Source organism: Anguilla anguilla, chromosome 6, assembly GCF_013347855.1.
Source record: "Anguilla anguilla isolate fAngAng1 chromosome 6, fAngAng1.pri, whole genome shotgun sequence".
NCBI classification, from domain to species: Eukaryota; Metazoa; Chordata; class Actinopteri; order Anguilliformes; family Anguillidae; genus Anguilla; species Anguilla anguilla.
Window position 1 is genome coordinate 16,908,360 of NC_049206.1, and position 144,179 is coordinate 17,052,538.

Sequence of the window (144,179 nt, forward strand, 5' to 3'; positions counted from 1 at the left end):
AACTAAGGTGTTGCATAATTCATTAAGTTAAAACTTTGGGGAGGCAGTGGGTGGCTCCCTGATTGTTTTTGTTCCACATTTTATTTTTTTTATTTTTTTCTAAATCACGTGGTATAGAACATCTCTACTGATGTGTAAATCAGCTATTATGAGAACATCTCCTGAGGTTGCCTCCTAGGTTGTAATAAAATTAAAATGTATTATTTATTTCTCTTCTATTTCCATTTTAAGAATGAGATAATCTGTTTGCTTATTAAGAGGGCTTATTACAGTAAATGCAGTTTATATAAGCTACAATTTAGACTTGTAAGATAGTGTATATTTATACATGTTTGTATGTATATTTACAATAATTTAAGACAATGAGATTATGTGATTATTTAAGAAAGGATATTGTGCAATGAATCTTCTTTTTCTTCTACTTCTTCAAATTATTATTATTATTATTATTATTATTGATGTTGCTGTTGTTGTTGTTGATGGTGTCAGACTTATAACTGTGCGCAAAAAAATAATGAAAAAATAAAAAAGGAGCAGAGACTGGACAGAGAAAGTTACTCGAGGTTTAGGACAGCCTTAAGAGAGTGACACAGCTTGCTTTGCGTTTCCTTGGCAATGACCTTTGCCAGGTAACAAGCAAACCCCAGGCTCTCCAGAGCAGTGGCTCTCTTTTTGCTCACATGTAGCTCTGGTGCTTTGTGTTTAAGAAAACAACAGTAGTCATTGCCAAATCCTTGCCTTCTCAGTTTTAAGCAGGAAAAGTCCGAAGATGCTTGTTTCTCAAAACAGCTGCTGATGGGAAATAATCCAGCTTGGTTTATTTCGCGGACGGTGGCAAGCCAATTCAGGCAGGTCTCGGTGATCAAGAAGGGTGCCTTTGGGTGCATAGTGAAGTCCGTCAAAGTGTGCATCTGGTCAGTTACACTGATGGATAAATTATTGATTACTGCTTTAATGTTTAAGCGTGTTAAATTGGGCTCCCATTGGTGCCTTAATTGATCAAGCAGAGTTTATTGCAGGGTGATATTTGGAAGGAGACAGGCACTTAATTTTGCCTTGGTTGACCGGAAAAAGTTAATGGTGAACGTGACTCAGCGGAGGGTCAGTCCCGTGGTCTGGAAGCCAGAGGCCATAAACATTCTTGCATCATTACATTAGCGCAAGTAACGTTAGCCAGCTACTCTTGCAGTAGAATAACTTCCCTCCAAATCAGTGTTATGTCATCCACCAAAAGCTAAAAAAGCACATATTTAAAACACATTTTGGCAGGCTAAAATTGAAAGGGCGTTTATTGATTGCATATGAGCTGGGGGCTCTTGGATGACCTGTCCAACTAAACTGTGGTTCTCCCATCAGCCCTTAATGGAATCCAGACCATGCCAGTGCTGTGTCCTGTGGCTTGGTGTCCTGTGGGTTGACAAAAATCACCCAGAAGAGTTTTGGCCAGATTTTACTCAAGGTATTTGGCACTTGCAAAGTTCCTGCACCACCTGTGTAAGTGTCCAAAGGCTATATGGTTGAGCCAGTGAACTGTGCTCTCCCAAACTGACGGACACATCAATATGAAGGGCTTAAAATTGTTGTTAAACTTTCCAAATGAAGGAGCCAAGAAAAAAATGATTAAAATAATGATTAACAGCTTACTTTTTTTTTTTTTTTGCAATAACAATTTCTTTTGTGTTTCACTGAATACAATCTAGTGTTAACAATCTTGCAAGTGTAAATTTGCTAAAATTGTTTCAAATGTGTTTGCCCCATAGGTGCTTTAGGAAACAATGCCAGTTCCCAGAATGTCTGGTAATCAAACTCTGCAGCATATTCCTCCTTCCAATTCTGAGCTCCCATGGAGTTATTGAGGGCCCAGTGCACCATACAGCCGATTTTTAAAGTAATTTTGTTGTTAGGGCATTGCTACTGTAGGTCGTGAAGAAAGCACTCAAAGAGTGCATATTTACGTTCCTAGTAGAAACACAATGACATCAACTGGCTTTCCCCTGGAGAGGAAAAAAGAAAAAGAGAGAACTGTAGACAATTGTTTTCTTTTCTCTAGCACGAGGAGATGAAGTTATGTTTCCTCTGGCACATTTTGTTTTATCATGCACCACCTTAATATCATAGCTCCCCTATGACACACAAAACAGCTGCTGCACAGCATGCACACATGAATATGAAAAATGGGAATATTACTTGGTATCAGGTTTCCAGCCTTGTGAAAACATGAAGGTTTACAGCAGGAAATTTCAAAGGATTTGTGCAGTTGGCTTATGCACTTTTACAATATTTGTGTTTATGTTATGTTATGCTAAATGTGACATTACCCACAATGTAACCTGGCTAATGGCTAAACGTTATAAAAGGTGACATAAAATATGCTTATGGAGGATGCTAGGCTAACTGTGACATGACTCATCATGTTGTCATGAAACAATCCAAATCAAGCCAAGGGAGGTTAGTCCCCTTGACTGTATAAAATTAGTAGCTAATGTAGCTAAAAAAAAGTTGCTAATGTTGCCGATAGTATGTGAGAATGCTACAAGTATGGATCGGCTATTGAAAGTTCTGCTCCCCACCTTAAAATATAGCATTTTAAGACTGCATGATGCCTTTAATTCCCCTTTATTTGTCATCCTTGGGTAATGGTAAGCATGTTTGGTTCTTCTGTAGCAGTTTATTTTGCTTCATATTGAAGCATATAGTATTATCTCCGTGAATAAACCATTTTTGGTTTTTGATTTGCGTTATAGGCTGATCGACTCAATTCGACTGATTATTAGCTATAATGCTAATGATAATTTCACCTTTTTATGATGAAAATTACATTGCTGACAGAAACATATACAATCATAAAGAAATATAATCTTGATTGTTTAATCATTCTATTGTCAGTCAACTTGCAATATTCATATTCATACTGTATATTGATTATTTCCCCCTAGTTTTATCTATGTAAATTAACACCACATAATTTAGGGGAGTGGGGTTATTTAATTGAGAAAATTGATATTGAAAAGAGATTGAATTAAGGAACTGGTTATGAGAGGGGACTGGCTGAATTGAGGGAATAGTTATGGACAGAGTTTGAGTGAATTGATACAAAAAGATTTAATGGGAAACAGATTGCATGAATTTATCCTGCCAAGTGTCTGCATTGATTTGAAGAAGGGATTGATGCCAGTCCAGAGGTGAACAGTAATTCAATTGTCAATATTAAAAGAGGGCCATCTCATTTTTGCACTGTGGCGTAAACCAGCCATGCAATGATGGACCCAGTCAATGCACCAGACGCATGCGCCAGGGTGTAAAATGACCAGGCCAAGTTTATCCACCTTCTTTAACCACTACTGCACTGCCCGTACTATGGAGAATAAAATACGAGTGCAGAGTCAAGGCCAATCATGCATTTTCTTTTCCCCAATTTTCTGTTGCTAAAGTCCACAGAGCTCTAAACAAACTGAACCCTTGTAACCCAGCAGACCTCACTGAGGTGGCACAGTTTCTCGAGCTCCCAACCCCACTGGCATTATAGCCGCGTCATGTCAGCGCCAACAATGATTGGTGCATCACATAACAGAAAGAACTATATGGTATGGCTATATGGTTAATCGTATATGTATTGCCCACTTGCCAAAATATGACATAACCAAAATAAAATTGTAACTATTCTTGAACCCTTTTGAATACAGGCATAATCCTGGTCTCTTCTGAAATGTAACCATTGGGAGTTTGTTTTCCAAGAGTCAGAAGTACTCAAAATATTACTGAAACAAAGTAACAGAAGCTCAAACACAGTGCAAGTAGAAGTTTTTTCTCTACTAAAACCTTTTGTTATTTTTTCATTTCATTTTTTTTTTAGGGGAACTCAAAACTGCATGCTTGAGGCTGTGCCTGGTACACAATGCAGACACAGCCACAGTGCTGGACAAATCCTGGTTCTCTGAGCAAAAAGGAGCATTCTGCATTGTTTTGTTTTTTTCTGAGCTATGTCTAGGCAGGTTTCCAAAAAATCCATTTGGAGACTCCAAAAGGACACTTGGTAACCAAATTATATTATAGGTTATTAGAGGTGTTAAATTCCATATACTTTATACTATATGCTCACGAAAGAAGAAGTGGCTTGCTTTCCCCCTGCCTGTCACCCTTCGCCTCCCTGTCCCTCCCCACCCAACCCCCAACTCTGGCAGCAGTCTTGAAGATTGTAGAAAATAAAAACATTAGCTATCTAGTTTACTAATCCATCGATTTAGGTCCATTGATTGAAGTTTGCATCAAATGCCCCACACCATCAACATGTCAAAATATTCTCATTATTCTCAAAATATTTTTCTTTTTATTCAGTATGCCTACTCCTTATATATATACGAGTACTGAATAATAATTTTTTAAAAAATATTGAGAATGCATTTAGATGCTCACTGATATAAAATGGGATCAAGTCCTTGGTATCTTTCAACATGCCCTCTGCCGTGGAGTCAAAGTCATTTTCACTGTCCTCAGAAATATTCACTCTGATGATTTCTTCCAGACCCTCAAATGCCAAGTGTTCTGTTTAGACTTAGCCATAGCGAAATATGTTTTATTGTAAAACCGTTATAGGAATAAAGTCTCAAGAACGTTGAGAATCATGCGTTTTCAGAATGTGCACTGAAAAAAAATATGGTTTATTTATGCAGGAGGAACAATATGTGTTCTATTATGCAAACCAAAGAACCGATACACCGATAGAAACATAATTTCATTATTTAAAATGCCTTTCAGTGGTCACTACAATAGAATGCCTCTGGCTGGCAGTGTCCTGGGCAGAAGTTATACTGTCCATGTTGAGTTGCAGTCCTATTGGCTATATTGAGGGACTGCTTGGCCATATTGGTCAGTGAAGCTTATAGGTGTGCTCCTTTTGTTCCAGAGAATCTATGCAAAACAGAGATAACATTCTTTCACACAACTTTTTTGGCATGTATACAACAGCAAATCAGACAACAATTGCCAAGTAAGCAACAGACCTGGGACAAATACATATTTGTTTTAGATTCAAATACGTTTCTATACTTTATTGATCTTGTCTGGTGTATTGAAACCAACTAAATACTCTCAAAAAGTGCAAACCCCACCTTCTAGCCATATTGGCAGGTTCAAACACTTTCAAACAGTGTATCATGTGAACAGATTGAATGAAAATTTCACTGGGAAAAAAAAAATAAAACAGAATGAATGCAAATAAAAATTTATGCAAGGCTTCTTTTTTTTGGACCTGTAAGTGAAGTTATCTGCAGTGTGAAGCTAGTGACAGTGAGGATTTTCATGAGGCTCTGAAATTTTAAAAATACTGACAGTCACTCACTTCATGGTACTAATGTTACCTCCTATGTTAGGTTGAATACGAAGGATGAGCCTTTTTTTATTTTAAACACACAGGACCACAGCAAGGCTGAACACTGCTGCATAGTATACCTTTAAGTGTGTCACTCTTGGTCGTTTTTGTACAAAACAGGTTTTTTTTTTCAGAAGCAATACATTTGCTTTAAGTGTAGAGAAAAAATTATGACACTTCTCCAAATTGAGAGATTGCTGTAGCACTGTCTACCTGTCTTGCTGCTTAGTAGCCTGCTGTTTTCAAAAGCCTACTGAGTAGCCTACTGACAACCCTGACAGTCTGTCTTGAGACAAGATATAGTCATGAAAATGATCTCTCAGTAGAAGCCACAGTCACAGAAATTGTTAAAAAGAGCTTAAATGTGGTGGCAACATCAGGAAGTGGTGCTTTAAATATATATAATGGAAATCTACCTTTATAAAAGCATATTAATATTTTTTCATATCAGTACACTGATATGCACTTAAAAGCTAGAAGTTGCACTTCCAACCTGAAGTCTTTCAACCGTATGCATTAAATTCATCAATACACACTGGCAGCTTCATGATAATCGGTGTGCATGCGCAAAAAAATCGCACAGCTACTGTCAGAAGCACTACAAACAAAGGCTTAATACCTCTTAATTCAGACGAGGGGGCACATCCTTATTCAAATTTTTGGCACATCTGTTTATAAGGGAGAGCTTTCGAGACAAGCTGAAAAGTAAATAAAGTGCAAAAATATATATGCTTTCAGCTGGCATTGAATGTGGAAATGGGGGCAGGAAGTTTTAGAGGGGGGAAGTGTTTGGCTTCAGAAACTTGCAGAAGGCATCTCCACTCAGGCCCGATTTATTCAGATCAAAGGACTCAAGAGACATTCGCAAGAGAACAGAAGAACTGCATGAAGGTGATTGGGTTATATAAACCCCTAAAGCATGATAAATAATGAATTTGCATTAAAGGCAACTTTCCCCTTAAAAAAAAGAAAACTGAAACATGGGTAAATTATTTAGAATGCCTGATTATTAACATGAGACATAACTTGGACATAACTTAGGCAAAGAACATTTTCTTCCAATAAAATGGAAAAGTGGGACTTTGCGTCCCTGGTCTTCAGTGACGTCCCATTCTGCCTCAGGATAATTGCAGCACCAGACTTTTAAGTTACACTCAGAATGCAAAATCTGTTATTTTTGTTTCCAGTGTTTGGCATGCGCAAGGAGACTTCAAAGGTTCGTTTGAATCAAAAGGGAAAAGGTTTGGGGAATTACATTCATACAGCAGAGATAAGCCACTGACTGAGGATGATAACCAGCAGCTAGGCAAACCAGAATGAAACAGAATGCATTTATCTGTCAATTTAACGCCTCTCATAAAAGACAGATTTGAGGGAATGGATGCACATTTTGGGGAGCACAGGTAAATCGAGTTGTTAATATGACTAGCTTGCCTGTAAACAGTGGACAAAATGTGTAATAATAATAATCATAATAATCATAATAACCATAATATCATTGTTACTTTACCAATTTTAATTGTATTCAATTTGTAATTTAATTTAATTGTATTTAATTTATCTTCATCCTGTATCCAAGGACCTAGCTCCAGCAATTACATTACATTACGTTATATTACAGCCATTTTTAGACTTACTCAGGGCGACTTACTCAACTTTTTTTTTCCAGTTACAAATGTAAAGCATCTACCATATCTGTATCAATCTCTGTCTGTACCTTGAATTTCTGTCTGTAGTCCAGACTCACTATGTCAAGTCTGGACCACTTCATTCACTGAGCAGCTTTGCTTCCAAGCCGGTAGGTAATTTGGACCAATGTTTCTAAAATTACTACAACCTTAGCTTCTTCCATCCAAATTCCAGGCACCCCTCAGGGTGCCTGATGTCATCAGTGGGAGGTACAATATGCCTCTCTTTTTCAAGCATCTCTAAGGTCTCCTCGGGTAATGTGTGTGTTTTAGACTGGACATTTTTGTGGGTAAGTGTGAATCACTTTAGCTGCAGTGTCCCTTGTGTGGGGGGCAAAATGTTCACTATTTTTTTTAAAAGCCATCTTATAATACTATAGAGGCCATATAAGGTGATAATGTATGAAGAAGTGCATCACTAGCAGGGTGGTGAAAGATAATGAGAAAAACAGTTTTGATTTTGGTGAGCTGTCCATTTTGCCATTGGAAAGCTACAGAAAAGGAACCTTGCATTTTACCACTGAAGATTTGGAACTTTTGATCTCAAGGGAGCGGACACATCATTAGAACAAATTGTAGACTGAATATCCTGAGGATTTGAACAGTTAAAGCTGCGGTGTACAAGAATAAAGATTTTGGAGCAGCAGGGAATTGATGGAGAAGGTGGAAGAGAGGGAACAAACTGTGCAAGACGTGAGACAGAGAGAGAGAGTTAACACCATCTCTCACGCCGTTTTTTCTAACTGCTGACTGACATCATCTCTCAGCACACGCAGCACAAATCAGACGAGCAATAAAACATTCATCACTTCTAAGAGCTGACAGGGCAAGATTTGCAACCCAGGGGAGCGAGGCAAATTTGTGTTCCTGATAAATGGTAAACATGTCAATTAATTTAGCATATCAATAAATACACTATGTATTTGCCACCTTGATGTTAGTTTTACTCATCCAATGGAGTGCCTACCGCATTACTAATGTGTGTCGTGTAGTTGGGTTTCATGTTGTTTCATGGTAAAATGTTGGCATTCTGCTTTTGTAACCTTGAGCAGGGTCCTGGGTTGCTTCCGGATTCAAGTTTTATGCGTTCATTATGACGTTCCCTTCCCTTGCTTCAAGGGGGGAATCCCCAAAATGCCAGGATGAAATATGGCAGTCACACCAAGCACCATTCGGTTCCAATTTATGAAAGGGGAGGGAGCAATTACTTTCCCTCGATCCCTCATTTTTCCTACCTCCCGTCAAGGGTATAAAATGCAAGCTTCCAGCAAGAAGGGAGTCCCAGAATGCAATGCCCCACATGTGAAGAAGAGAGGATGAGTCAGTGCGCTGTCAAATGGAGGAGGTGATATTTCTTTTTTTTTTTGTAGGATGAGTTTGGAAGGTTTGTGAATAATTTATGAGCGTATGTTGAGGGATGAGAGAGGGGATTAAGAATTGAGAATTGAACTTTGTCAGATCCTCAGCCTAGATGTTTTTGTGTTTGTATTTTTGAGTGAGGTTTCCTCACAAGAAATCCTTCCTTGCGGAGAACCTGACACGAATTGTGTGACAAAATAACTCCACGGAGGAAGAGAGAAAGCGAAGGGAATGTGTATTGGAATGCAGCCCTGGTTTCCAATACCAGGAAGCTCAAACCTGTGCATCAAGACAATGATCCCAAACAGACCTCTAAATCAACCAAGAAATGTTAAACTGTCCAAGAAATTACAGTTTTGCCTTGGTCCTCGTAGTCTGCAAGCTCAAACCAAATCAGACATTTTAATTTTAATTGAAGAGGGCAGACTACAAATATAGATTGAAGGATGCAAATATTCTATATGGAGGACTCGTCAAAGAGCCTCCCAGCCCAGTATGGAACATGGAAAATGACGCATTAGATATCCTTGCAAAGGAGTGGGACTGAAAATAGGGGTGTGATCATTTGTAATACCTGTAAATGAGTTTATAATTCAAGAACAGTTTCATTTTAATTTATTTTGTTGAATCCATACATTGTCTTTTTATTCATCTTTACAATTTCTGTGAATAATTTTGGAACATGTTTTGTTAAATTAATAATTGATTTCAACATAAAAAGGCAACAACTATTAGCCCATTCACAATATTCTTAAATTGCTTAAAAGCACAGTAATCTATGAAAATGTGTGTACAGTTTAGGTAAAGGAAGAGTCAAGGTCAGGGAAGTCTGTCTATGTCAGGACAGCATCACGGTCAGCATTCATTTATTTATCTACTCACTTATTTTTTGACTTCACATAATCCACTGCATTGCAACTGCTGACTGTTTTTGTTCCGCAAGGACAACAGCCTCACTCAAAGAAAAGAAGAAGCTGTATTTCTGCGGTATATATAAGTCAGTAATCTCGACAAGCAGTGAAGAAAGGTACATTCATGTCATGTATTAAACATGAGACTCAATGAATGATGACATTTTCAGCTGTATCACCTCATCTTTTGAGGGTTCATACTAAAACTATCCTGAACAGAGGGTTCTGTTGTATTCAGGATGCAACTATTTTTAAGCGGGCTTATTTTTGAATTTATTCTCCTGCTGTGACTGCGGCTCATCACCAACTTCATCTTAAATTATTGACTGGCCTCTTAAAAGCTGAAAACAACAAAGTTTGATTTTTACATGAATATGGAAAACAGAATGACACAGGCAATATTGTAGTCCAATACTGTAGCTCATTATTTGTAAAAGGGAGCCAGCTTTTTATTTATTATACAGCAGCAGGCCATTGCTGGTGTTGAAATTTGGGTTTTGCAGGTCTAAACCATATCTGAATTTATTCACAAAACCACAAATTAACTGGTTTCAGTACATGGCCAACAAGCGATGCGTCTCCAATGTAATGCTCAGTATCATTACTGCAAGTAGAACGTAAAGCTCACTCCATCATTGCACTCCATAATCAAGGAAATGTCCCCTGTCATTAAGCAGTGTCATTCTCACGGTAGAGGGTTTGCTCTGACGCTGCAGTCTGGCGCTAAAAGGCTAATACAGCAGTAAGCATTAAAATGCACACGTTCGTGGGATGCAGCAGCTGTCACTTTTAACCCTGATGGGTAACACCTGCAAATGTCGTCCGCTCCACCTCTCTTCCTAAAGTGCCTCTTGACTTCTCATGTCACCAGTGACTAAAGCATGCTCACTCCTCTGATGCTTTTTAAAATTAAACCTTGGTTTCATGTGCCGTCCCAAATTAAGTCACGTGAGGATCTTGATTTCGGATAAAGTGGAAGTTTATCCAATTTATTAATTTTTTTTTTATTCATAGATTACAGAAGCCATTCAATAAAATGCTCCAAAATATCTCTCTCTTACTGTAACCATTGTAGCTTCAACTCACAATACTTTTTCACCAGTGTTGCCTTGTAGTCTTGCCAAGAAATACTGTAATACACAGGCCTTGTTCAATTGAACACCATACTAGAAATGTAGCTTTCTTTATACTGTAGTCACAAAATACCCAAGGGATAGAAAAAGAGCACTTACAGGGTTATTACATCCATATATCATACTGCTTCTTGAACAATGGTCAAGACTTTAACTGTGCTAATTCCTAAGAGAATATACTACTGCACAGATATTATTCATCTGGGGCAACCCATTCTGGTTCTGGAGAGTCACAGAACTGGATTTTATTTTCAACTTAAAATGAGCACTCAAGAAACCAGATGAGGTGAGTTTCAACGGATTCATTTCATCAATGATATATTGAGCAACAATGAATATCAGACTTTCTAGAACCAGGGTTATGTTATATAGGTACTGTATACGACAGGGCTAATGTTCATTACTGGTCTTTGAAATGAACATAGTAATTATATCATAAATTATCAAGAAGCAGTAGGGTATCATTGTCTCCAATATAACATGTCATCTCATAAGACACCTCATGGCAAAACATATGGAGGTGTAATGCCACACATGATGAATATACCATACTATTTTTTTTGTTTGTCAGGTGTTTGCCAGATAAGTGAAATGAATTTATTCTGCTAGGTAAAATAGCAGGGCTATTTTTATTCATCTGTGAAATTGTGCTGCACTATGTGGGAAAACAGACACAGAAATACTTTAGATCTCAGCCCACTCTGAATAAATTAAGACATAAAATGGTAGTTACTCAACTTAAACCTCTTATCACAGTCTCTGTTACTCCAGAATTTAAGTTAATTGACTATACAAAGGATTAGGCCCGCATCTGACTGGCATAAAATCATTTAATATAAAGTGCAAGGCTAGACAGTAGCTCTAAACTACAGCTTGCATTACAAAAATTCTCAGACTCTTCCTTTATCACATATTACATGATATGTGCATGCCAGGAAAATACAGGGAAAACCTACACTATAGCGGGGCCACAAAATTTAAGCATCATCCTTTTATAAAGGTATGAAGAGTACTGTTTCTGAGAATCAAATAATTGAAAAATGGGAAGGATGCAGTAATCAATAATTTATTTTCTTTTTTTTTTTTAAGTATTTACTGTTCTTACAGTTCCATAGAGGTGTTGGATTTGTTTTGACAGAAGAGTTGTACAGAGACTGCAAAACTCTGTACAACAGTTAAAGCAACTATTAACGCTCTCACAATTAAGAAAAAATGAAGAGTCTTTTTTTTCTGCCCATTGTCATTATAAGTTGAAGTAATATTGTGGTGAGACTAAAATGAATAGAATGGTAAGCTTTTGTAAATATCACAAATCCATCACATCACATTTCATGGATGTGACCGTAATGCAGTACTGCTGTAGTCAAATAAAACCTATTTGTAGAGTTGGCTTCACAAAACATTTGTCACAATATGCTTTACAGTAGACCCTGGCCTGAAACAACCTCTGTATATGCCTAGGGTGACAGCCACAAGGAGAAACTCATTTGGTGGAAAAAATATAGTGAAACCTTGAGAGGAGGGTCTATCTGTTTCTGGCTAGCTCAGGGTGCTAGTTCATAGTGATAAACACAGTAAATCAGCTGAAATCTGCCTCAAATCTAAATCCGCCTTTAATCAGTCTGATGTTTAAAATGAGGCATTTGGAGATATTTTCTTTTATCAATCAAATGTAAAACAAATATTATGCATATGAAGATATGAAATTATTTAACTTATTCATTAAATCATTAATATAAGGAACAATTTGATCTATTAAGTGGTATAACATTTATTATATACTTTAAATTCCTGATTAATGCATTATTATGACAGTAATTAAATTAGTATACCAGTACTAACTTTTAAATACAGGTTATGTTGTATACGTTCAAATATTCTATGTTCTTTGTAATTCTATGTGCTTAGTTCAAGTGTTCTGGTGCAAAACTACAACTGAATGTTTTTATTTAATCCAAACATTAAAACAATGTAGCTTTAGTGCACCAATGTTTTTTGGTGCAGCAAAACTAATATGCCTACTTAAAAAAAAAAAAATGATGTGGAAATATCAATGTGCATTCATCCAAAATGCTTGTCCAAAGAATTTCTTTTTTGGAAATAGTATTTTTGCCCTTACTTTTATGTATTTGGCTCATCTTGAAACATTCTCTGAAAGCCTTTTTAATTGAAAATCTCCTTTTTGCAGTTTTTTTAAATTTATTTTTATAACAGCAAAGTCAGTACCATATGCTACAGTCTAGTACAACGTGCAACCTCGTATTTCCATATTTATCCATAGCTTCACCTAGAGCAGAGATGTTAAAATCTTATCAAAAAAGCGATACAGCATTAGTGTTTAGGGCTTCAGGAATTAAACACACTTTCATTCCGCAATACCTGGATATTCCAATGCATCCAGTATTCCCATGGCAACATACAACATAGAGTGATATTAGTCAGCCGGAGAGTTCAGTTTAAGCAATGTCTCCTATGTCAACCTGATATAAAATGGCTTGAAATCCTATTCATTTTTATTTTTCCTGAATTTCAACACTGCTTATAGCTAAAATCAGTATGGATGAGGGAAGAATCAAACTTGTGTTGCCATATCAGTTTGACTTAAATACTTCAAAAAACATGTCGCACATTTATGCACAGTCAATCCAGACTAGAATTTAATGTTAAGACTACTTCAGAAAAAAATGGAATTATTTCTATTTTAGTCATTTTTTATGATTAATACCACCACAACACATAGCAAGCTTATGAGACACATAAAAGAGGCCTTATTCTAATTACTAGGAAACAGAGTTCTGAATTCAGTCAATACGTGCCGTTAGCTCTTACCCAAAATTAAATATAAATGTTATTTTTTTCAATCTTTCCACAAGTTTGGCAGGGTAATTTTGACATATTCATGGGTCAGTTAAAATTTTGATTGAATCCTGGCCAACTTTGTTTGGACTTTAATGTTATTAAATTAAGTGTAATTAAGTGTAACAAACCTAGGTAGTTACAGAAAGAAGCAACATGCATCTCAACCAGCCACTGCTGTGGTAAATATAAAAACAGGTTGTGCTCACATGAAAACATATTAATCAGCTAAGCTAAGTACTTGTGAAGCCTTAGATATGATGACTACAAATCTTAGCCAAAGTTGATTGGCGAGTGGTATCAAAAATGGAAAAATCCTTAAGCACTGTTCCCAATCTTAGATTTGATATCTCACATTTGCGTGTTTGTCGAGAGGAATTTATTGAAGCGTTCGCAAAACTGAAAGGCTATTTACCAAAGACAGGCAATCATCTTGCGTCATTTGGGCGCCTATGAAACATGAAAGTATTATTTTCACTCAGGTGAGAGCTCGGTGCACTCAGTCATTAGAGTCACAAGGCAGAACAGATTTTGCACTGAAATGGAGGATTTGACTTGGTATTTCTAAACAAAGCAAGATAGCTTATATTTCTGTGATCTAATGTACTGTAAGGCAATCAATGCATTTTCTCTCTCTTTTAAACTTATATAAATGTATAATGATGGAGGCCTAATGCTTGACCTTTTTAGCCACAGATGGAGTCATTCTTTACACACTATTATGTTACTGATACAGTATATTCATTGAAAGTCTGTATAATATTACAAAAAGCATCTTATCAGAGCTGAATGTGTCTACATGAATAAGGGAGATTGACAGGTGAAGCATTGTAGCAGGATATTCCTTCTCGTGAAGAGGCCTGGTCTCCTGGTGATGTTGCAATTTGTGATATTTCTAGAGTAAGAACAGCAAATCAAAATCAAAAATCAATCAAATCAAATTCAAATCAAATTTGTATCATCATACAATACAACATCACACAATATCATTGATTGTCTATCAGAACAGGTCTCTATCATAATTTACTTCCCGGACTTTTATGGCCTTGGACATCAGATGGAAAAAAGCGAACAGCCTGTCTGCATGATGTATTAACAAATGTATTGAACACAGTGCTAATTCAATCTGATCAGGGTCTTGTAAATTTGATTAGTTTCCATTCAAAGCAATGTTTTCTGCATTATTTTTTGTATAAGTTAACACTAATTTAATTGATGTTGAATTCAGCTGCAGCACAGTGCTGATTATATTCAGCATAATCCTGCCCATTTTCCACCGGTGCCACGCTTTTTGAGCAGTGCACTTCTTGCCTCTGGCCACAAAAATACCAAAATTCAGTAGCCACGCCCAGTGCACCCACTGTGTCATTGACTACGACATTGATTCTGGAAAATAGAGCTATTGGTGTCAGTGTAGTTCTCCATAATGAGGTATTTATCTGACCAAGGCCAGTGGTCAGTGGCAGTCCAGCAGGGCAGTTCATAATTGTCTGCGGCATTACCAACCAGGAGACAGCAGTGAAAGGAGGGTTTCTCTGTCGCCATTTCCTCATCCAAGAGTGACTCCTCTGGTTGATAAAGTACCTGCATCTGCCTGCACCAGCTGCACATTCAGCATGACTGTGAAGCTCAGCAGGTGCACTGCAGAGTGAGAAGGAGCAGCAGCATCGGGCAGCACACACACACTTTGTTTACTCGCCCCCAAATTGACAGGAGGGTGTTGTTGCACAGGGACAAGTCTACAAATACAACTGGGAGTTCCAAATTGAGAAAGAAAAAAAGTTCCTGACTTTGCTCCAAACAATGAAATCTTATGTGCCGGTGGACATCAGTATCTCCTTTCTCACAGAGGAGGCACACATATTAGGGGAAAACCACCGATATTGAGCCATCTGCCAAACAGCCTGTTCCTGATTTAATAATGAACCCCTTGGGCTAAACCCAGCTAGAACAGAGACTCCTCTGGGAGTTCCTGCAGGCCTTTGGCCATCTTACACTCCCAAAACAGGAAGTTTAGCAGAAGAATAGCTCCAGAGAAGTGCAGTTAGTCCAAATTTTTATTTTTTTATTTTTTCAAATAAAATCCCACTCTAGAAATCATTACTGCAGAACCCAGTAGTTATTCAGCAAGGCAGGAACAGAAGTCGTGTATGAATCAGAAATGCTAATAGCCCTGGAAAATGGACCCGTTTTAAGTAGTTATAACATAATAACACAAAGAGTGCATAACTTCATTGTAATTGCGCATTGTCAGAGCAACTAGTTATGGAATCCAAGAATGAGGCTTAAGGGATTACAATACGTCACCTTATTAACCCTGAGCTCAACATAACCCTTCACACAGCAGAAACGTGGTATTGAATTATGTGTCCTAATTGCAGTATAATGGTTGTTACATAACTCATTTTATACAGACTTCCTGGTGAGAATGTACTTATTAAATGACGGCTACTTTTACTAAAAACACACCAGGTTCAGGTTATTGCCTGGCCTTTTCTTGTCTGCAAAGCATATGCATTCTTTTTTTTCCATGAATACCAAATAAATGAAAAGAATTTGAGTTGAAAGTTTAGAATAATTGGGGGAAACTGAATAGACATATGACATATATTGTTAAAAGTGAGGTACCTGGCGATCCCAAAAAGGTGCATGAACAAAAATGAGCACACTGGGGAAAACTTGAATGCATTGGTATGTTTTTTATTTTTATTTTTATTTTTTTTACTTTTGTGAATGCTTTTACTAAGTAAATAAATCATGTTACATTCACAGTGAATCCAGGTTAAGGAAAAGTTGTTTGAATCTAGGCCAATGTACTGTTTCCACTGTGTTAACATTAGCCTGATGTCATGTTTCACATTCAGCATTTCTCTCTCAGTCCTTGTGCATCACACTAGATAACCAACATCCAAGGTCCTGAATGTGATTCGTCTTTATCTGACGCGCGTGATGAAGGGGACTCGACCCATGACCATTTACACTGCTTATGCTCTTGAGGCAAGTGGGCGGTATTGGCATTTTTGCATTAGCATTGCTCATCTCCCTTTGCCTCACTAAGCATATCTCCCTGGAGAAGTGTAAAGCTGTCACACTCTCAAATCTTTCAATCTCTTCCCTCAGGGGGGATTTCCGCCTGTGTGTCCACAGTGCACTTACTCTGTCATCTGAGTGTGAAAACACTGCGCAGCGGTCTGACATGTTGTTGAACTTTGCTATGCTCTTAAGAAAAAAGCACCGCTCAATATCATAATGTGAATGCAGCTTGAAAATTCAGGGGTTGGACAAAATAATAGAACCAGCAGTATATGAATGTCTTGTGACTAATATAGAGGAGATCATCCTTCATTTTCAGAACTACTTCAGTCGCTTTTTGAATGCCGTCATACAAGTTCTGAACAGTGTGAAGTGGGATATCGGATTCTTCAGGAAGTTTGTAGTTCTTTGAGGTATGAAGGCAATGGAAATGTGCTTCGTTTGCACTCCAGAACTTCCTATAAAGGTTTGATGACTTCATCCTGGTGCTCATGAAACCAGTCTTGAATTTGTTTAGCAGCGTGTATGGAGGTGTTATCATCTTGGAATATGGGGATATCAAGAGGGTGTACCTGTTTATACCATAGGGTACACCTGGTCTTAAAAAATGGCTTCATATTCCTTCATGACCATGCAGAGGGCCCCATGACTCCTGTGAGATGGTTGTCCATTCAATTTCAGATCCACCACCATGCTAACAGTTGGCAACAGACATTGTGGCTTTCTCCACATGTAAAACTGACCAGATGGAGGATGAAGAGACAGAGTAAAAGACAACTCATCAGGTTATATTACTTTTTCCATTTTTCAAGTTTTGTGCTCTTTTCACCAGCTTATTTGTCTTTGTGAATTATTCTTAGCTACAAGAGGTTTCTGAATGATTTGAAACCAGGACCTTCTTGCTGTTAGGCGACAGTGAACGCGACTGCACTCCCACGTTGTATTAAAATTGCATAAAAAACAACAACAGGCAAAGCTTTGCTCCATCTCTGTCAAAAGATACACTTGCTTAAAATTTAATTTGGATAGTTTTTGATTCAACAAAATATTTTCTGTGATCACAGTCATGACAATGATGTTTTTACTGTCTGTAACAGTTATAAGTAAACTACTACATATTTTCACTTGGAAACTCACAGAATGAGGAATTGAAAGGAACTATAACAAGACAAAAAAGTGCAAAAATGATCAAAAATTGCTTTAAGCTAATGTTCTTCTGTGACACAGCAAAGACGTCATGCTGTGCCTGGTTATTAGCTGAAAATGAGTCCAAGGAGTCCACAGAAAATAGACCGAGGTGGCAGCAGGCTTGAACCTAACTGGCAAGCAAGTGACATTTTCCACGCATGTTCACAGGAGTGTTTGTTTTTGTGTCTAAAGGAAAGAGGCATGTTTCTGCCTGCAGGTGATTTGCATCATGATTGTGGATGTTTACCCATTTTGGAATGGATAAAACCCTGATGAGGAGGACTCCCCAGTGTGTTATATTCAGAACTGGTACAAAGTGGCCATTGTGATGTACTAGCTGATCTCATTCCTTGAGCACTTGCCACCATGTGCGTCCACTTGGATTCTGAGGGCTGGCAGCCACTCAAAAGGCCTTCCAGCTGGGTTTCCCCTTAAACAAAGCTCAGTAATATGGTTTGTGTGCCAGTTTTAATAAATGGACAACACAAACAGCCATCCCTGTCTCCTGGATTTATCCATGCCCTCCCCTCCACCCCCACCCGGTGTCGTTCCCCCCCCCCCCCCCCCCAAATGGGGGCCCCATGGTTCAAACCTTTGGTACTTTCAGCAAAAGTAATTTAACCAAATTACATCAGTAAGCTATCCAAATGTATAAATTGTTAATTTATGTAAGTTGCATGTAGGATAAGTGGCTCTGTGTGCTTTGACTAAAATAAATGGCTTGAAACAAAAAAGCTTCACGTCGGTTTACGAATCTAACAGCATTTTCATGGAATGTTACAAACTGTCTAGCAAGCAGAGTATTCTGCCTCTTCTTGCTGTTGCCACACCAGTATAGCTTTGAGAAAACTATAAAGGAAAAATCCTAGCCTTAGTCTCATACTGAAGTGACAAAGTCAATGAATGATGCTATCCATTAAGTGACTGCTTTTAGAAAAGCAAAGGTTTTCTCCTCTCTATAAACAACGGTAATGGGCCTTCAGTATACAGCAGAAAGGTACAGTACATTGGGCTCTCAGGACATGAACCCCATGCCCTAAAAAATAGCTGGAAGGTGTAGCTTGCTACAAATCGCAGCATAATTGCCAGCATATAACTTGCAACCTGATACTGACACCAATGCTATAGCAAAATAAAAAATAAAGAAAAATGTTGGACTGTTATACTCATATGAACCTCAAAGGATTGACTAATACTGATACTGTGGATTCATTTATTACAGTTGTACTCTGGCGATTAATAATTTAGGACAGCAGCAAGACAAGTCTTGTGTCTCTCCTGTGGGATTTGAGGATGATTAGTAAAATTAGCCGTTAAATTATTACCCATGTTGGGACATTGTTGGCTTAGCTAGACATGCATTTGCAGCACTTAGATGGATACTTTTGGGACCAAGATTATCTCTTGCTTTTCCTGTTGCTTTTAACTAGCCACATGGTTCCCTTTATCCCTGCTCCTTTGGGTTGTTTTTGGTTCTGGGAATGGGATTAAAGAAACCCACTTATATGGTACATTGGTACTTTATGTCACTGCTGCAGGTCCCCCAAATACAGGTATGTCTGTGAGAAAATCCATTTATTTGTGTTTTACCCAGAGTTATGCTTGTTAGATGATGCCCTGACTATGCACAAGCTCAACAATCAAGCCATTTCAGTGGCAAATTTAAGCTGGTATATAACAGATCATTGCCATGTTATATGCAGGCTTTCAGCAATGAACATTATATATTACTTTACATTTTAAACATTTAGCAGACGCAAATTACACAGCTTAGGTTCTTAACAAAATATCCACTTGTAGAACTGGTAATTTACCAAGGCAATTCTGCTTAATTGTCTTTCACAAAAATGCAGTACAATGTCAGCCACCAACTGAGAATCAAACCAAACCACTTTGGAGTTGCAAGTCCGGTTTCCAAACCATTCTGCTCCACTACCACCCAAACTTAACTGGATCAATATGATAAGTGTCAATCACCGCCTCAAAACAGATTAAATTACTGGAAAATGAAAAACATATTAATGTCATCCATGAGAACACTGGCTGGACACAATGTCTTGCGTCTCTCTGCTCTGTTCATGTGCTTTCTAAGATGTGGGAATATTTATGATGCAGACATTATGAGGGCTTGCTCTCAGAAATTGCAGAGCTTGCAACCCGTTTTCTAATGAGAGAAAATACTCTACAAAGGGTCACACATTTTGGTCAGGGGCTATTACCCCTTATACATTAAACATGAATATTAAATTGCACTGTACATTGCAGTCTATGTGGACCAATATATCATCATCACTGTATAAAATGAAGATGAATTGTACACAAAGGATTCCGTTATCCTTTTTATTATTTTTTAAATAATTTCCAATACGCCACACTGATTGATAAGGGCCCGACTGGTTGTTGTTTTCTTAAAGGCCCCCCTGGCTGTTGGGCAAAAGTGAACCGTCTTCACCAGTTTGAGTGTATGTATGCATATATAGTGAGCTCCATAATGTTTGGACATTTTTTTTCTTGATTTCACCCCACAACTTTAGATTTATAATCAAAAAAATCCATGTGTGGTTAAACTGCACATTCTCAGCTTGGGTTTTTCATACACTTTGGGTTCACAATATATCTGGGGCAGCCATTCATGCCTAAACCAAAACACCCCCACCACCGTGTTTCACAGATGGGGGGGGGGGGGGGTGTGGGAGAATAAGATCTTGGATCTTGGGCAGTTCCTTTTTTCTTATTTATCAGCTTCATAATGGCTTGTTTGACTTTTGATTTTCATTGACACAGTTCTGGTCCTCATCTTGACAAACATCATTTACAGACTCCAAAGGGAATCAAAAGGCTTGAATCTGCACTAAAGAAGCAATAGAACACACCTGACTAATCAGAGACACCTGTGAAGCCATTTGCCCCAAATATTATGGTGCCCTGAAATGGGAGGGACTTTGTATAAAAAGTGCTGTATGTTCTATATGGTGAAACCAATATATATAAAAATACAATTTAATAAAAGTAGAGAATCTGCACTTTAACCACGTGTACATTGTTTGATTATAAGTGTAGTATAATGGCTAAGTAGTTGGTCTTGTAAAGTCGCAGGTTAAATTCCCTGGTTGGCCATTGCATTTGTACCCTTGAGAAAGCACTTAACCTGCATTGCTTCACTATATATCCAGCTGTGATAACAGATCTGCTAAATGCCTGTAATGTAATGTAACATAGTAAAATATAAACATAGTGGCTCTGGACCCATTTTCACATATAACTGAATTATAAATGATGCACTGAAATTTTGTTCAGTGTGATATTTATTTTTATTTAAAAACACTGATGTTAGAAAATGTTTTTTTTTTTTTTTTTTTTTTAAATAAAAATCTGAACTATGCTGTTCTTATACATATTTAACCCCCGATCTTTGGAGGCTCCAGGCTAACACAGATGAAAATAATTGCTTCAGCAAGCACACGATTGCTTTTCCATTGGCCTCTACCTATGAACCATTAAAGTAACTGTCAAATTTCTAGTCTGTTTAAGGATCATAAGTCAGGCTGTGCATCTAAAGCAAAGGTGTGAAAACCAAGACTAAAGAGCATCTATGGAAGTTACCGATGAAGTCAAACAAATGCATAAATGGAAAAGAGTACAAAATAATATAGTGTTTGGATATCAAAGCGAGCACTGTTTGGTCAATAGTCTGGAAGAGGAAGCTGCATTGCACCACCCAGGCACTGGGTAGAAAAGGCCAAACTCAAGATCCAAGCAACCAGGAGACTTGTAAGGGAAGCCAAGGAGGGGCCACATCAATTAGTGGCTGAAATTGGAGGTGCCCCAGTAAACAATATAATGCGCTCTGCATACATCTATTCTATATGAGAAGGGTGACAAGAAAGAAGCCATTACTCAAAAAGAAGCATCCTGGAGCACATCTTGAAGTTTACCAGAAATAATGGGAGTGACCCTGATGTGGAAAAAGCTTTTGTGGCCAGATGAGATAAAATATTTGGCCAAAATTCAGTGCTATGCATGCATTGCCAACTGCACCGCAAACACTGTCCCAACAGTGAAGTATGGAGGTGGCAGCGACATGCTGTGGGAGTGCTTTTTATCAGCAGGGACTGGGCATGCAGTTAAAATTGAAGGATGAATGGATGGAATAAAAAACAGGGAACCTATTTCTGTTTGCCAAAAAACTGAAGCTCCCCCTTTCAGCAGGACACTGACCCCAAGCACAAGGCCAAAGCAAAAATGGAGTGGCACAAGAACACAAAAGTTGACATGTTCTACAGTAGCCCAGTCAACATTCTGACCTCAATCCCATTGACAATTTGTGGCAATATTTGAAAATTGTGGTGCACAAGTGTCATCCCACTAACCTGGGACTAGTTTCATGAAAGTTGTGACGTGCAAGCTAAGATCTACAAGATGCAGTAGATTTATTCTTCTCTTTTTGGAGAATCCCACAAAAAAAAAAAAATGCAATTGCAAGGCATAAACTCACATTGTGAAGCATGTTAATGTACACAATCAGTAATTTGGCTACCATTATCATCCCCCTGCCTCATTTTGGTTTTATATGGAACTTTTGCATTTGCGCACAACATTGTAGTGCTCCTCTGCTCCACGTAGGCTGGCCATGAGTGTCTGGAGCCAAGGTTCCAAGGGCTATCTAAAATGCCACTTGCAGTTAGATAAAATTGGAATTCGAAGTAGTAATATAAAAATGTCATATATATATATATATATATACTTTGTCCCAAACATTGTGTAGCTCAATAGGCTAATTTTTGTTTTGGCTGTGTACTCCAGCACATTGGATTTGATTATGTAAAATTTTCTGAATTACGTTCGCTTCCCTAAAATGGGGAGTCTATATAACCCCATTTGGATGTAAATACCCCCAAATTAAATCTGCACTTTAATCACATATTCATTGTATCATTACAGATTCGATGTACTGGAGTAGATAAAGTTGGCCTCACATTGTTTGTAGCTGAAATGAGTTTGTCCCACCCCTTCACTGGATCCCCCTCACAGGATCACTACTCATGTCCTGTGATATCCTGTGTCATATCAACATAATTCATTACAATTGTTTTGACCAAAAATACACCATTAAATTTTCTGTTTATTTTCTTACTTAAGCAATTAGCCTGTTAAGATTATTAAAATAATTGGATGAAGGTCTTTTGCAAGCATTTTTCATTTTTTGAATGTGAAAACATTTGTGCATGTTCTTTTGTTTAAAAAAAAAACAAAAAAAAAAACAGCTTAAAGCGTAAATAGAGTTAAATACTCCTTTATTGAAATGTTACAGTCTTGGTCTCCCAAGTGCCCGTGCACCATCTTCAGTTGAAATCTTTTTGAATACATAAAGAAATCGACTTGAAACACGTTTCATATTGTTGAAGTAAGAGAGGGATTCTTCAGTCACTTCCACAAGAAACTCTCTCTCTCCCTCGTCCCCTCCCTCTCAATCAGTAGGGCTTGCATTGTTTGGTTTCTTAATTTCCGTCATGTGCTGGTCTCTCAACAGCAAGGTGAACCAAATAGTTTCTTGAGTGTGCAACCAGTTGGCTCCTCGACTGGAACTGATCCCATTGATCCACATAAAAGACAACTCAAGGGATAAAAAGCTAAAACTCTCAAATGTATTTTATGATGCAATTGTGATCAAATGTTCCGATAAAAACAAATGAATAAATAACATTCGTGGCATACGTTGTTCAATGTTGTGTTACAGTTATAGTTCGGTCTCGTGTTTTGTCTCCAGACTAATCTCTGTGTAGTTTCCCATGCTGCTTTTCCTGCTCCCTGTGTCTGCAGGGTCATATGACAAAGGGTCCGCACGTATTATGTACCTGAAAAACACACACACAAAAACACAGCAGCTTGGGCTGATAAGTCATTCTCTGGTGTGTTCCATTCCCCTGTGCTACATTGCACACAGGCCTCTAATTAAAATCTACCCATAATGTTCTTTGTTTATACCTTTGGATAACTAATTAGAGCAAGCTCTGTTTTTTGTGCCAAACGGAAAACATTTCTCATAATTCCAGCTGCTCCCAAATCATCATTAGTTGTACAAAACAAAAAATATAGTTCTTAGCCAAAGAGTGTTAACCCATTTAAAATCATGAAAAACATCCCAGCCAGGCTCAACCTCGCTCAAGATTGTCCACTTATCAGCTGCTTCAGATGTTACTGGACATCAGTGCTATAAAGTGGATGCCAGTGGAGTTGCTTTCAGTTTTGGCATTAGCAAACAAGCTACATTTGCTACCCTTTTCCAACATGGATATGTCCCCAAACTACATCCATGTTCCAAAATGTATGGCTCATAAGTCACACAAAAAATGTATACTTATAAAAATATGTTGACGTAAGGAACACTTACGTATCTTATTTGTTTGCCTTAGAAAGAATTGTGCTGTCCAACAAATATGAATGTGGGCATTTATGATCAGCCTCCTGCATTTGGGCTTCAGCATACTTACACAATGTCATTTAGCTCGAGTCTTGTGTCAGGAGTTGGGTTGATTAAAACATATGAGTGCGTGCTCTGGCTGTCATTCATTTCATCTGTATTGAAAAAAAGAGAAACATGGCAACAGTGTCATTCTGACAACAAATCTAGATGTGGTTTCAGTCATAGTCTTCTAATTAAATAGCATTTTAGTTGTAGTCACATTTTAGTCATTTGAATATTGTTAGATTTAATCAGGTTTTAGTCAATGGAAACAAACAGTTTGTCTCATTATATTGAACCTTGTTTCACACTTTTCTTTTCACTGGAATGCTCTTATAAATTATCACTGACTGACCTCTCTCCACAGATGCTACAATCAGGGATTAGAAACAGTTCAGGGAACAGGGAGCAATAAACCAAACAAAATTTTTCATGGAATCAAAAAAAAAAAAAAAAAACACTGAAAATGAAATCATATTCAAGTCTTCCAGAGAGAACACTATTTTAAGAGCATGTAAACAGGTTAATAACATTATAAATTGTTCCAGTTATTTACGTTTTCTTTCTCTTTGCAAACGCCAGGCTGCAGTCCAATTTGTTAAATGTCACACCCTCAAGCACTACAACTAGAAACATCCACGCCCTCGAGCACTAGACCTGAAAGCCCCACCCCTTTCTGGCCTACTAGAGAGGTAAAGTGGAGCATGTCTGTCATTCCCACAGTTGGACCCTGTAAGTATCTCTCCTAATGTAAGTTTCCCATTGACAATTTATCCAGTCCAATTTTTTAAATAACAAGTGATCACTACAACTTCTATTCCACCAAGACTTGTGGAATTTACGTAACTGTTTCCACTGCCATTAGACGCTACCCTATCAAGCTTTCTAACTTCTCAAGAGCCAAAATATCAATAATATAAAAACAATAGTTTACAATAGTTTTGGACATAAATATAGTTAAACGTACTTTATTTTGTACATAGCAGAAAACTGAAAAAAGGAAATGATGTAGGGTTATCAAGCGCAGTATTGCTTCAGGCTATATGTAAATTAAGGTCCTTATTGCATGCCAGCAATGACAATGAAATCATAAAAATTCTAAAGAATTTACCAAACGACTAGCATGGGTTGATAGAGGACCTACATGTTCAGCACAATAGTAGTCTCATGGTTGGGCCACAAACTGGTTGTTTATAATAATACATTTTGTAAATGCCCATGGTAAAAATGGGAAATCCCATTTCCTTGATCCACTTCCATGACCCACTTCACCTCTCTGTTAGACACTAATTATCTTTTTTTCCCACTGCCTGGTTCTTAGAAGTTGTTCCAGATTGTTTTCAAGGGGGTGGTGTCATACCATAATTTTTCCTATCATACTTAAATGGTAAATCCATACCCGATATTAGAATCACATATGAAGTAATGCCCATAAAAAAACATTTTAATATCAAGGTCATTGTTTTTTCACCTGTAGTTCCATTAGCTGGTGCCAAGAGACTGAAAAAGGCTTTTTGAAACCACTTGTTAAGTAATCAATAATTTGTAGTACTTAATCATCTCAATTAATTATTCAGATGTTTTTGTATGGGCTAGAGCCTGCACCCACACCAGCACTTCTCTGATAAGACTGGACACAAAACATTGGTGTGGACAAGCCTTTTGCAAACAAGCTTTACAGTTGGTCCTTAATTATGCAATTACTTTAACTGTACACCATTTATCATTGCTATTGGACTGTCTACAATGATGCATTGAGGATATGAAACCTGGACAGAACTGAACAGAAATACAGTTTAAAATGTTTTCCAAGTTACAAACGTGTATCAATAATAGGCCTTAATAATAATAATAATCAGTTGAGAAAGGAGAAAGGCAGCTGTGAATAAATCTCTAACATGTCATCCCACTATGGATGACCAAGACATTGGTTGCAAAAAAAACTAGTTTTTTTTAGCTTAGCAATATCATGTTACATTTTGGAGATTCTATGGCAACTGTCATAAAATAACATTTATATGTGTGATTCCTACTTATTAGAACATACCATACCAAAACCTCACTCTAGTTAGTACTTACCACTTCTACACCTCTGTCTTTCCAATTACTACAGTACTTCCCCTACACAAAGCTATCTTTCTAATTAGTTTATAACCAAACTGCAGCCTCAATAAGTATTGCTTACCCTATCTCTGATCAGTACATACTTGTCCAAACAATTATCCTCCCATCAGTACTTACCATACCCAAACCCTCAATCTCTCATCAGTATTTACCGTACCCAAACCCTCAATCTCCCATCAGTATTAACTAATCCCAAACCCTCAATCTCCCATCAGTATTTACCATACCCAAACCTTCAATCTCCCATCAGTACTTACCATACCCAAACCCTCAATCTCCCATCAGTACTTACCATAACCAAAGCCTCCATCTCCCACCAGTACTTACCGTACCCAAACCCTCAATCTCCTATCAGTACTTATCATACCCAACCCCTCAATCTCCCATCAGTATTTACTAATCCCAAACCCTCAATCTCCAATCAGTAGTTACCATACCCAAACCCTCAATCTCCCATCAGTACTTACCATACCCAAACCCTCAATCTCCCACCAGTACGCATCATACCCAAACCCTCAATCTCCAATCAGTAGTTACTATACCCAAACCCTCAATCTCCCATCAGTACTTACCATACCCAAAGCCTCAATCTCCCATCAGTACTTACCATACCCAAACCTTCAATCTCCCATCAGTACTTACCATACCCAAACCCTCAATCTCCCATCAGTACTTACCATACCCAAACCCTCAATCTCCCATCAGTACTTATCATACCCAAACCCTCAATCTCCCATCAGTACTTACCATACCCAAAGCCTCAATCTCTCATCAGTATTTACCATACCCAAACCTTCAATCTCCCATCAGTATTTACCATACCCAAACCCTCAATCTCTCATCAGTATTTACCATACCCAAACCCTCAACCTTCCACCAGTACTTACCACACTCAAACCCTCAATCTCCCAACAGTACTTACCATAACCAAAGCCTCCATCTCCCACCAGTACTTACCATACCCAAACCCTCAATCTCCTATCAGTACTTACCATACCCGGCGGTGGACAGTCCAAGGTTCTTCATCCTGTTCTTCACCAGCTCGGCCAACTCCTGCCTCTCGGAGCGGCGGTACAGACTCATGCGCTGCTGGTTGATCTTCTCGCCGCTCTTGTTGAGGCTTCGCGGTACTCTGCGGCTAAGCCGCCGCGCCCACTGCATGCTCTTCTTCCTCAGGAGAGGCTTGTCCGACTGGTCACTTGACATCGAGCTGCGGTGGCTCCCACGACCCCCGCCGTGCTCTTTCGTCTCTTTCGTGTCGTCAAAGTCATCCACGCTCACCGAAATCTGGGACTGCGATTTTGGGGGAGAACATATTTTTAATAAATCATGATCTCTTCATGGATTTTAGCCACCCAGTCACTCTTATTTCTCTTTGTAATCCAACTGCAATATGGCATTTGATTTAAAATTGTAATTCCTCATTTTCAGTCACCCTTTGTTTAGATTGTGTCACATCTTGTATGCATTCTAGTGTTAATCAACTTAATTATATACACCAATCACTAGACACGACTCGCAAGTTTTTCAAGTCGTTATGGATAAGAGTATCTGCAATATCAATCAATCCATGTAAAACTGGACCAGAGGAAACCACAGGTACTTAAAATGATAATAATAATATCGACGCTGTATTCAATGCTGTATTCAAGTTCATCTATAACCAAGCATTTGTGCAGTAAACAAACATGCTTTTTACTATAAGATACTTTTGCAGGCATTTTAAAATACGAAACAATATGACATTAGTCAAAGGTTGATTGTACAACAAAAAAAGCTGTTTTCCTTGAGGCCACAAATTGCTGTATCCTCTGACACTGCTGAATTAAATTGATTCCTTAGAGACATTATCAATAGTGGCAGCTGTTTGTATGGTCTATCAAGCAGAATACCAACTTAAACCCTGAGCTAAATACCTCAGACTTGTAAATCCAACTTAATTAGTTTATGCAGTAATTTATGGAGCACGACCTGAAATTACACTGCAAGAAGATTTACTTGAGGGGGGAAATAAATGTGCTTTTGGATCGGCTTAATTAATATTGAAAATGCAATAGGCAGACACGATCAATAAAGACAGCTGATCCACTCCAACACTGACTCATCCACCTCCATCATGCTCTGATAAGAAAAATTGTTTAGTTGGGAATTTATTTCAATATATACCAGAGAACCTTCAAATCAGCGTTCTATGAAGGCAGAACTCCAGTGTAGAAAACAAGCAGAAGCAGAGATTAAAACTTTTGACAAACTAACCTTTCAACCCAACTTTTTTATTTGTGTTAGTATTGTTCCCGATAAATGTACAGAACAGTCTGAGAATATATATCTCAGTGATCGTTGCAAAACACTGCAAAGTACAGTGAAGATAGCATTTAATACAGTGACCTCCAAACTCATTTAAAATGTATTTATTGGAGCAATATTCAAAAGGTAACAGTCAAAAGAACAAAGAAGAACAAAGGAGTATAAATCAATTAGCCTCAGAGAGACATTTCAATCCCAATCAAATCACAGTGTTTATTGTTGGGAATAATAAAAAAAACAACATACAGTAACAATGAAAAAGAGGTAAATAAATATGCCTCTACGTCCTCCTAAGACTTGGCAATTCACCTTGTAGGGGGCATGAGTCTGGTTTTCATCTCAGGGACCATATATTCTACTATGCTAAAACCTACACTACAAAGGGAATTCAATAAAAATAAACATTTTTGAAATTACTTCCACTGCAATATGTTTTTTAAATATGTCTTCCAAAACACTTTTTATGTAAAAAAATGTAAATACTTAAAGTTTTAATTTTATTTTTTTATTTTTTACTGGAATGATATATTACTGCAGTGCGTGCAGCATATTAAAAATGTATAGCTGTTGCCTGATGTGTACCCTTTGAATTTCGGGTAGCTTGGATTATTGAAAAGTTGATAATAAAATTGATGTGAGAAAAATGTGAAAGCGCTGTACCTCTGACTTTGGGGAATTCTGGGATTCTGTCCGGTATATCCCAATGGGAATATCTCCACTAGAGGAACAGAGCTTTTGGTAGAGCCGTCCATAGGTCCTAATCCAGAGGTCGTCTTCAGTGATCATCATCTACCGTGAGAAACAAGGAAAAGGAGCCTTGTCATCACTCTGAGGAAAGCCCAAACTCACTTCCAACTGGTGTATCCAATGATACACCATCCCATGTATTTACACTATCGCAGTGATTATTGTCTTTTGCAAATCAGACTACAAAATAAGCTCATTTTACAGTAATAACTAAATATTGGTTATCCCTACAATAATCTGAAAAAATCACATGAAAGGTGAGAAAAATGTGTACTTTTACAAATCATCAATGTTTAAACGTCTTAAGCACTTCTTAACGTCAGCCATACAAATGTGTACAACAACCCAAGCATTCAGAATGGCTACAAATGATAAATTATGTTTACATGACTAATATTGACTGATGTATTCTTTTACAAGGCGATGTCCCGTTTGGAATTATTAGATAATATGACAAATCATGTAAGATATTCCGACTAACAGTGCAATCAGTAACTGGAAACTCAAAACTCTCACAGTGCCGCCCAGCCCCCTGCCCAACCACAGATAGAATGGCATCACCCCAATAACTGCACTATGACTTAATTGCACCATACTCGTTTCTATGTGATGCTGCAGAATGTCTTGGGCACAATTAAGTCCCTGAGCACTGACCATAGGGGGAGTTTAGAATTTGTATGCTGTTACAGTGACTAGGCTCTAGATGAGGAACTTAGTTTCGCCCTCTTTTAAAACTTAACAAAATCACAATACAGCTAATAGACAAAACACTCACAGCGCAAAGGAACCCAGACCCTGGAGTTGTGTCGAGCCCAAGGAGAAGCCTGGTTATGGAAATCATGTAGTCCTTGACAAACGACTGCAATAAGAGAAAAATCAAATAACAGAAGCGCCACATGAATTTTAGAGCGGACTCACTTCACACACTGTGATGGCACTACAGGGAACTGCTACTGTTATTGTTATTTTGTGAGGTCAATAACTGTTTGGGAGACAAACACACAAAAAATCCAAATAAACACAACAAAGGTTTTTTTTTTGCTTTTTTTTCTTCTCTGCAGTACCCTCAAAAATGATTCATACCCTTGATAACAATGAGCAAAGAAATGTGCATAAAATAAACAATACAGATAATGAGCTATAATATAAACACATCCAATGGGGGTATAATATTCTTTCATTCTAAAACAACACACAAGATTTTGTTTAGCAAGTTAGATTATCCCCCCCCCCCTCCAAAAAAAAGCGTGTTCACAATTATTTACACCTGTTTTCAGTACTCTGTACATCCTCCCTTTGCAAGAATAACACTGCTGAGTCATTTTTATTGCGGGTGCATTCAAACTCTCCAAGTGTTTTCTCAATTTCTCACCTTGTTTGCATTCTTAGAATCCTTCAGAACATTTCACATGGAAATATATGTAATGCAAGGGGATAAGGTGCGAGAACAGAGGAAATTTTCCATAAGAGTGAGGACATCCTTGCTCACTCCAGTGTCATTTTGCGGCTACATCGCTCAGTAAGTGATGATGAAACCCCTCAGCACATATATGCTCATATTTGGGATTGTTATCGCTCTAAAAAAAAAAAAAAAAACTTCAGCAATTTGAGCTTTCTAACAGTGGGGTACCATTTTTGGATCATATGTCTTGGTGCTTGTCTGAGTTCATGAGTCATTCCATGATGAGACCAAAATTGAGCTTTCTGGCCACGCACACAAGTGGCAGTTGTTGTGTGGGAAGAATGACACGTGTGGGGAATAGAATTTCATACCTATAGTGAAACACGGTAGTGGATCTTTGCTATTAAGGGGTTGTTTTGCATTGACTCAACCTGAAGATCCTGCTAAGGTCAGTAGAATCATGCATTACTGTGACATCTTTCTGAGGGATAATTATTACCTGTGAAACAAAATCCTTTTCTCTGAGCAACTGTGTTAGCATAAAATAATATAATTTTCCCATTTTACTTTTAATAACATATAGCTTGTTACCAACATTGTATATATTTTTACATTCTTCTTTGCTCATCTTTTATAAAGTAGTGAAATTTGACATTTTATGATGTGGGGGGGCGGGGACTTCATAAGTAAAATGTAAGGACAAACGATGAATGAGTATATGCCGTACAGGAAAGCTTGGAATGGGAAAAATGTCCTGGACCACATGGGTGGCAGGTATAGGTCTGCCGTACTCTCCGTCCTCAATTTAGACCATGCAATCCTGGAAACGTGCATCGCTCGCGAGGAGGAGCCTGTCAGGAAATTAACTGGTCTATCTCATCCTGCAGCCGCAGGCTTACAGAATCCTAGAGGGCCCAGAGATAAGAGTGGTATTACTGTGACACGTTGTCATGTCACACATGTTGCTGTGCATCAGGTTAAAGCGGGCAGGAAGAGGGCACAAGCTACATCATGTGTGGTAGGAGCCCGCGTGTGGTACGAGCCCGTGTGTGCGGCTTTGTGCTGACGACGCAGACGTGTGGAGTGATAAGCTTCAGGCCTTTGCTATGTGTACTTTTCTTCTTTTTATTCCTGATTGTTACCACACTAGAATCCAATTTTGCGACGAATGTAGTGTTTGCGTGTGTATGTGCGTGCTTGTGTGTATGTGTGTGTGTGTGTGCGTGCCTGTGATTGCTTATAAATTATCATTTTAAGCTATTCTTCCTATCATATGAATGAAAACACAGTTAATGATGCTGTAACAGTCTAGTGCAACCCTTTGACAGGGAAAAGGTGAGGTTTATAGTGTCATCGATTTTCACATTCACAGATGTAACACTGATAAGCCAGAGGATGAATTCCTGTCTTCTGGTTTACTCAGGGATTGCATGAAGTCCACAACAGCTGCCGCAGAAGGTATTCCCTGTGATTGGCAGGTTTGTCGTGTAGCAACGTCCAATTGGTTCAGAGGTGATTAATGAGGATGCCCAGCACCGAGTGCCATTTTGGGAGTGGCAGACGCCCGGAGAGACCGCGTGGGGCGAAGTGCAGGCCTGTACAGGTGTTAACAGCCGTGGGTGACACGGCATTTGTAAAGTGGGAATATGTTACCTGGTAGAGGAGAGTGTCCAGCATGCTAACGCTGAACACTTTTCCAGCGGCGAAAGGCAGCCGGAACATGAAGGCCAAATTGGAACCTTTCTCACGTTCCTTCTGCTCAGGGGACACAGGGAAAACAACAGAAGCCTTTCAGGGCGATGAGAGGAGAAGCAACACTGCCCTCTCCTGACCACTGCATCACAGCTTGCAGTCTATCACAGCACACGATATATACACAAAGCTGGAATATTATGTGATTGATTCGGTCATATATTTTGCAGCTTACAATCGTCAGGGGTTCGGGATTTTGTTGCATTTTCATTAGGATAAAAGTCCCCAGATGGTATACGCTATGAAACATGGGAGACAAACCACACATGTTTTGACGGTTTCTTCTCAAGGAATTTCAGCTGCCAATTACAATCTTTGAATATGCAAAGCCATCTGTTTAATCATGTTGTTTTTTTCACTTCTATAAATGTGAATTTGAAGTACTATAAAGCACACAGTAGTGCTAACCAGTCCATTTTCTGAGAAAAACTAAAAAGAGTTGATGTTAAGGCACTGGTATTACAAACTCAGCAAAGGGACATTGCTGTTGTAACTATTGGACAAGGTCCTTAACCCAGACTGCTTCAGAATACATTCATATAATATGAACAGATTAACAGACTGTAAGCGGTTATGTCTAAGGATGAACTATGCAACAGTATTTGCAAAAAAAGCCAGTTATAATGACTGTTTTTAATTAATATTAAAATAATAATATTAACTATAATGAAGTATTAATGTTTAAGCTCATGAAACCTAGCAAAGGTACAAACTTCTCTATTTGTAATATGCGAATATTGTCAGTAAAACATCCTACTGTATAAATGGATAAAATGTGGGCAAATCGCGTAAGAAAACATTTTTGTCGGGACCGTGCCAAATGGGAGGGCGCAGGAGGCAGTAAAAATGCAGTTGTGTCTCAGGTGACCCAGCCTGTTCACCCGGAGTGCAAACAGAGGGCCGGGATCTCACTGCGGTTCAATCGCCCGTCTCAAACACTTACCAGCGGACAATTTGCCCTGCGAGATGAGACAGTGCGACTTTTTCTTCATTGCTGTCCACGTTATTGGAATTAATGGTTCGTATACTGTATCTCACAGCCACACGACATCGAAAAGCTTTTAGAAATGCCCGGTAGCATTTAGGGTGGGGAGATTGAGAGTTATCCAGCGGGTGGGTGGTGGCGGAGTGCGGGGGAAGTTTCAGTGATGATGTTTCAGACTAGCAGGCAATGATGTCCACCGTGATACCTACTGTAATGTAAACTATAATATAGAGTGGCTAAGCCGTGTTAGTTCAGCAGCCATGTTATGCCTTCCAATATCAACCCATGTTAGGCTAGAACACGGTGCAGTCTTTTTAACCTCCTTACAGTGAATATTGTGTTCAATTTCAGTGCAGTAAAAGATGTGAGCACCATATGCCATCATAAAAAAAAAAATTTAACCACATCTGTACTGCCAGGACATCATTTTTTATCACAATTTTGGAAATACACAATTGAAAACACTTTGTAATTCCCCCCCTCCTCTTCCCAAGCTAAAAGTAGAATAATTTGCCTCATACCTTCTCCAGTTTGGAAAGGGCCAAGGAGTAACAGTCTTTAGCTCTGAACTGCATAAACCTCATATTGGCAGGGTGGGTGAGCTCCGTGATGATGCTGAGACTGGAAAACAACCTGAGGGCCCAATCAAAAATCAAGATCATCATAAGCAAAATGGCCATTCCCTGTGCAATATGACTTTGTCAATTAAACTCTAAAAAATTTTACAGTTCAAAAAAAAAAAACCCACGAAAGTATGGTTGAGGATATCACAACAAAACATTATCGCTTACTTCCATTATTGGCCGAGTGCAAACACGCAGCATGTGAGCAAATAAAGGCTGTCAGCTGTTAGAAGGCACAAGGTTGTAAGCTTGTCGGTACGTAAGCCTTTCTCTCAGGGTCTGCGCGCAAAGCACACTCCATATTATTGGAGCAGAAATAGCCCTGAGGGCTTTGGAATGGCGCGTGCAAGGAAAAATGACAAATGATGGCACTTAAGATAAAATAAAGAAATAAGGAGGTCAAACGAGTGAGGTGACATGCCTCTTTGTCTCCTCTGCGTGTTTATTGGAAGGCTCAGTATATATATATGTATATATATATATATATATATACACATATATATACTGCCCGGGTCCTAAATTTACATGCATAATGACTTTGATTCCACCTTTTGTTTACCACAGAAAACCAACATTGCCATCTGTCGGTCATGGTAAACTATATCCTATAGACTGTAATATTTTTTTTTACAGGTGAGATACTTAAAAAAAAGGTACTTGAAAAAAAGGATGAAAAATTGGATTTTCTATTTGTAATAGGAAGGCACTGACAAAATTGGTTTAGTTCAGCAAGGATCATTCAGACACGATTTTTTTCTTTTCTTTAACATTTTTATGAAGCCCTAATGGACCGAATGCATTCTAGTCAATTCAAATGAATCAATATAATGTCCCTCAATGTACCAAGAGCGTCCATCGTATAGAAAACAGTCACCGAATTCAGTTTGGCCTTTCCCATAGAACACTGCTTTTCACAAGTCATTACATTGGGCAATTTGCCATCTCTGGTATCAAATTTTCCCTTGCGCTATGACAAGGTTGCCAAGGAAACAGGCACGGTCCTTTTTCTCTTTCACTTTTCCATCACCGAGCCCCCCTCCCCCCTTGATTTTGGTTTATCCCTCTGTCCAGCAGCTGTTAGCAAAGATGATCTGTCTTTATTTAAACCACTGCACAGTTCTTCTAGAGTAACGTAAACACACACACACACACACAAACATGCATCGCATACACAATCTGTATTCTCTGTATATTCCCTAGCCTATCAATGTAACACTTACAGGAACAAGAGTAAAACAGAAAACATTTAATGGGAAAACTACCTGTTCTGATTGTTCTCTTTTTCTTTGACAAGGATCTCTGTTCAGCCTACCTGCAATGCACACGGCTCTGTTGACAAATCGAAGTTGACTGTTTTTCAGCAGTATGACCCAGGAAGGCTGATCCAGTACCTGTCTTACCTGAGCAGTAACACTACTTCCTGCTGGACAAACATCTGTCGCCTGACTGAAAATTTATGGACTTCCATTTATTTTCAGTGGTCCTGCAATGTGGTCTGCCTGGAAGTGTTCCTTCCAATGAATTTTGTACATTTGAGGTATTTCTGTTTATTGCCAGACTTACAGTGTGACACTTACTGAACTGCGGGATCCTCTGGATTGCTCTACATGAGCACTATCTGGTGATTGGTCCTGGGGTTGTCTAGTCTGAAAACCATCTGGATCCTGTATCTCCAGAATCTCCTACCTGAAAAGTGTCTGGACATTGACGATGGTTTTGGCATCAGCCATGTAGTCTTCCTCGGCGCTCATGGTGCTTTCCTTGTCCACCACCACCACGTTGGCAGCAAAGGACACACCACAGCGCAGCAGGTCATCCAGGCTTCAGGGGGAGACAGGAGAAGCATGTGGTTAAACTTCCCCTTTTCGCAGTAAATCTGCTCAGGTTGTTACACAAAGTTCAGGACAAATGCCACTGCAGTGAGGCTGAATCTGAGCGCCCAATCAGAATGGGTGTAGCTGACATGAAATAAAGCTGTACTTTATAGCGCGTTTGAACCAGAAACCTGTGAAACATTTAACTGCTTCAGAGCAAGAAGACAGGACATCTCTTTTCAGTACATTCAGAGCACATGTACACAGAGTCTTGTGAAAAAACTCCTATTTCCAAAAAAGGTATTCAGGCACAGCTTTTATCATTCAGCAGCACAACATTATTACTTTTAGTCACATGGACCCTTCAATATTAATTGCTGAATTATGAGACAATTACGGCATGTGGAGCTGGATGAGGACTTTCTAAAAAAAGATGTACTGCACATTCAACATAAAAATACACTGACCACAAAGGCAACTGTCTTTCACCTTCCAGGGTTTTGGTGGGCAGCAAACACACTGCTCCTCTGCAGGAGCTGTATGTCTCTCTGTTGCCATTTTATTTCCCTCTCATAGTGACACGGTCACTGTGTCCAAAGGCTATGCTGTTCAGCTGAGCATACCACCTGTGGGTCTGATTGGACCCTCGCTGCAGGTTGCCATAGTGAGGAGAGGAGACCGAGACATGACTGGAAGATTCTTATCTGCCCGCCAATAAAACAGGACCAAGACTCCTATGTATGTACTACTCTATCTTGACCTTCTCTACAGAGAGGTTATAGTGTGTTTTTAAAAATACAATGCTAGGTCACTGATAGACCAGAATTGTCTTTTTTTTTTCAATAGCATAGATGTGTCTGTAGAGAGTCTGTCTAATAATGTGCAACATATAATGCATATGTATATGTATAATGTAATGATTTCATTTAGAATATGTAGCCATACTTAGCTGATATATCCCATATATTTGGTGCAGGAAAAGAACAAGCATTCTGTGAAAATGTGTTGAAATATAAACAAATGTTCCCTTAGGCCCTTTTCTGCCTTCTAGTGGAAAAAGGTAGATTCTGTAAGCTTCTCTCACTGCTTTTTGGGGAGCCCCTCAGTTGATATATGGGTATCATATATATATATATATATATATATATATATATATATATATATATATCTTGAGTAATATTATCCATGCAGAAAGCACCAGAGAATGTTCAACCCACGCAAAGACTTCTCACTTACTTGTCAATGGAGCCAACCATGTAGTAAACCATGGGAAACCAACAGATGGCCTCAAGAAATTGCGTATCTGGCCTGGAAAATGAGCAGTGGCAGTTCAGTCACCCTCAATGTGATGCATTTAAAAACAAAGAGCAGTTATAAACTGCTCCACTGAGAAATGGAGACGAACGTTTCCCCTGCACATAAGCTTGGCTTAGCAAGACATAAAATAATGATGGATGAAAACAGATTTTTTATGTGTTTTTGGCAACTTAAGTCTAAATGCTATATTTTTTTGTGAATCCTCAAAGACTAGCCACTTAAACCTTTATTATTATTATTATTATTATTATTATTATTAATATTATTATTATAAGTAGTAGTAATAGCAACAGCAGTAGTAGTATTCTTGTCATTGTTGTAGTTATTACATACAGCTAGAACATAATTCAATAGAACAGAATAGCACAACATACTTACTGATTGTCTAAGAGCAGCACAATGGGGTTCAGCTCTTTCTTTGGCCTGAAGTAAGCACGCAGCGGGACTATGAAGTTGTACAAGCCATTCCCCGCTGTCTCAGCAGAGACTATGATCACCTTGTTTTTGAAGTGGTACCCTTTGGCATCTTGGTAATTGTTATGCCTGCAACCCTAATATGAAAAAATGCAGCAATCTAAATGCAAAATCAGCTGATAACTTCACTGTGCCAATTTGCAGCCGCCCAGGAATTTATCCAGCACAGAATATTGCATGGTCCTTAATCTTGCATAACTTGATAATATTACTGAGTTAAAGGCTTCTCCAACATAAAAAGTAATTTACTTTTACCTTTTCCAGACAGAGGCAACAGAATGGTGCTTTTTCTTTCAGTAAGTGGCAGAACATCTGAGAGCTTCCAATATAAGGCAAATTTGGAGGATACCCTTTGACATAGCTTGTAACAAAAGAGAAGCAGTGTCAGTTTGTTTTGAGTCCTTCTACATTGATAACATGAGTCCTGAGAACATGCAAGAAGGCACATTCACATTGATGCGGTGGTTCACAATAATGTTAACAGGGAAGATGTGAAGTCAAGATTTTGTAAACAACATTTTGGATCATTTGACAAAATTATAATTTTGGTACATGCTATAATTACTGTACAATAATTGTTCTGTACAATAATTGTATCATATTGGTTGCTGCATTAATGCACTGACCCATCAGCCGATTCATTTTCTGAGGGCGAAGTTTCATCCTCTGATTGGTCGGTGAATAGGTCACATGTCTGGAGGCAGGAGGGGTCAGCCACTTCCAGCACGGTGGCTATGCTAGGCCTCCGGCTCCCTGTCTTGGCATCGTCAGTAGGAAGCATCAGGGTGGGCCTACAGTCAGACCTGCAGCTGGTGTCCTGCAGGTCTATTGCTACGGTGCCTTAAAGAAAATGCACATAAACACCAGTAAGGCTTTTTAGTGGACCTTACACACCCTGCAGTGTTAGACGTACCCCAAAAACGCCAAGATGGAAGCATGTATTGGCTGGTGGCGCAAGATAGTCAATACTGCTACTTTTTTAATGTAATGTTCACTGGATTCTATTGCCAATAAAAATGGCTGAGCCACAGTCAGTCTGTGCCAGATATTAAAGTGTCATAGTATGCCGTATTGTTTTAGATCAGTAGTCAACAAACAGTATGTAGGTGTTTTATTCGGTACTGTGCCATTGAGTTTTTAGCATTAATGAACAATGATGTGCTAAGCAAATGCAACTGAATGTGGGGCAAAAAAAAGAACAAGTAAAGCATTTGGCTGTAATTTAGGAGTATTCAGCTATATTTTGAATATTTAGCTACATTTTTTTCAGACAGTTAATCAAGACACATTTTGGGGAAATGGCCAGCTGTCTGAAACTTTAAAATGCTGTACTCTCTTAAAAGTCAAAACTCTTTCAGTCTAGAATAAATTATATTGTCATGCTCTTTAAGTTCAAAGCCAAGCACTTATTTAACAACTAATGGTATTTTTCCCAAGTGAGACATAGCAAACAGTTCTAGTGTCTTTATAATTAAATCTTTAATGACAGGAAGGATATTATAGCGAGCATAGATCATTTCCTGCCTACACAACTCACTTTTGAATATGTACACAGGAAGTCCACTCTGTTGAGTGTACAACATTGTCCTTGCCCACGGTAATGATGATGCTGTGCAGAGGAAGTGCAGTCTAAGGAGTCTTTAGTTCTACTGCATTGCCCTTACCCACACTAGCAATGATGCTGTGCACAGGAAGTCCAGTGGGTCCATGAAAGCCAGCCAGCGGTGACCTCTTTTTGCCTTTTTCTTGCTTTGTCTTGACGGTGGAGTTTTCCTCCTTGGTGATGTTGATGTAGAAGCAGGTGTCTGAGGCGCTCATGATGTATTGGGGTCCAGGGTTCAGACAGATGTTCTTGTTGTCCTCTCTGCGTACACCAATTAAGCACACCCCATACCTGCAGATGCAAAAACCAGCAATCACGTGAACACCTTCATCCTTCGAGCAGACTGCACAGTTCTGTAAAACCTTTGCTTCTCAAAACAAATGCCAGCCCATACTACTGAGCATCCACAGACCATATGGAAAATTTCCAATGTAGACAATGCAGCCAGTAGGTAGGGGGAAGGGTTTCAAGATGGCACATGGCAAATAAGTTCACTTCCAATCAGTCTAAATAAAGAAGGCACCTGTTCCAACCGTTGCATTAGTTATAGTGTACATGCAGTTGTTTTGACATGTAATAAAACATTTAACATTTCACAATTCAACAACTGAACATATGTCAGGCTCAATTTTAATATGGGTGTAATGCATAACTCACTCACTCAGTGGGTGATAGCATGCTTTAGAAAGTTTGCCAGAGATAGATAATATATAATATAATCTTATATGGCAAACAAGCCTTGCTACTCACTTCTTGTGGGCATGGAAGGATGCATAGGTGAAGCTCTTCCCCTCATAATCAGCAAAGAAGATACTCTGCTCCAGGATAATGCTGTAGACCTCATTTCCAGAATACTTCCCACTCATTCGCTGCCACAGTTCTGGAGACTGCTGCCCTTCCCTGGAAAAACCAGTCACCTTGTCATGCTAATACATTTATTTGTATACTGACAACTGTCATACAACTGTCATATAACAGCAAAAAACAATAAAAATACATTTCTTTTACAATATATCCTGAAAGGGCTTAACTATGCTCAGCATTAAAAGTAAAAAAAAGACTAAAATAGAGAATAGTTTAAACAAATTGAAAGTCATCGACAAAATGGGGGAAAAACAAGAGGAAAATAACTTCTAGAAGAAAGCATAACAAAGTGGGACACTAAATGGGAGTAGGCATTAGAGAGGAGATGGGTTTTCATGCAGCTTTGAAAAATGCAATTAGTTATGTATAATGATGCATAATTAGCTTAATAGGTTATGTAATCTAATAATCTAAATATAAAAATAATTCTATTAAATAGTAATTGTGAGTAATAGCTCCCCCTGTTGCATCACTCATTAGCTTGCCCTCACCCAGTACAAGAGATTGAGCCATTTTGTGCAGTACATGATTCATCAGCTGCTTGGTAATCGGTATTTCCCTCAGGGTTCAGGCAGAAGCTCCCCGCCCGTCGGGGTTCAAGCATATGACCCACTGGCACAGCGCTCGGCATTCTAACTAGCGGACAACCGCACAGAAAACACACGCAGGTGCATTGTGGGAACTCACAGGCCCTGGGAGGTGTGCACGAGCAGGGTGATGAGCGTGGACGTGGCCGGGCACACGCAGTTCAGGGCCAGCATAGCATACTTGAACTCCTCTTCGCACACAACATGATCTGGCAAAAAAATAAAAATAAAGAAGGAAAATGTGTTCATTCAACAGAATAAAATTACATGGCACCTGGGAGTCAGGCCAATATCTTTGTTTACTTGTGTGTCTTATGTTTACTCCAACAATTATGTGCTGTCAGAGTTCGCTGTGTAATTATCATTTCATGCGAGTTACTTCATGGACACCTGGATGTGATTACTTTTCTTATTAGTCATTTACCCAGAGTAACCTAAACAGCATGATGCCATCATTCTGTTCTGTTATTTACCTGCAAACTTCACATGAAATTTATTTTCTGGCTTGAGAATCTGGACGTACAGGGGGCAATTAGGAGCAAAGTCCTTCACTGCCCAAGCTCTTAAAATTGTCTGATGATCCTGAAATACACATACACATAAATGCACACACACACACAAACACACACATAATACAATTGGCTGTAATGAAGAAAAAAAGACAGCAAATTTAATATAATCTCAATGCTTTGAATCTTCCATGCACTAATTAGAAACTGAAGACTCCACAAGAGAACTGCCATTCCTATCTAAATCAAATTAGAATATGACAGAAAAAGTTCAATGCTTTACAATTGAAAAGACAAAAGAAAGAAAAAATATTTCTCATCTTGGAGGAAAATGATTACTTTTCATCTCCTAAAATATTTCAGTCAATTTGAAATGTTTGTTTTGATTTCACATCTGTTGGTGTCTGTCAAATTGGCTCTACCAGTTCCACAGTCTGTTTAATGTCCCCATTTAAATTTGTTAAAAGTGGCGAACGGGGATTTTTGACAGACTATGTCTGTACAGTGCTCATTATGACTGTTCCAGTGCCGAAAGCCCCCTCAGGTCATGATGCAATTTTGATGGACAGGAGGTGCAACCTGAAGGCAAAGGCAAGGGCAAGCAGCAGCAACAGTAGGAGCTAATTGAGTGTAATGGTGATCTGGGATGAGACTCCTGTGGCTAATTCCCCTGTATGAGTAAACACTAACGAGGGCGCAAATGAGTGCCTGCTGGTTCAGGCTGGGACCAAAAAGAAACTGGCTCAGCTTGCAATAAGCTAGCAGCTAAATAGAAGGGCCAAACGTCATGTGTTGTTTTGTTCATCTTTGGACCTTCGCTATTATTAATTTCTATTTAAAATGGAATTTTGAATTAGACAACTATCTGATACTATCTGATATCTGATATCTATCTGATGTTTAAAACATTCCTGTTGGAGCATGTGGGAATGCCCAGAAGAGCCTAAATGCACTGCTTCCAGCTGAGCATACAGATTGCACTGACTACATACACTATATGATCAAAAGTATCTGGACACCCCTTGGTCTGGGGCTGTTTTTCGTGGTTTTGGCTAGGCCCCTTAGTTCCAGTGAAGGTAAATCTTAATGCTACAGCATACAGTCACATTCTAGCTGATTTTGTGCTTCCCCTACAGCCTGGGGAAGGCCCTTTCCTGTTTCAGCATAACAACGTGAACAGCGAGGTCCATACAGAAATAGTTTTGTCAAGAACAGTGTGTAAGAACTTGACTGGCCAGCACAGAGCCCTGACCTCAACCCCATCCAACACATTTGGGATCATTTGGAAAGCCAACTGTGAGCCAGGCCTAGTCGCCCAAGCTGTGTCCAACCTCACTAATGCTCTTCTGGCTGAATGAAATCCCTGCAGCAATGATCCAATATCTAGTATAAAGCCTGAACTAGAGCAAAGGGTGGACTAACTCCATATTAATGCCCATAATCTAAGATGAGATGTTGGATGTCAGGCGTCCACATACTTTTGGCCATGTAGTGCAGGGCCGGCCCTAGGATTTTGGTGGCCCTTAACAAATGTGTGGTCGAGCGGATTTGGTGCTGTTGGATTCTGTTGAGCGGTCGGGGGGGGGGGGGGGGGGGGGGTAACGAAAATAATGTTATTTACCTTATATAAACAATGGATCGTGTGGCCCCCCCTCGTGGTCATGTGCTCCCCCCCTAGCGGTTGTGGCCCTAAACAACCGCATAGAGCGTTTATGCCACGGGCCGGCCCTGATGTGGTGTATCAGTCACGTACTATCTGGAATTCTCATGAAAAAGCAGATGAGCAGGAATGCAGAAAATGTGCCTCGAACTACCAGTCTGTACTTCAAATAAATTATAGCACAGCAGCGATCAGTCATACCAATATTTACTGACACAGACCCTGCTAATTAAATCTAGAGGGACGCGACCCCAAGCAACATACCGCAGCTGTACGGTCCACTTCATAACGACTGCTTAAGATGAAGCAGCCCTCGGCATTGTCCAGTCTAGGAAAAAAAATAAAAAAGTTCAATACGCCATGGAGGTTACACATATTATACATTGCAAATGCCACACTGGCACAAACGTGGATAAGCAGTATGCTGTATGGCAACTGAAACACACGAGACTCAATCAACAAGCAGTAAGCCACAGTCGGACATCAATATGTATGAGTCGGAATATCAAAAATCGATAAGCTCTACAAGTTTTGTTAATAAAATATAAAGAAATGTCCAACCAATAGTAGGAAAGAGGAAGGCTGCTTGGGAATAAATAATGATCATAAAAAAATCACTATTTTAAAATCTGTATGCACATATAATGCTCTATAAATATGAACAAAAAACTTTAGACTCAGTAGCTCCCATTATTGATTTTAAAGTCTGGTGACTGATTTATGTTCAATGCATTTACTGGGGTTTTTATAAACTTATAAGACCTTGCAATTCATTTTGTCCCCTATAGCGGACATAATACTATCAGCCCTCTAATTCACCAGTTGGCCTGTTCTGCGCCCTAGGAAACTTCAAAGAGCTAGGCCAGTGAAATAAGACACAGATAGCAGGAACTGAAGGGGTAGCCATCAATGGTTTAAATGTGTGTGTGTGCATGAGTGTGGGTATGTATGTGTGTGTATGTGTGTGTGTGTGTGAGAGAGAGAGAGAGAGAGAGAGAGAGAGAGAGGGTGTGTGTGCATTAACAAGGGTGGCCTGGGAAACCTCACACTGGCCTACCTCATACTATTAGGATTCTGTACCTAAAAATTGGTGAACACTCCTATGGGCGCTATGTTGGAGATTCTAGGTCGGTCCATACCAGTATAAAGCAGAAGCCAGAGAGTCACTGCTGGATTTTTAACCTGGTTTATAGTCTCTCTACATGGTATCTCACAAATATTTTCACAATAGCCATTATTGGCTGTCACTCCCAAAAAGTTCTCAAAATGCTTAATGTTTAATGTCACCACAATGCTCTCAAGGAGAGGGTTAATTTCCCTATAACATTAAAAAGACGTTCTGTATTCAGAGTGCTGAACATTAAACAAGTATGTTAGCTGTTAAAATTGATGGATTCAGAAATTAAACATATTTTACTTAATCCTCATTTCCCCGGCAATTCTATGGTCTTATCTCAAAACAATATATTCTACTAAGTGGAAACCTACACTACAAGGGACATTTAATAAAATAAAATCAATAATACAAATTAAAATATTTTCACTGCAACATGTTTTTGTCATCCAAGACACTTGTATTATGTCAAAAAATGAAAACAGTTAAAACATTTTTCTGCCGGATCTCAGGAGAATATAACTAAAAAGCAGAGGTGAAAAATCCAGGTTCAGAATGTTTAAGTCCACTCCAGTATGTTTTTTTTTCCAGTTGTCTGGATTTGCAATTGATCACAATGCTTCAGCCAGGAGGTAGAACTAATAAGTGAAATCTGCTGGCTGAGTTTGGCACAGAAACATATGGCAGGAATTTTACTGAGCCCTGGATTGTCCACCTGCAGGATTGTCCACCATGATCGTTCTGACTCTGCACTCTCCAAACTGACCAGAAGATGGTAGTAAAGCACAGGCAGCTTTGCCCTCTGCCTTCACGCAAAGTGTGTGATTCCACGCTCTGATCAAAAGAGATGGGTTAAAAGCCTTTGGTTCTCACTTCTTACTGAATAATAATGATGTGTGTGTACGTGAAAATATTTACCCCTCCCCCCAATTTTTCCATTCTCTAGTCACTGCTGTGCCCTCCACACCTGCACACAAAGGACTGCAAACATTCACACTCCTTCAACAAGCTCTCCCAAAGGCCAACGGCGTGGAGGTGTAAACACGTGGAACGCTGTTAAAGCACTGTCAAAGTCTGCTTTATCTGGGCTGAGCAGGGCCATCCAGGGCGGGTGCACAACTGGCCACAGCATCGCCTCGGTGGGAAGGGATTTCAGTTGGAAGGGCATTCAATCAGGAGCCTTCAGTTTATATAAACTGCACATGAAATGTGCTCCTCCAGTTCAATATCTGTGTGAGCTCAATTGGTTCCAGGCTCCTAAATGTATATTATTTATAATGCATGGTATGTGGATGGGATATTTTAATGCACTCACTGCCTTCTATTTTTCACACTACAGTCCACCCAGTTCTATAGAAGAGGGAAAGTTCCATTTGGAGGAGGGGAGTATCTCTCACTAATTCCTGCTAGTAGCCTGTGGATGCCTGGCACTCAATATTGCAAGGACCCCCAGTCATAGTTAAATCCATGACAGTGCCCCACACTGCCTAGACTCAAAATGAGCTATCAACAAAGCCCAAAGATTTGATCCTGAAAACTACAGGGCCCAGCCTGCATTTGTGACACATAGTTAAGAGTAATTTGTAGCATGACATCACAATAGGGCTCGGCCCGATGAGGTAAGAAAACACTCACTTGGCCCTGAGCAGGTCCTGGTCCTTCAGAGCCGACCCTTGGAGATAAATGACCCTCTGTGACCACAGTGGGATCTGCAGGACCCTCCGCACCTGGGCATCCATTTCGGTCGGACACAGGATGATGACGTAGTAGTCCTACAGGGCAGGCCGGAGGCAAACAAACGTGACCAAATGAGCCGTTTGGGAAATGGTTCCAGTGCAGATCCTATTAGGCCAAACGAGCTTCCTACTCCCAACCCAAGGTCTGCTCAGTGATTTACGACCTGTTTATGAGCACGCTCTACAGAAAGAGCAGAGCAGAACTGCACTTCACTCAATGGTCTGGGAGCTGTGCAAGCTGCTTCAGCCATTCATCATCTGCCACTCCGGTCTGGGTTGGTCCATGAAGCATTATCAACATCTTTGATATTCCATACAGCAGGTACATCTTTCCTCTCTGTCATTCACAAACTGTTTGTTCTTTTACCATTTCCCATCATCATAAGAAAGTGTGGGAGTTGGGAATTAAAGGTCTGCAGTCTTGCAGTATATCCTCCTGGGGAAAATATCAGAGGCTCATAAATGAGTTGCATACTGTAAGTAATGCCTCTCAGAATGTATGTACATAAACACATATACATGAACATACACACACACACACACACAAGCATGCTCTTTAAACATACATACTGTTCTTTAGTTAACTATCAACGCCTTATTCTATGCGCACCTGGACAGTTTCTATTGGAAATGTAAACTAGGGGAACAATTGGAGCTAATTGTTTTGTTCTAAACTCATTAGTCAAGGTTTTCAGGCTTGCAGACAACTTGGTGTGCATGCTGTGGGGTATGCCGCAGACATGAGGTCTTTCCCTGGTGAATATTAATCTAATGCCTATTGATTTTTCTAAGTTCAAATCAATTTTGACATCCAATTAAAAAAACACATTGGATAACTACTTGCAGGGAATCTGTCAACAGTTACTGGCATGGAAAGTATGCAGTCTGTCAAATCATATCTTGGGAGACAATACCCCATATCTATACACCACTGAGAATTTGACATTTTTCAGGGATAAAATTGGATATTATTATTTTGGACATATGAGGATGTCAGCATGTAACAGCCATTAAACTTAATGGCTGTCATATTTGTTCTATGTGGAAGCTACACCAACTTTTCAATTATATGTAATCAGACAAAAAGCAATGACTATCCAGCCTTTCATCAAAACAGATGCCTAGCTGGCTTGCTCAGATTCACCTAAAATGCTAAAGTGCATCTATCGAGACAGTAACAAAGACCATACAGCATAATTAGCCTTAGCTGGAGGCTATATAGCAGCCTTGTGTGTTTCAGTGACAGAAGTGCACCAGCTAATTTGCCAATTAGACAGAGCTATCTACCTACTGCAGGCTGTTTCCCCTCCCCAACCACAGAGAATAGCTACCTAGTGACCTAGGCCTTGTGCATGCATTGCTAACAAGCCTGCAGTTGCCTTAACACTGCTTTTAACTGCTTTGAGAGTTTTTGTTTTGTTTTCGAATTTAAGAGAACAGCCCCAGGTGCAGAAATATTGATCATCATTAAAAACAATATTTAAAATGATTTTCATGCTTTATAAATTGTTAATGATTTAGTTGTAAGTAATTGGACCAACAATATTTTGGTCCAATAGTCAAGTGTGTTATTTCCCAGGGTAAGGGAAATACAGCGACCATTTTATGAAGCATCAAAAAATATTAATCATTAATGAATTTAATTATTTGTCTAGTGAGAAACTTCTATTACTCAGCCTTAGTCAGACCTTGTCCCTTGCTCTGTGGAAAAATAACTAATTAAATCGCTTATTATTGATCTCTATTCATCGGTCTGTAGGTCGGCTGTTATTCTCACTGAGTATTTATCCTTTGCCAGAAACCGTAAGAAACAAATGGCATTCATATCTTCTTTTTTTTTTTTTTTTACTAAACTGAGATCTGCAGTCCATCACCTGTAGCCTTGGATGAGCGTAGAACTCATTGAGGAAGTCCATGAGGAGGTCGATTTTCAGGGAACTGACACACAAGACCACGTGTCTCTCCGTCTCCGCTCTGTGTCGACTGTAGTTCCCTCCGGACTTCTGTCGTTCCATCCAAATGTAAGCCAACTGCTCAAACTGTCAATGACATGCAAATTCATCTGAAATTTGGACATAAACAATCACCACGGGAGCACAGGCATTTCATTAAAGAAAAAGACATGCTATCAGTGACTCATTGATTTGAATCAATCATTGGGCGTTCCCACATAGAGCAAAAACATTTCATTTGCTTGGACTCAATGACAGCTCATTATAGCTTCACGAATGATGGAGTTCATGAAACCTCACTATCATCACTAATATTTCAATGTGTCATTGTTTCCCATCTGAAGATGACATTGGCAACTAAGAAAAATGTTTTTATGTTTTACATTCATTTCTGCCTTTTTTTTGTCTTAATTTGCATAAAGCAACATACCACGAAACAGACTGAGCCCAACTGCAGTAGCTGTGGCAAAACCCTTAAAGGAAGGTAATTAGCTTCTATTGATTTTCTGTTGGAGCCGGTGTTAACCATATCATTCACTCTCAGGTGGGGGCGCTTACTTGGATTGGCAGCGCGACGAGGGCAACACAGATCATGATGACAACCAGCAGCTTGGAGGGCCAGATGTTCGGCGTGACATCGCCGAAGCCCACCGTGGAGAAGGTCACGATGCAAAAGTACAGGGAGTCAAAAAGGCTCAGCTTGTTTCCCGCCCGCTCCAAGTGCTGAATCCCACAGATGCTGCTTAGTCACAAAAGCAGCCCCGTAAGAAAAGCACTTACATGGTGATTTTAAATATAAATGGGTTTTTAACACATTTAAAATGGCTGGGATATTTTTCCATTTGTGATTTCATATTCTACTAATTCTGGACATTTATGCTAGCTTTGTGACAACCCCCCGAGGCAGCTTGACTTTCACACCCTATTGTGTCCCACACTGCCTGTGGCTTTACTCGGGAGGAGAGTGGCTGTTATGTGGATTATGAAATGTCACACCGTGCTTGCGAAGAAAAAAAACCTGACACCTCTTTTCTCAAAATCAAAGTTAAAGATGAATCTTGATCGAGTCCAGGCCAATGCTTCTTCTTTTCTGTTCCAGAATTACTTTGGGTGAGCCTAATCATTTCTTAATAATTATCTGCAGCCCATGTGCGATGTGCCTACAAAGCATGTTCACTTACACACATGCATTCAGATTGTATAGGTCAGCCCAAACTAACTAAATCTCCAGACTCTCAGTATGGAACTGCCATATAACACAATTTTATGTTAGTAAATAGTTGTCATTTCAAACGCTTTTATGCATGCAGCCTTACTTTGTCAATAACAAATGCAGGTGTTTCTGTCTCAACAAGAAAAATGGGCTTAATGATCAATTGTTGCCCAGTGTTTTTGTGAATCTAATTGAGTAGTGATCAACAATCAAGATGACCTTCTGAGCTGGTACATGTTTCATCCTGACCACAAATCAATTTGGTACGTGACAACTATACAAAAGCACAGACTGTCTGAGCATTACTTCAAATGCATCTGGCATATAGTCAAAGAACACATTATGCTGTTGAGAAGGGCTTGTCTTAATTAAAGTCACCAATTATTACATATTAAAATAGCAATGACATAACTGGTCACTGCTGATCACACGTGTCTAGTAATAATGTCATATCATCAAATGAAGAAGCAATATTCCTCAAGGACAGTCTATATGGCATTCTGGCCTCTTTCGCATTACTTCTTCCGGTCAATATTAACTTCCAGCGATCTACCCGCAAAGGTTCCATCCTGACTTTCAGTAATGGTCTAAAATGATCTTTGACCTCAGTGGGTGCACAGACAAGATTGCCTAGATTAGGTGGTTGTGCGCGTGAGCCATCCTTTGTTTGGTTAATGGATTTCAGTTCGACGGTTATCAGAACAATACATTTGGAGCCCCTTACTAACTCAGCAAAGATGATGGATCTTGTTTACGGGAATATTATATTTCATTTATTATTTCTTAAAAACATTACCATCTGATCCTGCTGTTTATATCTGAATGCTACCTTCAAAATACAGGATATAACTTTTCTCAAACTGACAGGTTGTACTGCAAGCTTGTGAAGATGTGATTTTGGCAGATTGTAATAGACTACTGTTAAAATGAAATTGAGCCGTGTCCTGTGTAAATTGTCACTAATGTGGAGAGGCAGTTACACCATTTTTTTTTTACTAAAAATAATTAAACTCTGGACAGGGGACAGTGATCAGTGTTTAAGTAAAAATTCTAATTCAGGGGATGTAAAACTGACATGCATATATTAATTCAGCTCCACAAGAACTTATATATAATTCCATATGATTAATCTGTCCAGCAAAAAAGAAAACGCTGTTCACAGATCATAGAAACACTAATACACCAGGAGTCAGTAGTGGTTAATAGTAATAACATTATATATTAATTACACATAATAGAGTAGTTACAGTTTATTCCAAGAATATTAAACGTGCATCAGGGTTTCCGGAACACACCCCTTGATCCTCTTTCAGTACACTGGCAAATATGCAGTTTTCCTCTACGGACATGCTAGTTAAGATCATCGCTCCTTATCTATTTTGCTTCGGCTTCGCATCACCTGCTGTTCTACAGCATTGGTGATGAAATTTGTGGGGTCCCTCGTTCTGTACTGACATCTGTCCCCTCAGCAGGTCTGTTTTCCCTCAGAAGCACAGACACAAGCGCATAAGTGCATTTAGACTTGTTTACCAAACGTTGTTTTGTGTGGCCTTTAATTAACTGAGGCGCTGTCACATACCCAGGTGTACCGTTGACACCACTTGAGGGCTGCAGTAGTGTAGCTGCATAAAGACTCTTCCTCCTCTTGCTCTGAATACAGTTAGCAAACCGGGGAGCGGTAAGATGCGCCTCGACAGTGGCAGATAAATATTCATGACCAGCTGGTAAATATTGACTGTGGGGATTATTTTGCAGAGCACCAAACCCAACACCTCAATGCCATCGGGCCACATGATGGAAGACACGAACACAGACGAGGGGGGCTGGGCATTGTTGTGCGGCATGGGAGAGGAACAGATTAGCGGGAAATATCTTAATTGCAATCAGGGGAACCTGAACCGTGAATGCGCTCATGCTCTGAGTCACCGTGACGGGAATGACAAGCGGGAACGGTAGTAGTAGTAGTAGTAGTAGTTCATAGTTCTTCATAGTAGTAGTAGTATTAGTAGTAGTAGCAGTTGTATTATATATTCAACATTGTTCAGCATATTTTATGAGTCTTGCATTGAGAGAGAAGGTGTAAAAAAGAAAATTAGCACCATAAATGTAGAATGTAAAAAAATGACTTTGAGCACACGCAACACACTGTAGACGATGAGTATAACTCAGAAAGCTTATTAGCATAGGCAATCTCAGAGCATGATGTAGAGGCAATCGCTCAGCAGGACAGCTAAGCTACGGGTGCAGCCTTTCCTGGCACAGAATCATAAAAAGGAGCTGTATCTATAAATATGTGGAGATGTGGTTTTGACAGTAGGTTAGCAGCAGAGAGGATATCCCTATGTACTCAAAAAGCCCTTAGTATTTTCTTACATTCCCCAAAATTCAACAAAACCACATTGCCCTATTTGTTTGCCAAGACTGCATTAATTTAGGAAAGCTTCTCATCATCAGGTTCCGAAACCTGTTTATATCAAGGATTGGCTTTTTTTACATTAGTCTCACGTCATCAGTAATTACGGGAATTGCATCATGCAAATAAAAGCCGATTTTTTTCCAGGAAGCAGGATTTTAAACTTGCAAGTAATGGTTAAGACGTAATGTTCATTGTGGCATTTGCACACAGATTGAATTAGAGGAAACAGAAACCCTGCCTTACATATTTCATGGGTACACTGGGTTATGAAACCAGCAGAGTACATTTTGTGGCAAATGACACTAAGTGCTTTGTGCTCACAAGAGGAACCCAGAGACAATTAGTGGCAATTCACACTGTCAATAACCCAATACAGCCTCATGTCGGACTCATGTTAAGGACATTAAAAAAAACCTCCTTAAAGGCTCTCCATCACTCACATTAGCCCACAAAGGGCCAGAAAATTATTGCAATGTACTGTGGTTAATTCAAATTTCCATTAGGCGTGCAGCACAAGCCAGTAGTTAAAGTCACAGCAGTCGGTCTCTGTTGGGTCTAATTGAAAAAATACTTGAACATAAAACTCACCCAGTGAATATCAGACAGAGCATCGTGGAGATCAAAATGAGGACCTGATTGAACATTGCAGACTGTGTGCGCTGAATGGCTCGGTGAAGGTCGTTCTGGAGAAAAAGCAGGTGTCAGAACACATTCTGCACGTAGCCAACATGCCCCCAGTGCTGAAGCACTTCATTAATTGCTAGAGATCCATTTGAAGGAGAATTCAACATGCCACCGTGACTGACAAATTCCTCAGCAAATATTCCATTTCTTTTCTCACACCTTTAATGTTCACTAAGCAATGATACTGAATATCTTTAAACATTCCCCTAGTCAGATCTGCCTTTATTAAAAAGTGCTAACTGAAACACTTTGAAATGATTAATGTTGCAAAAATATTGCCAGAATTTGCTACAGGAAACTGACCAATTTGTTTTGTATATTTAATAAATCTATATTTAAAAAATTCAGAACACAATTCAGTCAGACATTTTACTGTGCTTCATGGGATTTGCTCAGTCTTCAGATCCAGAATACCAACTCACCTTTTTACCTTGGGCTATGAATAGCCCCTTCACTAATTACCCACCCTCTCCCTTCCCAATTTTTCTTTATATTTAATAATTATTTTCTGTATAAATGCACTCTGAATAAAGTTTGACTTCACTTGACTTCTACTGATATCTGCTACAAGGGCGTAACCTTACTTTGAATATCGGGGGTGTTGAAATGCATATATCCTTCAGAACTGCATCATAACACGAAATCCCTTAGTGACCAGTAAATTATTGCCTTTTATGCATGAGGGGGTGGGTGGCTATAAAACACCTAAAAAACACAAGGAAAATCAGACATTGACTATTTATCCCTTTTGCTTTACTACGTATATGAAACTATTTTTCTCATCATCATGCTATACTATTAGAGGGAGGGGGGCATTATTTGGCCTGTTTTGTAATGTTTGTAATGTAAAGTATATGAATTTTACTTAAGATATTGTTGGATTATCATTGCATCAATTACATCTATTAGCCCAATGGATAGTTTATAATGTGAAACTAATATCTTTGAGTGTTTTAAAAGCCATTTGTTGTTTTGACTTTTTTTCTAGGTGCCTTGTGAAGTAAACATAGCGTTTCATCACAGGGACAAGAACAGGGATGTCTGGTCTGTTGATAATTGTGCATTTATACAGCTAGTCAGCCATGGCTAATCCAGGCATCTGTCCTTCCATAGGTAAGAAGAAAAATTTCTCGATATAAAAAAAAAAAATTTAACTAGGAATTGATATGTGTGTCCATACATAAAATCCTTAAAGATTACTTGCTTAAATGTTTATAACAGGAAACTTTAAGAAACATAAGGTGATGATACCCTGTACAGAAACAAGGGTCAAATGTATGTGAAATGCTTTCTCTCCTGCAGTTGCTCACTCTTCTCCACAAAACATGTAATGATGAGAAAGAATAATGCTTTCCACAGTTGGGGGTGAAAGAAAATGTTAGCCTTGTTAGACTTAAGTATGATAGAAATGTGTTAGAATGGATGCAGATACTCACTATCATATTCTCAAAGGCATGTTTGGCCAGCCAGCAGTTAAGAAACACGGGGATGAAGAGGTTTCGTAATGGATTCCACATAATCTGAAGTGACAGAGAAACAAGTGTAACCCACTCACAGCCTAATTGTGGAAACCAAGCTGTGCATTCACCTGTAAATTATTTCAGTGTTTTCAGTTTATTGCAGTACACATTACATAGTACACAAATGTCCACAGGTGGGTTTAGTTAAGAGTCTCAATGAAATGCAGGTTACGGGTGGAAAACTATGGTGATTGCTCAAAAATGAAGTTACAGTTATAATTATTTGCTCAAGTAGGGCACTTAGAGAGGGTTTTATCTGTAACTACAGACAATTTCTATGGTTGGTAGAAGAGTAGAATTGTTGTCAGGAAACTGTTCTCAGAAATCTGTTAGATTGCAAGATACAGGATGAGGCTAAGCTGTATTTCAATTAAGCAAAGTGCATGAATTAGAATTCTTGGCAAGAGTGTGAGGCTTTATGGAACCCAGAACAGCTGGAGACATCATGTACCACCAATGATTGAACCAATCATCTTTTCCTGGAAACTCTCTCACTTGCTCTAAAAGAATAACCTTCTTGACCCCTTCCAGTCTATCTTTAGGTCTGGCCACTCGACGGAGACAGTCCGCTTCTTCATCACTGAAGCACTTCAATCAGCTAGAGCATCTTCACTGTCTTCTGTCGAAATCCTACCAGACCTCTGCAGCATTTGACATGGCTGAAAATATGCTCCCCCTCCCCACCCTGACCACATTGGGAATCTCATGCTGGTTGAATCCTTTCCCACTCTGGGAAGTTCATCCTGTAATGGTGGCTTATCTACACCCCATGGCCTTCCTACAAGTGTCCCCCAAGGTTCCATACTTGGCCCCCTCCTCTTCTCTCTTTTCATTTAATCTCTCAGTTCTGTAATCTCCTTTCATGGTTTTTCATGCCACTTCTATGTTGATGGTAGGCTTTCCTCTCTCCCACACAGATCTCACTACACTTATCAGCCTGCCTGACAGACATCTCCAGTTAGATGGCTGACTGTCATCTGAATCTTAATCTGGCCGACTGAGGTGCTTTGTTATCCTGCCAAGACCCTCCCATTGCAATACCTCTCGCACAGTCTGGATACCAGAGGAGAGCCCAAACAGAGCGCTGCAAAAAGTCTATAGTCCTAGGTGGCAGATAAATAACTGTCGTTCTCTCCTTATACAATATCTGAAGAATTTACTCCTTACTCACCACCTACCGTATTCCGCTCCTAGCCCCAGCCCTTGCACTCTCATGGGAACTTAGTTTTAATGAGTGCAGGAAACACGCCCATCCTGGCCTTATCAGCTGAACAGGTCACAATAACCTAACAATGTTAATTACAATTTAATGGCTATAATTGGGTTGAAAACGTGAAATAAATATAAGGGAATATAACAACAATTTGAATCGAGATTCCTTGACCTTTATCTTTATATTTAACTTAACTTACATTTCATTTAATCATGAGGCACATGCACCTGCTGGTCTAGGGATGTTCTTAGACAGGCCTGGCACAGCTAACATTGAGATGGATTCCCTTTTTCATAATAGTTCTGGATAAGAGCATTTTCCACATCAATGTAATATAATGTCAAACTGTGATTGGTCCATAACAGTCAGTGACTATGTATGTATGGTAGCACCCCCCATTATGGAATTCATAAAGCCTCTCTCTTCCACTGATAGTACCAAAGGAAATGAGCCGCTGGAGTCACTCCAGGTCAACAAGCTCAAAGACAAAAATTGGATTTTGTAAAGCAGTGGTGTCGAGCTCAAACCCTGGAGAGCCGCAGTGTCTGCAGGTATTCCTACTTTTCGTTTAATCAGCCAGCAGTTGAGGCCTTCAGAAGAAGTTGTGTGGATTCTTTAGTCAATCTGCGACTTAAATTAATCAATCACTGGCGCTACAACACATCGAAGCCAGCAGACACTGCACTCCAGGATTCTGACACCTCAGCTGTGAAGAGTCCAGCTCTGCTTTAGTGCTCAGTTCTTCTTACCGTGAACAGAAAGGGTACAGAGTTGATCATCTCCAGAAAGAATGGCATGCGAAGAACCTGGTCCCAAATATTTCCCTGGAAAGTAATGTGAAACAAATGTGAAATTGAAATTTAAAATTAATGACAACAGAGTAAAAAAAATGTATTTACATGAACTTGGAGAGCCATCTCCTCAATCTAATTTCAAACAGTAAAACACAAGAACATTGCATCCCATTTTATGGTTAATACGGAAATAGAAATCATAGAAAAATGACACGGCACTTCTTCAAATCTATATTATTATCTGAGGAAACAACAGTTTGGATATTTCACCTTCATTAAGGTGCACATGACACTCTCAAACAGTCATTTCAAACAGTCCGGATGCTGGACACAGGTGTAGTTCCTAATAGCAATTAACTTGTGAACACCTGAAGTCCAAATCAGACAAAAATATTTGACATTTTTAAATTAAGGTGATAGCAACACAACTGATTTACATGGGAATTGGGAATTGCTTCTCTGGCAGAACCAGCAAGTATATGGTTTGCAATATGCAGTGACCCATAAAGTAAACAAGCAAATTAATAACTCAATAAAAAAGATAAAGTGCTATATATTTGTTTTAGATGTTCTTAGAAGATGTGTGCCTTTCTTTCAAAAATCTATTATTTTTTAATAAGTTCAGAGGTGTGGGGGATCTCACCAACTATCCAAGCTGACTTTATTAACCTGGTCACCTAATCACCCCCTGTTTAAGGTGGTTCGAAATGTCCTCCCTCTCCATCAAAGCTATGTGGTCAGCATTCTGGAGAACAATGAAGGCCATACATCACCCAGGTAGCTGTTACACACTATGCTTGAAGCAAATTTTCTCCCTTTACTGTGAGCACTCAAATCTTGAAAAGCACTATATAAATATTATACATTATTATTTATTATTTAATACACTATTATTATTATTATTATTATTATAATTAGCAGTATTAGTAGTAGTAGTAGTAGTAGTAGTAGTAGTGGTTATAATAGTAGTAAGTAGTAAGCTGTTTTTTAAGAGAAGCTGAGTTAAAGCTGCAGTGTTTACACCTGCCAAAAATATCCAGAGCATTTGCTTGAAAAGGAGGGCTAAAGTGAATTAGTATGCAAAAGCTGTGGGGGATATTAATGCACACATGTAGCAGACAGCAGTGAAAAAGGCTAATTTAGTCATTTTGACACAGCCTGCCCTTCCTTCTTCCTGTCGATTTGGGAGATGAGTATAACATTTATCCTGCACATTAACAAAGTTCACGGAGGGACTGGGTTTCCATGGCAACGCATGGGGCACAATGACTAACCTTGTAACTCAGATAAGTCAGCAGGATGGTCTCAGAAAGGCTGATCAGCGCCACAGAAACCTGAGATGAACACAAAGCCGCTTTTTAAAAGATCACAATCAAATTGAGAGAAAAATCAGACAGGCAGACAGTGCAGCTGCTTTAGCATATCGAGCAACCATTCAGTTGTTCTAAATCTTTTACTTATGATACAATTTGACAGTGTAACCATATTATACAGGAACAGCTTGAAAAAAATTTTTTCTCACCATCCCCTCCCTGATACATAATGTTTGTTTTTATATTAAACTGCATTTTCAGGCCTAGCTGGTTTTAGATATTCCATCTTAGGCATGGCTATGGATTGACATTGAGGCCTACAGGGATCTTCTGAATCATGTGTTGCTAGTTTGCTTGTGTTGTTTAAGCTGTGACTACATTGTCACACTTAGCTTTTACTGTTGATAATTGAGTATTATTTTAGAGAGAGAAAATATTTGCCTAGCTAATTAAACGATGCTATTTCCAGTTACTGTGCCAAAATTAGCATAAAAACAATAGCAAGTATAAAACCAATTAACGTTAAAGAAAAATTAAGACTATTTGAACCAATTCTGTGGTGATTTTGGTTCAGTAACAGCAGTAACATGATGCTTAAAGTGGGTCTTACACGGGTTTCATAGTGTCTGAAATAGTGCTACATATTGCCACTGACATTTGTATACATAAACATTATGACCAGGTTACTGCAACTGGTAATACGTCTTATCAATTCATTTGCAATTATGTTATCATGCTGCATAACCTTAAGGAAAAAATGATAAGCCATTGATGATGTTAACGAGTATTTTCATTATCTATACCTGCCTATCCTGGTCAGGGTCACAGGGGTTGCTAGAGCCTATACCAGAGTGAATTGGGCGATAGGCAGGAATACACCGTAGAGAGATCGCCAATCTATCGCAGGGCACTCACACCATTCACTCACATGCACATACCTACTGTATGGGCAATTTAGAGTCATCAATTAGCCTACCTGCATGTCTTTTGACTGTGAGAGGAAACCAGTTTACCCGGAAGAAATCCACACAGACACAGGAAGAACATGCAAACCACACAGAAAGGCCCTGGCTATATATATTGGCACTATATTCAGCGGGTAAAAAATGTTGTTAAGATATACTTAAAATAAAATGCCATGTATAGGCAAGTCAGGGGTATCAGCTACAAGGACACAATAATCACAAACAATGTCCAATTAATTTAAATAGATTTTATTTTTTTTTAATTAAAAAATGTAAAAATGTATTGTGTTCTCTGTGCACTCTATATTCTGTATACTTTCTGAGCTTTATGTTATTTCACATTTGGAAATCATAACACAGTCATGACACATGCTTCTTATGCTCAAAACCTGCAGTGGTGTCCTTACATAAGAGTACTTATAAAATATATAGCTTCAGAAAAGTCCTTCTTTTACTCAGAACCTGCAGTGGTGTACTTACATGACTGTACTTATAAGATATATAACTTCAGAAAATAAAACTCCTTTCAGAAAAATTACGATCGCACCGAGGGAAGAACTGTGGAGTGAGAGAGGAGCTACGACAGACAGGATTCTACAGGCCTATTTACTTTTACTGTTTTAATGTTAGATGGTGAGCTTTCAGGGGCACAATTTCGTATTACAGCTTTATTGACCATAACAGTTATTGCTGGATTGACTTCTGCCAGTTGTATCAGTCTCACAGCCTTTCAATCTCGAAAGATTCACTCAGTGGCCTTTGAGGCCTGCCAAATCCCGAAACCTGCCATCATTTATTTGGCAACTTTCCCCTTGAAAGCTTTGACCTGGCAAATACAAGAAGAGAAGCACAGCCTATACTTACTAGAAATTGACCCTAACCTCAGCTTAAACACTGTAATAGCAGGCTCAGAGGAGCATTCAGTAGCAGATACTGCCAGAGAGTGCCTGTTTCAACCCCCTACACCCCCCCCCCCAACCAATTACCACCCATCCACCAAAAAAATAAATAAATAAATCAGAAATTAAACTTATCAGTCATTCAAGAATTGTTCACCACCGCTTTGTAGATATGACATTTTTATACACTCTGAATTAACTTCACCTGTTTGACATTTTCCATTTTCAGTAAGGCTTCTAATGATGGAACCACATGATTGCCTCATAGGAACTTAATGACAGCTGATGAGCAATTTTGAGGTCACACAATTTATCAGCATGCAGAAATTCTAATCTCTAACAACCTAGCAATTTAAATCACATTTTCCCGAACATGAATTACACATGACGGCTACTCCAGCAATGTTCCTTGTAACTGAAAGATAATGTTTAAGCAAAATCCAGGAAACTGGACTAATGCATGCACTGGGAATGTTATTAATGTTCTGGAATGTTCTGAGATCTAAGACCTGGGCACCTTTCTTTTAGAAACAAAAATGGCAGTGTGTAGTGTCAACACCCAATATGAATGTTTTCCTGTTTCATTCCAGTATTTTCCAGTTTAATAATTTATTTATGTTTTTATAAGAGAGCCACAGTGTTCTTTGTATTATTATGTTGTCTTTACTATATAACTCAACAACATTGTACAACTCAGACAACAGAAGTGACAGGGACTCAAAAAATGGCAATGAACTGCGGCAAGCCCTGAGGTAATGCTGTGCACCAACTACAATTTCATAATGCAAACAAAAACATACACAAGCCCTACTCCAGAATCACATGCAAGACACACAAAGGATTCACAATGCACTATTGCATCCCTCAGAGCAATGTCACAAATGATCATTGAAAGACTTCCGATTGTTTAGACAATACATAAGACATTTACAGGAATTAAAAAAAACTGTAACCTCAGATATCTTTAGTGTACTGTAGTAATAACCACTGTAGCAGTCTGTTTAAAATTGTTCATCGTCTAAGTCATTTTAGTTTTCCCAATCATCACTCATGATTTGTCATACAGGTTGTCAAGTCGGTAATAATCCCCTACGAATACTTTATGTGTTTGTTAGGGCATTCATATAGTGTTCTGCTAAATTTAGTCACCCTTGTTATTTGCACTTGATGTTGTTGGCCTTACTGGTCTCGTAATTATGTTGTAAAATGTTGTACTAAAGTATGGAGTTAGATAACTGCCAAAATAGAACTAAATGATTGGTCACGAGCAACCGTGAACTCCTGGTTTGTCGTACTGGTGGTCTAAGCTGATGCTTTAAACATGAAGGCAATTTACCTGTAATATCCATATGGCAAGGCTTCTATCAACCCAGATTATAGGAGACCTGGTGGTACAAAATTGCATTTGTTCAGTAAGAACCTTGGCAAACAGAATGACAATTAAAAGACTGATCCTATCCCTTAACATAGCTAGACAATATTGCTGGATATCATAAATACACCTTCTGACAAAATGATTACTGAAAATGTTGCCCAAAAAAAAAAAAGACTGAAAATCATAACTCTTCCTCATACACGACATTTCCTTTATGCCATCCTATCTTCATGAGTTTCACTGCATACAAGAAAAACAAACAAAAACAGCATTTTAAAATATACTCACCAGCACTTTATACTCACCAGTCAATCGCAAATAATGTATAGTTTCGATATGGGCATCCCCAACTTGAAAATATGTGGAAAAAAGAAAATTAACTTTAGCAGCGATGACAGAATGACTAAAAAATGCAATCCATCCATTTTGTTGTGTGTGTGAAGTCATCTGATTAACTGAAGCAGAAATGGATATATTTGCTCCATAAAATATCAGTCTGCCCTACTTTCTGTGAGTTCAGTGGTGTAATCCTTGCCATTGTCTCTGTTAGAAATCATGGCAGCCGTCCCCCGCCATCACAACTGTTGATAAGGATTTAGGAAATATGGAAAATCTAACTTAGCTTAATTATTGGCTGACTAGCAGTCTCAGTGTTTCCTCTGTTTAACATAGCCCAGCAGGGCGGTGACTGCAATATTTTGTATCGTGCCCCTGCTTTTCAGACCTGATACAATTAGAACCTCATGAGAAAAACTGAACGCCAGGAGAGAATTACAATCTTATGTAAGTGCCAAAATTTACGTTCCAATAAATGTCAAGTGGAAAAAGGCACAAAAGCAGAACAAATTTCCCTGTTTGCTGCTAGCCACTCCATTATTCCACCCACACACAGAGGCACTCACATCTTCTGATGTCTATTTCAACAGTGCCTGTTGTCCTAGTTTTAACTTAACAGCACTGAGATTTAATAGTGGATATGACTAGTACTGTGACAGACTGAAACTGCGAGAATCACATCATTTCCCAGTCTGAAAACCCATTCGGCTAATATGTCGTATTTGAGAGCAAAAACTGAAATGACTTAAATATGTTTCACCATTTCTTCTTGTTCCGTAGTGAGAATGTCTAAGTGCAGTGGTTTTGTTTGTAACACGATAAAATGTTTTCCACATTTAAATGAGAGCGGCTGGCTTTTGTCTTCTGTAAAACACCATCCGCTTATTGTCAGCTGCATGTTTTACTCCACAAGACTACAGGTTTCCCAAAGTGTCAATGTTGTAATTTTCAGAAACAGAAACCAAACACTGTCTTAGAATATGTGTGAAAAACGTGCAGCACATATAATTTCACATATGGAGTGAGCACACATTCTCTTGAATAGACAGCAATGACAGCCCGTTTTAAAGGCTTAGGAGCATTTGTAGACTAGACTCGTATGTAAAGAATGCATTTACCACCCATGTCTTGTTCCAGGGTCATCATGGTACACCCGGCAAATATATAGAAGGCAGCTTAATATCTTGAGAGAAAAGTGAAATACACGAATCCTAAGACCTGGGAGGGGGGAAAGAGATGGGCCATTATCAAACTGCGCCATGGTTCATTTAGAACTGAACATTGGTATAAAACACATTTATGATGCAACACTGCACTTGTGGACCAAACACATTATGAAAATACATTAAATATTAGAACCCCTGGTGGAGTAAAAATTATGTTTAATTACCACATCGTGAGATCGTGCCCAGCAAGTATACTTACTTGATCTTTGGTTTTTGATGAAAAACAGTTTGAGCCTCTCTTTGAACGAGTTTTCATTGACATAGAATTCAACTTGCACCCTGAGAGAAAATAAAAGTAGTATATTCAAAGATAAATCTACATAAACATTCCTGCATGCATGCATACATACTGTACATACATACATACATACAGTATATACATACATACACACATCAAGAGTTTAGAATTACTGTATAGGTCTTATCTGCAGACAGTATACTCTGAAATATCAAGTGTTTGCAATTTTGATGTCCCATATCAAAGCACAGTGTTGCGCTCCATGCATGTTAGCTTTAACTTTTTTTAAAGGCATAATATGCAGGATTATTATTTTAGCATTGCTGTGTTCCTGTTTACAATCAAAGAAGTCTCCTCCTCTTAATGGGTCTTCAACCCCTCCCACTCACCCTGAATAAGCTACCTGACCAAGTCACTGACACGCAATTCATTAGAAACTACCAGTAAATTTTTCCCATGTATTACCTGGGACCATGAGCCAAACATGTACAAATAATTTGAAGACCGGACATTCCAGTCAGAAACTGGCAACTCTAGCTGGATAGCTAGAGGTAACTTTACTTACAGGTACAACAGAAAAAATGCTAACTCCATCTCGTTTCATCTCCTTGGCAAACTACAGCCGATGCCACCAAGGAAAAGCAATTCCGAGGTTAACTCTAGTTCTTGAACGAGCCCTGTCGGCTTGTCCTTTTGCTTCACAGTATCTGGGCCATTGCAGCAGCTAGCTAGCTACCAACAAGCACTCCACTGAGATTTGATCCCAAACCACAGGCTCTGTAGCCACAGCCACCCCTCCCCACACTGGGCCATGCCCAGAAATGTCCCGAACATATTTTAGTATAACAAATACAGGTAAAGGGGTCTGAAAACTGAGATTGACAATGCATCATACATATGTTTTCGGACGATTGTTTTATAATATTTTCAAGGAAAAATCCTACATAATATGCCTTTAAATAGTCATTTCAGGGGTTTATGGAAAATTACAAAACACATATGTTTTGACAATTTATCAATTAAAACCATTTAATTTCAAGTTCTTCAATTCAATCGTTTTATTTGATAAATAACGTGTCACATAAAATCTTTATGCAAAGTACATACAACATATTGCATATAGAATAATGTGCAGTCTTCAGCTCAAAGCATTTCATACACTTCACAATAAATCTTGCTTTACACACCACAAAGATTCATAGAAAATCTTATTAAAAGCCTTTACATTTAAGTTCCTTATTAAATTATTTTTTACAGTCATTCATTTTAACCACAAAGCCACCTTTTCAATGTCTTTCAAAATGTACAATTGATGTTTACTAATTTGTGACGATTAATTTTAGTGTTTCAGACCATAATTGCCTCACATAATTGAGCTGCAATAACTGGTAGACAAAACTGAGCCCTATACAGTATCTTTCCCTTGATAACACAACAATGAGAGGAATGGCCATAGGCCAATGCACCCCAAATCCATTCTTAAAAATAACATCCGAGAACTGTCTGGCTAACACAAGTGTGATATGTGTGTTGTGTATATTAAGGGTCACCACAATTAATAGCATTGTTAGCTACGTCATTATTATGCAAACTGCCATTCTTTCATATTAGAATTCAGTGCTGATTACAGAGTCTTTCTCTGCCTCATTATTGGCATTTTACAGTTCACAGATCATTAAGCACAAATTACAGGGGTTGCAGCCAGTTTCATAAATCAGAACAAACTGCATATTATGAAAGGTGTTGACACAAACAGAAAAGTGGCTGGCTAAGAGTGAGCTATTTTTATGTTATCATTGCCTCCAGTATTTCCATTGACTGATAAATTCTATGACAGGGAACATGAACCGTTAAAATGACAGTTTACCATGAAAGAATATCCACTCTATCAGATCCATTCATCATGGTGCACAATTACATTTGCAAAGAGTTTATCATTCCAGATTCATTTTGGTGATTTTCCAAACTTGATATATTGCCGACACTTGCATCTAAGAACTTTTTTCAACCAATTTTTCTTCCCAAATTTTTATATTGCATTTTGGAATGCCAATTGTATTTGCGAGCCTTATCAGCACATTGTATTCCATCTGCTAATGAGGTTCCAATAAGCACTAAAACACGGCCTCCCAGTCACCACATCTTTGAACTCTGCAATCCCCCTGCTAAGACACACAGTAATTGCATCATACTAGACTTCATGGCCAGCTGGTTCAGGCAAACACCGCCTGATCAAACAATAGAAAACTGGATACATCAGAATGTTGACTCAATCCAGGCTGTTGCCATGCATAATCAGATAGAAATGCCCCAAAGGTGACACACGCTTTTATGGCATTTTAGTCCTTCATTCAATCTTCTGGTAGAGTTTTATGTCCTTAGCTATCACAAATTAAGTGATGCATTATTTCCGGTTCCAATCAGGTTCTATTTATCATTATTATTATTTTTATTTATTTTATTTTTTTTAGATTCAATTGAATTCTTATTCTGTGTCTTATTCTGTATCTATGTGAAGCACTTTGAATTGCTTTGTGTATGAAAGGTGCTATACAAATAAACTTGCCTTGCCTTGCCTTAAATCAAGGGTGCCATTTTGGAGGCCACTGTAGGTGTTACAGTACAATCCAGCTCTTTTACCAATACACTAAAATGTTTTTGAACCTAATTAGAACCTAATGTATCACTTGCTGAGATTTATTTCTGATGGATAAGGACAAAAATCTTGGACATGCGATTGAATGTAGGCCTAAAATGCCACGTTACTCTATACTGAAAGTATCAGTAACTGTACCAACATATTCTAATTTGTTTTACATCTTTACATCTACAGTTTTGTACATCTTTCAGTAGGATCCATTACTCAGTTAACAGTTCACTTTTCGGGATTTTTAAAGATTATTTCAGTTCTGTTACCTTAAGTGTATTTCCTTGCATTAGACCACAATTCCCTGAATCCCCAAGACTTGTCACTGTAATGCCAATAAAAAACATACTCTAAAACCACAATAATAGTACCAAACCAAACAGATCTCCTGAAAGTGAACTTTCTCTTCAAGGGAATTACATCACCACTCAACAGGAACACAAGCACTTCACCGTGCACAAAAGAAAACCACCCGTCTAGGACAATGACGTCTCACATTTGATTATTTTTTCCTTGGATTAACTGTCCCCTAGAGATGCATTTGTTAGAACAAAAAAGAACAACTCATTACAACCCCATTACGAGAGTCACAAATTACTGGGAAACAATCCATATGCATGTCTTCATATCATATGCTGTTTTACCTTAATGATTAATTCAATATTTTTACAAAGGCGAAAGCAATCAAACACATGAATCACATTTAATTGTTTCATGCTTTCATATAAGTATTTATTTATAGTGCAGAAAATGGTAACTCGTTTTAGAACCAGTGAGCATAATCTGATGATCTGATTTTTGTTGTAATGCTTGTTAACAACGTGCGATTCTTAGATATGCCAAACAAGAGCTAAGTGTGCAGCACAATCAAATGAGATCAAAAGAGCTAATTAAATTATGTCTTCCTTTTTAAAGTAACAAGCTGTTACAGAATTCATTTAAACAAAATGGTACTTAAAGAGATAGTAGTGCAGACCCTTGCAAAATGATCATGTATTCAAAAACCTCATTGCGTGGCAGTGTAGTATAATGGTCCACAAACCATGTGAAAAGTACGTGAACTATAAAAATTGTGTAAAATGTGAGTGGGAAAAGGTAACCTATGCTATTTCAATTCACATGTTTTGTTTTCATACGTGAAAATGTGGAATTTCACATGATTCCATGTCACGTTTTGTTTTTGGAAGTGGAAATTTTCATTCTCAGGAGTAAAAAGGCAATCACACATAAAATGGTTCAGTTCATATGTAACATTTTCTTTTCACATATGTATATTTTAATTCATGTGAAAATGTTACACGCACCTGTGAAATAATGATTTTCTAAGGTGAATGTTTTTATATGTATGATATATAAGCCTGCTCATTTTGCAAGAACGGGGACCGCAAACACTCACACGCTCATACTTGTGCACACAAACAGCAAGTTCAGTTTTAGCACCACAGGAACATAGGCTGCTCATTTCTAGATCATAACAAAGTTCTCAAATGTTGAAACCTAACCAAAGACAGCAGTAATCAACACCTAGGCTTTGCATTCAGAAATAGGCACCATCTTTCCCATCCAAGTATTCTGCATTAAAAGATAAAAGACATATAACAATAAAGTTTAGAGATAGCAATCAACTTGATGCAAACAAATGCAGCCACAGACGTCAGGTGCAGTGACACCTAGGAACAGGCAGAGGAGGAACAAACTGCACCTGCGCCAATGAATGTGAATGATCAGTTGAAAGAGGAAGATAAAAAAAAACATCTAAGATAAGAAAAAATAGCCCAAATTATGACAAGCTGCCCAAAGCCATTTATCTCCACATAATAGCATAAAAAAATAACCCATTTGGGTGGGAATCTGCCAAATCTGGCAACACTGAGCATGGGACTGCTAATTTAGCTAAATCTAACTTTTTTTTGTGTGCCCTGCAATATATTGGCATCCTGTCCAGGGTGTATTCCTGCCTCTCGCCCAATGCACGCTGGGATAGGCTCCAGCACCCCCTGTGACCCCGCTCAGGATAAATGGGTATAAATAATGAATGACATGGTTTTGTAACATTTTTTTTCCCCACGAAATAAGCTTCAGTCTGGAGCATTTTATTTTCCCATCTTATGTTCATAGTTCTGTAATCCATCCATAATATCTTTTAGACATTCAGCCAAAATAAACCCTGCCAGAGTAACATTACAAACATATTCATATCAGAAAATTGCCTGTTGATAGGCCTACATATAGTACATATCCAAAAATGGCAAGCATTGTTGAGCTGAATGGCCTGTTCTCATAATTATGTTATGTTATGTTATGTTTTGTTATGTTATGTTATATAGTACATGATCCTTCCATGTACAAGTGTAGTAGAGCCACTGCATTTCATTCATTTTCATTCGGTGGGTGTTGGACAAAAGTGTATCCTTCGACTAAAAGGTAATCCTTGGGTTAGCCATTTTATTGAGTTTGAGGTCTTATGGTCATATTTGGGGGCCCTTCCATTTATAAAAACCCAGGCTTATCAAATGTAGCTTAAGTAAACTGTGGCCAGTAGAAATTAATAAAGCAGTCAAGCCCTAAGCTCAAATACACATTACCATAAGCTTCTATTTAGAAATTATATTTTTGTAAACAAGCTATTGCTGTCTATATGATAGTGACATATTTCAGAAGAATTATAACATCTTTTCAAATGCAAATTAAAATAGTTTTACTGTGCTTTCTGTGTTACTGAAACACTATTGAGGCAATGTGACACTTTATTAATACCTCAGCTGATATTTTTTATAGTATTGGCTTCATTTTTACATGAAGGTAACCGTGCTTTCCTTTACCTTGCTTTGCTGGCAAGGAATAGGGAACAATAACAGATATGAATTATGACACATTGCCAGCTAGGCTAGGTATCTAATTCTTGTCTTATTTCTTGGTACATAAAACACAGTGTAGCTTGTAATTCTATAATTGACTCTTATACAGTAGCTCATATAAACGTATACATTCATCTCATTCACCTAAGCACTGCTTTGGATACAGTTGACCATACAATTTTACAAAAATTCCTTTAAAAAGTCAGTCTGGACTTAAAATGGCTTGAATCATATTTCACAGTCTGAAAATAATTTATTGCTCTTGATTAGTCTGCGTCAAGAAAAGTAAAGGTCACTTGTGGTGTTCCACAATGCCAGTACTGCTTGGCCCTTTATTATCTTCATGATATATGCTCCCACTTGGTGATATTGTTTGGAGTACACAATATCTTTCCATAGCTATGAGGATTATACAGTGTTGTACACAAGTGTTAAGCCTGGCAAAATCTCAACAGGGGACCTATAACCATATGTTTGTCTGATTTAAAAAACTGGATGTTAGAATTTTTTCTTTAACTGAACCAAACAAAACAAGGGACCCCATTCACAAAAGTAAAATGACTCGGTGTTTCTCATAAGAAAGAAAGGAAAATTATAACGCACAAGTCTGTCATTAATTCACAACAATGTCATGGCATAACTGAACGGAATGGGATTGGATGAGTGGTGGTTTCATCATTTTTAAATACACTTAATTAAATTATTTGCCTGCTGGTTCCAAATCTGCATAGGTTTGACTTGTATTACTTACTCACAGACATTGCTAAGTAATGAAACACCAAGTCTTTCCTCATATGTCATAGCTGACACATCTACAAATATAATGTAAATAAAACGTACATATGGAAGGGCACAGAAGAGGCAAAACCTGGTTTCAACCTCACATATGATTAGTAAGAGTTAACCTTGGAATTGCTTTTCCTTGATGGCGACAGCTGAAGTTCACAAAGGGGATGAAAAGCGACGCAAGAGTTCACGTTTTCTGCTTGACCTGTGAGTAACATTGCCTCTAGCTATCCAGCTAGCTACGTTAGGAAGCTATATGGCGGAAGTCAGGTACTTGGGATGAGTGGGTGGGGCTGAGGATGAAGGAGGAGACTTCTTTAATAGTATAAACACAGGACCACAGCAAGATTTTAAAAATTCTGCATAGTATATCTTTAAGTTTAAGGTTAGAAGTCTTAGTGTAGTCTGAGATTCCGGGATAAATATTGAATTGACACATATGAAAGATGCTATATAAATAAAAACATTTAGAATTAAAGTCATGTAATCAATTTAGTGAAATGTTTGATCTATATCTGAGAAGATCTTATGGGAGGAGTGTGAGAGATTTTGAAGCACAAATTCAAGCAAACAAAATAATGTAGTATATATATATATATATATATATATATATATATATATATATATATATATATATATATATTGTTTTGTTTTTTAACCTGTGCCAGCAGTTAACCCAATGTTTTACACAACAATGTGTATAAAAATGGAGATTATGTGAAATGATAATGATTGAATTACATCACACTTTTAATGATACCAAGGCACTTTTCAGTGGAGTAGAGAAATTCAACCACATGAGTGATACACAGCCTCAGTTCTGCAACAGTATGTCATCACAAATCAGCTTAAGTGGAGGGAGAGATCTTTTCACCACTTGCATGGGGGGTAAGATCAGGTTGCCTGACTGAGAGTCTGGTTGCGAATTTGACCAGAAAATTTCTTTTGTATGTCATTCTGGTTAAGAGCATCTGCTTAGTGGCTTTAATGTAATGTAACATCCAACCAGGGAACATCCTACTTCTCCCAATAAGTGCTTTAAGAGAATAAAGGAGCTTTAATGACAGCATCACCTACATCACAATGTCCCAGCCTCTGCACAGTGTATTGGTTTTTCAGCTTGGACCAGAGGGACTATTGCCCCCCTACTCGCCCACCAACACCATACCCAGCAGCAACTTATTATTCCTAGGATGTCTCTGGTTCCAGATAAAAACCAGACACAGCCCTGTTTCAGCTACCAGACAGGAGAAAGTCAGAGGATGGTGCATCATGAAACTGTGAAACCAACAGTAGCTAAGTCAGATCACTGCCAAAAATGAAGCAGGAAAATAATAATAATAAAATAATAAACAGCCAGCCTAAATGGCTGATTAACCACGCCTGCTTTTAGCTGTAAAACTGCTCCTATCCTAATACTGATGATGAAGGATTGAATGGAAAGACATTGTCACTGAGGTTTGTACCTAAAAAAAAAAGCCATAACAGCATTGTTGTGTGTGTGTGTGTGCATGTGTGTGTGCTTGTGTGAGTGCGTGCGTGTGCAAGCACGCGTGTGTGTGCGGTTAGGCTGATTCGCTGCGGTAACATTTACTAGAGGGCTGATTGAGAGGTGGATGAGCACATCAGTTCCTTTTGTTATTCCTGGGCAGAGTCCGGAACCAACTCATCCAGGTGATGGCACATTAACAATCGCTCCACAAAAAAAAACGCACTTTATGGGCACCGAAGGATTTCTGCTCCTGAGAACTTAATCACATCCAGTTTTTGCTCTGTGCACAGACACACACATGCCAAGACATAGCCATAGATAGGGGTGGTTACAGGCTGGGGTACCCAGCCATGCTGATCTGATTGGTGAGAAACGAGATCACGGAGTGAGTGTTTCACATCAAAGACGCAGTAACTTTGTTTAATTGTGTGCATGTGTCATTCCGCCATGTAAACACCATTAATCTCTCCACTTCCATTCCGAGTCCTTTTCTAACCAGGAACGAGATGGAAATACGTATATATTTTTCTACTGTTGATGTTTTTGGGAAATCCTAAATTTAGAGAAATTATAGAATCAATGAAATGATGCATGTTCCTGGCAGATAAGTAATATTGCTGAATTTTCATTGGCTATTAGCATTTGCTGTCCACTGCATGGCAAAGGCTTTTTTTGTAAAAACGCCTTTACCATATCAGAGGGCTCCCATATAGATTGCACCTGCACCTCTTCCTACCTCCTCTGGAGCCAGGATGTGTTTTCCCACAAACCTCCCCCACCCCCACCCCGCGGTTAACTTCCCAGGCGGACATTGAGAGTGTCATCATCTCCCTCCTAGCACCCAGCGGGAAATCCATGATGCCACAGATTCACCACACCACCCACATCCTCAGCTCCATATTCTTCAGAGTTGCCTCATCAGTACCCTTCTTATTTCAGGCATTGTTCTGTCAGCAATAACAAAATTTACAAGGACTAATAAGAGCAGTAGTGAGTCTTGGGGTATTTGAAACTAGACTTGACACTGTGCAAGATACGCTTTAGTCAATATGTCTGTTGATATGGCAGTAACTGTTCAGTTATCCCACAGATACTACAGACAAACCAAATGGTCAGTTCAACATTCTTAACATTTAAGTTCCTTATGTTGAAACTGAAGTACTTTGATTTGATTAATCTTATGAATATCCATGAGGGAGCGTGGCCAAGAACAAAACAATAGCAATGGGTGTTTCCTTCAGCCCTTTGTGAATGTTCAGAAACTGCAATATAGTAGGAGACACTACAGTGTTCCTCTTGTACCTCTGTGGGTAGAACGCATGTAAGAAATGCAGAAGCCGACCACCTGGTCAGTTTGTAGAATCTGTGATGAAACCTGATTACTGAATTTTATTTTTTTTAACTCCGGAAAGTGAATTACCTCTTTATTTTAATAATCCCTCTCAGTTAACAATGACTTTTAATACATGTAAGTGTATTTTCTCATGGTATTATATAGATGCACTATATAAGTATGACATAGTCGTGTAAGGTTTCTGAGAGAGAGAATTTTTTAAGCGGGGCATCAGCCTGAAGTGTATTATGATCCATAGTTAAGACTGGGAAAACAGGTTTTGTAAGCAATGATAACATGAGTATGTTAATAAGTAAACACAGCCAGAAAGAAGCAAGTGGCTCTTGAGTGAAGTGTTGAAGTTGTTGTGGGTGAATTCAGAATTGGGAATGAAGTTGAATGGAGTGCAAAAATATTGAGCTTGAATCAGCCTGGAGGAAAGCTTCTGAGAGAATATTAAATTGGGAATAGTATTTTATTGTGTAGTATTTTATTGAAACACACTAGAAAATATTAGTTTACCAAGACTCCAACATTCAGTGTACTAGGAATTCAGAAAAGTTTGGATCACCAGCTTTGAAAACTGTCTGCTTTATGGCCTTTATGGCGTTCAATTTGGCATCAGCATCATACATTCATATGTACGTAAGCTTAGTTCAGTTAATAAGCATGAGGCCATGTCCAAGCCAGATGGCTCATAGGGTTGGTTCACAGCCCAATTACTGTCAGAGGAAAGCGCCAGCATGAAAATTCATTCACTGGACAGGGCTCCCCTACCAATAATCCATCTATTTTCACACCGAGCATCTTAATAAAGTCACTGGTATGACTCTCCACCCAAAACCTTAAATGGATGAACACTATCCCAGATCACTCAACCGGTAGAAGATTGCCTTGTGCTTTGAGGCTCTCAAATCTTTTTCAAATATTTAGGTGAAAATTTAATTTCAATGCCCACGTGTGTGTGTGTGTGTGTGCATGTGTGTATTGATTTTTGTAGCAAATATACATTATTCACTTACATGGCAATACAGGACAGTGGCCTGAGCCCATGAATTGGTACTTCTCTTGATCATTAGCCAACTGCTACTGATACTTCACATTACTGCACAATAAACATCTTTAAAAGATATTTATGTTCCAGAAATAATATTTAAAAGGTCTTGGATTAAAGAAATCAGACCGGTATCATTTCTAGTCTTGTTTTCAGTCAAATGACGATTTTAAAATGAAAAAAAAGAAATTACTGGCAACATGCCATTGTAATGGCGACAGGTGTTGGACTTGTATGCTCGTTACGACATCTGTTTGGTACTGTAGGCTATTACTTTTGTATTTTATTATTTATTATGCATGCATTATGTATTTGCACTTCTATGTATTTATATAACGTTTTTCAAGCAACCACAAATGAAGTTCAATTCTGGGAAACTTATGAAAGAAAGTATGTTCAAAACTAGCGAAAATAGCCTACGTATTAGTAGAATAGCTACTTCATGTACTTTTAATATTTCACTTTCCATTAAAGAGAACGAGAATACCTTTACCTGATGCAGCTATGGTACTGGTACAGTGATGCCCCAGGTGTGCCAAACTTACCTGTCGTCGTTTTGCCATCCCTGGTCACCGAGTAACAAATCCCTAAATCTGTAACGGGGTGGAAGAGGGGGAACTTCGCTTTCCAAATCAACCATTTTCCACAGAAGTGTGCTCCGGTCACGCAGGGAATTAAACAGTCTCAAAATCCAAAATTAAATTCGGAAAACCTTGATTAATAACAGCAAATTACTCTCTGACAATTGTTGCAACCGAATGGAACGGTGCATTTTTCTGCGCAAGAAATCGGCAGACAAATGCTTAATTCAGCCAGAGCTCTGTGCTGGAGCCTATTGTCTGATGCAGGTATCATAGATTAATAAAACTGAAATCATCATATGGGCCGACGAGTCTTCATCTGTTGCTGTTCAAACCTACTAGGCTGTATTAGGCAGCTGGTCCGTGCCTCAGTGAAAATCGCTGTCTGAGAAATACACCTACTACAGTGGATGTTTGCATCCTTAGAATGTGCTTCAACGCCCAGTGACCAATCGAATTACATCATTCGCATCCACGAAAGACAAGCAAGTATCATCCACCAAAGCGTCAAGCACGCGCGTATACACACGCTCATACTCATACATACGAACATACATGGATACATGCATACGTACGCACGCACGCACGCACCCACTCTCTCACACACACATAGCTACACACACACACACACCACGGTGCTGTTCTGCAATACCACAACTTTACCGACTTTATTGCACTAACCGAAATATTACTGCAATCGAGTTTATCAATTCTTTCCCAATCAGAAAATTGCTTCGTGTCAGAATTAATCTGATTCTTTGCATATTGTAATTATGTATTTTTGTACATAGTGGTTATGGCAATGTGCACTTTTTTGTTTAACAATGAATCTATATATCTACCGTGCCTGTCTCTCAATTTGACAATATATGTGACTAGATGACTATGCTCAATGTAATGCATAAGAATGCCTTGATTGTTTGGTTGATGATAGATTCCACGTGTGTAATATGAGGATGCCTTGATTAATTGATTGGTTGATGATTTGTTCCACGTGTGTAATATTTATTTATTTATTAATGAATTTAATATTTGTTTATGTTTTGTCGCGCACTATCTTATTTTCTCACGATGGTCTGAGTACCGAAAACGCGTTGTATTGCATTGAGCAGTGTTACATGGAGTTCCTTTTCTTTCTCGTAGGCTACTAGAATCAATCGGACAATCCGAATAATTTGGCTACGGTGACCTATATCCAGCTGCACCTGGAATAATCTGTATTACGGAAAGACAAGGCTATGTTTGAAATTGTGGTTGGCTCTAAATTCCCGAGTACCTATGCGAAGCCCGTCTTCAGGTTATTTCTACATACACTCCCTTCTCCTCCGTTACAGAATAACGTGGGGAACGTTTTCATCTTCGCTTGCGATTCTGTTTTTTTTTTTTTTATGACCAACACATTAAATTGTTTCTAAAATGTTAAGGGTTGTTACGGAATTATTACGTTCTTTTTTACTTTAGTGACATCATGTGGTAATAATCTTGCATTCCCTGTAGTCTATTGATTGCAACTGTAAATTTAATTTAGTTAAATGGCACGTACGCAAGAAATGTTTTATTAATAATTTACCGGGAAATTTAGATAATTTGCAAATAATAGCCTCCCGTCATTTCGAACAAAATGGTGGTTTCTTTATCAGTTCATTAATCGGAATATGCATAGTCTACTGTCCTGACCTATGCTGCCAAACGCAAATTGATGTATCATTGTAAAGATTTTGGCTAGCCTTTAGGCTACAGCTGGCTTTACATACCCTAGACGACTGCCAAATGTTAAATAGCCAACAGCCGTAGACTGTCATGCCTTTTCTTGGCCTCTTCAATAAATGTTACAAGTACAATGTTCATTATATACTTGTCTCCTTCATGTAGCCTAAATATCTTAAATCGTGACATGTAATGTACTTCATAAAAGTAGGGGCACGTTAGCTTACTGTTGCCACCACCTGTATACTGTATACTGAATTTTTCCAAACCTGAAATTTCGGGTAGGACTTGTTGATGAACTTTGCGGTCAGAATCTGTTGGAAACCTAAAATAAATAAATAAATAAATAGTTGCACTCCCCATTAAGAGTCCGTAGAAGGCATTGTTGAGCACAAATATTAATATGCGTATTAACGAGAAGCAATACTTTACGTTACCAGAACGTCAAGTAAACAGCGTAGTTTTGGATGGAATATCAAAAACAGTAGTCACGAGAAAACCGTTGAAAACTGTTATGCTGTACAGAATTTCAGCCCACATCCTTACAGATGCGGTTATGCAACATACAGAAGACAAACAGGTTCCTCAGACATAAAGAATCGTTGCTTCTCAAATCCTCCTCGGGCCCTACCTGTTCTGGATTTATTTTGGTTTTATTTTGCAACCTCTTCCACCAACTTCAGCACAATAATATTCAAGTATTTACAATTGTGAAAACCATTTTACATTTTACATATGACAGGCTGGCTCATGTTTACTCCAGCTAATAAGGCAATATTAATGTTGTGCTGAATGTATATCACATTTCAGTATCTTAGTTGTGCAACAACTGATTTTGGATAATTTGAAAAATACCACTACATTTCACATATAGGCATTACAAGATGAATTACATTTTCAATTCTAACAGCAAATTTCCATAATCAAATTATCCCTGTGAAATACTGTACAGCACTGGTTCTTAAACTTTTAAATAACACATTATTTTCCAAATCAAAGACACAGGCAAATTATTATACATTAATTTCATGAGTTTATTGGTTACAACTCACAGGCCACTGTCCACACAAACACAATAAGCACAATTTACGTAACTCATTGCAGGAATGCATAAGTTATTTGGCCATGTATCAGCATACAATCCCTATATCTAACACAAGTTAGAGATATCTAACCTGTAACCTTCAAGCCCCTCCCCCAAATCCACTACCACTTGCTAACCAGACAGTGAGTGCATAGTAATTTCTCTGTTTCATTCCTATGATTAGCCAATCCTGGAATGAAAGACACAACAACCCGCCCACCCTAGACAACCACAACCCAACACAGTTTCATGCAGCTGCTACAAGGTGGGAAAAATGTTTTTTTTTTTTTTTTAGAAAATGTAAAAAAAATAAAAAAGGAATACATTGCAAATAAATGTGACGGTCAGTGAGCATGGTCTGGATCGGAAATATTTCGTACGGGGGCAGCAGTGTCCAGGCCAAGCAGAGTGCCCAGGTACGACTGATCCCTGGGGTCCAGCATCTGGTCGGGCCGAACAGGATGCACTATGTTGGCCGGCTGAGGGGTGAGGGTGTACTTCTCCAAAAACACCAGGTCCGTGGCAGGCTGGTACTCGCCCCCCTGCGGCCCCTGGGACTGGGGCGAAATCATCCCCTGCGGCTGGGAGGAGAGGGGCGTGGCCTGCCTAACCAGCTCCACCTGGCCGGAAACCTCCGGCATCTGGACGGGCACCAGCGTGACAGGCACGCACACGTCTGCTGGAACGTTCTGGAGGATGGTCTTGGGCTCGGACTGGTACACCTTGCCGTCAAAGGAAATGGGGACGGGGACCATCTTGTCGTGGGCGGGGGCTGAGGCGGGGTCTTCTCCGGGCCTGGTCGTGTGGACGTGGTCCATATGGTACTTCAGCTTGTCCTTCCTCTTGAAGGTGGCGGTGCACTGCGGGCAGTTGAACGGTCGGGCGTCCGAGTGTATCACCATGTGCTTCGTTAACGTCTTCTTGATCCGGAACGTCTGGTTGCAGATGTGGCATCTGTATGGTTTCTCCCCTTCAAGACAGAGAGGCAGCTGTGAGTTTCTTTCTCACTCTATAACTGAGTCATGGAATTCACATCCGTGAAGTGTGTTATTTACAGACACTGGCTTTTTTTATTTTACCTGAATGTGTCCTGAAGTGCATCTCCAAACTTGACTTTCCCTTGAATTCCTTCTTGCAGACTTCACACTGATGCACAGCTGCTTTGTACCTACGACATGAGGTGCAAAGCAAAAGTCGGTGACATATCATGCGTGCAAATATTTACTACAAACGTGCATTAAAGCATATAACCAGCCAATTAAAAGTTTGTTGAGCATTTTCAGCTCAACAGGGAAGGGTAAGAGGGAAACTTTAACCAGAGTTGCAGTTGGTTGTTCTACTCACTTTTGCCACACTTTTTCTCCAAGGTGAACGCTTCTATAATGAACCGTTAGGTGGTCATGGCGCCTGAAACATTTACCACACTCCTCACACTGATGTGCTTTTTCTCCTGAGGGAAACAGTGCTAATGATTAGGTCACAAAGACTCATTAGTTCTTTGTCAATATACAAGTACATGCACAGCTAAATGTTAGGGAGCTATTAGGCTTTCTTAAATATTTCATGACTGGGGTGGTCATTTGGCCAAAAGCACAGCAGAGGTTCACTAAGATTCAGCTTTAAAAAAATGTTGAAAACCGTCATCAAAGTAAATTATCAAGGTAAAGCAGTTTGTTATACATCAGCTATTCAATTTAGAACAATGTGAATTATTTATATATCATTAGTATCATGCTGAAACTGAACAATTTTTCAGTGCAATTACATTACTCCTGAAGTTCTCCAGCTCTATCCAGCTCTAGGTACATGTCTCACAACTCAACAAGCAACAAAGTTAGTTCAAAAGCACCACGTGACTAAACCAACAATTTTGCATTGTTTATATTGAAGCGATATACAAGTTGTTTGCAGGACATATACACAATTTTGACACATGTATAAAAGAAGGCTTGTGTACCAGAGTGTATTTTCTTGTGTTTGGTCAGATGATCGTGCCGAATGAAGGTTTTTCCACATTCCTCACACTCGTAGCGTTTATCGTCATGATGCACTCGGAGGTGAAGTCTATCAACAGAGAAAAACATTTCATTAAGCCCCCAGCAAACTGTAATAAGCAGGAAAACTGGACAGGCATGCTCGACCTTATCGGACCTGTCTTTTGTAGTTGCCCCAATGACCTTCGGTATGCTCTTATTGTATGTCGCTTTAGATTAAAGAGTCTGCCAAATAAATGTAATGTAATGCAATGAAAGTTAGCACTATAAGTGGAAAAGTAATTGTATGCACACTGAGCATATTCTTTACAATCTGAAGGTCGCATTAAATGAGGATCCTCAATAAAGTGCTCAACTGTAGAAACCTTTTCAAACACCCACACAAGGCTGGAATGCAGTGGTTATCTACTACACTAATCCATGGAAGAAGGTTTCAATTGGGTTGTCATTTATATCATGGATCTATGAAAGAACTGTAACTATTCAAATTTCATACCATCACCAGCAATATGTACAGCAGATAATGCTTATCCCCATTTTGGAAGCTGCCGTTCTACTGTATGTACTCACCTGTAGGAGCTCCCATGTCTGAAACTCTGACCACAGATACTGCAAAGGTGGGGCTTCTCCCCGCTGTGTATTCGCAAGTGTTCTTTCAGAGTTGTTCTGTGGGAAAACAGAAACCATCAAAAGTGCCATTTTAAAAAGGGCATCCGGTATTCCAGACACAACCTTTTTAAAGGTTTGGGTCTAGAACACCACCCCACCCCCATCGCCTACAGTTTCAGTCACGGTCTGAATGGATTATATGTGTTCTAAGATTACATGGCTGCATTTTATTGTAAATCAAAAACTACCAATGATATTCCTTGAATAATAGTCAGTAATGTCTATATTACCTATCTTGGCCATATAATGTTTTAGTTATGTTACAATGCTATTATATTGCAGAATACAGAACACATTCATGAATACAAATTGAGCACTCCATAATACATTATCTATCAAAAAATGTGTGCACTATATGACCGGAGGATCACAGACTTTAGAATTCAGTGAACAATACATTCATAAAACATTCATAAAAAGCATTCAAAAAGCTAACATAATAGTTACACTAAGTACTTAGGATTACCGTAAATAGTTCTAAAAATGTATTCTGAGTCTACAATATAGACTGCAGTAAATATTTATGAATGCACCGCAAACTAATCTTAATGGATTCATTACACAAATACTTAAAAATTACATTCCCCTGAAGTATCATTCCAATGATGTACAAGCAGTAATGTTAGCCTATTATATATTTACGGTATGTTGTGGTTACAGTGTGATTTTTCACAACTGGCAACAATGAGCATTAAAAAAAATCAGCTGTGAAATAGCTGTTAATGGAGTGTATTTTTGGGTTTGGAAGGTGGAGGGTTCCAGTCATAAGTGATGCAATATTGTTATTGTTGAATGTTCATTCCTGGCACAGATATTTTTTGGAAACATTATCACAAATTGGCAATGTGTGTGGAACATTCTCACTATGTAAGGCCCTCTGGAAAAGAATCTCAGAAAAGCTAATAATGACGTAAGCTACTATTATGAAAGCAACAGTAAATGTCACTGTATACTTGATATCATCGCTCGATTTCCATGTAGAAACATGTGCACATGCATCATAGGTAGATAGACAAACACAGACAGACATAGACAAACAGATATTTAGCCCACGGGAAATTACCGAAATTATCATACGCATTACATGCAGGAGAGTATGACATGTGAAGTCTCAAGCATTAAATTTTGTCCTTTAAAAGGCCAACCTCTTATCTCTACCTCCCATTCATTCCACTTGCTTTGACATGCACAATCCACGAAACCTCCAGTTACCAACCAGACCCATACATGATAAATCACAATTGTAAGATTAAGGACTGCCATTTGTGCTCTCCGAGAGAACATTGCCCATGGCACTTTGATTGCCCTTTAATTAACAGTGAGCCTCAAATTTAATTTTAAGTTCAGCGAGTCCCACCTTTCACGCACGGATTTCCCACAGATGAAGCAGGTCCATTTTCTCTTTCCACCGTGGGTGCACTCGATGTGGCGTTTCCTGTTCCCGGTGTCGTTAAACTGCCTACCACATATGTCACAGGGAAACGGGCCTAAACAAGAATGAGCATAGAATACCTTAGCAAATTATGAACCCATATGTCACAGCTCTACAGAACACTCCTCAGTGTACTCTGTTACTCTTGTGTGGTAAATATGCAGTTCCATCAAAATGTATTCACACACCTGTTAAAGAGCTACATTTAAATTCTCAAGCACAAATAAAAATTATTTTTTAAATAATTCAATAGATGCAACAAAGTTAACACTAAATTGCCCAAAAAAATATTACTTGCTTAAAATATCTTTCTCTGAGCAATTGTATTAGTATAGTCAAATATCCCATACATAATAATTTTTAGAATATGATAGCGCTCAATACCTGTATTGTTTGTTTAATACAGCCTTCTATGCTCAACTTTATCAAGAGTTTTGGAGGGAACTGTAAATCAATATTTAAAGGAGTCAAAAAGAAACAAGACCAGGTCAAAACCTAGTACATGGCAGGACCGGCAGACCAATGGTGTAACTTCATAACTCGGCCGACCAATGGTGTAACTTCATCACTCAGTCACTCAGTCACAGACATTCGCATTTATAGGGCTGGCCCCGCTGTTGCGGTCCAGCCAAAAACTAAATAACTGTGGTGTGTTTTTTCACTTAGCGTACAAGCTTTCAGCAGGTGTTACTCTTTTCATTCCTTAGCCAGAGTTTGATTAAACGAAATAAAAATGCTGTTTGCTTAATTAAAATTGCAATTTTTCCCTATGCAAGGCTGAGGCCAAATTTTCAAGCTGTTTGGACATGGCTGGTATTGAGTGAACTCATTGGGGAATGCTGAAATACTGCTCCTCAATGATGAGAGGGAAATGAAAGTAAAATGTGATTAAAAATTCCCTCAGTACACCCCCCACTTTCTACAGCTCTCACTTAACTAGGCTCGGGGTTCTGACATTAAATATTAATGGCTATAGTTTTGCAAGAATTGTTTCTTGGAACATGGACAGCAATAAAGTAAGATTATACTATAAATGTAATACTTTAAAATTGAATTAATGGAAGCCAAATGGAAGTCAGTTTAAAACCTCATGTAACTAAAACATAATGGTAACTGAAAAATATACAAGGTGTTTGCACAACACAAACAAGCTATTGCACATCTTTACATCAGTATTACACTGTGTGGAATGAAGGTTATTGCGCATTCCTGACACACTGCTTGCCATCATGACAGACAAGATATGTTTTTAAACACATGGACCACACAGAACCACTAGAGATCTAGTGTCAATCAGCAAAGATTTCTCACAAACAGCTGGGTAGGCTGCAGATGGCCGACACATCATTCGGAGGAGAACATCTAGCGGTAATCAGGTATTCCAAAAGCACAAAATGTATTATTTAAATGTGGTATCTCCCTGGCTTTTTGAGCACAACGAAATTAACAAATGAGTTGGCTACATTACCCAAGTGGTACTTCTCGTGGTGCTTAAGCCTCGCAAATCTGGACTTGAAGTAGTCGTCGCAGTAAGCACACTTGAACGGCCGGGCCTGCGAGTGAAGGATCATGTGCTCTTCCAGGTGTGGCCGCCGCGTAAAGGACTTGTGGCAGATCTATCTCAAGAGACCAAAGAGAATATAAGGCTACCACCACGCACAACAGGCAAGGTTCAGCATCCTTTCACCTTGAAGGACCTTAGGAATAGATCTGTATTCCAGGGCTACTCCTCTTTGGCCCTGGAGGTTCAATCCAACAGGTTTTGTAGTTTTCTCTGTGCCAATTGCGTGGCTGCAATGGGAGAAGTCAGACTTGGTTCAATCAAGAAAATGATTAGCTGAACTGAGGTGACAAACCACTTGGCTGAGAAGATTGCAGGCACTGTGGTTGCATGTCATCGCAGTTGTGCAGACCTGTCTTGCTGTGGAAATGACGCTTCTCATTTCATTGATAAACTGTCACATACGTGCATTTGTTCAAATGTCACTCTGTGTTCTGTAACAGCTGTGAAAAAATATCCTCTTAGGAGAACTGATATCCATCTGTATCTTTCAATCTCTCCATCTATCAAGCTTCCAAATTGATAGTTATAGATACAAGATAGATGGAATGTGGTTACAAGCAAAATACATACATACCATACATTATAGGCCTATAATATGGGGCAAAAAATGTAAACAACTTACATCACATTTCCATCCTTCACTCTTCCTCTTCTTGATTGAGAGGAACTCTTGAATGTGGTCAGGATGGAATCTGAAAATACCCGTCAGATATTTATGTTTATTGAGGCCTATATCACCAGCACTAATCGCACTACAAAGGCAAGCTTTGGCTTAAGTATGCACGTAGTTGAAGTTCCCTGCAAATGCACACTGGATTGTCCTTATCGTGTCCTTATAGTGCTTCAGATCACAGGAAACTCACTGAAACGGTTACTGTAACAGTCTTCCAAAACCTAAGAGCCATTTTTCAAGCAGGAACAGGCACATTTTTACAGTTATTTAGCCTATTTATTTTCCTGAAGGCCCCCCATACCCAGACTGCAATTTAATTTTTACCCATTCATACAGCATTTATAGCAGCTTCTATTAGCTCCCTAGCTACTTCTTTTTGCTGTCAACAAGATCACTATAACATTGCTAAAGCAATCTTCAAGAACCTCCAATGAATCTTTTAAAAATTTTCAAGGACCTTCTTTGTATATGAATAATTCTGACTATTTTGACTGAAAAAAAAACTCAATCTAATCACTCTGTAACTAATTCATCACAGCAAAAAAGTACTTTCAAACTCTTTTTTTATAAATAAAGTACTTTCAAGGTCTTCATTATTTACCCCAACCTTTTACTGTATCACACTGCTTAAGACAGGCCGTGCTACCTTCTGACATGCTTTGCCAATGTCTTCCTGCTGGCGTGCAGTTTATTGCAAAATGGGCATTTGTGCTCCTTCTTCTGAAAGGGTGTTTCGCTATTGTGCTTCTTCCTGTGAACAGTAAGGTTGGACTTGGTGGAGTAGCACTGGTTGCAAATGTCGCACTGGAACGGCTTCTCGCCCGTGTGGACGCGGGTGTGACTCTCGTACTTCCCTACAAAGAGCGAGATAAAGGGAAAACAATTTTAATGCGACATGCGGTTACTGGAAATGGTCAAAACTCCAATTGCTGGCCGAAGCATGAGAAATGGGCCAAACCACCTTTACTGCGTACCCAAAATTTACAAATGATCTGAGGAACAAGAGAGTTAGCCTTTTATGTATCATTCTGTTCAGTGCCATTATGTTATTATGTGTTATTTACAAACTGAAGACAGGCCACTTTCTGCAGCGGAGTGCTCACCTGCTCGGTCAAACGTCTTGTCACATTTGGGGCACTGGAGGGTTTTCCTGCTGGAGCTCTGTATGATGACGGGAGCCAAGCCCTCGGGGTAGGACTGCTCGAGGCCTTCAGCGCCAGCGCCGTGCTCATCCCCGTCAACGTCATTGTGCTGCTCCGCCTCGTCCGAATTCTCCTCGTACAGCCTGTCGCCACCAATCAGTAGGCTCTTCCTGTCAACGTCCTCCTCCTGCCCTGGCGTCTCTTCCTCCTCGTCCTCATCTTTCTCCTCCTCTTCCTGCTCCTCTTCCTCTTCTGTTGGGATAGGGATCTCCTTGGCAACGGTTTTGCCAGGGATGCTCTTCTCTGGCATGCCAGCGGCGCTCTCTCCGCCTCCCCTGTCGAACTTGGCCGGACACTTCCTCTTCCGAGCGGACCTCCTGGTGGCCGGCGGGGAGGCAGCGTTGAGAGATTCCGGATCCTTCCGCCGCTCCTCTGGGCGACCATCCCGGCAGTGGCCTCGAGCCAAATGATTCTCCAAGGACTTTCTGTAGCAGAAAGTCCGGCTGCAGAGGGTGCACTGGCTGCCACCAGGCACCCGGGCAATGTTCTCTGCTGGGCTCTGCGGGGTGTCAGAGCAAGATGGCTCCACTGCTGGTTCCTGTACCTCGATTGGATCTGCTGAAACTTCCCCAGCAGTCAGCAATCTCACAGCATCAATCATGTCCAGGAATCTAGCCGCTTCCACCAGGGAAGGGATCTCGCCATCAGAAACAACAAACTCTGATGTGTACAAAAACCGCAGCAAGTGCTGGAACGCGGAGTCATCAACTCGATCAACCGTCATGTGACTTGTTTCAGGGTTGGCAGTCAGTTGGCCATAAAAGTACCTGCTCCCAAAAGCCACGACCACTTTGTGCGCGCTGTACTGTTTTCCATTGACAACGATGTCCAGGTCACAGAACGATGATGGCCGCTGTCTGTCCTCATTCAAAAACTTGAGGAAACTATTATTGTGCTGGGTGAAACTAAAGTGCTTTTTTTGCTGAGAAGCTAAAGTCCGCAGGCCCTTGGAATGTTTCAAGCCATCGTCTGGGGTCACAGAGCTACCGCTATGGGCCAAGGAATCTGAATGCATTTCTCTCTCCGAGCAAAAACTGGTGTCACTCCTCTGCTTGGAGGGCCGGGACAGACTGAGCTTCCCTTTCATTTTAGATTGGTCCTCTCACAAGTTCTACAAATGGGGGGGAAAAATCACAAAATGTTGCCAAAATACTATAGGTCCAGGAAAGTGTAGTTAGCAGTACTTTATAGGGGATTGGTATTTTTACATATAGCCTAGGTACAGTCCTATATGTAAAAATATTATTCTCCTTTAAAGCACTGCTAACTAGAAAACAGGTCATTTGAGTAATGAGGTAGCTTTCCAGGTAGCCACTTAAGACACACTATACGCAATTTAAGTTACTAAGTGGAAAGCTAGTGAAGTTAATAACTTATTCTAATGGCCTGCTTTTATCATTTTCAGATGCCACGTCTACTTATTTAGCTAAAGTGAATTGTTTGTCGCAAGCTGACGCGTTGTTTTCTGCTAAAAGGTCACAGACATCAAACATCAAGAAGTGCGACGATTTAACTATTTGGATATGTCAGTAATACAACAACAAAGCTATCTCGCTAATTAGCTTGCTACAGCTAAGCTATCTACAGAGCGTGCTACATTCCTTCCGGTTGTGTTTATTTTTGTAGCTAAAAGAAATGTTGTACTTTGTCCACAGACAGTGTGAGACTTCTAATACCTTGACCGTTTTTTGACAGTTGGCTACAATGATGCAGTTTCGAATTCGCTACCCTCCTTGCGGACCCCCATTTCTATCCCACCGTCCCCCCGTAAGAGGAGAACAGTGACAACCGACCCTTTTATGCCCCATGGGAAACATACGCTTGCTCGTGAAAGCCGTAAATATTTCCTACCTTACAAACGCAGATCAGCTAAGCATGAATAGAACCAATGGAACATAGATGCATGTAAATAGGGCAACTAAAAATAATATTTTCAGAATATCACAAAACGACCTCCTCCCTATTTTCTGAGAAATAGGCCACTTCCGAATAAGCTGCATCGCCATTGGCTGCAGAGTTAACCTACTGCTTCGACGTGTTTATATGGGCAAAACAAGCTAAAAAATAAAATTCTATTGCACTAAAAGCTTGCATTTTGAGTGTTTGCGAAAACTAATAGCCGTCATGTCTATTATAGAAAAACTGTAGACTACACTACACGGATATGGATAGCAGATAGTGTGTTTATTTGCAAACTTTTGCATGGCAAGATACTCACACAACCTAAGAATTAGAACATCTTGCTGCGCAAGATTTCTGCGCAGATCCCCTGATTTGTAAGAAACCGGAATGGCTCGTACTGGCATCACACTATGCTGTTCTAGTAGATCCAGGTATAAAGATCAGTGTACGTGCGTGTAAAGCAACTTGACTCCTTTCAATACTAACATTAATTATCTGCTAAATTGTTCGGGTCGCAGTGGTGACGGGAACTGAAATGATATAGCCTACAGTACATATACCAGGAGGTGAATAAATAAATAATTAACCAGTCCGTAAATAACAAACTAACATTCAAACGTCAGACGGACGAGGAAGTTAGTTGACAGGTATTGTCAACTATTGCTGGCTTACTTTTTGAAATGTTTAGTTACTGTGAGCTTCATAATGTTTCGGACAAAGATTTATTTATTTATTTTATTTTATTTATTTATTTATTTTTTATTTGGCTCAGTACGCCTCAATTTTAGTTTTGCAATCAAACAATTCACATGTGGTTAAAGTGCACATTCTCATATTTTATTACGGGCATTTTCATGCACATTGGTTTCACCGTGTAGAAATTACAGCACTTTTGATACATAGATAAAGCAAAGGGGAAGAGCTGGGCTAATTTACAATAACAATAGAGAATTTATTTCCCACAGCTGCTGTTGGCATCTCAGTGCATCAACTTAATATTAGTGAGGCACACTTTCCATTTTAGAAATAATTGCCATCAGCCTAATTGGATCAAAAATATGTCCCATTTTCCTTATCACCAAGCAGGAAGACATTCCGTTTGGATTTCCCAACGTGTCCCCATTTGCATTTGTTGCTATGGGAATGTTCACAGTTTTGCAAAATATGCTTTACGAGTTAGTTCAGGAAATGAGACCCAGGCAGGCCTTTGTGCCAAGGTCAGAAACAGATTCAGATTGTAGTATACAATTAACAATTTAACAACAGCATTGGCATATAGCCTATGTAAGTAGGCGTCACAAAGTTATGTACCCTCCACAGGTTGATTTGTACTTCTTTTATAATGATCCTACTGAAACTTGAAACTTGCTTTTATCACACACTAAAATATATACTACATTGGCTTGCCGTAGGCTATTCAACCTGTAATTCATAATTGTGTGGCACTGCACCACCAGAGGGAGCATTGCATTCATTAATATTAAATGTTGGTACAGGGAGGCCTGTAATAATAATAATAATAATAATAATGCATTATATATTGATGTATTTATTTATTTGTCTCCTCCGATGTGAATACCACTTCTGTCTTGTGTGACTCATTTGATTAAACTTATATTATAGCCTAACGGGTGTTCAATGATAGGTTTATGCTTTGAAATTGATTTTAATTCAGTTTATCAGAAGTGAATATATGTTTGTCATTTCAAAGCAATTGTGTTTTTCTCAGTCTGGAGAATTGGGGCTCCAGTCATTGACTATGCTGTGAATAGAATGGAAATGTGTGCTTTAATATTTATAAATAGCTATAAGCAAATAATGCAATTGGAATTAATACTACCTTTACTACTACAATCCGTACTTCTACTACTACTACCATTATTATTATTATTATTATTATTATTATTATTATTATTATTATTATTTATTTTTAATTATTATTTATTTATTTATTTTTCTTTGCTACGATAAAGATATGAATGTTGCGTTAAGCAATGCATAGCCTAATGGCAACACAGAGACTACTGTATGGTTGGAATAATATTAACTCATTTTGTCTGCCCCCAACTTAAGGAGCTTATTGCATTAAACACGCGAATCTTCAATGCCATCTGCCGGGCACACGGTGCGATTTTCTTCACAGGTTTTCAGTAGTTTGTTCTACTGAGCTATTTATAAGTCCGGTCCACGCCGTTTGTTTCTAAAACATACAGCGTTCATCTCCTGGTCCTGGTGCATGTGGCTGTGAACGTTCTTCAGGGCCGAGTAGCAGCGTGATCATTGGTAAACACTGGATGGAATGGAACCAAGAGATCCGGTCGCGCGGCACCAGCGGTAGCTCGGACCTGATGATTTGAGGAGGCACGTGCAGCGCGCCTTTCAGACGAAGAAAAATACCGTGAATAGGATGATTTCTTACCGAAAATGGCTATTTCTGTATTTTTTACATTAAATGTACCCGGCTTGGTTTCTATTGTGTCTATTATCATCTTGACACAAAGTAAGTGATTTTTGTTTTGTTTTGTTTGTTTCCCTGTTCGTTTCTCTTCACAACTATAAGTCAGTCTCGAAGGTGTTATACGGTGTTGAATACGTAACATAGCCTAACTGAGCAATATGTGTTGCTATGTATTTGAGAACTTCCAAAAATAGCAAAGCTCTACATTTCTCTTTAGCTGTGTTTTATGAAATAAGTGATTAAATATTGTGTTTTTCATGAAATCAAGGAAACTATTAAGTGTTCTCCGTGTACAAATTGGGTTGCAGAAGGAAATTCTAACAAAATTGTGTCCCTAGGCCATATTTTCTGATTGCTTTGTGGTTTTCCTGGCTTTGCAGTCATTTTCTTAAATGATATGGCATCACCTGCATTATACAGAGTATCATAAAAGCTAACCATGATACATACATGTGCTCTTGTTGTTTCCCTATACAAAACACGGTAAATCAAATCACATGCCTGTGACAAATCAGACAAACTACAGCTTGTTTGGAACTTTGCAATACATGTTTACATAGTAAAAAGTGACCCCCAAATTTGACAAAGGTGTGTTATTGTAGTGTGTGAAATAAAGCTGTCAAATTGAAACAACATATGCAGGTAACATAGTATGTCAGACTAGATGTTTCCGTAATGTGCTCCTGTCACAAAACATGTACACAGTGGCGTCAAATTTGTGAGTGTCAAATTGATGTCTTTTTCATCAGAAGTCATTTCATAACTTCCTGACAGGTTGTAGATCACAGAATCAAGTGACATTATCATGGAGGCTAAAGTATTTGTTTTCACATGGAGATAAAACTGGGGAATATGGCAGCCTGTCACTGTGCGAGATGATAGCGGCTTGTTTGTATGTGACGAATCTTTAAGAAAAAAATGGCCTTCTTTTGAAAAATAAATAAATAAATAAACATTTTAAAATGTCCCTACATACACCTTATTTGTGGATTTGCTTTGCATGTAGGTCACGACCCAAGTTAAAAAAGATTTTATCAATGTGCACATATGGCAAATCTATCAGTGGCAATAAGGTTTGTTTTACGTCCATGAACAAGGATATTTCACAGGGTATAATTACTCCCCAGTCCTGCCCCCTCCTGAACCCCTAACCCAAGGTTACACTGAGAAGTGGTCTAGACCAATTTAATCTGCTCTTGTGAAAGTCTTCGAAACCTATGTAAACTAGTTGATTAAGTGTTCCAGGAGGTTATGGTACAAGAATTTTTTTTTTTTTGGATGAATTTCAATGCTGAGTGTTTTGGGATTGTTGGGTGGCTCATCGTACTGTTCTAGCGAATGGATGGGCCTCATAAATCCTGACTGTACCAGTGATGATTGTGGCTAGTTGCTGGTTGTCTGTGCCAGGTCTGTGCATAATCAGTGATTGGATTAGGGAGGACTCAGTTAGTCAATGGATGCGCTTCTCATTGCTGTGTAGCAATCCGCATTGGTTGAATGGGCCTTGTCACTAAAGCCTCACATGAAGTGTCCTCCTCCAAGTCTTGCCTGTGCACGTGGGCTGCAATGTAAAAAGAAGCAGTGTGGCATTATATGCTTTGGTGGGGAGTGCATGCTTGCCCACATTGGCTGCTGTATACGATTGACAGTTCGTCAAGGAGAGAAAATGGGGGGGGGGGGGGGGGGGGGGTGCCTACAAATTCACTAGAACCTTCCATTGTGTTATGTTTGAATTATTTTACTGTGTCTTAATCCATAATCATAAATAGGAATAGTATGAGGCATATTAACCTATGCCCTTGCTGTTTTGTAGTATGGTATTTAGTGTAGTGTATTTAATACATTAGTATGCAAGCAGTCTGCGGCGCACTGAAACTGATGTTGATTCCATGCTGAATATTTATTCAGATCTTTGAGGGCAAAGGTGAAAGGGGCTCCAGTTAATGCATTCATAGAAGCACGTCAGTGGGATTTAGCAGTGCTCTGTGGTGGAACGTGTTGGGATTAAGATCAGAACACACGGGGTTATTGCTCATTGTCTGGCGCAAACAGAGGGCTTGTTGTAGCACTCATCTGTGAATTGTCTGGACAAGGTGTGTGACCTTACAACTCAATGCTAACTACCCCCCCTGCATAACGTGGAGATGATTATTTTGTTGGCTTACCAAAATTCTATCAATATTGATGAAGCAGGGACATACTAAAGTTGCCACTTAATCCCAGTTTGCAAGCCCCCTAGTGGCCAGGTTCGATTGATAATTATTTTATCCAGTAGAGGACAGTATAAACTTTCCAACGGTGTATGGCATGTCTAATTTGAAATGTGTAATGATTGAGAACCCAGCTTCAGCACAGTGTTGTGCCATCAACCGTAACGTTACGAAGTATTATACAAGCACTCCTTGAGGCATAATTGTTGTTTTCCTTCAGTTTTTGGAAGATTTGACCAGTTTTGCCAACTCATCAGCACGGCTAAAGTAAATTCTTGCCATGCTGACATGGATTTGGGGAGTGGTCAGAAGAGGAGAAAGCATGAAGTTTAGTAAGTATGCATACGAACGTGGTGAAGATGTAATTATTACTGCTTGTAAGATTTCAAATATTTATGTTGTGTTATATTTTTGATATAGTTTTTTTTGCAAGCGACAACTGTTGCTAATAATACTCAGCATATTTGTACTGGGGGCTAACTAATAGGTGTGGATATAGGTAATTGTTAGCATACTTAGGGCAGTGTTAGCGTAGTGGCTAATAGTGACCTGTTATGATAGAATTCATACCACAATCAAATTGTGTGTTTTTTAAGAGGTTTGCGCTATTCTCTAATGCGATAATTTCACATGCTGTAGTGTAAGCATTCATAGGTTGGTCATTTGTGTTATGTTTGATGGCACCACTTTATCATGAAGCTAGTACATTGCCAACATTTTTCTGATGGTGGAATATTATTTTATTGCAATCTTGTTGTACATAATGTGGGGTATTAGTATCTCCATGGGCTACTCGTCACTTAAGGCATGGAAAACACCCATTCAAATTTACTGTGTGCTGATATTTGCTAGATGAAAGTTACATTTCCCGTGGAGTGATCATAAATAGTAATATTTATAAAATGTCATCCGATCCCCATGCAACAAAAGATTACATACTATAGAGTGCAGAAAAGCATACAAGAGTGAACGATTACATATTTAATTATGTGTACCACAGTGCTTCACAATGTTTTTGCATTATTTTCCAATATGATATCAATGTTTAATCTTAAACTCTCGTGAGAGGCACATTTATATGCTTTTCAATCGACTGAAAGCATTGGAGAGGTTTTGGATAGGTATTTGGGCCCATAGATATCCTAGACCCCTATACTGATGGAGAGCTAGTAATTCCCTTGCATGTATGTAACTGTACATATGCTACTATTGCATATCATTTTATTTTGATATTCATTACAATTTCTGATAGGTGAGCAATATTTATTTAAAGTCCTAGAATGTTTTACTGATGCTGTGTAAATGTAGGAGCTCTTTTTGGAGAATAGTGTAATGAAGAATACCTTGAGTGCTGCTGTAGTGAGCAGTATTGTACAATGTGTACGAGAAACTGAGAAATGAGCAAAACTAAGGTCAAATTACTCCCGAGGCTTGAATTGAAGGATTGGTGTGTGAAATGTGTTGGAAACAATGTCATGGAAACAAGTAGGTGCATGATTTCGTCATTGTGGAAATCAGGAGCAGTCTATAGGATGTGACAAATGCCTGGAATGATGTCTGTCTATAAGCCCATTACCATGGCAACAGGCCCCATTCAGAGCAGGACCGTGCAATCGGTTGCCATGGCAGCACTACAAGATGCTCTGTGCCAGAAGCAGGAGGCTAGAGGGATTTTGTTTTGTTAAACATGCCTCTGTTTTTCATGTTATAATCCTGTACACCACTGTTATATTTGATGGATAAATAGTGGTGTAAATACATGTGTGGCGACAGAAGCGTGTCAGTCTATTAATTACTTTTTTAAAAACAATTTTACAGCAGGTTAGAGCACAATGAGGCACTTCAGAAGGCACTGATCAAGTGCTCAGAAATCAGTGCCACTGTGTGCAATCTGCATGGTACTCAGTTTAATATGCAAAGCACAGGGAAATAAAGCAGGCGGCTTTGCAATAATTGAATTATCATGGGTATTACAAACTAACCATTCCAAAGGTGTTCACTGTTTTTTTTCATGTGAAAAGCTGTGCCTTTCTCCTATATTTACATGTTTTGGGAATTTCTTATTGAAAAATACCTCTGGCTTTTAATAATTTTCCTACAAAGTAATGACTGGTTTATTTGTGTAGTGAGTCAATTTTGTAGGCTCACAAGAACATCAAATCCATTTCAGCTTATACAGTATATGTGTGGGCTGATCATTTCCAAAGCATTAGCTTGATTCTAGTCGTCCTTATTGGGAATCAACCAGGTTATTCCAGGTCAGGAGTGACTCAGCCAGCCAAGGAGCTCACTTAAAGTGCAGGCTGTGTCATTATCTAACTATGACCAGGGAGTTCTCAGCACAGGGGACAACACTGGTGTGGTATGGTGGGGGTTACTGCAAAGTGCAGTGCTGATTCTTGACTACTAGTTGTTAGTGAGAGACCCTCATAAGCTCTGATCAGCCCTAGCTTTCTTAGTGCTCTGTGATGTGACATGTGTACAGTAGTCATTGGCTCGCATGTAAATGCATCAGAGGAATGCACGGGTGTCTGCTGCAGTGCTCCTGGATTGGGTGCATGTGGCACAGGAGTGAGTCAAGGCTCCTTCCAAAACTGGAGATAAAAATAAGTCCATGTGTCTATTATTCTTATCTTCCCAATTCCTAGGTGCAGCTCCACTGGAAGCTGTGGCCCTCTGCCTGAGCGACCTCTGCCAAAATGGTGGCGTGTGCCAAGACATGCCTACCGACGTCCTGTGCCAGTGCCCCACGCCACTGTCGGGCCCCTCCGCCACGGGCCAGTGCGAGGGCCCCGACATGCTGTGCCACCCTGTGCCATGCCTCCACAATGCCACCTGCCACCCCAGTCCCGCGGACCCCCCGGGCCTGGCCTGCCGGTGCCAGTCTGGTCACACCGGGGAGTCCTGTGCCGCCGGTGCCCAGCGATGCGCCGACAGCCTCTGTGGGGCCACGGCTCTGTGCCAGCCGCTCTCCGGTCGGCCCACAGGGGCGGCGCCCGGCTACTCGTGCCTGTGCAGGCCCGGGTACGTGGGCACCCGCTGCGAGACGGAGGTGAACGAATGCGCCTCAAATCCGTGCCAGAACCGGGCCTTCTGCCGGGACGAGCCTAACGGGTACTCCTGCTTCTGCATACCCGGATTCCAGGTTAGAGCTGGGGAATGTGTGTCTACTATAGTGTCGGAACTGTGAGGGTGGAGGAAAATGTTTTTATGCTCTGAATCATTTAACGTTCAGCACTCTGAATGCCGAGCAAAAGTACATCAACAGTTAAAACTCATTTATCCGACGTTCATATTTACCTGTTTGCCTGACCTTTCATGTTTTTGCCTCCCCTCTGGTCCCGCCGAGGTCTGCTGTGAGAGAATTTACTGTATAGTTATAATCGCCGGGGCGTGTAAATATCGCCACATGATTTTGAATTGATGCAGCGCACATCTGTTTTCAGGGCAGTCACTGTGAAATTGACGTGAACGAGTGCGCCTCCCGGCCTTGCCGTAACGGAGCCACCTGCCTCAACAGGGTCGGGAGGTTCTCCTGCCTCTGCAAAGCGGGGTACACGGGTACAGGAAACCTCGCCCCATTAACACCGTCCGCCTCTATGACAGCCAATCGCAAGACATCGCCACTCAGCCATTATGGAAAACCATGCTGGGCACTAATGAAAATGCTAAACTCAAGAGCTCCAGAACACAACATAACGTAATACTACAGATATTTACTGCAAAGCTAACATCCTCATCCAATTTGCAAGTAAAACAAATGAGGCTCACTCGGTGAAAATATCCATGAGCCACCAGGGATTTAATCTACGCAACCAATGGATGGTTTTGTTTATTTCGCTCTTTTGTTCACGCTTTTTGGTTATCCATGGGGCACTGTGGGTAAAAGATGTCTCGCACTTAAGAGGATGTCATAATATGATATGGGTTTTTAACTTCTCATCTAATAGAAAAATTGCTGTTGATCTGAAGCACGTGCTAAGATAACTTTCGTGCTGGCTAAAACTAAACCAAAGTAAAAAATAACATTTTGAATTGGCAGCCACTGTAGTTAAAACATCTTGAAAAAATCTCAATATCTGATGACCGTGTCAACAATGTAAAAAGATAAAATGATTAGCAACAGAATTATAATTAAGCATATGGTTCACCGAAAGCCTCTTATAAAGGCAAGAACTTCTCTAATATTTTTCCTCTTACGGTATTTAATTCATTCAAATTCACTGATTTTGTTTCAGTAATAATATTGAATGTTTGTTAGAGGGCACCATCTAGTGGCAACAGTATACTTGTTCTCCTTGGTCCCTAGCATGGTAAACTGCAGGTTTGGTCCAACTGCAAACACCACAAACCTGCATTCAGAGCCTGAAATGGTGAAGTCTTGTCTTCCTCATTAGAAGAGAAAATTAGACTGGAGTTTGAAATATTACAGTTTCTCCATGTTACTGAGTAGGTCAATGCCTTTTTTTAAGGTTAGGGTCACCATATTGTAAATGATTTTCTTTTTATTTTTTATTTATTATTTACTTATACAGGTTATCACATAATCTATCCTCAAGTTTCCCGTTCTTGTCTCCCCCCCATAATTCCCAACCTGTAGAGAATCCTTTTGGATCATGTCCAAGTATAACACCTTTACCTCTTTTCATGCTCCTTTACTATTGCATTTTGTCCCACTAAGAGAGATTGCCAGTCACTTAGATTCAAGCTCATGCTAACCTCCCTCGATTTATGTGCGACGTTGGGGACATGGGCATTATAAAAACAGTTTTCTCATAACAAGCAAGACTATCACCGTGCTAATGACACATAAGAGGCTACATGCAGTGTAGTGTTAAAATCACTCAGTTGCACATTCAAACCTCAAGTGGGATGACTGAGACAGCAGCTAAACATCTGCCGAAAGCTGTCAAAACAGAGAAGGCATCCATTATATTGCAGTTGAGGTATATTTTGAAACAGAAGCGCCTTGTACGGCGTTCTCTCTTGATCCAGATGGCCCCGGGGCTGTATCCCGGCTTTAGAGTGCAGAGATGAAGGGCCTCACCGGTGGAGCTTGCGCTGCCTTTGATCTTCCAGGAACTAGATGCGAGCTGCAAGTCAACGAATGCCAATCAGACCCTTGCCTCAACGGCGGCAGTTGTCATGACTACGTGAACGGCTTTTCCTGCGCGTGCCGGGCCGGCTTCCTGGGCCGTTTCTGTGAAGTGGACGTGGACGAGTGCGAAAGCGATCCGTGCCAGAACGGAGCGGTCTGCACCGATGGGGTAAACGGGTAAAGGCCGCAGACTACACGCGTGTAATTTTGCCTTGTTTTAAAAGCCTCCAGTTAACAGGTACCGGGAGAAACACTGAAATGTTGACTATGGCAGACATACTCTAAACATCTCTAGACATCTAAATGAATTGTTAATATTTACAAGTATAGAGATATTTGAGGTGAAATTCAATCTGCCATTACCCAATGTTTTGCTCTTCAAGGTGTTACTGATCAGTCCTGAACCCTGATTTCCAGATATAGCTGCGATTGCACCGGGCTGGGCTTCATGGGCCCGAACTGTGACACCCCCGTCCCGGCCTGCATGTCCCAGCCCTGTCTCAATGGCGCCTCCTGTCAGGAGAACCAGGGGAACTACACCTGCTACTGCTGGCCGGGTACTTGCAGCATCTTTAAGTGTCTTTAAGATTGAAATGTCTTTTCCTTCCGATTAAATAAGACCACTGAAAGCCACTTTTTAATCTTGTTTAATCCCTTGTTTTCAAGAATCATTGGGTTTTCACACTCTATTGGGTGCGTTCTTTCCTGTTAGCTAATGTAGTCAGGGTAATTGGTGAAAAGCCTGCATACACACTGGCAATCCAGTAATTCACTTGCCCACATCTGCTTTTGTGTGACGAGTTGTAACTGTGGGTGTGTCATGTCTTGGAACAGGGTTCGAGGGGAGGAACTGTGAGGTAGACACCAACGAGTGCAGCAGCAGCCCCTGTCTCTCTGGGGGGACATGCATCGAGCTCTCCTGGAAGGCCCTGTATGACACAGAGAAACTATTCCCTGCACACCACGACTCCCAGAATGCCGTGGGGTTCATATGCACATGCCAACCAGGCTTTGAAGGTAAACTGATGAAATGGTAAATGGAATGATCAGTCACATGAGGTAGGGTAAACTAACTAACTTTTGGTCCTGAGACATACCTCTGCACTCCCGATTGGTCAGGTTATTGAGAATATGCATTTCAAGTGCTTCCGTGAGTTCCGTGCTTTGAACCTATAATGAATATAATGTTCTCCAGAGCATGATGCTAATTGTTTAATTAACATCTGCAGCCACCTTGCAAGGTGACGAGAAACGCACGGAATTGTGCTGTAAAATAGTGTGATGCAAACCCATACTTTGCTAATAAGAGAAGCCGTTGCTACATAGCTATAAAAAACCTGGCACACCGGGATGAATCTAAGGTCTCTTTTCATAGCGCAAAGCTTTCAGCGGCTCCCCCTTCATCATAGGAATTGAATGAGACATCAGACAGGCTTTCTCAAATGCACTGAGTGGAGAGAGGTATAATGGCACACCTGGATTCAGTGAGGATGTATCACCATACACCACTGAAGCACTTGTGACTTGCTACCAAGTCATCCAGCTTTCAAAAAGCTCATAACCCAAGGCCATAACCCATGCAAATGATGTGCGATGCAAATGCAATCCCAGAGAATCCCAGTCACCCTCCATAATGAAGCCTGCAATTGGATTGTGGATGCAACACAGCAGGCCGCTGGCTCAGTAAGAGTGCTGGATGCACATCAACTCAAGCCATTGAGCTAACCGAGGAAGACACTGACCTAGAAAACAAGTGGGGTGACATTTAACATCTTTTTGGTACTCATTTGATGACAAGCCAAAAACAGGCCTGCCTCTGGGCTTGTTTAATTGGCATTCTTTATTAGACTTATTAAATGTTATTAGAATAGAAGAACGTCTAGTTGGTGTCCATGTTTTCAAGAAGGCTGTTCAAGTTCCTAACTCACCACAGAAAATAACTGCCATTGTTTCAGAGATGATATGTAAGTATTACCAATGAATTACCATTATTTCACTGAAGGCGATATGCAGCAGCATTTGAATCTTTATCCTCATCTTTGGTGATAAACATTGGGTGAAGATTTTTTTTTTTTACCAATTGGCTATAGTGATGTGTTGTAATTTACATGAAAACATGTCCTCCATGGTAGCACAACCTGATCCACCGTTTGTTGATACCTTCAATTTTGGACAGTTTTGATCTAAAGAATCATACATGGGTAGACTGGTAGCTTTTTGATGAAAGTTTAACCATGAACAATAGCGCTAACAGAAATTGGTATTATTTTCATTCATGATTTCATTCATTATTTGCATTCATTTCCATGTGCCCACACTGACTCATCAATACAATAAGCTGAGTGAAATTCTTTTTTTCTGGCTGAAATTGTCAGTGTCAACAAGTCCTCAAAATGCCACAGAATGTATCAGCCACCTGAGATTGCCATATGAATTGTGTTTTTTGCCATGTTAGGGAATGTAAAATATTCATTTTCTGTAGTGTGTCTCACATGCCAGGGAAGATTCTTGTTTGTTAGACAAAAACCATTTGCGCATGAGACTAACCGAGCGGTTTATTTTTCTTCTGTTGCGCTGCATCCAGTGTGGCTTAAGATGTCAGTGACATGGGGCAGTTTGTGCAGAAAACAGATTGTGTGAAACAGTCAGGAGAATGAACCGGTCAGCAGTGCAGTAAACCCAATTTTGTGTTTCAGGTAGCATTCCTGCCTCTTGCTAACCCCTCTAATCCCTTGCGGCGTGGCTAGCTGTCTTGCAGTGTCAATTTCCACAACAGCCATTGAACACTTCGGGTAATGATATTTATGGTAGCTCAGATGTAATTTAAAAGTCGCTCCTGGCAAAAGTTCAGCCTGTAAGACATTTTAAGTGCATTAACCTAATCCCACAGATCTGGCTTAAAGTGATTCCTGGTGTGAGTCGGTTGGTCCTCCACAAGTGAGCAAGGGAACATGGTGAAAGCTGCCTGTGGCAATGGCCTTGTGCAGATTCATACTCTGTGCAGTAAATCATAGAAGAATGTATGCCTTTTGATCGCGGTGATTCACTGGAACAATGGGGAGACTTGCTGCCTGTGTTTTGATTGTTCTTCTGCTGTGTGCAGGTAACATACTCTTCTGATTTGCAGTTTGTGAACCTGCTTGTAGTATGCATTATGTATGTGACTTCGCTTTAGGACTTGTAGGGGAAGAAAGGCCAATGGAATGTGAAATATGCTTGAAATTGTTTTTATGTTTGCTTTCAGAATGAGGTTTTATAAGCGGCTGTGTATGTGAATGTGTGTGTGTGTGTGTGCATCTTGACATTACTAACCCAAGCACAAAGCAAATTCAACATGTTTGCTTTTCTTTTGAAAAGTGGTTTTCATACCAGGGCAGGAAAGGCTGATCAGTTCCTCTAGCTGTTGAATAGATATGGAATCTGTTAATATACAGAGTTCATGTGCTCAGTTCACCAAAAAGTAAAACCAATTTCATATGGATATTCTGTTCACAGTTGTCTCTTTGAAAGCATAATCTAGGCTGCTGTCATGCTCCCTAGCATCACTGTTGGTGTCCTGTCTACTTTAATGAGTAAATTTGTTAAATGAGCTCTAATCTATAATACTGTAACTCTACACCCAATATGCTGCCTGCATGTTTCTCTGTAGGTGTTCTCTGTGAAGAGGATGTTAATGAATGTGACTTGAATCCGTGCCAAAATGGAGGCCTGTGTGAGAATTATCCAGGAGGTTTCACTTGCCACTGTTCGCAGCAGAGCCAAGATGGACGCCTGTACGGAGGGCGGAACTGCACAGTGGCCCTGCTGGGCTGTGAGGGTCGCTCCTGCCAGAATGGAGCTGCGTGTTTGCCCTTGCTCATCGACGGGGAGCACAGCCACCTCTGCACCTGCCCCCCTGGCTTCACGGGCCGCGACTGCCAGACGTCCACCGCCTTTTCCTTTGAGACGAGAGGCCACCTGCTTCTACAGAGCCCTGCCGCAGGTCCACTGGCTTCCTGGAACGTGACCCTCAGCTTCAGGACCGTGATTGCCGACGCCACGCTTCTCCTCCGGAGGGCCGGAGGGTTTGCCGTCCGGCTGGAGCTGGTGGGCGGACGGCCACGCCTCCGCGTGCTGGCAGAGGGCGGGGCAAGTCCCAACCAGGAAGTCCCGTGCAACGTGAGCGATGGCGAGTGGCACGCCGTGGAGGTGGCGTTCGATGGCGGGGCCCTGGGGCTCAGGCTCCTGGGCGGTTCCTGTGGCGAGAGCACGGTCGTGGTGGCGAGGGGGTCGCCGCCGAGGGAAGGGTCAGGGCTGGGGGCGGAGCCACCCCCCACTTTCCACACCGTCCTCATCGGAGGGGTCGGGGAAGAGGGGAGGGAAACGCCATTGGGGGACGGCCCCCTCCCTCCCTTTGTCGGATGTCTGCGGGACGTGTTTGTAGACTCTCGGCCGGTGGTGCCGGGGGATTGGCTGAGCGGCACGCCAGTTAACGTCACCCTCGGATGCAGCACCCGGGACAGGTGCGAGGACCGCCCATGTCAGAACAGGGGCCGGTGTGTCAGCCAATGGATGAGCTACCAGTGCGAGTGCTACAGGCCTTACGATGGACCGGACTGCTCAGAAGGTAAGACCCTATGGCACATGTACTTATGGTTTAAATAAAAAGTTGTATTTTTTAGTTTGGTTGATCTTTCAGACCTCACCATCATGTACTCAAATTATTGACTGTTGCATCAGCAGTACATCAGTCAGGTAGGGCTTGGGATAGGTGATGACATGTTCAACTCGTAGAGTCAGGTCTGTGGAAAAGAAAGGTGGAGTTACATCCCGCCCATCAGGAGAACAGCACGATGATGACATCAGTGAAGTGGAGGCGGGACAAAATCAGTGCAGGTTTCGCATCATCTGCAGAGTCTTCTGCCAGAAGCTTCTAATGACTTCTAGACATTACTGCCAAACAAAACAGCCCATTAACCACACTGGCCAAGACTGAGACATTATAAGACTGCCACATCTGTTGCATCACAAACATGAGCTCACAAGTGTTCCAATTATAGGTAGGGGTGATATGGCCAAAAATTCATATCACCTGCCTAGCAATGAGCAAGAATAGGTCCCAAAAATACACAATGAAATGTTATACAGTTTTAGTGCAGTTCGGTATATTAGGTATATTATGTTGTTTTAGAATTTGAATAGTTTATTTAGCATTTTACATATCGTGATCTTGGAAACATTCAGTGTCTAAGTACATTGTTTACAACCTGCTGATCTCATCTCCACAGTATGTTTGGAATCTGTTACAGTGACTTGACAACATTTCCATGAATGGACAGGCTTACGTAATCCAGTTAAACAGATGGTCAAGTGCAAGCTTAGCATAAAAAAATCATGCATACATAAGCATAATTTATTCATCCATATCACCAACTCTGGCCTGCTATTGACTATTTATCGCACAGGCCAACCCTTCAAACTTCTATTTGAAACTATAACTTTTTAAATGACTGGTTAAAAATACCAGCAAATTCTTAACTAATGTATTTGAAGTAATCCTGGACGTCTTCCAGGAGGTCAAAATTAGCCCACAGACATTAAAGCAGATTATGAAAGAGTGCACACAGCAGAGGGAAGGACACCTGATATATGGATTAAGGACTGAAGATTAAGAGGGTGAACCAATCCGAGTGCATGACCCTTTGGCTGCAGACCAACTCAACTCAAATCACTTTGTAGTTTGTTTCACAAGCACTGGATAGGTTAACTCCTTTATAAACACTACATAGACAAGCATAGAATTAAAAAATGCATGCTAACATCTCATTTATTATGCGTATGAAGGAGTTATTTACCTCTTACAAATGACCATTCATAGACCAAAAATATAAATACTTATGTCAATAACGTATAGGCAAATTGTTACTTGGTATGGTGTGTCAACATGATTTGCTGTATCAGTGGCAGCATATTACGTGCCTACTTGCTGTTGCTGGCATACATGTACATACATGACATGTACTGGTTGTGAAAGTTCTATGTATTGCTTATGAGTTATATAGCCCTTACGTAGGCCTATCGTTGAAAGTGTATTTTATTTTCCAGATTTTTCTTATTTGTCCTTTATAAGTAAATCATTAAAATTGTACTAAATCTTCAATGTGAACAGGGCTTGTAAAAATGCATTGTCACTGTGATGTGTCAGAGAGACCATGTGACAGGCATATTTCTGTTCACCATATGCACGTAAGCCTGTGAGAGATCAGTCCAGAAAAGAAGGGACAGAATTACTATGTATTATGTAACATTAAATGTGCCGTGTAAGCTATCAGATAAGCTTCTTTTGTTTTTATTATATTATTGCTTATGTCACTGCTCTAAGGTTATGCAGAATTGGCCGTGTGCAGGGCATTTTTGAAATTAGGCTTTGCACCATGAAATTACTAGCTGGACATGGGTAATGGGGGTTGAGCTCCAACACTTTTTTGAAACTTTCAAAGGCATTTCATTACTCTGGCATAATAATCATTTCATTAGGCTGTGTATTTGGGAAATCATTCACTAAATGTTCCTCCATTAAAACAGGCGCCAGGCCTTTACGAGGCTTCCGATGTGGAGAGAGATTGTTATCCAGAGTGAAGGTTCTTTCTTCCATCGTATGCCATTAAAGCCGCTTGCTGTCCGTGCTCAATTTACCACTGAGCTAGAGAGCAGCTCCTGGGCTTTTATTTTCATTTAATGCCGTTCTGCTCCGGGAGGCTTCATTAAAATTTTAAATCCAATTTTGTATTCAACAGTTGCGCTTGGAACAGGTGTCGTAAACATTAATGTAACATTATGATGCATGTCATGACACGGGGAAGTTTTCACCAGTCGAGAAAGAAGCTACTTCTACGCCAACTTATTAATTTCCTTGATTTTCTTTTTAAAGATTAATTCATTTTGTCCCTGAATAAAATGAAGGACGTGCATTTAAATTCCCAGCAGCTCCAGGCTACAGCCATGCATCTTACAGGGCTGTGCTGCCTCCGTGTCCCATTCTCGCCTCTCTACGGTTCCTCCTGCAGAGCACGTCACGGCCAGGTTTGGCGGCGAGGACCGGGAGAGCTACGCCGTGTTCACCCTGGACGAGGCCCCCTCGGAGGGCGTGGACATCAGCGCGTTCGTGCGCACGCGCCGCCAGGGGGCGCTGCTGCTGGCCCTGGCCAACGGCACCGGGCCATATCTCCACCTGTGGCTGGAGGAGGGCAGGCCCAGCGCCCGGACCCGCGGCTCCTCCCAGACCCTGAGGGGCGGGGCCGCCGTCGGTGACGGCCGCTTCCACCTGCTGGGCCTCAGCGTCCGCGGCGACCGGATCACGCTGCGGCAGTCGGCCCAGGGGCCGGGCTCCGCCTCCGCCCCCGCCCGCGGTGTCCGGGTGCAGCCGGGGGACCTGGTGTACGTGGGTGGCCTGCCGGACGCCCGCGACTCTGCCCCATTCGGGGGCTACCTAAAAGGGTGCGTGCAGGACCTGAGGGTGGGCGCCCGGCGGCTGCAGTTCTACCAGCCGGGCGGGGCGGTGGCGAGCCCGTACGGGCTAGCGCAGCTGGTGAACGTCGCGCGCGGCTGCGCTGGGGACGACGCCTGCAGGGTAGGTAACCCGCTATCACAGACCTGCTACACGCTCCACGGGCGGCAGTGCAGTATAATGGGCCTGGAGATGGTCTTGTAACCAAAAGGTCACTGGTCAATTCCCTGGTAGGACACGGCTGTGGTAACCCTTGAGCATGGTACTTAACCTGCATTGCTTCAGTATATATCCAGCTGTATAAGTGGACACAATGTAAATGCTATGTAAAAAGTTGTGTAAGTCGCTGTGGATGAGAGCATCTACTAAATGCTTGTAATGTAATAATGTAATGCTTAAGTGAGCCCATGCTAGCCACATAAAGCACCCCTCAGATTATCCACCCATCCAATTTACACCCATCCATACAAAGCCCTTATAATCCCCGTTTAGTATTGGTGACTGACCTCATATTTCATTCAGATCTGTATTCATTGTTATTCATTCGTTTGTCATTGCCTGTTCAATTACACTACTCCACAGGTTTTCAATTTTTTCATGTAAAAAGTGTAGTTGTTACATACTCATGGATTAAAACATTGTCATGGCTGCACTTGAATCTGTAGTTCTGAGTTTAATAAATTCGAAGTGGGGTGCCTGAGCCACACCGCTATTATTCTTGGAAATTAAAATGTTTGGGAGCACCTGTTCTAACCTGTACCCCGTGGTGATATTTCTCTCTGTCTCATCCAGTCGAACCCGTGTCTGAACGGAGGAGTGTGCTACTCCGTTTGGGATGACTTCACCTGCACTTGCCCCCCCAGTACTACAGGGCGGCGCTGTGAGGAGGTGACGTGGTGCGAGCTGTCGCCGTGCCCGTCATCCGCCATTTGCCAGGCCCTCGTGCACGGCTTTGAGTGTGAGTGGACCGTCAAGCAGACTCTCTTAATGGCGATATGTCGTGTTTTTCCACAGCGGTGTATGACCTCCTGGAAGGGGCACTTTTTCCATTTGACTGTTGTAGTTTTAATTTGCAGTTCCTGGAATTAAACCCAGAAGGTGCTTTGATTGAATAGGACTGGAGTCAACATTACACAGAACCTGTGTAGAACCAGGACTGAGTTATTTGTGTCACTCAGAGATCATTATTTTTCCCCGACACATTTGCTTTATATGATAATATGATGCTTTTTCATTAAGAACCTATCTTGGAATAGAATCCACTATATGATGACCAAGCAAGAGGTGGCATAGACATCACTGTTGATATGCATTAGATTTTATGGAGCAGTGTGGGATTTTATTGAGCCAGGATTATCCTTCTTAAGATTAACAATGGCTGGCATGCTGTTCCATCTTGTAGCCTCATATAATGTGATTTCAATTTGATTACCAAAATAAAACTCAAGCTCTGTCACTGGCTGTGCATTTGGCATCATTCCCACATTAAAATGAATGCTGTTGAATAAAAATAAGATAAATCAGCATCAGAAGTTGTGAACACTGCTGCAACCAGTGGGTAATTGCAGGTAATTATAGATATATAAATCTGAGATCGAGATGATTCAGGCAGTTCAATAAAATGACTATTATGGGCTAAGAAGTGTGTATGCTGAAAAAACAGTGCTCTTAAGCAGTTATGTGCTTTCAACATAATTTCTGTGCTGTTCCCTCGCAGGTATTTCCAATGCCACTTTTCTCAAGGACAGCAATGCTGTTTCCTACAAAGTCAGTGGGAAGATCTTGCGCAGCCTCACCAGCGTCTCTTTCCGCGTGCGGACGAGGAGCCGGAATGGCAGCATTCTCTGGGCTAAAAAGGGACTGGACTTCCTGGCGGTGTCCGTGTGGGACTCCCGTCTGCACCTGGAGCTACGGAGCGGAGCACGCTCTCTCGGCCTGAGCGTGGGGAGCCGGGTCGCCGTTAGCGACGGACAGTGGCACTCGGTCACGCTCGCCATGGTAACCCCCGGCTCCGAGATCTCTCAATGGACCGTAGAGGTGGACGACCAGGGGGAGCCCTCTGTCTCTGGGGTTGCCGCTGGCAACCTGGACTTCCTCAAGGAAGGGGCGGAGCTTCTCCTGGGGGGCAGCGGTCTAGTCGGGTGCCTGAGCACGGTTGACGTCGGCGGGGTCGCTCTCCCGTACCACGGGGACGGCGAGCTCAGCCTCCCCCGCCCCCAGGAGGGCCGGTTCGTCAGGGCCTCGGCCGGCCCCGCCCTCCTGGGCTGCTGGGGCTCCCCCGTGTGCGAGCCCGACCCCTGCCTGAACGGCGGCTACTGCGTGGACCTCTTCGACCTCTCCCGCTGCGACTGCGCGCCCGGCTGGTCGGGGCCCCTCTGCGAGCTCGGCTCCGACCCCTGCGCCTCCGGGCCCTGCGTCCACGGCAACTGCAGCGCCCGCGCCCTGGGGCACGCCTGCGCCTGCGAGCCGGGCTACGCCGGCCCCGACTGCGCCGCCCGGGGGGAGGAGGCCGACCCCTGCCAGTCCCACCTCTGCGCCCGGGGGGCCACCTGCCTGAGGGGCTACTCCTCCTACTCCTGCCTCTGCCCCCCCGAGAAGACCGGGGAGCTCTGCGAGTGAGGCCCCTCGGGGACAGAGAGGCTTCAGCGGCCCCGTACTGGGTGGAGCTTAGGCCAGCTGTCCATCACTTACCCGGTTGTGCATTGGTTATTCCTTCTGATAACACAGGAGGAGTCAGAGGAACGGGGATACCCTGCCAACTGAATCCCTCCTTCTCTTTTTGAGCAAAACACTCTGGTCACTGATGACATATCTAAGCTCCACCCAGTTTGAGGTTCATGAAGCTTCACTGTACTGTTGCTACAAATAATCATACATTTCTGCTGCATTTCCCCCATTGCCTAATGACATGGCAACATTTAGACAGTATTTTGGGTCTGAATGAGATTTGGGTCAAATTTGCTCTGTAGGACTTTATATTTATATTATTTTATCTATTACTTCATTTATAATTACAGATCCCAGCAAAAAAAAAAAAAAATGTTGTATGTATATGAAAGAAGAAAAAATATGAAAAAACTAAAACAGCTGTGTTCCAATATCTCTCACTAGTGGGTGCTGGACAAGGTGTTTTATGTTGATAATACGCACCGAGGCTGGTGATGTGTTATGGTTCTGCAATTATTCTAAAGCTAGACGTACACTATTCCATAAATAACATTCCCTGAATATTTTACATTCTAAAGTGAAAATATTTACTACCCAATTTCCCAGTGGCCTGTTAGTAATTACAATTTACATAATCTCTGCAAGCCTACCACAGTCACTTCATCATATTTAAGGGACTGATATTTAGCTTCAGCAAACCACGTACTCTTTCTCATACGTGTTTTCTCATGTTTTCTTGTGTTTATGTCGCGGCTCACAGCAACATGTTTTAACAAGGCGGAATAACTTTTTTTTTTTTTTTTTTTGCTAGTGTGAAATTTGAGCAGATTCCTTGGTACAAGGAGAATTATCCGTAAGTAATTTGGTTATTTAATTGGAAATGTTTTTTTCCTTCTACTGGACTTTTTTTTCAGGTGGCTGTTGTCACATTACAAGACAACCGTTAACAACCAAAATGCAACTTTCTTGCCTTCTCCACCTAAAACAAAAAAACATTTTAAGAGGCCAATTTATATTTTACTGATTTAACTTATTTAAATTGCCTGGAATGTACAACACTATACCATATTGAAATGGCTACATTCAGCAATGTACACTGTCAATATAAACAGTCATTATGTATTAATGGACAGGCAGTATTATAATGTTGTGTTGGGTGGTTGCAGTGGTATGAGCTGAAGCCTGGCTTTGTTTGCGTGCCTCTCCAGGAGGCCCATTCTCCCAGTGTCTGTGTGCGGTGGCGAGCGCTGGAACTACACCTGCCATAATGGCGGGAACTGCACCCACGCGGGCTCGCAGTGGGCCTGCGACTGCATGCCGGGTTTCACCGGCCGCTGGTAAGAGCCTACCTCCGCCTGCCAGCGGTTCCTCTACACATGGAGCCACTTAACTAGGGTCTGGAGTACTAACTGCTGCTGAACTGGTACAGAAAAGCATCAGCAGGGACAGCCAGGGATCGGAATGCCCATAAATAGAAACAGTTACAAACTGGGGAAGAGAGGGAAAGGGGGATCGGAGAGAGGGAAAGGGGGATCGAAGAGAGGGAAAGGGGGATCGGAGAGAGGGAAAGGGGGATCGGAGAGAGGGAAAGGGGGATCGAAGAGAGGGAAAGGGGGATCGGAGAGAGGGAAAGGGGGATCGGAGAGAGGGAAAGGGGGATCGGAGAGAGGGAAAGGGGGATCGGAGCATAGACATGTTAACAGGCATGTATGTGCTAACCCTCCCCGTGACTGGGCCGTCCACCGCTCTGCGTTTCAGGTGCGAGACGGACATAGACGAGTGCTCGTCAGGCCCCTGCCTCAACAGAGGCTACTGCATCAACATGATCAACGGCTTCCACTGCTTCTGCGAAGCGTACTTCGCCGGCGACCTCTGCGAGGTCCAAGTAAGCGACCTGCACATTTACATCTTCCTGCTCCTCTGGCAGAATTTCTTCCAGCTGCTCTCCTACATGATCCTGCGGATGGACGACGAGCCCGAGATCGACTGGTGGTTCGCCGAGGAGTGACGCCGTAACCTCCGACCTCTGACCTCCGACTCGGCTCGGAGGAAGGAGAGGAGGACAGGCCTGTCCGACCGGCGAAGGCATCCGCCTTCAAACGCGGGCGGCCTCGTCAATCACGCGCACTGCAGCTCATGGTTGGGTGATTTTAAAATCTCGATCGTTTTTCTTCTTGAGGGAATTGCACTTCACTGAATGCAGCTCACGTGATGGCCACATGATGGCACCTTCTGTGAAAAACCCATTCAGAGCCCTAGAGATGGTTTCCTTAACCAGGATATATAGCGGTACGGCAATAATGATCCTGTGTGGATGAGCGTGTCACTTAAGCATGATGACATCACATGGGTGGTCTATAAATCAACACAGCTGTCGCTTTGTATGCCTTATATTTAGCTGATGGGTTACAGTAATTATGGATCTTTAATCTTTCTTGATTCTCACTCTTTTCAATTTTAATAAGCAGTCAGAAAAATATGTTTTCTTGTTGTCACTAAATGAAATAATTGCTCACGTGCTTTAGAAATGCACTTCCTGTTGGTAGTGGTTACTCTATAAAACAGGTGTGTAGCTTGCCAATAAGTTAAACCATTTTGTGACATATTACAACCACGCAAGTTGCAATTCCCTGAAGATTTTGCAGCAATAGTGAAATGAAACGTGCCAAAAAGTGCCAGCACAGAGATGCAGATTATAGAATGCAATACGATGTATTTTGTAACATGTTGTAGATTTTGGCATGTCTAAAACATATTTCTTGAATTTTGGTTTTTATATTTGTGTATATATTGCTTTTCTTATGTAAGTGACTATACTTTCGCGCTAGGAAGTGTAAAATAATGGACTACAGTGAGGTCTGTATGTACCAAATACAACTTTAGTCTGACTGCAGCCTTCAGTCTTATAGTGAGATTAAAGTTATTCAAAAGTCTATGGTAGGCTTGATTGAGATATTCCAATGTACTTTGTGAAAACCTGGACCGACACTTGCTGTAGTTATTTGCATATAAGGTAGGTATCCAGTGCAGTCTGTTTTTTTGACAGCATACATTTGTGAGAGTAGTATGTTTTTGTAACTAATATCATTTGAAAACTCCACAAAGCAGTGCTAATGCACATGAGGTGGTACGCTACTAATTGTTTGTTCACCAAAGGCTGCCAGTTGCAGATTAAATTATTTACGTTTTACGTACTTTGCACTGTGATTTGCACAGGCTGACAGGTCAGTTCCGTCATTTCATTACCCTCTTCAGTTGCACTGTCCTGTCTCCATGCATGTTTAAGTTGTCTGTCTCAAACAATTTTCATGTCTAGTTTCTGTCTTGTCTTTTCCTCTTAACTTTGTACAACATTTTTCAGTGTCTGTCATTGAATAAATGTGTTTCCTTTCTGTGGTCCTTGTCAATCTCTGATCCATTTGTCCACTGTCTTCATTTCCCATCAAGCAAGAGAGAGAGGGAGGGAGGGAGAGAGAAAGAGTAGCATGTGCCAGGGTGATGTGTTGTGTATGTGTGTATGTGTGTTTAAGAGAGAGAGAGAGAGAGAGAGAGAGAGAGAGGGGGGGGGGGGAAGAGTAGCATGTGCCAGGGTGATGTGTTGTGTATGTGTGTGTGTGTGTTTCAGAGAGAGAGAGAGAGAGAGGGCGGGGGGGGAGAGAAAGAGTAGCATGTGCCAGGGTGATGTGAAGGGGGATTTTCCCTCATTTCTCCTCAGCAAGTATGAAAAGCAGTGCTTGGCCAGCGAACAGCAGGCAACTCTTTCTGAATTACTACACAGCAGATAAGCTGACATTTTAGGAAATGGATGCCTTTGAAGATAATGCATTGAACAAATGCACTCCCAGGAAAGAGATGACTCATAGCAGCCACGCTCGGATCGCACCGCCATTAACTTTAGCTGATGTGGATGAGAGCAGAGGTGTTGTTACAGGTCATTAAATGATAGATTATTAATTAACTAACTAATTCATGTGTGCCCAGTCCCAATTGTAAGGCCATCTCAATTGCTTCAGCAATGTTCTGTCAAGTCAAGTGTGCATAAAGTAACACATGCTCTTCATAACTGCCAGATACTACTCATTTTCACCCTGAAATCCACAGGCTGAGCTATGCATACATTGTGCTAGATGACCACATGCTTCCTACAGGCTGTAGCACAGTGTTGTGGGGAATATTCAGTACTGGAACACCTCCCTCCCTGGGCTTCGCTGTGGTCAATTAAGCAATATCCTGAAGATTCCCAGTCAAATATGATACTATCATTCGCGTAGTTAGCATTTGATAGCAAAATGGGAGGCATGTCATTCTGCACATCCATTAGTCTCTCCTGACTGCATGTTCAAACCATTGAGGCAGAATAATTGTTAAACTATCATTTCACCATTTACTGTATGCGTTACTGTTAAATTCAAAAGTATTGGCACAGTGACACAATTTTAGTTGTTCTGTACTCCCCTAAGTTGGATTTGAAATAAGACAATGAATATGAGATTGAAATGCAGACTGTTAGCTTCATTTTGAGGGTATTTACATTCATATAGGGTGATCCATTAGGAATTACAGCCCTTTCTATAGCGCACCCCCCCCCCCCCCCCCAATATGTAGGTGATAATTATCAATATGCAGTATAATACTGTATATTCATAATTACAACAATCAAAATACAAAACATACTGTATAGGTCTCAGATAGGTACCACAGATATCTCATAGGTCAGATATTAATCGTGAAAACCAGTAACACTACAAAGTTGCAGGTTGGACAGACCGATGTGAGCTTGCACATGCCTGCATGCGCGTGATTTTCTGGTGACTGAAAGCGCTCGACTCTAATCGCGCGCCGGCAGCTGTTCTCGCGGCGCGTTCCGGCAGACCCGCGGCAACGGCACCGGCGCCGCCGCTCGGGTTCGCCGCTCTCAGCGAGCCGCGGCAGATGGGAGGCGCGTTTCGGGCGCCGCTCGCAGGTGCGTCTGAGGAGCGGAACGCCAGGTGCGGGGAGAGGGAGAGAGCCGGACAGCACGCACATCTGCTGTCTGCTCTTTCAATGAAGAGCTGAAGCGTTTAAGCACGGTCATACATACTGCTACGTTGTGAATATGTCGACTTTCGAAAAATATGAGACTATATTTTGACAATCACCAAAATTAAAAGTGTTTCTGAAAGATGTTTAATAAACTGCAGTTTTTGCACGTGTACAGACAGACATGGATTTAACAGTGGCTCCTGTTACTGTAGGAGAAAACACATTCTTAAATATCAGTGAACTTGCTTGTGATTAAAGACTAGTTAGTAGGGACAAAACCAAGAAGTCAGAATTGTGTATGAGAACATAAGAATACTTTATTTGAACTTTTTCCAGACCTTCTATATCTTTCCTGTAATGTGGTACCCAGACCTGCACACAACACAATGGGTGTGGTCTGACAATGGCATTGAATGGCATCAGTGTAACACATTCCATGTTAAATGATCGAACTTGGAAACGCCCAGTTGCATAGTGTTCTCGTGCAATGCAAAAAATGTCTGACGCATTCTGGGTTTTTTATGGCTTCCAGCTGCGTGCAGACAGCCTGAGCTCTAAGGTGCTCCTGTCCGTCAGTCTGGCGTCCGTGGCCCTGCTCCTGGTGCTCTCCCTGACCGCGGCCGCCCTCGTCACCACCATGAAGCGCCGGGCCACCTACGGCAGCTACAGCCCGTCCAGGCACGAGAAGGAAGGCCCCAGAGTGGAGATGTGGAACATATCACAGACTCCGCCCACAGAGAGACTCATATGACCCAACTGCAGCCATTCTGTCTGATGTGCCATGGTGAGTTTAGTCTAAGGTCATTTATGTATGGAATACAATTATTAATTTAAAGGCTTTGGATTGTCTAAAGCTGAAGTGAAGAGCTTTAGGTGACCTGCATACTGCCCGAAAGAAAACCAAAATAGCCAAATAAGTTTACATTGTTATCCTTGATTACAATTACAAAAAAATTACAGCAGCAATGTGGCATATGGTGGGAGTGGTTTCTGATGTTTGTCTGACTGTTCTTTCCTGTGACTTTAACAGTGACATCCAGCAGGTTCAACCTTGAGAGGGCAAAAACCAGGAGAGGATGCATCACAGGTGAACGCCCCACCCATCTACTCATATGCAGGCCAGAGGTAAACGAGGACCCGTTATGAATAAACTGGCTCCTGTCATATAATGGACCTCATTTTAGGAATAGTTTTTCCAGCCAATCTGTGAAACAAAAATCTTTTCAATGATCTCACTTGAAATGCTGCCATGCTTGGAGTTAGAAACAGTTGCTGGAAAGGGGGCATTGTTCTGTTTGTACAGGCTTTGTGTAACACCGCACAGTTGGAGTAGAGATAAATTCTACCAATTTGTAGATTCACAGATTCCGTAGACAAAGCAGATGGATAGCGCTGTTAGCACTCGAAGTTCTGCATCTCCACCATCAAAGCTAAAGTGTTCCAATTGTATTCACATTTAGAATTTTTATAAATGGAAATGGCACCTTTTATTTGCAAAATAGAGAAGACAAAATGTATGCAAGAACCCGTTATCTGGCTAGTCTGTAGCACCTGTGGGTATATGTCTGACGTGCCATTGTCTAATGGGACACATTCTTAGCAAAAACTATAAAAACAGTTTGTTTCCTGATTGTGATTTATGTAAACACGTTTTGAGCCATCTGTTTAGATAAAACTTTGCATTAAAACTAACAGGCTCCACGCTTATGGATGTGTCGCAAGCGTTTTTAAAGGGGACCCAGGTCAGAAATCTAAATCTGACGTGACTTATTATATGTGCGTGCACGATGGAGCCTTCCAAACCATTTCCTCTCTGTCTAGAAACTCAACCCCAAGGTCAGCATCGCAAACTGGCAATTTCCAATTATCCAGACCTTTTTATTTAAGTGAGTAGAGCTGTACAAAAGCCATGTGAAATAAAATATCCCTTTTTCCTTACCTGAACCTTCCTTTAAAATACACTGATACTCTGTTGTGTACTTTTTGGTCATGTCATTAGTGTTTGTGGTATGTTTGTGTACATATAAAATGTTGGTTAAAGTTTCATTTTGAGACTAGGAAGATGACAATACATTGTGTATACTATTTAAATGTATCCTGAATTCAGCTTGACAGGGAAATGATTCAATCTAATGTTCAGGGAAGTGGACTTGTACCAAGGTCAAAGAAAGGAAGCCGTGTAAGTTGCTTTGGATATAAGCTTCTGCCAAATGCCTAAAATGTAATATAATTTTATGAACCGGGGTATAATTGTGATATATTCTTTGTACAATGTGTCACAATTGTACCGCCTTATAACATTACACCACTTCCTTTCTTTGTACTCAGTCTACAACCTTGGTGTTAGCCCACTTACCTAACCATTATGCTACACTGCCACCATGGTTTCTATGTCACGTAAAGGGTCTAACCTTCACCTTTGTCTCCAGTTTTTGCTTGAAACTGAACTGAAGAGTATAACTGAACATTATATGAATGTTTTTTATTTATTTATCTGAATTAAGAATTAAATTAAGTTGAATCATATGTGATGTATCTTTCTTGCCAGAAACAAGATTCCAGCAGCTGTATAGGCGAAATTGCAGGCTTCGTGTTCATTCAGCACAAAATAAACTGATATTGTCATACTGCCACTTAGAATAAGCTACTAGATAGCCATAACATTTTTAAGACTCTATCAGGGTTTAGGCCTGTCTTCATTGATTATCTCACAGTGTACTGATCTAGGATGAGTTTTGATTTCTTAGCTCTTCATGCTTATACTGTAGTTAGGATATTGACAGAAGATATCTGATCCTAGATGAGCAGTCATATTCTGAGAAGCTTTTTAAAGACAGGCCATGACTCCAGTGCTGTGTTAGTACTCAAGCAGGAGGAAAGCCTCTGCCCACCATAGTCATTCCAAACATCACCAAGACCCTGTACACAGTAAAATGCACTTACAGAGTACAAATGCTCCTATTGGACCGATGTGTACTCTGTTAAAGTTGAATTAACACTGGACTTTTTACTGTCCAGGACTTTTACACGTCAGTTCTGATTGGCTAAGAGAACTCACCCACCTACCATTGCTAATTTGCATCCAAAGTCAATGCACAGCACGAGTTATTTCAAGGTGCCAGGCCATTATCTGACACAAGAACGGTATCAGAAGCTTTGTTATATCCCTCAGTGCTTTACAATGGCTGAACTTCTGCTTTAAACATCAGCTAATGATCAAATGTAGTGGAGTAATTGGCACTGATTAGATTAGTTCACACTGTGACACAGCCATTGGGGCCTTTTCCCACAAACCTGTCTTCACGCAGAATAAGATCACAACACTACATATTCATTTACCCTGCGCCTAATGCACTCTTCGCAATCACATCATGGTAGACCAGTGATTATCATGTGCGTTTTCTTTATTATTAACATGTCTTTTATTAATCAATGTCCTCCTTTTAAAAGGTTAGTTTTTTATTGTAGGCAGGGAGTCAAACTGTTAGACCTACATGCTCTGTTCCAGTAAGCCAAAGTGTTGTTCACAGAAAGTTATAGATACTTTCTGTGAATCCAGTTTTTTTCCCCGTTTTTTTTTTCCACATGACACAGAAGCTCTTTTACCAACTCAGTTCCTCCTTGTGAGAGGAGGAATCCACACCTCTCTTTAACAGGAGGCAAAGGTGTTGTAATGATTTATTCTCTCTATAACAATGCCTGGAGAACAAGCTGACAATATATTTCACGATTCCATATTGTTCAATCAACAATGTATACAGGTATTTCGGTGCTTCATTTGAAAGTTTATTTTATTATTTATTTTATTATGACAAGTGTATCGCCCCTGAAGTTGTGCACATATCTGTTCTTAAATAATCACATATCATGGGAGTTCGTGCCCACCTACTAGAACGGGTTGTCCACACCAGAGTCAGGCTAATTTCAGAAAGCTTACAAAAATGACAACAGGTGCATGTCCACAGTGTCCACTAGAGGGTGCAACATACATAGAAAAAAAAAAACACAAGCAGAAACTTGGACCGTAGCCCAGGGAATAAGGGCCTGATGCAATCGTACCTCAAATCAATTTGTGTGCACTGCTCTTTGAATAAGTATTAAGGTCACCGTGAACCCTTTGTGCTGTGTAGCCTTCAGACAATCTTGCTTCAGTCTGCTTTCAAGATCTGAGTTAAGCCTGGCTTTGCATTGTGTTAATGGTGCATATTCAATTCTCCCAGAAAGAGCCAGTCTTTCTGCTGTAAGGTTATTTCTGCAGAACATTCTTTCAACCTCTCACTGATGTCAGTCATTTGTTGTTCAGTTTAGCAAGACATTTATTTGCTTGTGGTATGTGATATGGATTTTCTGATTAACCAAGCAGCTAGACCCTAACACCTTGATATTCGGGACACTTTGTGATTTCTTTTCTCCTATTATTTTACTTTATGCCTGAATATAAAATGACATTACGTTAAAAATAAATTTTGCCCTAACATAATCTACTGGAAATGAGTTTGTTCTGAAATTGTGTGATTTTGGTCCCCATGGTAATATCCACTCCATTACGGTACATAAACCTACTGATGTGTCTCCAGGTGCTTATTCACAGATGTTGACTGCAGATTGTCACAGATAACTGTACCAAAAATGAAGCCCATCTCTCTCTCTTTCTCTCTCTCTCTCTCTCGTGCGCACACACACACACACACACACACGTAGCAGACACATAGTCTCACACACAGGCCACACACACTCCAGGAGAAAATCTGTTGAACTGGATTTTTGGTGCGGATTTGTACTGTACCTTTGTCATCTGAACAGTCTGCTAGACCAAACCCATATTTATTTATGCTTGTGGAGTCTATAACAAATCAAGATTTGCATATCATTCATGCATATGGTATTTCTGAACACATTCTGTCATTTATCCCAGCATTTGGCACCAAGTAATAAGATATGTCTGGAACGTGAAAACAGTCTTTTGAGTGGCAAAGCCAAGATGAATTTTCTGGCAATTTAGAGCATAGTTAATTTTTTATTTTTTATCTGTCTGCAGATAGAACTGTTTTCTTATCAAATTCAGATTTCTTTTGAAATGACGATAAACTAAATAAAATGCAGAGAGTAGCGATGCTCATGTACAGACGCAATGCCAGATACAGCCTGCAGGTCTCCGTGTCTACAAGGAGGGGGCGCTGTTGTTCAGGAGGAGGGCGGCCGACCCCTTCTCTGACATATGAAACGGGCCCATGATTGGAAGGCGATAAACAATCATGTGATGTGTACGGTTCACGGGCGCGCGTTTGCCCGTGTCGCTTCGGGGCGCGGGGTTTGTGCGGCCGGTGGGCCAAAACAGGTCAGGGGCTGCGAGAGGCGCTTTTTAACACCGAATCACGGTGCCATGGTGTCTCAGCGCCGCCCCCCCACCCCCCCCCCCCCCCCCCCCCGTTACTGCACACAGCTCCTGCAGGTACTGTAAATGCCTTCGCCAGAACTGTCACATGCCTCTATGAAAATTTAACACACCATTAGAAGTATGAACCCATAATCCATGATAATATGTTTTTCCCAACCAGAAACCAGAAGAATTTATTATTATTATTATTATTAGTAGTAGTAGTAGTAGTAATAGTAGTAGTAGTAGTAGTAGTATAGTATGAGCTTTGCAAAGATTAATTTATTTCAGATTTTAGGCTTTGGGAATTATGAAATTAAGTGTGCCATTCAGTATAATAATAATTCACTTATTTTAGATGTTACTGTTCAGTTTCACTCTTTGTGTTTGAATGATAAATATTTACCTGATGCATTGCTGCCATGCTTTGGGTATGGAGCCCAACATAGGATTTGATTTGATTTCAGTGATTTGGAATCAGTCTCCGGTGTGTGTGTGTGTGTGTATGCGTGTGCATGTGTGGACGTGTGTGTGTGTGTGTGTGTGTGTGCGTGTGTGGACGTGTGTGTGTGTGTGTGTGTTCGTGTATGTGTGTGGGTAAGAGTGAATTAGTGAGTATGTGTGTTTGCGTATTTGAGTGTGAATTAATTCCTGTGTGTGTGTGTGTGTGCGTGTGTGTGTGTTTCTTCGTGTTTGTGTGCGAGCGGGTGCATGTGTGTGTGTTTGTGTGTGTGTGTGTGTGTGTGTGTTTGAAGCGCAGCCATCTTTAATAGGCAGAGATAGTGAGATGCTCTTGGCTCTGGGCGATCCATCTGTTGTGTTCCTTCACGCGCCGTCTTCACTAAAGGGGGGGGGGAGTGGCCCGCCACGGCCCCTCTCACATGTTGCTTTTCCCCAGGGGACCGCGGCGGACATCAAGGAGCCAGTCGGGGCCTTTCTCATCACCATCAACAAATTCACTCTCTCCTCCTCAGGAAGAAATGCCAGCTTTCTTTTTCGGAAGACAACCGCAAAACTATGAACATACTGTATCTCGCCACCGGTTCGAGAATGCCATAAAAGAAGGGAAAAAAAGACTTTGTTGTCTGGGAATTGTATTGCTGCAGTTATTACAAACCCCCCATTATCATGAGAACAAATAAAAGCTTTGTTGCTGATGGAGATGGAGGCACTTCCTTACGGTATGCAGTTAAAATAGAATGGCTTTAATCACAACCCTGAATAGGAGGGTCCCAAGTATTCAGCATCTGAAATGTAAAAATATATTGATAGCACCTATTGATAATTGATCATTGAAGGAGAAGCCTGATCCTAGATGAGCATTCGTACTCTGAGAAGCTCTATGAATACAGACGTTGATAACTCGCATTGACGCTTGCATTGTGAAACTCAAAAAATTAAAAATATCTGTTTGGAAAATGTTAGTCACACCAAGCACAAACCTGTTCGGCGTCTCACAGGTGAATTGCAACAGCCACTGAATGGTACAATACCGAGCTTCACTTGACAAGGCTGACTAAACATTTTATCGTTGTTTCACAGAAACCACCAAGAGCACCTTATAAATCTGTCTTCAGTACGTGCAAAGCGGCTTTATCCAGTCGGTGCCGTATGTGTCTTTGAATTCGCACTCCTCTTGGGGAAAAAAAATTGGACGGACGGCATATTTTGGTAAATATGTGTAACTGCAGGTGCCTTGGCGAGCAGGTAGGTGTGACTCAGCGATTGATTAGCACGTGGTTGCCGTAGCGAGGAAGGCCTCCTCCCGGAGGAGCAGAAGCGGAACCCTCCATCCGAAACGAAGCCCCGGCGCTCTCTCCGCCCCCCCGAAGTCCCGGGGGCCCTGTTACCGCGCCTCGGAGCCGGGGAGCCGCCGGGCCCCGCTCGGGCCAGGGGAGGGGCCGCTCCGCCATCTGAAAAGCCTAATTGGGAGACCTCTCCCGCTACACCTCTTTTGGCATTTCTCTTCGAGCCTCATCAGCGGCACGTGAAATAACGAGACTAATTAAGGGGGGGGGGGGGGGGGGGGGAGAGCGTTTAGGCGAGCGTTTCGGCGCCCAGGACGGGTGAGGGGCGGCTCCTCCGAAGGCGGATTCGCTCCGCGAGAAAACGAGCCGCTTTGAACCCTGTCTGCCGCCGCTGCTGCCGCCGCCGCGCCGGGAAACACCAGAACGGAACTGGAGCGTTAACGCCACGCGGTAAGTGTTTCGCGCGTGTCACGACGAGCATCGGAACTGATTAGAGCTACCTGAACAGCGGAAAAGCAAACGCAAAAAAAAGCGAATAAATGAATGAATAAAAATGCAGATACATTTACTGTGAACATTGATATAACTACTGCTGTTTATAATATTTTACAGGGAGGGTGAGGTGCATTATTAATTGCACTCTATTACTACTGTATGTCCGCCACAAATATAGAGCACTGTACGCATTTCAGCAACATACCGTGCAGTTTTTATGCTGATTGTGCCTATTGTTGTAAGCTAAAAATGCTATTCCTCGTACATGTGCCTAATAATATATATATCTCCATCACAGAACAAGGAAGTATCTCCTCCCTTCGAAATTTCTCAATCAGCACATTTTCCAACATGTGCCTTCACGACATTGTTCGAAAATGTCAGAGGGGCTTTTATAATGCTGTTTATGCGACAGAATCTTTTGTCAGTGGAGCCCTTAAACAGAATTTAAAATGTATCAGCCAGTCAGGAATTCATTAGGAAAAAGAAAAAAATCTCCAGCAAAGCTTCCCCACAGAATTCATTTGTATCGCAACAATACTGATGTTTTGCATAGGATTTGCACCTGTGAGACGGGGCATACATACACAGACCTGCACGTGAACACATCCACATACTCACATACACACGTATGTATGCACGCATATAAGGACACACATATCCATTCTCTGTGTGCAAGAGCTTTTCCCTAACATACAGGGCTAAGGGCACTAAACAAAAGAATGGGGGAAAAAATTAACTGATGTTCCGTTTCTTACACGTTTTTTGTTATTTCAATGAGAAGCATGCTCATGCTCTGTAAATAAAATGATGAAATTTCATGAAATGACATGAAAAAAATTTTCTACAGATGTCTGCTTTCAGTTTGCAAAGAACAAAGCATATTGTAGTTTGAAGTTGAACACAGCCCTAGATCACTGTCAGTCTGTTCCCCCATTGGACTGTGAAGAGAAGTAATCAATGCAATCAATCAATCAATGCAGTCTTTTGTTGATGCTTACATTGGCCAATGATGAGGGCAATATAAGCATCTACACAAGAGTGCCCTCTCAGTTCCTGAAATGAACTGTCCCTTGGTCTTCTCTGATTGGTCGCATGGTGGTACCAATTGTCTTCTGAGTAAACACGGCGTGTGTTGAGCAAGCCAAGGGCACTCGCATACTGGTCCAACCAGGGAGACAGTAGACAGGCAGCAAACCTCAGGGATATGATGGCTTTGCATCTTGTGCTTTGTGTGTGAAGGCCAAAGCCATGTGTCACAGAATCTGGATGCACAGTGCAGCACAAATCAATTCCCATTGTTACAATAATTTATTTAGCAGATGCTCTTGTCAGAGACTTAGAACATAGTGAATTATGTAAGGTTGGAACAATACCTTTATATATACCAAAGGTGAATGGAACACAATGGAGGTGAAGTGGCATCCAACAGTGCATTCTCAAAGGCAGGCATAACTGCACGGTGAAACTCATGAACATTTATGTTGGCGGCCAGGGCACAGCCAAGCAGGGGGTGGATGGACGTGGAACGAGCACAGTTCTTTTTCCTGGCGCAGTCGAATACATTTCCCCACAGTTGCCAACAGTGCTTCTCCTGCCACCCGCACTTGCAAACTTCAGCTGAAATATGTGCACTCTGATCCACTGGCCTCAACGTCAGACACTGTTTTATAGCTACAGTACCTAAGAAGAAAGGTTCTCTGGCTTGTCTTCATTGGGGAACCCTTTTTAGTTCTTTATGGAACCCTCTATCAGGTCTGAAAAGTGTGAAAGCTCCCAGATTGAACCACTCTGCCCAACAAAGAACCCTTGAACTGGATAAGTTTCCTCTATGGAGACATGAGGAGCCTCTTGGAAGTCCTTCTGAGAGTGATATATGCCAATAATACAGCACAGCAGGAGGAGAGCTGTATCTCACTCTGATGGCAACTGGTGGCCTGTGGGCACTTGGCATTTCCTTGGAAAGAATGAAAGTACCAGTAACCCAAAGAGCTCAACTAAAACCCACCATTTCCCTGGTGGGAGAAGGCCAGCTATTGGCACAACCTGACACTAAGGAGACCTGACCCTGGCTTTTCAGGAGATCGTGACAGGCACACCCTGGGTTCAATGATGCTAAATGTAATAATCCCAGCAATCCAGGTTCAATCAAGAACACAAACCATCGGTCCCAAATTGATGACCCCCAAATAGATGTTTTGGCATCTCAGACATCACAGTACATGCCACTCCATGGCAGAGTTCCATGAAGGGCTAATGTTAGCTTCCACTCTCATTTTTGTAGCTAACTTTTGTAGGTAATTTTTGTAGCTAACAAAAAGTGACCACTCAACAAAATCAACCATATTGTTAGCCACCAAAACTAGCACTAGTGGATAGCAAAGGGAAAAGAAATAGCATCTGGCTGAACATTTTGCAGGATGCACGTTCTAGCGATGGGCCCGGTTTACGGTTGGAATTGGGCAAATCCATTTGGGGATGTTTCAACAGAAGAAACTGGTTAAAGTATGAAAGTAATATGTATTGGTAAACTAAGTTTTAAATTTTGTGTTCTGTTAAATATCTCTGGCAGAATCAGATTAATCGTTTGTCAAATCAATGCTTTGGCTCTCTCCCAAGTTTTAATTCATGTGTTTGATAAGAATCTTGACTTAAATAAGTGGAAAATATAAATCTGTGCCTAACACGTGCAGGTTTTAGGAGTTTTTAGGCCATTAAAATCAGAAAAATCCAGGTATACACAATAGGCAGGGGTTAGCTCTATTCATCTACAAATAGTGTGCATAGCCTGCCTCGATTTCTTTGAGATTCATTTGTATTCTCCTGTGAAGTCTCACGGGTGAGCAGCAACGCGTTGAGTGTTTTGTGTGCATGCAGGGATAGACGAACGTGCTCGCACTCCTTTCCCACAATGCCGTGCACCACACTGCTTTCACAGCGCTCCCCTCAGCGAACGAGCGAAGGCGCCTACAGCTAAATACGTCACGGCGAAACGGGGAAGCCAAATCTTCTGCGCTTCATATCATAGCAGCTGCCCTCATGAAAACATACACCTTGTTACGGTCGCTTTGAAGAAATAGGGGGTTTGCGGATAAGATATGCACACAATAAAGGGGGCCTTTCGCAATCGGTATGATATGACAGACCATAGCCTGAGGCGGGCTTGTTAAAAATGTATACCCCTGAACAAAGCTCCTCATGGGTTTCAAAAGTAATTGAACCTTGTCTTTATGTTGTAGAGATTCACAGATTCCATATGAAAATATAGAGGCATGCTGACATGCTCTAGAAGAAGATTGATTGGTATTGATCAGGCTATTTTCCATTTGCCCTTTGTTTTTTATATGTAGCTTGGTATGGCGTTTGCCCTTTGAAATACACTTAAATTAAATTTTAAAAGAAAAACTCAACATGGTTTCCATAATAACAATGGAAGAACTAAGAGGAAGATGAAGTAGCGTGTGATGCGTACTGTTGCCATTTAAAGATTAATTTCCTCAAACCTAAAGACAAAACCTTTTCTTGAAAGAAACAGCCATATCACACTGATATGTAGTTTATGGTAAAAAGGATATCTTTCAATAAGAATTCAGAAATAATAGCTAAATTTACTGCACCACTTTCCTTGCCCAATTGTGTTCAGGAAAGCATTTCCTTTTCGATAAAGAAGAAAATACAAACAGAATTGGTGTATCAAATTTGTGTATCGAATTCAAAAACCTTTTCCACATAGCAACAATCATGCCTCTTTAGATTTGCCTGCAACCATCTATTTGGTAAAGCAAAAGCAGTTCATGTGATGATCACTTGGCTGTCACATGATGCATATTTATTAAATTTCTGAGTTGTGCCTATGAAATGCAATATCAGTACTGCAGTATGACAAAATGTGACATCTGAAACATTAGGAATTACTTTAATACATTTAATATATGTTTTGTTTAAGGTGGTTAAAAACAGAATATAATACAAACCATTTCACAGCAATATATTGATTTCGTTGACAGTTGCATACTGTGCCTTAATTTGCAGGTGTGTTTGAAGTGAGCTGTGACTTGACCGTTTGTTTCCATAGAAATCCCCTACTGTGATCTCCTCCCAAAGATGGCTGTGAAGCTTTTTACAGTGTTTAACTCTGCCAGTCTACCATCAGGGAACTGCACCAGTAAATCACAGAACGGGTGATTAAACCAGGGGGAAATCACCTTAATTTCTTACTTCTACCTCACCCAGACGTCTCATCAAATTAAATGTCAAAAGCAGTAAGAATTCAAAACAGCTGCAGGATTGGCGTCGTGGACTGCAAGTTGCACATCAAGCTTGGAAATGCAATTTCCGCCTCTGCAGTGTAAAGAACTCAGGACATCCAATAAAAAACACCATTAAATCTGAGTTTGTCATTTCAAATACAGAAAGTCAACGTGGACAAAAACAGTGGCTGGAGTACAGGCCTGGCAGAGCACCACTGGAGAGGAAACCCAGCATCTGGTGATGTCTGTGGGTTGCAGACTTCAGGCAGTCATCAAATGTAAAGTATTTGAAACAACATACTAAATATGACAACTTCATTAAATATTATGATAATTTGTTCAATTACTTCTGGTCCCCTAAAATGGGGGCACTGTATAAATAAGGCTGTAATTCCTACACGGATCACCCGATATAGATGTAAATACAATCAAAATGAAGCTGACAGCCTGCATGTTAACCTCACAGTCATTGTTTCAATTTAGGTCTAATGTGCTGGAGTAATGAACCAAGACAAATAAAATGTGTCACTGTCCGAATACTTTTGAATACTGAACTGTTCCCTTTACTTTATATCCACTTTGATGTTCACCATGATCTCGTTGCATTAGCTGAGGAGGGCTATGCATGTCACACATGGGCCCTGTCAGAACTCCACACTTGTCAGTTTGGGGAGAGGGAGAGTGGAGTAGGGCACAGAAGCAGGCTTCAGACAACAAAACAACATGAAAGAGCGTGACAGGAAGCAGCTTGTCGATGACACGGTTCTGTGACATTCCTCCGGCAGATCCCGTGTATGTTTTGTGCGAGCCTCCATCCAGACGTTCTGGGCTGGATCCCAGCATTTTCAGCTCTCCATGTTACGTTAGTCATTTACTCAGGAAACAACCAGGGTAATTGCAATCTCCTCCATGTCTATTAACAAAAGGTACACTTTCCATTAGACATAAGGTTCCCAGGTTTTTCCCTCTCTGTATTTTTTGATGTTCAGCTGCAGTGATAAAGGATAAAGTTTAAACATGAATATGACCTTATATATTGTGCTGGTACTTGTGTTGTGTGCAGCCATCTCTGGTTGCATGCGCTATAGGAAATAATTACAACATAAAACAATATTAACATAATTTTTGACGAATAATTGAGCAATGTACATTAGTAGATTACTGAGCCTGATTAAATACAAATACTACAAACATGCCAAAATAATCATTACGTAAAGAAATCTGACCTAAAATAAAACTACTAAAATAAAGCTTTGTTACTCTGCTTATTTCTCGTCTGGACTTTGGCTGGAGTAGGATTTTGACTTGTAATCAGAAGGTACTTCTGGCTCAGTCACACTGTGTAGGTTTGCGTCGGAGAAGGTAATGGATATTTGTGCCATTACCTTCTGGGTATGTGCCCTTAAGGGGGGGGGGCATGCCCAGAGAGAGAAATCTATGCCCTTACTTATTTTTAGTATCAGTTGGAAGGATAGATATTTACTTTGCTATGTTATCCAGCGAGAGAGAGAGAGAGAGAGAGCTAAATCAACACCTCTGGGGTGACACAGGCCTGATTGGGGTGTGAAGCATCAAATGAGGCAGGTTCAACAAAAAAGCAGCCCTCATTTGTGGTGCTTTGCCTTTGTGTCACAGGGGGAGGGGAGCACCTGCTGGTCCTTAATTGGGGCGGAGACTGGGGTGAGCAGAAAGGGGGGGGGGGTGAGAACTCCAAACTTTGTCTTATAGTGTCTACTGCTGGCATAAGCTAATCCTTTGTTCCCCTGGGTTCCTGTATTGTTGGTGACTTTTATTTTCTTTGTTTCCCAGGTTTCCTCAGCATGATGTCACCCCACGCCTCCTCCCTCACTTTAATTTCAGCCCAGTAAAGACTAATCGCAACCTGACTATGCACTACCTCTATGAACCACAGTGCTCTTTTTGGCAGCATGTGGGGAGCGCAAGGCCAAATCCTAAACTGTGCGGTCAAACCTGTCCTGGCTACCTGATGTTAAACAAAATCCCAAGATATCATCTGCTCTACAGTTCACAATAAGAAAGCTTCCGACATCAGTATTCAATTACCCTTAATTAAACAACAGCGTATGCAGTGTCTGAATTGGCCAATCTCAACGCACATTATTAATGATGAACATCAATGCAGGTGTGTGCACACAGTAAGATTGTCCAATTCCACCTTGGTACCAAAATCTAGTGATTAGAACTACAAAAACACACACACACACACACACACACATATTTTGATTGCTAGAATCAACTGGCTTATCCGTATAAACAGTGGATGAAGCAAGGAGCTCTAGCCAGTCGACTTCCACTGCAACCAGTACTAATATTTTTCATGATAAATTGCCATTTAAGTTTGAAGCATGCATGAAGGTCGATGCATGCATTGTAACTCAAGAAGAAGCAGTCATAATGCGTCTCATCTTGAGAACACTCAATGCGTGTGGCACTCATAACATGATTCATTTTTCTCCAATGTTTATGAATCCCCATGGCAGTATGCCACACCATGCTAAGAACCACCAAGCGCTTTAGCAGCATTAAAAAACACATTATCTACAAATTCACTAATCACTCAACTAGATTTCTATGGTTCTGTAACATATCAGCGTATGAATATTTTATGCTTATATGAAAATGCTTTGGTAGCAAATCAGAAATAAGCTGTAATTTAAATGCAAATGTAGTTTAATTTAAGAAAGCACACAACTGTCCAGTGCGATCAAAAATTAATGCTGGATTGTTTTAATTTATGAGACGTGTTGGTGATCACAAAATGAAAAGTAATGCTGATTAACATAAAATGAATAATTCTGTTTTTTTGTTAATGATTTTAATGGCATGTACATGACTGTAACCATCAAGCTAATTAACTTCTATGCTTAGAACATGCCAAGAGAATATCAGGGAGAGAGGCTTGACCACGGGTGATGAATCTAGTTGGTGGTAACGTTTTTTTTTTTCCTTTTGTGACACAGCCACTATGATCTGATCAAGAAGAGAGTGTGTGTGTGTGTGTCCCCCCCCCCCCCCCCCCCCCATTGGACCCAATTAGACCCATGATATGCTCAGAACTCTAATCTCTGCAGTGAAAGCCACTTTGGTAAAGACATTCTCCCCACAGCTCTGATCTTTTGTGTATCCATCAAGGGAAGGTGACCTCTGATGTTTAAAAAAGGCTACCATCCCATTTGATTAAACTGCAGAGGTCAAACGCCAAGCCTCACTAAATGTCCTTTCCATTGACTCATAAACAAGTCTCAAAGTTTGTCTGGGGTCAAAGATCATGCTGAAGAGCAGATCCCCGTTTAGCTCACCAGCCTGAGAAAATTAACAGATGTACCACGATCCGTCCTTAAAATAGTGATACAAAGCACTCTCCCTGTAAGGAGTGATCTCTAATAATGATGTGATGGAAACTGCCAACATGAATGAAGAACAATGTATGCTGCTGGTTCCCACTTTATTTATTTATTTTATAAACCCAGATTTTTTTCCCCAAGTTCATAAAACTTCATAAAGTATTCAGTACTTCGCCAGGGCAGAATAAAGTATTACTGCTCACAATGAATCACTAAAATTCAGAAATTATTATCTCACATGGTGTTAAAGCCCTGTACAGCTAATGCCACCTACCACCATATTCAGCCCAAGATTTTAATCATAAATCATTCATATCAAGATATTCACTGGCAAGTAACTGGCAGTGACTATTTAATCAAAATATCTCATGTTGTCAGTCGTGTCAGGGGAGTACAACAGTGTGTTTGAAAAAATCCTTACTACTTCTGTGTCATTTCAATTTTGTTCAAATTCCATTCAGGGGAAAGGCCATTGGGACATAATTAAAGAACTACAAAGAATTAAAGTGAATTAAAGTTAGATATTTGAGAATCTTGCAGGCTCATTGGCTTGATGAGTTGCAGGCTCATTGGCTGTCATGTATAATGACCTTTTACCTGATCCCACCTTTCAGTGTGAAGGAAAGCCATCGGTGCTATGTTAGGATTTATGCAGGATTTAATCTTCTTCCCAAAGTCATTTAATTAAAGCTAAGAATACAGTGTGATGTGATAATGTTGAATGGAACCCATCTCAGATAAAGATGTTCATGAAACATTGAGGGTGTAGTGTACGTTATTAGATAGCATAGTATTTGGATAGCAGGTGCGTATGTCTTTACAGAATAAATAAGAAACGTACAAATAATAATTCTGTCAATAATTAATATAATTATTCTGTTTACTGGTGCCATAATTCCAGTGATGAATACATATTTACATGTTCTTAGGAAAATCACAATTATCAGTGAGAAATGTAGACCTTTCCAAAAAACAAATTTCCTAAATGGCTTTCAAATTTTGCAACTTCCTTTCAAGTTTATGCCAATTATTTTCCCTATTTGTACTTCTTTTAAAGATTTTGCAGAACGGAATTGATACTGGCATGGTATCATGGCTAACAGTCAATAAAACTAAAATACTGTGTGTGAATTTAGCAGAAAATGGTCATTAAGCGGCGGGACAATGCAAAACTAGGCATAAAATCCTTCTATAAAAGGGGGACATATAATTCAGGACAACTGTGACCCCCTCACCCTTTTGAAAAACAAGGCCCAGTGGTCAGACTCTTAATAATATAGACCACATGGAACCAATGCTTCCTAAATTAACAATTACACCAGTCGCAAAGCTTTAGCTTCAATCAACATGTGAACACTGTTAAAGAAACTACTTCAAGGCTGCCAGGAAATTGCTGAATTTGCTTGAAGGGGATATCCTTCTTGATTCCTTCTCTTGGGATCAATTGCACACTAATATGCACAAACCAATAATATCTCTGTTTTCCACTTACAACAGTGTGGTTTCTTTAAAAAATCTTAGAAATTAATGTCACTTTTTCTCATTTCTAACACAGTTATGTCTGTTAAGTTATATCTTAATTTGCTGGAAAAATTAAAATATTCAGAAAGAGTATATTAAAGAAATGCTTGCATATATAGTATTTTAGCTTGCTTTATGGGATGGTAGCAGGTAACCTGGAATTGTTTTTAATTAGCAAACATTTTATTAAGTTAGAACCCATTAATATTTCAGACTAGAAAAAAAAAACATGCTGCATGAAAGTACATTGACGTAGTTGATTTTTGGCATAGTATATTGGGTAATAAGTCTATCGTGGGTTAGATAATCTTGTTAAACCTATGAGTGTGTCAGCATTTCATTGCACTGTGTGACTGTTCATTCATAGTGTGTGAGGTAAGCATGTATTAAGTCCCTAGTGGTGTGTCAAAATCAGTGACACTCAATCATCAAGAACTGTTTGCTTCCATTTGATTTGTGTTTATGCCGTTCTCTCTCTCTCTCTCTCTCTCTGTTTTTTTCCTCTCTCTCTCCTCATTCTGCATGGGAGGGGCTCAGTTTGCCGTCTCGTGTCCAAATGGTAGCGCGAGCAAAAGCAGACTCGTACCGGGGGGTCCGCACCGAGACAGACAGAGCCAATTAAAACATAAATGAATAAACTCCTGAATTTTTAAAGAAGAGATGAAAAAGACAGATATTCCTGACCCCGACAGCAGGAGTCTTTCTGCCGTTCCACTGACCGTCGTCGTCAGGCTGTTAATTATGGGGGGGTTGGGGTGGGGTGGGGGGGTTGGGGGGGGTGGAGGGGGAGGGGGGGTAGTGTTGGCAGGTGGCAGGGAAGCCAGAGCTGATAATTGGCCCCCTTCTTCCTCCTGCCAGAGGAAATCCAGCTCGGCGTTTCTTCAGTGAGGCATGTCGCGTGGCGAAGGAAAAGGTCCATTTTCTCATATGCTGTCTGCTCAAGTGTTAATGCCGCCAATGCGCCGATATGCTGATCTCCACGTCATCGAATTCTTCTTTTCTCACAGCTTGTCATTGATCCGATCAATCAGATCCAATTAAGTGCCCTTGACAGGGAATGTTAGGCAGGTATCCTAGATTTCTCAGTATAAAATAAGTACACAAATTAACTTTACCTTCTATCATGTCTCAAAATCTTGAAGTCTTTGACCTTCTAGAGGGGGATCCCCAGTGTGTGGCTTTTTTTTGTGTGCTTCAGTTTTTATTTCTCAGCTAAAATTCAGCTATTATTCCATATTTTCTGTATTTCTCCCATTTTGTATGCTCAGTCATTTTCCTTCCTTTCCTGAGTGAATGATGCATTTTCTCTACTCTACTGCCTACCCATGTCAAACTGCTGATGCTCAGCATGGCAAGTTCTTGGATGGGAGACTTCTGGGGGGGGGGGGGGTGAAAGTTTCTGGTGCAAGTATTGTTGAGCCAGTAGGGGGTACTCTTCCCAACAAATAAAAAAAACTACATATCGAGCACTATGTTATGGAATTTGCAGTTTGGATAACATGATAAACCAATGTACTGTCTTTAGGTCTGTAATTCATAGGTTCAAGCATTAGTTACTATGGGTGCATCAAAAGAGGTTGTAGCTTAGTTCAGTAAGCTTACAACGTTACAGTGCATGCCTATGAAAAGTACTATGAAAGCACATGGAGACTTCATTAATGCAACATGGCCAACTAATCTTAATTATTTAGGTTATCACTGTAAATGAGAAGTTCTCCGTTGAACTGAAAGTTTATGAGGAGTGAGTGTGAAGGCCTCTTCGGTGCCAGTTACGTAAATAGCTGATTTGCGTTTGAGACACCCGCCTTAACCACCCACTATGTTTACAGCAAGTGCTCCTAAACAGGGGTCAAGGGGGCCCCTGGGTGTCCGCGATAGAGTCTCAGCAAGTCCTCATTAAAATGAAAAAATATACTTCCTTTAAGAATTTGCATGTATTTATTTCATAAATTACATTTTAAACGTTCTTATAAAACAAGCCTTGATAACAGAAATACTGCTTGTCACATACATACTCATTTAACATCATGATTATTGCGATGTATAACATATTTATATTGCACTAAACACATATGATATAAATCCATAGAATAGGATTATCATTTGTGATATTCTAACATACTAATGGGTTATGTTATCAGTACAATGTAGCCTGTAGTGAGCATTGGACAAATTCATTCATTTCTTGAGATGGGGGTCCTTATCCAGAGCAGGGTGATTATAGGGGTCCTTGAGATTCAAAGGTTTGGGAACCCCTGGTTTACTCTCAGTTTGATTCCTTTGTGATATTGGATCACCCCATCAGCCTGGTCCATACAGCCGTTGTATTTTCCTTAATGATACCAGAACTGAGGGTGAATCTAATAGTAGTCCCCTTGTCGGTTCAAATATTAATCTTCATCAATGACAAGGGCACAGAGAGTTCAACATCAACCTTGCTTTTTTAATAATACGAATGTAGTTCTGGAGATGATAAGAGCTGCTTGTTGGTCTTTTACCATGGCTGGTACCTAGGGTGTAGACCTTTTTATAAATAGTGAACTAGTCGTCACATTTTCAATCACCATATATACTGTAATGCCTAAACAAAATAGCGGAATGGCAACATGCAAAACATGTTTTTAAAAACTACATTTTCATATAACTTACACGCGCTGCATACATATTCAATACTGGACTGAATGATTTGGGGAAATAATAAGTAAAGACATTCAACAGGACAAATTTGTTTTAAATAATGATTGACTGCATGACCCATTTTCAAACTTTGGGTATTCATTGCCCATGTCATTCAATCAAGAGCTATTTACTGTAATGGCTTGCTGAAATGGAGGCTTGAGGAAAGTTCCAGAATGTCATGGAGTGACAGTTACAACTGTGGAGATTCACATGCTGAGCCTGTCTAATTATGTGCACCCAGACAGTGGTTCTGTCACTAATGTTATTCATGATAAATACAATTAGTGCCACTGCTGTCAGGGAGATCGAATTCAGATGTGGATATGCAGTACAGGGCCAAGTCATTACACTGCTGCGATGTGGTTTGAAAACTTCTGCAGTCTCCAAGTATAAAAATTAATGATCATTATGTGCATTCTGCAAATCCATTTGAAAAATCTACTCAGAATTCAGTGAGATTACGGAACTGTGCATTACAATACAATGGATCCGTGCCAAATTGTAATTGGCTGGTGTAAAATCTTAATTGATTGTAAAGCTCTAATAAACAAGGCAGAAACCCAAACAGCTATGATATAGGGTCACTGTGGGAATTAGAAGCACCACTGCAAGCATCATAACTAATTCAGGGCACTAGCAGTTGCCCAAAGGCAACAAAAAGATGGAGGATGGTAAAACTTCAAAGTCCCGAGAGTGTCTCTCTTCACAGGCAACCTTTATTTAGATTTATATTTTTTTTTATTCCAAGAAACTAGGGAAAAACCTGGAGCCCAGTACTGGCTAATTGTTCACAGACAGCCCTGTACTTGAAGAGGTAGCCCCACTGACTTTGTTTTCAGTGGCTTATACTGAAAATACTTATTTGTATTTTCTTTCATGGTAAAAGTAGTGAGTACGATGAAACCTATTAAGATTCACTGAATGTCGGCTAAGGTCACCTCATCCATCTTGCAGATTCATTACACAGAAATTAAATGTAAAATGAAACTGTGCACATTTAGAGGCAACAACGGAGTGGGCATGCCCAGCAACCCACAGAGAAGCCATGGCAAGCAGTTTAGCCTCATGCTGAGTCCACTACTGTAGAAATGGCTCATGTACGATGTGTAGCGGAAAAGGATTGCCATGGAAACTCATTCTGGGCGTGGCTTATGGCCTATGGAAGAAAAGGTGCTGTATGCTAATTTAGGAGTGATGACCAATGACTGTGTTAAATCAGACCAAAATCTAGCTAATCATTTCAAAAGCTTTAGGAGGAGAAAAAAAAAACTGGATTAAATAGAAGTTGCAGGATGAAAACGACTTTTAAAAGCTGATAAAAGTTGTACAATTGGTGAGGCTGTTTGCCCCTGGGGTGTTTTTTTAACTGCCAGATCAATCTATCTGAGGCAGCATGCAGTATAAAATCAAGGATGTGTGTTTGCTGTTACATATTTTTCTATTGTTTGGTGGAGTACGTTCCTTTTTTTCTACAATCTAAAATTTAGTAATTTTGCAGTTTATAATGCAATTTTAAAATTATAATACTGTAATACTATACATTCATTATGCTTTGTAATTAAAATGCTATATTGTTTATACTGTGCTACATGCATATCATATCTTGCATTTCCATTGTAAAAGCAGTTACAATACATAATTTCTGGTAACTTATTCCTGTGGCACAAGCTGCAATCCTTCCACTCACTTAAAATCTGGATCTAAATATTCATTTTTTACATCATGTAACCCTTTCCTTAAAGAAGAACAGAAGTTGAAAAAGTATTAAGTGGTCAGCATCCTTAATATTACATATCGGCCTGATAAAAAGTATTACAACCAATCCCATTCTCCCTAATGTATACAAATACATTCACTGTTATATAAATCTGTTCACCGGTGCTACCTCATCCCCATCCGCAAACAGCCGTACGGGGCCCGGGTGCTCCCGCGCGCGCGCTCGTCGCGCAGATTAAAATAACGTGATTAAATATGGAAAAAGAACAGAGGCTCAACGATTCCCCTGGGATATCATTAGGGCAGATTGCCAAGGAATGAAACACGAGACTGCCGAGAGAGACAGGGAGCCGGGGTAGCGCCGGGGGACCCACATGTTCGACAATTGGAGCCTCGCTAACGTGTGAACTGCAGCTCCGACCGTCAGGAGACTTGGCTCGCCGACGCGCGGGATGTCACAATTGACCGGCGGGCTGGCCGAGTTTAACAGAAAGCCCCGCGAATCCCCGGCGAAGCACCGGGGCACGCATCTGTCGGCCTACCTCGCCGCTGCGGTTCGCTTTTACTACGTGTCTTATTCTGTTTAGCGGAAGATACGGGTTTGGAGCCTTACCAGCATTTTTCAGCAGCGGTTAATGGCACCAGTATCACAACTGTTAAGCATTAATTAACATTAATTGGCGCTTTGCTTCACATGTACAGGCTCTCTTGTTGCCCAGTACAATTGCTTTGGGGCAATTATTAGTCATAATGTGCACGTATGCAAGATATTTGTTTGCCATCTTCAAAACCATGAGGGCCTGTGGCACTCTGTTTAAATTCTCACATTCAAATGTGAATTAAATGTCAGTTATGTGAAAAACATCACAAAATGGATCCAAAAAGTAGATTGCAAACATTACACAATCAAATTAGATTTTGTATTTTTTTTTTTTAAAGGAATCTGGGAATGAAAACGCTTGAAAGCATTTGTATGTTATGTGAAGCAGGTAGGCGACATTTTTGTGATTCATTTAGCTAATAAAAGACATAAATGCAGAGACTACCAAAAACTGGATGATTCAATCCATGTCTTGGTTAATGCCAAATGAATTTTCTTTGTCTGTGAAAAGATCTATACACCCCCCTGTCACCTCTTATCTCTCCCTGACGACAGTTAGTAGCCCACCTAGCGATGCTGTTAATCAGAAAGAAATGGGTATGGGCAATAAAAGCAAACAAGGTGGTGTGGGCTGAGGTACTTAAGGGGTGTAACATATCAAGGGGGCAGAGAGTACTGGTCACACTGGGATCCTGGGTACTGGGGGTGCTGTACTGACAGAAATATTTGCAGCAAGGCATCCTCGGCGGGCACCACTGCAGGCAACAAAGGACCGGCTCCTGTTAGCGTACCGCTGACAGCAACGGTGAGACAGCTCCTGTCAGAATCAGCTGAGGTCTCGCGGAAGGAGACACGTGGTGGCAGCTGACAGGTTTTTTAGGGAGAGTGCAATTACACCCGGTAAATGACAAACCTCTGCACTCGGCTGATTCCAAATATACAGCTTTTACTGTACCTCCTGCTCACCTCCATTCACTGCAAAAGGTACCACAGTGTGCTGAAGTGCCAGCCAGTGCAGTACATTGGTCCATTCCTTTGGCTTTGATGCTTGCGAGCGCTATGCTGTGGAAGATGGACACCAAGAGTTCATTATGGCCAAAGATTTACATGGTCTATAGTATATGCACAGTATCGCATGTCCACATTATAACAGCTAGGGCAAGCACACACACACGCACACACACACCTACACACACAGACAGACAGACAGACAGACACACACACACACACACACACTGGAATGGGAGAGTAATAGGCTACTGAAACTCAAACTAAGCATTCACATGCAGGACAGATCAGAAGGGGAAAAAAACCTCCTCTCCCTGCATAATGTTAACTTTTTAATATTTAATCCCTAACACGGGTCAATTGTGACCCACCCACCCACCTGCAAAAAAAATGTTGCTTATGCAATGATTCTGTCGATCACAATCATGCAATCGTGTCAAAAGTTAAGGAAATGCACCATAGCCTAGTTTGCCATTTATTTGAAGTTAGTGCTGCAGCTTAAAGCCTTGCAGTAGATTGCATCACCCTGTTAGTCTACAAAGTCTACTTTTATCAAAAGTATTATTACACTTGATAGCATGGGGGTGTGTTTTTTCTCTTTCTTACTGCGCTCTGCATTTTTCAACATACACTTTGGACATTCGGGAAATGCATCAATTTAAGATGATACGAACTCTGAGGGTTGAAAAGTTAAGAACAAAATCAGGAAAGCAACAGGAGATGTCAATCAAAAAGGGAAAAATGCATTCTTTTTGTTCTGCAACTTGTGATTCATCTTCCTTAAGAGTTGCTTAACTGGCCACATACGCACTGCAAATTAATACAAAAATTAATCCTGACAAACTACAAGGCACAACGAGGGAATTCAACCATATCTAATCTATTAGCTCATAAGCTCATGGGGTGAAGTAGGCCCTACCAACAGGACCAGAGAACAGCACGTATTTAAGCATTTTCATTAATGGCTGGGATCATGGTAGAAATCAGTTGAGCACAGGTTGGAATTGCAGGCTGGCAGCAGCTGTGTCTGTCACCACAACCTCGGTTCACAATTCTGCAGCGACAGTGTGAACTAAGAGCGGTAAGATAGCACACGTTAGCCCAATCCTCGCAGCACTTCGCTGGCTTCCTGTTGCTTTTAGAATTGATTTTAAAATCGATGCTTGACCTCGCCCGCGCCTCTGTCTCTGAGCTTCCACTGCCTTTTCCTGGCTCGCAGCTCAGGCAGAACGCTCTTGTTCTACAGAGAGATCTCCTCGGTGTTTCAAGCTCCAGATAAAAACTAAAGGTGACAGGTATTTCTCTGTGAGAATGTGTTCCTGTTCAACATAAGAAAAGCACAAACCGTTAGCAGTTTTAATACTTTTCTTGCTCTATTAAAAACACGCTATTTTAATTTCCTTTAATTAACACCACCTCTGTCTCTCTCTGTCTCCCTTTCTCTCTGCCATATAGGGCAGATTTGTTGATTTGTTCGATTCATACACATACAGCTCCAAATGTATTTATGTATCTGTACTACTGTACACTAATGTGTTTTCTTTTATGCACTTGTGATATTAATTTCCTCGTTCACAACTGTGTAATAAGTACATGTGATATGGTGTTATGAGGGGTTATTTGATCCCACTTTATTGGTCCAATTTTGGACAATTCATTCTCCAGGTCCTCACTGCAAAAGAGACCTGACTTCTCAGTTGAACTGGGTTAAATAAAGATGAAATAAAAATAAAAGCTTTTTAGTCAGTAAGGATGGACTAGTGCAGAGTATAATGAAGTGGAATGAAACAGAATGTAATAAATTGTTAAAGTAATAGATTTATCTTTGGCTTATCTTCACACACACCCACAAAGCACAATGGGTTTAGGACCAATCCGGGCCCACGCATACGTCAGGTTTTAGTATTTTCTGTCAATTTTTGTGTTTAAAGTCTATCTTCCTTTTTTTTTTTTTCACCAAATGTTGTTCTCACCACTATGCAAAAGGTCAAACCACTGGCATGTGAACCCTCGCCTCGATGGCCAAGCAGCTCTGAACACATTTCAACCGTCGGTCACAATGAACCGTGTGTTGTGGTCACGCCCGTTCGGCGAACAATGTCCAGCGAAGGCTTATCTGACGCCAGAGCTGCCAGAGCCACTTCTGTTTCCAAACAGAACGGAGGCTTTTCCCCCGTTCTAGCGATGCAAGCTAAGCCGAAGATTGACAGGGCTGTTTGGCTAAGGCACCGGGCGGCTGCGCGAGGAGTTCAACACATTATTCAAAGTCGCTTTCCTGCAGGAAGGACGAAAAACAATGCGCCGACGCATGACTGCGCCGCCCCAACCCCCCAATTTCGAATGCTTCATTTCTAGAGAATTCTACCGCAAACGGCAAGTAAACAAATCCCCTTTGACAGATGTTTGATGAGGGACACAGTATGGAAAGCTGTGCTTCTAGTTATCGATCCACATGTACTGTTTTTGGAGATTACTTAAAACATGCCTGTTTTCCCTAATGTATTAGGGCAGACCTGATAAACTACACAATATCTGCTATATCTAAAAAGAGGATAATTAAATGAACAATCTAGCCATGGCAGTGCAGTGCACTCCATTCATGAATCATAGTCTTTTACCAACTAGAACATGAATTGCATTTCTAGAAAACAAAATCAATAACACTGGGACTGTGTGAGAAGTTTAACCTCTAGTTGCCCATGTGGCTCTGTCAGTAAAGGCATTCCTCACAGATGTAGGCTGGGCACCTGCCTGTAGCAAGCCATCCCAGAAGAAAGATTATTTTCATGGCGTTATGTCATTTCTTTCTCGGGAGAAAACCTGAGAAATTGCATTCATGGATCATACTAGAATCTTCTGTGTCGACACTGAGGTCTAATTATACATTTCTTGAGGGAAAACCTGATAAAGATGAGACGTTTCTGTATAGTCTGCTACCGATTTTGTTTTGGTTTAGGAGAAAGGCAAAGTAACTGAGATTTCAATAGCACTTTTCCCATCTGTGGGATCGCTGCTTTGAGCCTTGTCTTAGTTATTAGCAGATTATCACTCTGCTTTCACAGCAGAAGGAGATGCTTGTTCCATCCCACCAGGGGCAGGGTGGGTTAAATTGAGCCAGGGGTTCCTAGGGTTACCACTGCATTATTACCTCATTATCTACGTCCAACCACACCCAACTCAGATCAACTCAAACTCTTCTGTTGTGCAGAATGGCCTGTAATCTGTTAAATACGATAGTCTCAGGTTTACAGCTGTATTCATTAGTGGAATCCATGTGCTTCAGCTGCTATGCTCATCAAATGGCGTGCGTGGGCTGAACAGCACTGACTGAAGAGGCTAAATTTATGATGCTAAACGAGAGCTTCAAAATCATTGCTACTGAAACCAGGGTCATCGCTCGAAACCCCCATGCATACACACACGGTCAATAGAGATCAAGTGGGAAAGTGTTCTCTAAACCCCCCATCAAAAGCTATCCTGCTTCTCAGTATCTTAAAGTTGTCAGCTATTTTTTTTTCATTTCTAAGAGCAGAGAAAATATACCAGTTACAGCTTGCACTGTTTTGTCACCAATAATGGGTATTAATGTAACATTCTCCTCTTTTTGGTGTTTTTTATATCCAATAATAAAAGGGGCAAAAGGCTTGCAGTTTTTATGAAATATTTTATAAGAAGGCTACTAAACTTTTTTCTTTTTTTTACTTTTCTTTTAACAATATTTGTCATGTTTTCACAAAGGTACACATCTAATCATTGATGGATCAGAATGAAAACCATATATATGAGACAGCATTTGTTGAATTAGTCCGCGAAAGGAAAGACTACCATTTACAAGTGTTGACATTTGAAAAACAGATGAACCAAAAAGAAATAGTCAAAATATACAGTAAACCAACCTTGTCAAATGATTTTAAAAACTACAGTTAATACATAGTTAATGAGGACAAACAAATGTTGTGCATCATCTGCACAAAGCCGCTATCTCATTTTTCATTGGGGCATTGACTGTGGACATGATGGTGGAGACTTTGTTACAGCATGGGTCAACGGGCATCTTGCGGACTGGAATTAACATACAAGAAACAATAAGGGAGCATAATGACAAAACGCACATCACAAAGCATACAGGGCTGACAGCGTGTCACTCAAGAAGAAGGGCGACCATGCACGAAAACCTCTGAGCCGCCGATAACCTCAAAAACCAATCAATTCTTTTGTACGCAAGAAAGGCATGAAAATACACGTAACCAGGTCACGCTATCAAAATCCAATATATACATTAAAATGACTCCTCTCACATTTGCATACATAACTAGTGCATGTCAGATGTAAGTCAAAATTATTTTGACATATTTAAGTTGGTGACACTCAAAAACATTGTAGCTAGGTAATTGGCTCTGATTTCTATACTTAAAATGTAACACTTTTGAAATTAGGTTTATTTATTTATTTGTTTGTTTGTTTGTTTGTTTGTATAACGGTTTTAACAATCTTCTCTCTGTCCTATTGAAGAAGCTTGAATAGGCTCCCAGCCAGCTGAAGATATCCAGTAAATAACACCTTGCTACATAAACAGTATGTATGTGTGTGTGTGTGTGTGTGTGTATGTGTGTATACTGTATATGTTTATATTATATATGTGTCTGCGGGTGAGTGTAGCTGTGTTTTGAAATCAATGATTTTGAATATTTGAAAAAACTGCACCCCCTCTGCTCTGCAGTTTGCAAGATGAATCGATTCATGAACCAGGAATGACCATATTTTAAATACTAATCACCCCTGACAGTATAGTACAGTACAATTATCTTCACAACACATACACAGGGACCTTGGATGTAACTACTTGAATAGTCATGCAAGTGAATGCATAACGGTCAATGATTTATTAAAGTCTTTACTCAAATAAGTAATTTCATGGTACCAGTCCATCAATATATCAAAGTTAGGCAACAGCTTTAATGCCCCATTTTGAAGAAAAAAATAATGGAAAAGATTTGGAGAGAATCTAGTGGGAGCAAAAATGCATGAATCATATACAACGATTCATGTTTTCCAGGAAATTTGTTTCTGGGCCAATGAGAAGGCAGGAAAATATCTTAAAAATAAAGTCAATCATTTCAGAGATTATGTTTGTTGCATTACATTTTTCTCAGTTGTTTACACACTGAAACGTATAACATGAACATAATTGTAGGAAGCTGAAGCATGTGTCAACTGTTAGAATATTCCTGCAAAATAAGCACATTTTTGCATGTAATGATTCAATTTGCAGCTCTAGTTCACACTCTTCACACAGATCTTTTGAATTCAGCACAATTTTTATACTTGATGGTTTCACATGGAAGTGAGGGAGGGGCAAGAGAGAGAGAGAAATGAAGAGGAAGAGGTGGAGACTGAAAAAGAGGAAGAGGTAGGGCTGGAAATATGACATCAAATGAAATACATCCTAGATTCATAAAGTGATATACTGCGGATACCATGAGGCATGTGCAGCCGAGTTGGAGCCTTTTTACAGTGGCCTCGATCATTCATGAGAATAGGAATACGCTTCTCCGCTCGCTGTAGTAATGCACTGTTACACATAGCATGCAATACAGTACTCAAAGAAATTACAGTAAACTATACAAACATACAGAACTGCAAGAAGAGCTTCAGCTGGTGGCCTCTTTACATATCAGCAAAGGACTGCTTTTGTTAACATGTGATTGGACTGGCCAACAAGGGAAATGTTCTCTAAAATCCATAATGGGTCTATTCCTTCATTGAAAAGACATTTGACCGTACCAAGAGAAGGAGGAACATCACTGGTCCCCATGCCTCTGTTGATATCCCTCACCAACAGTCGGAGGGGAAATACCACTAAGTGCACAGCCTTTAGCCACAACGGGCTGTGCATGCCACATGCCACACTTGGTCCACAGTGCCATCCACCAGCTAGTTTTTCTAGACACACTTCACAATCTCCTCATCCCACCCCAACAGAGAGAGCTGGAGGGGCCAGATCATGTTGCTAATCTGGGACAATGTTAGCTTCTGTTGGGCTGCTCCACAATTTATTCACGGGCAACCCAAAGTTTTCTGTCGTTTATCTGCCACCATATTCTACACGTTGTTGGATGGCTGTACGATGAAAATCCCCAGCAGGAAGTGATCCTTCTTCAGGCAGTGGAGTGCAGATACTGTTATAGATGAATGCCAGGCGTGGATCCAGAATAGCAGATGCTTATTCCCCTGTGGCTTGGCCAGGAAGAGCATTGCATGTAATGTCGATGAAAACCTGTGGCCTGACAGGAATCAGCCGGAAGATGCAAAGATAGCGGACTGATTTATTTGGGGGGATTCAGATTGCTGTATCTACTTTCTTTGCTATGTTTTTACAGTAATTTACTGTACTATTTTTTTTTCCTGAGCAATGGTATTTTTTTCCGCAATGTGTCTGCCTTCTCGTTTTCTGTCAAAAAATGGACAAAACAGATATGTTGTAGTTATACCTTGCGTGTAACTTTTTTGTGTTTCCATATGTAACATACATTTCAGTTGAAAACCCATAACATTTTTGATGGTGACATTGTAAATGTTTCTCCGCAGGGTGAAATTGGTCCTTAGTAAGTGTAATTTAGATGACACATTCAATATTTTAATGCACATATTGAATCTTCCTCTTGAACCCAATGTTTTATTTTAAGATTCATTTTTAATCCAGTGTTTCGTTTTACAAACGATTCCTGAGGTTTTTCCTCAGCTTACTCCGAGTTGTGATTTCAGTTTTGTGTTAATTGCTTTGTGAATTGTGGCATTGTTTACAAAATGTGTATGCAATTAAGTAAAATAGCAAAATGTATGCAGAATCTATCCTACAAAGTACTTTATAGGATATGATTTGTTCATTAATTGACTGACTTCAAGCATCTTCCTGTGTGACAGTATTATTTCATGGAGGTAAGGCAATGAACTCTTTTGGACCATCTTCAGAGGAGAATGTATTTCCAGAAGACATCATGAACTCAATTTATTTATAATATTTTAAATGTATCTGGCAGTATAGCATCATTCTCCATTCTCCATACATGCCCAAAAAGGAGCAACATAGCATTTACCATGTAACAGAGAGAATTACATTAGCATGTTCGCTATATTTCATGGAATACATCACAGCACTTTTGCAAGAGGAAAACATAGCTTTTAAAACTAAGCTGTGGTTTTCAAATTAGTTTAGACTGCTCTGCAAAACAAATCTTGGAATTAAAAAATGTGTTTGTCCATGTAAAGGGAAATTCTGAGAGTTTATTCAGTTAATATGAGTACTTTGTCAGAGTTGATTTAACACTGAACATTATACTGTGTATGATTGACAAATTAGTAAGTGATTGTTTATGTTGTATTTACATTTGAATAAATCAACAATTAATTTTTGGGAGAAAAATAATCCCTTTCTGTTGTCAGCACATTTCTTATTATGACTGAAGCAAGCCATGCAAACTACTCAAAATGCATAATGTATTATTTTTTACATCATATGTCAAATGAATTACAATGCAGTGCTCAATGTGGAGGGGAGGGGGGGGGGGTCAGGGAGGAGGAGGGAGTTGCTAATTGGCATCAGAGCCAGTGCATAATTAGCACTGAACATTGTCTGCTGTTCCTATGTGCCAGTAGCTGTATAACTAGACAAAACAAAGGCAGTCTTGGCTAGGCTCGGAGACAGAATCTTGACAGCAATCCATCATGTGAGTGGCCCACATGTCCACTGATAGGCCACTGTAAATTTCCCAGAATTCCTAGCCTTCATAATTACTAAATTAATAACACAGTTTTCAAAAAAAATTTCATTTAAATTTAATTTTGTTTTGAGTTTTTACACTTCTCATATTAATCTACTCACTGTGCATTTTTTTTTTTTGGAGATGGAGCAACAGATTATCTTTTCCTGTGAAGGTCTTTCTATACAGTAGATATTTAATTAAATAAAAAGCAGTGTTGCCTATTGACACATTATATATTATTCCTACATTTGAGCATATTGTACACATTTCACTTTTGCACATATTTCCTCTGTTCAAGATGCCTTGGACATTTATTAACCGTTTCCTGTATTTATGAGGCCAGTTCTATAACTAATTTAGGAACAATTTTATGGGATCGTTTCCTTTCATTTCTAAAACATTAGAATTTTGTTATGCAATTTACTTGGTACCCTTTTAAGTTCTGGCATTATATAAGCATGGCAAATCATGTGGTCATCATAATGTAGGTCTGCACTAACTTTCAGTTTAATTTCTTATGACTTCACTTCATTCATTATTGACTTTTGTCATCTTTACTATTTTGCAGGCCTCTTATTTGCCTGCAAGCCAAAGACTCAAAATTTTCAGTTTTCCAAAATCCACCAAATCCCAGAAAGAGTTGTCACACATAATTCAGACTTGCAACTGAAACAATGACATGAGCTACAAACAAATATTTTATTTTACAGTATATTCTATATTAGATTTTATAACAATCATAAAATAATCACTGATATGGGGCCCATCTGGTTGCTAGTCTTGCTAATATGCTGGATTTCCTCACATGAAATTCTAAACGGTGCAGACTGAGGCTAGCAGGGGATATCCTATAGGGAGGCAGGGTAGCAGTGGGCTAATTTGTCCCAGTCTCATTGCATAAAGGAACTCCTGCAATTGAACTCTACTCCCATGCAAGGATTCATTCAAATTCCAAAGGTGTCAAACAATGAAATCGGTTTATGAATGCAACAGCCATTTGTGGATAAGGATTCAAAAATGGCTAAAATATTACATTCCTACTGATGTTAGTCACCAGAACCCAGCTATTAAAACGATCTTGATTTCTGCAGGCAAAAAGACAAATGTAAAACTGTAATACTTGTAAAACTACAGAATGTACCTGTAATTCAAATAATCTCTTAACTGCTGTGTTCTTAATCAATCAATGGAAAAGCAGCTTGAGATACAATCTATGTGTACATACATATATGTATATATATACTGTATATGTAAACATTCAACAGGACTAAATATATATATAAAATAGGAATACATATGTAAAGGAGATGGTTTTGTGGAGGGTTCATCCAAAGGTTACATCAGCTTTAAATGCAATTTCCCCTATGTGGTATTATCTATAGTGAATTCAATTTCAGGAAGTAAATCTTTTGGAAGTCAACATTATGTCATATTGCTTCTAAATCATTGCTGTTTACATTAACACCAGTCTATCCTGTAAAAAAAACAGAACAAGCAATTAATTTCATAATACAGTATTTATTTATTTAGTTTCATTAGTAGCCATTTTAATAGTTGTATTTCTGTTATCACCATGATCATCAGCATCATCCTCATACTCATCATCATCAATATATATATATTTTTAGCTTTTTTCACAAGTATGCAATCATATTATTTTTTTTAACTATATTATAATAATTAATTATTTTGTAGCATAAAATTAATCTAATTATTTTCTAATTAAAATGGGACTTTCAAATGGACCTGAATGAATGGCTAGATTTCTCACCACTAGATGGCAGCAGCAACTTCAGCCATGAATTTACAAGTTCCTTCAGAAAATATATAAAAATGGGGGTTATTTACTGCTATTTTCAATCAAGAGACGAACCTTAAATATAAGAACTTCCCATATGAAAGACATTTCTTTAGAGATCGCTCTTAGTCTGCATTGTGGAATTTAGTTTATGAGTTAAGCCTAAACACAAATGCTCAATGAGCTGTTTTGTAACTGGAAAATAAATAATGTCTTATTATCTCCAGTTATGATTTGGTATATGGTATGTATGATTTATCGGTGGGTGGTGCAGATATTCAGATGTCTGAAATCAAGGTTTAACCCTCCTTGTTGCAATGACCCCTTGGCTCTATTCCCTGTTCAACATTTGTGGCGATCCGCGTCTGAAATAATTAGCCAAGATTAAGTTCATGGACCGGCAGAGCAGAGCGAGATGAACACGTTGGCAGATTGCTGTGACAATGGCTAAGCAGCACCGGAGGTAAGGGGACTGGCCTCCAGCATATCACCTCCCGACACCTCCCTACTGAGATCCCAGCCATGAGCAACATATGGGATTTTACAAGTGGCGTCACACCATATGGGTGAGCCATATCTGCTGGTGCTCGTGCCATAACCAGGCCCGGAGATCCAAGACTAATTTCTGCCGAAATAACTGCAGAAATGACACGCACCAAAAAAAAAAGAAAGTCGGGGAGGAGCGCAAATCGAAAGAGGAAAAAAAAAAAAACTCGAGCCTGTCTCAACACAATGGCTGTGACAGACACAGAAAACAGTTGTGATTGTGCTAATGATATCTTTCCATATTGTTTTTCTTGTCTAATTAGTTTGGCTTGTCATTGTTTTCTCACTCTGTCACTCATAATTATAATACATATATGTATGTGTGTGTGTGTTCGCGTGAATGTGTCTGTGTGTGTGTGTGTGTGTGTGTGTGTTTTACTGTATTTTGTCAGCCTTCCAAATACTCTAAAATATGTTGGTGAGGACCTGAAAAGAGAACTCGCATTGCAATATGTTGGGTCTGTAGCTGCCTCAAAACTCCAGATACTTTTAGGGATCATTTTAATTGTGGTTTTCATATTTGTTTCACACTCTCAGGTATCTAAAAGATAACCTCCAAATGGGTTGCCTCCAACAGTTTCTGTCTCAAACGGTGCACACTGACAAAAGGGTGCTTCATTTTTTACAAAGGTTCACAACTGCAAAGCTTAAGATTTCCTCACATTATGAACCAGTGGTCCATTGGTGTCAATGGGCACTTTGATTGACAGCCAAAAGGTAAGCAGAAGACCATTAGCTCTATGCCAGTCTAATATGTCTGTGTAGCTATGGGTATAAAATGCAGTTCCCTTTGATATTTAATAATACAAGCATGCAATGCACTTTACATATTAAAAAAACAATATGCAATTGTAAGGATTAAGGTCACACATGTCTCCCACATGCATAAATATGAATAACATATGTTTTTTTAAGTATGAAAATCCTATAGCAGCAATTATGCACAATTTTAACAGACTGGATGAGGTTATCTCACGTATGGTAAGCCATTTGCAAACCCTGTAGTCCAGGTACCCTGCATGATTTCCAATATACATTTTTTTTAATTTTTTTTTTTGGTAATACAGGCAGAATTTTCAAAAATGTCTGGTTTACTATGTGATTGTAATAACAAATTAACATTAACAAATGAACATGCTTATTAACAGTAATTTAATGGTGTGATTACGGTTATGTGTTTGCATCAAGTTAGTGGCTAAAAATGGTACAGTTATGAGCTCCACATTTCGCAAACTCAATTATTAGCTTGTTGACCTGCTGAATAATGAGTATATTCAAGTATATTCAAGTATACTAGACAACATTTTAGCCATCATTTTTTATTCCGAATATTTCGTATCTTCTTTCACAATCATAGCAGCATGCTCAAACATAATTCCTCCTTATTGCCTCCTATGAACTTTCATGAGAACATGTCTTTGAGCACTCAAGAAATTAGAAATTTCTCTCACAGGGTTACTGCTAAACAAAATAGCGAACATGGAATTTTTGAAAATATTAGTATCTTTATTTAATCTTTATATTTTTTATATCTTTGTTAAAATGTACATTTCTGAAACCAGAGTATGATTACATTTAATATACACATTTCATGATAGCATGTAATAAACTCTAATGTGAGATGTGAAATTA

At 40.2% G+C, this 144,179-nt stretch overlaps 3 protein-coding genes across 7 annotated transcripts; 1 reads left to right on the forward strand and 2 right to left on the reverse strand.

The window, feature by feature from the left end:
• Positions 1-22,813: 22,813 nt before the first annotated feature.
• Positions 22,814-73,164, reverse strand: kcnt2 (potassium channel, subfamily T, member 2). The gene is made up of 29 exons (XM_035420931.1): positions 72,477-73,164; positions 61,723-61,802; positions 61,416-61,515; positions 60,267-60,311; positions 59,923-59,971; positions 56,684-56,743; positions 55,365-55,439; positions 53,319-53,402; positions 51,787-51,881; positions 48,128-48,308; positions 47,492-47,656; positions 45,517-45,653; positions 43,032-43,095; positions 41,072-41,180; positions 40,699-40,807; positions 39,898-40,047; positions 39,209-39,438; positions 38,171-38,384; positions 37,800-37,905; positions 37,449-37,621; positions 36,990-37,061; positions 35,626-35,760; positions 33,838-33,949; positions 32,233-32,334; positions 29,953-30,036; positions 29,091-29,219; positions 27,116-27,416; positions 24,028-24,112; positions 22,814-23,391 (listed from the first exon to the last, which is right to left on the reverse strand). The coding sequence occupies exons 1-29, from the start codon at positions 72,569-72,571 to the stop codon at positions 23,274-23,276; spliced, it is 3,459 nt and encodes a 1,152-aa protein (XP_035276822.1). The 5' UTR covers positions 72,572-73,164; the 3' UTR covers positions 22,814-23,273.
• A 2,079-nt stretch (positions 73,165-75,243) lies between these two features.
• Positions 75,244-85,121, reverse strand: zbtb41 (zinc finger and BTB domain containing 41). Of its 3 annotated transcripts, none has more exons than XM_035420284.1 (11): positions 85,056-85,121; positions 82,739-83,948; positions 82,282-82,489; positions 81,585-81,654; positions 80,867-81,014; positions 79,324-79,453; positions 77,868-77,963; positions 77,261-77,367; positions 76,648-76,753; positions 76,383-76,471; positions 75,244-76,273 (listed from the first exon to the last, which is right to left on the reverse strand). In XM_035420284.1, the coding sequence occupies exons 2-11, from the start codon at positions 83,922-83,924 to the stop codon at positions 75,648-75,650; spliced, it is 2,766 nt and encodes a 921-aa protein (XP_035276175.1). In that variant the 5' UTR covers positions 83,925-83,948; positions 85,056-85,121; the 3' UTR covers positions 75,244-75,647. The 3 variants fall into 3 exon arrangements, with proteins under 3 accessions (XP_035276175.1, XP_035276173.1, XP_035276174.1); XM_035420282.1 differs by lacking the exon at positions 85,056-85,121 and adding an exon at positions 84,689-85,027; XM_035420283.1 differs by lacking the exon at positions 85,056-85,121 and adding an exon at positions 84,514-84,668.
• A 1,642-nt stretch (positions 85,122-86,763) lies between these two features.
• On the forward strand, positions 86,764-112,206 carry LOC118229258 (protein crumbs homolog 1-like). 3 transcript variants are annotated; one of them, XM_035421060.1, is made up of 15 exons: positions 86,764-87,239; positions 92,056-92,552; positions 92,854-92,968; positions 94,487-94,682; positions 94,923-95,062; positions 95,340-95,522; positions 98,155-99,111; positions 101,552-102,114; positions 102,784-102,949; positions 103,709-104,606; positions 105,470-105,511; positions 105,867-105,995; positions 106,417-106,543; positions 110,213-110,464; positions 110,711-112,206. In XM_035421060.1, the coding sequence occupies exons 1-14, from the start codon at positions 87,164-87,166 to the stop codon at positions 110,429-110,431; spliced, it is 4,308 nt and encodes a 1,435-aa protein (XP_035276951.1). In that variant the 5' UTR covers positions 86,764-87,163; the 3' UTR covers positions 110,432-110,464; positions 110,711-112,206. The 3 variants fall into 3 exon arrangements, with proteins under 3 accessions (XP_035276951.1, XP_035276949.1, XP_035276950.1); XM_035421058.1 differs by having other exon boundaries at positions 110,721-112,206; XM_035421059.1 differs by having other exon boundaries at positions 110,724-112,206.
• The last annotated feature ends 31,973 nt before the right edge of the window (positions 112,207-144,179 follow it).

Bases quoted from the DNA above. Each gene is read 5' to 3' on its own strand.
- zbtb41 (XM_035420284.1), bottom strand. From the start codon at position 83,924: ATGAAAGGGAAGCTCAGTCTGTCCCGGCCCTCCAAGCAGAGGAGTGAC. The intron at 82,490-82,738 runs GTGAGCACTCCG...CGCTCTTTGTAG, and splicing joins CAAGACGTTTGACCGAGCAG to GGAAGTACGAGAGTCACACC. The intron at 76,754-77,260 runs GTACACAAGCCT...TGTTTCCCTCAG, and splicing joins ACACAAGAAAATACACTCTG to GAGAAAAAGCACATCAGTGT.
- LOC118229258 (XM_035421060.1), top strand. From the start codon at position 87,164: ATGGCTATTTCTGTATTTTTTACATTAAATGTACCCGGCTTGGTTTCT. The intron at 95,063-95,339 runs GTACTTGCAGCA...GTCTTGGAACAG, and splicing joins CACCTGCTACTGCTGGCCGG to GGTTCGAGGGGAGGAACTGT. The intron at 105,512-105,866 runs GTAAGTAATTTG...GTGCCTCTCCAG, and splicing joins TGGTACAAGGAGAATTATCC to GAGGCCCATTCTCCCAGTGT.
- kcnt2 (XM_035420931.1), bottom strand. From the start codon at position 72,571: ATGGTTGATTTGGAAAGCGAAGTTCCCCCTCTTCCACCCCGTTACAGA. The intron at 38,385-39,208 runs GTAAGGGCAATG...ATTTTCTTTAAG, and splicing joins CAGCATCATTGCTAGTGTGG to GCACCGTAGCAATAGACCTG. The intron at 37,062-37,448 runs GTAAGTATGTTG...CTCATTTTCCAG, and splicing joins GTGCTGCTCTTAGACAATCA to GCCAGATACGCAATTTCTTG.